This window comes from Brienomyrus brachyistius, chromosome 11, assembly GCF_023856365.1.
Source record: "Brienomyrus brachyistius isolate T26 chromosome 11, BBRACH_0.4, whole genome shotgun sequence".
In the NCBI taxonomy this organism is placed as follows: Eukaryota; Metazoa; Chordata; class Actinopteri; order Osteoglossiformes; family Mormyridae; genus Brienomyrus; species Brienomyrus brachyistius.
Window position 1 is genome coordinate 9957677 of NC_064543.1, and position 121896 is coordinate 10079572.

At 44.1% G+C, this 121896-nt stretch overlaps 7 protein-coding genes across 11 annotated transcripts; 2 read left to right on the forward strand and 5 right to left on the reverse strand.

The window, feature by feature from the left end:
• The first annotated feature begins 38043 nt into the window (after positions 1-38043).
• foxf1 (forkhead box F1) lies at positions 38044-42278 on the forward strand. The gene is made up of 2 exons (XM_049031146.1): positions 38044-39372; positions 41036-42278. The coding sequence occupies exons 1-2, from the start codon at positions 38391-38393 to the stop codon at positions 41197-41199; spliced, it is 1146 nt and encodes a 381-aa protein (XP_048887103.1). The 5' UTR covers positions 38044-38390; the 3' UTR covers positions 41200-42278.
• A 2326-nt stretch (positions 42279-44604) lies between these two features.
• On the reverse strand, positions 44605-50865 carry mthfsd (methenyltetrahydrofolate synthetase domain containing). 2 transcript variants are annotated; one of them, XM_049031144.1, is made up of 8 exons: positions 50702-50865; positions 50444-50547; positions 49753-49866; positions 49342-49455; positions 49154-49244; positions 48939-49051; positions 46395-46520; positions 44605-45581 (listed from the first exon to the last, which is right to left on the reverse strand). In XM_049031144.1, exons 1-8 carry the CDS (start codon positions 50727-50729, stop codon positions 45108-45110), a joined length of 1164 nt encoding a protein of 387 aa, XP_048887101.1. In that variant the 5' UTR covers positions 50730-50865; the 3' UTR covers positions 44605-45107. The 2 variants fall into 2 exon arrangements, with proteins under 2 accessions (XP_048887101.1, XP_048887102.1); XM_049031145.1 differs by lacking the exon at positions 49753-49866 and adding an exon at positions 49904-50017.
• Positions 50866-56916: 6051 nt separating this feature from the next.
• gas8 (growth arrest-specific 8) lies at positions 56917-62166 on the reverse strand. The gene is made up of 11 exons (XM_049031142.1): positions 62063-62166; positions 61645-61734; positions 61289-61486; positions 60459-60665; positions 60264-60318; positions 59923-60128; positions 59601-59768; positions 59201-59287; positions 58288-58497; positions 57485-57550; positions 56917-57138 (listed from the first exon to the last, which is right to left on the reverse strand). Exons 1-11 carry the CDS (start codon positions 62069-62071, stop codon positions 56989-56991), a joined length of 1446 nt encoding a protein of 481 aa, XP_048887099.1. The 5' UTR covers positions 62072-62166; the 3' UTR covers positions 56917-56988.
• Positions 58385-84913, forward strand: LOC125751818 (dysbindin domain-containing protein 1-like). Its single transcript, XM_049031147.1, has 5 exons — positions 58385-58505; positions 63427-63765; positions 67830-67970; positions 74980-75117; positions 83810-84913. Exons 2-5 carry the CDS (start codon positions 63735-63737, stop codon positions 83989-83991), a joined length of 492 nt encoding a protein of 163 aa, XP_048887104.1. The 5' UTR covers positions 58385-58505; positions 63427-63734; the 3' UTR covers positions 83992-84913.
• Positions 84914-87274: 2361 nt separating this feature from the next.
• afg3l1 (AFG3-like AAA ATPase 1) lies at positions 87275-96877 on the reverse strand. Its single transcript, XM_048969404.1, has 16 exons — positions 96563-96877; positions 96189-96279; positions 95612-95718; positions 95202-95351; positions 94962-95036; positions 94518-94642; positions 94001-94271; positions 93493-93630; positions 93029-93182; positions 92710-92817; positions 92287-92412; positions 91605-91715; positions 90919-91034; positions 89658-89858; positions 88549-88743; positions 87275-88017 (listed from the first exon to the last, which is right to left on the reverse strand). Exons 1-16 carry the CDS (start codon positions 96677-96679, stop codon positions 87805-87807), a joined length of 2298 nt encoding a protein of 765 aa, XP_048825361.1. The 5' UTR covers positions 96680-96877; the 3' UTR covers positions 87275-87804.
• A 1107-nt stretch (positions 96878-97984) lies between these two features.
• On the reverse strand, positions 97985-110552 carry def8 (differentially expressed in FDCP 8 homolog). Of its 4 annotated transcripts, none has more exons than XM_049031387.1 (12): positions 110382-110552; positions 109159-109278; positions 107981-108078; positions 106279-106398; positions 104448-104589; positions 103028-103192; positions 102248-102375; positions 101761-101874; positions 100715-100795; positions 99752-99892; positions 99524-99633; positions 97985-99292 (listed from the first exon to the last, which is right to left on the reverse strand). In XM_049031387.1, the coding sequence occupies exons 2-12, from the start codon at positions 109262-109264 to the stop codon at positions 99196-99198; spliced, it is 1302 nt and encodes a 433-aa protein (XP_048887344.1). In that variant the 5' UTR covers positions 109265-109278; positions 110382-110552; the 3' UTR covers positions 97985-99195. The 4 variants fall into 4 exon arrangements, with proteins under 4 accessions (XP_048887344.1, XP_048887342.1, XP_048887343.1 ...); XM_049031385.1 differs by having other exon boundaries at positions 106279-106428; positions 110382-110551; XM_049031386.1 differs by lacking the exons at positions 109159-109278; positions 110382-110552 and adding an exon at positions 108796-109138.
• Positions 110553-113242: 2690 nt separating this feature from the next.
• LOC125751801 (tubulin beta-3 chain) lies at positions 113243-121230 on the reverse strand. Its single transcript, XM_049031080.1, has 4 exons — positions 121030-121230; positions 116639-116747; positions 115811-115921; positions 113243-114554 (listed from the first exon to the last, which is right to left on the reverse strand). Exons 1-4 carry the CDS (start codon positions 121084-121086, stop codon positions 113479-113481), a joined length of 1353 nt encoding a protein of 450 aa, XP_048887037.1. The 5' UTR covers positions 121087-121230; the 3' UTR covers positions 113243-113478.
• Between the last annotated feature and the right edge of the window lie 666 nt (positions 121231-121896).

The window sequence follows — 121896 nt, forward strand, 5'->3', positions numbered from 1 at the left end:
CCCCCCCCCCCCTGCATAATATGTGAAAAATGAACTGCGTCAAACGGAAATATCTAAACGGACACATCCACATGGAGTGATTTATGTAAAACAGCTGCTCGGGGATGCTGGGATTGCAATGCTGGAATGGAAGGCAATAGCTCCTCACCCCGCCACCCACCCCACACACACACACACACACTCGCACACACACTCTGAGCCACTCCCACTCCCTCTAAGTGGCACGCTTGCGTAACCCAGCCCAGCTGATGGGGGTCTTCGACATTCCTTGCGAAAGGCAGAGCGGGCTGACAAATTGAGCTGGTGTTCGCTGGCCCGCGTTACTGGCCAGCGCGCTCGCCAGCAGATCACCGTGCTCCTCACAAGAATGCAGCCTGCCGCCGTCATCATCTGCAACCTGTGCCCGGCTATCTCATCCCTCCATCTCTTTTGAGTGCTTGCACCATGAGGCTCTCGACATCTCCCTGACCCCCCCTCCCCACCCACCCCCCAGCATGTAGATAATGAAGAAGCAGAAGAGTCGGTGATGCAAGCAAGGGGGTCCTGTGTGCAGTGAGCTGTGTCCAGTGGCCAGTGGTGATTCAGTATATGGAGGTAGCTGAACTCTCCGATCAGAGATGTCCAAGTTCTTCAGGGTCATCCCAGGCAACACAAGGCATATGGCTGGGCTACAGCCTGGGCTCACACACACTACAAATCACAGGAGAACATGCTCCACAGACATAGTGTAGAGGCGGGACTCGAACCCCACAGTGCTATCTCCTGAGTCACTGTACCACCCCAGTCAAATCAGAAGTAGTTATATAATTCTTCCCAATTTAGATTAATACCTGCAAACCGTCAATTAATTAATTTGTATCCCAGCTGATAAAATGTTCTGTTCTCTGTAATAGGGGTTCCAAACTTCTTGATTTCCACAGACTGGGCATTGGGAACCTCAGTCTTAATGGTTGGTCGATATTCTCCAGAAAGGGCTGTTGGGTATGTGTGTTTTCACTGCAGCTCCCTAATTATTGTAGATTAGAATTAGAGGACTTGTTGGCTGAAGAGTCCTCACACCTGGGTTTTGCACTGCAGAACTAAAGGTTACCCCAAAAACCTGCATACATACTGGCCCTTTGAGGATAAGATCAGCCACTCCTGGATTAAAAGAAAAGCGAGAGATAGAGGAACCGAGTCGACGCTGGTGCCTGTCGGTGTGAGAGGAGCTTTGCAGGACGCGAAGGTCGTGGAGAGCAGGAGCCTTGGATGGTCCTCGTTGTCCCCGTAGCTCATTTGCAGCACCTGCTTTCCCTGACGCCCCTCACCTGTAGTTGAAGCCTTCCGTTTAATGTGCATGACTTGAGGGAGCACTTCTGCAGTGCTGAGACTCCCGGGGCAGCCGGGGCTGCTTGAAAATGGATGGATTACCATGATTGTTATTATTATTGCACTGTGATCCAAGGCAACCTGCGCACCCCGTCGCAGACGGAGAGTCATACATTCTTGACTCACGGCTCCGCGAGAACCTGATACCCACCGACTTTGCAGTTAACGGTCTGCACTTAACCGCTCACATCCAATAAAAACAGCGCGCTCTTCCCTCTGAAAAGCCAAGGCTAATTTTGCATCTGCTGGATCCCTTGTATATGCTGGCTACGTGCTTTATAAAGCACAGGACCCAAAGAAGAAACCGAAGCCCAGTAGGAACATGCGCAGTGCGCGAGCGTTCGGTTACATCGTTTCCTCGTGTAATCGGAGCGTGTCCATCAGCTGGCTGTGTTATCGCATGACTGACGGCCTTCACCGGGGGTCCTGCTCGGTTCTGCCTCCATGCTGCAGACGTTCTGCGAGTTAGGGGTGAGAAAATACCAAGTGCCTCTCTTCAGCAGCACCCCAGGCTGTTGAACAGACTTGCAGCTCCACAATGGGCAGCGAGAGATAAGGGCTGCCTCAGGAGAGGGCTGGGAGCATGTGTTAAACGACCGGCCCCGTTTGTCCATCAGCACGGGCATTTAGGGCCAGAGCGGAGCGCCTCAGGGAGGCTCAGACAGCCGGCAGCTGTTACACTGAAGCCTCCTGTCATTACTGGACCTCAACAGCTCAGCAAGGAGGCTTCCTCAGGGGCCCAGCACAGCTGGGGAAGGAGAGGACCATGCCACTGTCAGCTCTCGGAATGAGCTTGGCTACACGCACATGCATTTACATATACATGCACATGCACACGTGCATGCAGTCACGAGCACACTCCCATACACACAATCGCATACGTACACTCTCATATACATTCCCTACATACCCACCCACATACACATTCACGTACATATAAATATATATATATGCTTTCAAACAGACACACACACCACAGCTCACACACACGGTGCAATACAGAGAGCATCACGGCCTGCACCATTCAAACACATGGCCACACAGACACCATCACATACACCAGCAGAATCATGCAGGTCAGCGGTGTACTGACACGAGGTGATAGACCATACAGATAAACAGGAGCATACTGCAGACTCGACAGCTTTCCTCCCTGTGTCACACACACGGAAATGCTGCATGCATGCATGCATCCATGCATGTTTTGTCGTATGCAGGGTTGCAGGGATCCAGAGCCTATTCCAGAAGCTGCAGGGTGCTTTTTCTGCATTAATTTATGGTTTATACACAAATAAAATACTTTTAATCAAATATAGATATAGAACTTGACACACGGAGGGTTTTGGGTGTTTTAAATAAAAGCCGTCATTCCCAGACCCTACAGACACCCATTGAAGATCACATGACCACACTGCCTTTGCTGCCGGCTCGGGAGATGAATGAATTGAGCATAAAAACGTATTTTGCTTGTTGGTTGGCTGTGGGGACCAACCCAGTGTGATGAATGCAGGTCACATGTCTGTAGGGCCAGGGGTTCTTCACCCGGGGTCCATGGGCCCCCAAGGGGTCCATCAATGGGTCTTAGGGGGTCTGTGATGGCCAGATTAAAAATGATTTTTAGAAATGTTTGTTTCTCGCCAGTTTAATTATTTGTGTTTGGTGCATGTCATGCTCTGTAGGAACGTTTGAGACAAAGTTCAATGAAATATATTCATCGCATGCAAAATTGCTTTTTTGTGCTTATGTGCATATTTTTTTGGAGGGGGACCGTAGCTTTCACATATTCAATCACTGCTATAGGGAGAATAGATCACTGCGGTCCACAGTGTGAGTTTTATGTTAGGAAGAACACTGGTCAGGCTCAGAGCCAGTGACTGCAGTGTTAACAGTTTAATTTGTGTGTGTTCTAGTAGCGTGCAAACAGTAACAGCCCCGCCGTCCCCCTGAACCTGCCCCCGCCTATTGGCATGCGCTGGCCTTGGGGTGCTGACTCACCCCCCCCCCCCCCCAAGCTAAACAGCCCTGGGCTTTGCGGGAAGCGGGAGATCGTCGCGTGTTAATGCACGGGATTTGTGTTGGAAAACGTTTTGAAAGGGGAGTTCGAGCCGGAATCCCTCCCCGGTGTTTAATGTACGATCAGACGGCAGAACCGCGGAACCGCTTCAGCCGAATACACGACGGAGTTTCGCTGACTGCTATTAGGAGAACATCATTCAAATGCAAGTCGTTTTTAAGTGCAGGAGTGTAGTGCTTAGATGACTGGAAGTCGGTTTCCTGCAGCCGATGGAGCTGAACGCTTTATAGGGGCTTCGTATCGTTTTCACAGTCCTCCACCGCTTCCAGTTAGCATCGTGTGTTTCAATCTGGCAGCCGGCAACGGTTGCGAAAGTGACGATACTTTCACTAACTCCGCTGTTCTGTTTACAGAAATAAACGCTGCCGGAGGCGAAAGTACGACAAAAAAGCAATGAGTAAATGTACAAAAGAAGTAAAAGTGAATGGAAATAATCCAATATCAGCGAGCTGAAGAAGGAGACAACTGTAAAATGATGGGCACATTAAAATCACATTGATATCACGTTGTATAAAGGCAGGCTGTATTTGCACATGCTGCACTTTGAGAACAAGTGCTTTAGGCAACAGAATAAATGTTGTGTGGGTTTGGGAAAACTTTTCACATAATCTGTTATTTCTTTGGCGGGGGGGAAGGCTTCACCGTGGTCTGGATAAAGATATCTGTAAGCTGAACCGTTTCAGTAACTCGTCTCATAACAATACAGACCCCTCAGACTTTCCATCCATGCGTTCAAATTCAATAACAGCTGATTCGCATAAGCGTGCATGCTAATTCACAGGCAGACATGCGAGGGGAAACTTGGATTCACCCATGAACCTGAATGGGGTGTCTTATGACCCCGGGGCGAAGCAAAAAAGCCCTACAGGAAATGACACAAGCGTATGGAAAATATGCTAATGTGTTAAAAGAAAAAAAAAAAAAACGATCTCAAAAGTGGGAGGCGATGTCGGAACCCCAGAGCCACCGTCTCACCAAATTCAATTTTCCGCATTTCTGTGTATTTATTTGCTTATTCTGATTTGCCTAGTTGGCATCTTCCCCAAAAAACAGTTCCAAGTGCTTTTTCCCTCTCCAACCGTCTGTCATACAGCGGCGTGATGGACGAAGAGAAAAAGCAGAGAATGTTTTAGTCCTTGGTCTCTTCATTCTGAGGCGGCACAGGTGCCCCACTGCCCTGCATGTCTACTGGAGCCCCCGCATGGCCTGGCATGACAGTGGCTGCAATGCATGCTGTTCAGCTTGACCCCCCAGAGTCCTTTGAGAAAATTCTGGAATCGAGATGGATGACAAGAAAGCGGACCTCAATTTGAACCTGGAAAGGCGCCCTCGGAACTCGGGCTGAAGCAGGAGGGAGCAAGATGAATCTCCCCGAACTGGACCAGGACGTGAGATCTGTCCAAATATAGGTGGCGCTGGCTGTTCACGATACAGCTGGACTCGGCCATCTGGTCAATCTGGAACCGGCGCGAGGAAAACAAGGGAGAGCTCCCTCGGGGAATGGCACAGATGTAGAACACAAGTATAAGAGTGGTGCAGCAGGCCAGGCTCCTTGGCTGCTCTCCTGGGCTCCTAGCATCACTAACTCAAAGTTGCTGGAAGACACACAGAATGCAGACTTTGGCCGGGTTAAGACGCAGCAAGACAGTGAGGCAGATAAAGCAGGTCATGGGGAGGATGAAAGGCTGAGCCAGCAGGCCCAGCAGCCATGCGTGCGTGACTAGAAATGACCCAGAACTCTACTCTGCAAAATCAATCAATCAATTACCGCTGCACCTACATATATCCCTAACCCGAACCAGCAAACGACGGCCAGGAGAACGTTTTTGAGTGCCGACCCGAAACATAAACACTATGCGATGCGTGTTTACAGAGGTTACAAATGGCGAAGCCGGCATGGTAAACAGATAACAGCCGGGGAGGGCGGGGTAAGAGGCGAGAGGGCCACACATTCATCCTACAAACGCACAGAACGCGCTTGTTTCTATAACTGGATGCAGGCGTTTTACGGGTAATAGATCCATCACTTTTCTAATGTGTTCCTGGGACAGCATGCTATTCTGGGAGCAGCATGTGTCAGGCCAGTGATGGGAGCCGTTTGGAGACCGCGGGTGGTGATGGTGGTGGGGGGCGTGGGGGGGGGGGGGGGATGCGAATGCAGTGAGGCGCAGATACAACTCACTGTCAGGCCTTCATGCTCCGGCGACGTGGGCCTCCTTATAAGGCAGCAGTGCGGTCCTGCACTCCAGTTTGCAGCAGCTGGTATCTCTGCTTAATGCAAACAGGATTACAGCCCCACCCCCCCCCCCCACCAGCACGCCTCGGCCTCACACTGTCAAAACACTGACGACATGCAGGAGCACTCCCCGGGGCGCCCCCTCTCTCCTGGAAGCAGGGCCGCCCGCAGCTCAGACTCACCATGATCCTCACACTGCCTCGAGCCTTCACGGGTCAGGAAAGCATCTTAGATCCTCTCACCTTCTGGTGCAGCTCCCTTCGGCTGAGAATATGTTACCTAGAATTGAATATGGCTGCACTTCAGAGGCCTTTACAAGTATCTGGGCTAAGAGCAACAGGACAGGAATCAGGCACGCAATGAACGACGCAAAGTTTTGGTGACGAAAGGGATTGATTCTGACAGCAATCAAAACGTGCCTGTTATATAACTGGGTAGGGACCCCGATTGGGTCACACCGTGCAAAAATAAAGGGCCACTTATATAACATGCTGAGAAAAGGGTACATTTGTAAACTCTCAGATAGCGGCACTTTCCCGCCATGGGGATGGAGTAGGAGACACAGGAAAAACAACAGCTGGTCACGTCAGATGTCCGCGCTCCCAGCGAGAGAATGAGGGAGAGAGGAATCACAGGGGTGGCTGATTAGGGCCCCGAAGACCCGCCCTCCCCATGTGTGTCGCACGTGTTGCCGCCGCCATTCGGCAAATATTTATCCCCGGTGTGAAGCTTGCTTGATCTCACTGCTCTGTTGATTCCGCGCCATTTTCAGATGGCCGGCGTACGCTGTGGTGGGAGGGGGTGGGGGGGGGGGGGCTGCGAGAGGGCAGAGGGGGGTAAGGCCAGGAGGCATGCGAGAAGGTGCTCCTCATGGACCTGGCCCTAGCATGCGAGGACGTCCATTACCAGCCGATCACACCAGGAAGCTTCGAAGTGCGTGAACAGCACAGGGCTAGAAGCTGTTTACTGAAGGCCTATTACAGTCATCAGTTACGCACGTTAGAGTCGTCTTTTAAGTAGTTTTGGCACTATTTTATTTGTTAATCATCCCGTGTTCGTTGCGATAAGTGCTTTTGATCATTCTCTAAAGTGAGTTTGGTTTTAATCACGAGAGCAGACATCATGAGAACTGACGCTGGTCTCTCTTAATGCGCAGCACGTAAATAGCTGATTAGCGGCACTGAAATTAGCTGAAGGATTGTGATTAACAGAGGCTCCCCTCACACAAGTGACCTGCTTATTGGAAGCCGCTCAGTAGTTTGGAATTTATAGAAGGGTTAACCCTCAGGTTACAAATCCTTGTCCTTAAGCGTTGAGCTGGACGCCGCTTGGGCCCTCTTATATCAGCGAAAGGCACCACAGCTCAGGCAGCAACAAAATACAAGCTATTTAGGATTAGCACCCCATTAGCACATTAGCATCTTGCTAGCTTGTGAACAAGTTTCCATTTGCACTTCAGCATCCTTTTGGGTAATAAATGCTGACCAATAGTAGCAGACAATCAACCCAGGGACTACCCAATAAAAAAGCACAATGCTCAATGAATACTGGGGTTAGAAGTTTACTCATTCGCTTATCCACAAATAGAAAGCATTTTCAAGCTGTGTGTTGTAACCGAGTCACATTTCATTATATTCCTTTCCTGATGGTGTCATTACACAGGCCATTCTGTGCTGGTTTTTGTTCCAGTTCTGCTCTTAATTAATTAGAAAATTCTGGTGTTGTGTTTAGACATGTCTCAACATTTCAGAGAGATTTCTGGTACACAGTAATTATTTTTTGAAAGTTTTTTTTTGTTTGCATGTATTATTTTTTTATTAGTGACATTTTTATTGGTTATTTTTTCGGGGAAATAATTATATTTACAGTGAGAGCTGTGGTATGAGTGACATACTTCAGGCTTTAGGGAAGATACTGTACTTTATGCACAGATGCATCTTTTATACATTTTTAAAGGACAGATCAGCTCTGCCCTTTAATCCACATGGCATTTGAACCAGCGATTTTAATGGTCAGCGGCTGTATGTAGGAAGAAGGTACTTAACCAGAATTATACCAGTAAAACATCCAGCTGTACAAATAGGTAAAAACTGCTTTGGATTACAGGTGGCCTTTTAATAAGATGATGTGATTGGCCAAACAAGAACATTCTGATACCCTACAGGGCCTCCTGACTGTCCAATCCTACAGGCCCTTTGTGGCTATGGTGGCCACAAAACTGAAGAAGGACTCTGCTGATCCACAGCGGCTCTGAGACATTGCCCATCACGAATACTGTGGAACGTGTTGTAAACAATGAAGCTTGAGTTTTTATTTTTTTCCAGCATTAAACTGCACATTGGTCATTTTAACACTGAATCGACTATCTGGCACCGAGATGCTTCAGTGAACATGAGTTGTTGTCAAACCCTCCAGGTTGGCTTTGGGCAATACAGCTTCCATTGCCTTTCGCTTTGCTCGATCTTAAGCCCCAGATCGATCTTCCCAAAACAACCACCGCTTAAAAAAACATGCATGATTAACACGTGAAATGTGTGACTCACGGCACGGTCTTTTAATTTATTTCTAGTTTTTTTTCACGTTTTGAATTTTTTTAAAGAAATCTGTTCAATTTATAGTGACACTTTGCAGTCAAAGCAAGTTTACCAGACAGATTAAATTAAACACGGGGAGGCTTGATTGTGAAAAATCGTTGTGGTGTAAGCTGGCATTCGAAAGCCCCTCATACATCCAGGGTGAGAGAGCTAAACACAACCACACCCAGTGCAGTCGTTCGACTGAGACAGACCGCAGGACCAGGCCTAGGCTTAGCTTTGAGGCCTGGCTATTTACACACAGGCCCGTCTCTTCAGAGGAACAGTCCAAATGACCTTTAACCTCTCATTGTGGCCAGAAGTCAGACTGCCAAGTGCCGGTGGCCGCCTGGGGGGAACCGGGCTTGGTTTCGTTCATACCACCGACTCCACATGACTCATATCTTACACAGCACCTTCATAATCGGTCGCTTTCACAGTTTTCTGTCCACAACCATAAAATGGGGATAAAAACACATGAAATCAACATGCTTTACATAGAAAAACTTTATATTTCTTAAAACTTGCAAATCCCCAGGAAAAATCCTTTGCTTCGGTCACATTCACATTTTAAATAAGCATTTGTCATGACGGATAAAACCTCCTACATTAAGCCTCACATTATATTAGGGCTCGCTAATTATGTCGTTTTCCACTGTAAGATCCAAGGTGCTTCTTTTTTTTTTTACTGCGATTTACACAGTTCTTTGCCATTTTAGGAGCTTCTTCTATTTGGGTCGTGGTGGCTCCACAACCAAGGCTGTCAACTCTGCCTACTCCATAGCTCCTCTGTAGCCATCCTGGGCTATGAACCGGCCCCCAAAAGGACCAGACTGAGTCACTCAGGACAGTGAAGGGGTGGGGGGGGGAAGGCTTTTCTCAATCTAGCCAGTACATGACTTCACAGCACTGGCAGCTTTCATTAAAAGCTAATAAATGAGCAGCTAACGAGGCCGGCCAGGGCGGAATCCGGGGCCCGCGCCTCCGTCGGACCTATCAGGGACACACGGGGGGGGAACCGAAACGCATGGGGAGAAACTGGCAGCCCATTAGAAAATCAGCCCCAAACTATAAAAACACACCAGCAAAGAGTCGAATCTCCCTCATGTAAACAAAAGGTGGGTGGTAGCCCCCTAGCCGTTTCTGACGGCCAGCGGAGGCAGTGATGAATTTGTGGAGTTATCTAATTTTCCACTGTTTTAATTAGAGGCCCAGGCCCATGAAGCCCAACAGCTGTGTTCTTTGTACCGACTGCTGCAGCCTGACAGAGAAAAATTCCAACAGCCAGCTTTGCCAAGCTGCAGTTGACCTGAGCGAGTGGAACTTCTAAGCTCCCAAACTCCGCTTTTCAGGCAGATTGCACATTTTTTTCTCTTTCTATTCCCCCCCCATAGCATGTTTTATTTTTATTTTCCCATCTAGCTGTTCTAAATGTGCTCAATTAGCTGGGTACCAATTAACCCCTCTCCTCCTAAATATAGATGGGGCATTTAAGGCGCAATGACAGACTGACCATGGACCTCAAACCTCGGACCAGGTGGAAACGTTATCTTTAGCGTGGCAGGTTTTAACATCTGCTTCAGTAGAAAAAAATAGGCTATTAAAAAATTAAAATATATCCTTTGACAATATTTAATACTACTCATTTTAACATTCCATCCATCCATCCATCTTCTAGCTGGTTATATCGTGGTCAGGATCCTGATTAATTTACTGATGCTTAATAATAATATCATGATAATGATGTGATTTTTTTTTCCATAAACATGAGTGTAATATTTTAGTCTACCTATTGAATGGAGAAGATGCTAATTATTTGGACCTGAATCTAAAACAGAATTGGCTGAATTAAACTTCCCACACTTAACGTATAGGCGAATGGGCTAATTTACTCTCAACGTATACAGTACACCTAACATTAACATGTTAAACACTGCATCAAAAAAAGAAAACATTTACAAACCCTTTGGTGTACTCTTATTAAAAATTCATCTGACGTAAATGTAGCTAAAGGTTTAAATATCCATCAAATTCAGGGATAAAATGAAGTGTTTGAGTGACTTTTACGTTTCATTCAAATGACGCCATGCTTATACAAAAGTAAATCAATGAGCTTTTAATGCAGCCCAATTAAATACTGTGTAATTATACTGCTTTCAAGAAAAAATAATTTCCAAAAATACTCTCTAAATTCTTAATTTTGTGTACGCTGAATTGCAAGCTTCCACCTGGCGAAATGTATTTGTGGTGATGCCGTTCATTTCCTTTTCACATTCCCCACGCTACGTTAAACATATCCCTAACTCAATTCACGCACGTTGATTTTATTGCACTAAATCGGTATATATTTTACTTTACCTTAAAAATGCATAGTACAGTAGTTCATATGTTTTTTTCGGCGGCGCCGCACCTTTTATGCTTTTGTATCATAACGAAGAATCTTTATTTATGAAATATTTTAAAAACTGAAATCTCTGTTTTGTTGCACAGACTGACTATACAAATAATCGGGGTTGCTAACTTTGGTCAGCTGGCAGGCGTAAGATTTTCAGTTCGAGACAAGACCGCACACGTATTTACATGCATGTAAGAGTTTAACTACCTTGTAAATAGTCTGTAGGGTTTGCAAACTACCGCAGCGATTATGTTGTGGTTAATTTTAGGTTTATGATGGAATAATATAGATTTGGTGTAAGATTTATGCATTTTCTGAAAGCGTGTTACACCAGATGCGTGAGAGTTGGCATCGCTGATTATTGAGGCTTAGTGACATAATTCTTTCTCCGCATAACATCCAACTTAACGATGTGTTGTATTACTGGATAATGGCGAAGGATACTTATTGTTGTTGTTAATAATAATAATAATAATATATAATATATAAGGGGGTGTAATTAAAGTAATGAATTATCTTCATTAGCGTTCCAGTTACATCAGATGCGTCGAAATGCTGTCCAGTTGCCGTAGAGTGAGCAGGGGTCTTCGTGAACGACTCTAAAGGTTTTGAATGCTCATTTAAGCAATATAAAACCTAACGAAATAGAACTGTCAGTCCGGTACTCATATAATCTCTATTGCATCGACCGATTTAATACATTTTTACAAGTAAATTGTTACAGCTACAGTTCTCATAATAAAATATACAGCACTTATCTGATTCCAGACAAAAATAAATCATGTTACAATAAATTATCAGCGATTTAATATTTATATAATACATTTTAACTTGTTACTGTTTAGATGACTACCAATAATTTCCAAAAATACTCTCTAAATTCTTAATTTTGTGTACACTGAATTGCAAGCTTCCACCTGGCGAAATGTATTTGTGGTGATGCCGTTCATTTCCATTTCACATTCCCCACGCTACGTTAAACATATCCCTAACCCAATTCACGCACTACACGATAAAATCGAATTAATATCAATAAATGCATTATTTATTTATAATGCCGTATTTAAAGATACATCTTCGGTTATTCTTATACGCAGACGCAAACTTTTTAACACGACTAGGTCATCTACCTTTTTGATTTCACCAACGGTAAAATTGCATTTTGTGTGTTAACATTAACAACATTAACGACCAAGTGATGACGAGCTCACTGCTTCAGCCCAACACCTCCACACACTCACAGACATACACAGACACCCACAGAGATACACACAGACACACACACACGCTGACACACACAGAAACACACAGACACATACATAAGCACACACAGATACACTCTACACACACACACACACAGACACACACAGTTACACACAGACACATACACAGATACACGCACACACTCAGATACACACACACACACACACACACTGAGACACATACAGTCCCACTGCTGTCTGTAAACTGGGTCCTAGGCTTCCCTAAATGCCGCCAGCAGTTAAACACCTATAGCTAGCTTGGCTTGCCCCCCCCCCCCCCCCCCCCCATGCTTTTTACACTGCACTTACACCAATTTAAGTTCAACTAAAGTACTTTTTTGGCTTGGATGAACATTGTGATGCAATATTGGGAAATAACATCTTTTAGACTAACTGCAGTTTTGCATTGTTTGCAATTCTAAATAAAGGGAATAATGTACCAATTATCCATTTAAAGGGCCTTGGGCTGTTGGTTATAAAACTAAACCACAACCTGATCCGTCATCCTCAGAATTCAATTTACAGCCACTCCACTCTCGGTAATTCCACCCACTGCTGAAGAACAGCCGGAAATGTTCCAGGGTCATCGGCCGACAGGTATTTTATGTCCTCACCATGGTAATTAATGTATGTTCTAGCCTTCACCTCCTTGTAACCTTCCTGGCCTGCCTGTTCAGGAACTCACAATTCCCAGCTATAGAAATACGGTTAATTCTGTGATGCTGTCGTGGTTCAGACTCCTTATCACAAACTCACAATGGCTACACAGCTGACCCCCCTCCACCGCTTCCAGAAGTCTTATCTTCAGCTCTGGGGAGACCGGCTTCCCCTTACACCTCCTACTGAACACAGAAATGGAACAAATACAGCACCATTGTAAGACGACGAGAAAAGACGTCCATCGCATGTCTTGCTGTCATCATGTTACACTGCAGCAATTCTGCCACGAACAGGCCGATGACAGACAGGCAATGATCAAAACAGACGCAAATTACAACTCTGTCTAGTCATCCTGAAGCGTACAGTGTGCTTCACCTCCCAAGAGCTTTTCTGTTATTAAACAGGTCCATCTCCTATAGTACACTGCTCTCCGAGTCCCATGAAGCACCATCTGGCTCGGAGCAGCATCTCCCGAGAAACACGTCTAGTTTCAGGTCAGGTCTTTTCAAGCAGCCTCTTGAACCAGCCACACTGTGCAGGTGTTTATCCAGCTGCAAGGTCTCAACCGGTCTCCCATCCGCATGTGTCCATTTGGAGGGAACATTTGCACGATGTGATGTACTGCCAAGCTGGAGTCAAGGTGCCAATTTTTCTTACTCTTCGTGCATTCGGATGCAATCTCTCTCTCTCTCCCTCATTTGGACTTGCCAAGACCTCCAGGTTGCCTGTTTTAATCCTGAACTACACCTTCCAATAGACATGTTAATGTGATAAGGTCATGTGATGAGGTCATGTGATAAGGTCATGTGATGAGGTCATGTGATAAGGTCATGTGATAATGTCGGTTTCACAGCCTCATCTCATCTGCACACCCCATTAACTGGTGTAAAATGAGAAGGGGGGATAAACCTGCCCAACTTTCTCCTTGATTAGCTAATCGTGTTCAATTTTTCCACATTTGTCGTTAATCGCCGGGATTATTTTTCTCGTCTGTTTACGTGTTTCTCCCCTTTGGCCGTATTTATCTGGGGGGGGGGGGTGCTTCATGGGAAAGGAAAGTTTATATACTCCACTTTGATGAACTTGAGGTTGAGATGCAGTAACGTCATGGCTGTCCTCTGTCGTGTGATAATTTGATTTGAATTAATGATTTAATTGGGAAATGCACACAGACAATGAACAATAAGTTGAGCATGGCCAAGCCTAACTAGAGAAACCTACATAGAGTAATACTGGAGAGATTTTTTTTTAATATAAAATGGAGACATGTTAAATGAAAGTGTATCGCAGCAGGGATTAGCTTTAATGACAGGAGGTGGCCTTTTAACTGAGGAGAATATTTATTCTAGAGCAGAGCAGCCTCAAACTCGAGGCCCGGGCCGAGACCCCCAGAGACACCCAACACCTGGATATGTCTCCCCCGACTTCCCAGTGTCTTCCCAGTCCAAACGGACACAAAATGCTGTAACGGCAGTGATTCCATTTACAGTTCTCTTAAGTAACAGCTGCTTGTTAAAGCCATTAACGCTAAGCCTCTGAAATGTAGTGGGAAAATAAAAACCGGGGTTTGTCTTCCCAGGAGAAGGACCTGCACCGTGATACTCATCAGGAACGCGAGGGCCAGGAGGTCACCAAAATATTGAATTCCAACATGGACTTGAGTATGACCAGCGAGTTTTATTGGGGTATTCCTTCTGAGTTCGAATTTTCCCTGAGACACACTTTGCCAAATAAAATTTTACTGCCCAATCTTAAATAGGCCCTATATGGTTTGTGCTGTGCCCGATTAGGGAAGATGGATGCCTTACAAGCAATTGCTGGGGACTCTCTGTCTCTCAGGGCATTTAGCTAACAGAAAAGCAGACCTCAGATCAGTCTGGAATATGGCTTTTGACTTACAATAAAATTGACTGTCTCTTAATAAAATGGGTTTTTTTTGCCCCTAAGAGCTGCACATCTTAAGCTGAGACCACATGTTGATCGATTCTAATTATATTTAATTATAATAATGTACGAGTTTATGGCTTTTCAAGTATTTCCATTGTTGTGAAAATCATTTAAAAAGAGTGCTTTGTATTTTTGTGTGCGTTTGCAGGTAGAAATGGACTTTTTTTTATCTGTCAGTGTTAAAGATTAACAAGAGATTTTGCAATGGGTTGGTGGCAAAAATTTAGAAATTTAAGAAGAGAATCTTCAAAGCCCATAAAGGCAGGTATGTTACAATGACCTTAAAGTGCACCTTTGATAACTTGCCCTTCACAACAGGGCACTAAAAATGATCAGCTGCCATCTATTTCACATCTTAAACAATTGACATTTTTTAAATTTTAAAGTATAGCAACCAATATTTAAGTAGAAATCACATTTTTTTAAGAATTAATTTCCTTTTACCTTAATTGACTTCAATCAAGTACAGTCGCCAATCGGGCAAAATTTCGGCTGCACGAAACATTCACAGTTATCATAAACAACTTTTCTTGTCTTTTTTTCTTTTCAAAGAAGAGCTGTTGCTTTTTGTAGAAAACGATGATGGAAATAACAGCTTGTCATTGGCACAAGCAGGAAGCCTCGGTAACACAGAGAAACAAAATAAGAAATAACTGCCAATAAATGAAAAATAATCGTAGCTGGTCTAGCTGACTTCACAAGCCCGTTTACTCGTTCCAGAGTTGGAACACGGAACCTTCCAGGTCTCAGGTAGCTGCTTTAACCACTGAGCTGTGATGTAATGAATGACGCTTTAATACAAGATGCAATTTAAAAACCCACATTTTAAAAATGCTGCCAAGTTTATTGGAGACCTATACGGTAAAGGCTGCTTGCAGTTAAATTCAGAACAGGATAGATTCATGAAGTACATTATAACTCACAAGTAGTTTGGGAAGCGTACTTATTAACAACTTAGCCTCCCATGTTAACTGAATTGGGCTTTGCAAAACATACATTAAAAATAAAGTAAGAATTTGACGATACAGTTAACAATCCTTTCGGGGAAATTCCTCTAGCGGTGTCATAGAAAAACTGTAGTATAATTTACAATCATAGGGATTCCAGGTTTGTGTTTTCCTGAACCCGAAGCTAATTAGGCCCATTGCTCAGAAATGCATCAGCTATCGACATCCTCTGCCATGTAAAGCATAAAACAGTCACATTTAAGAGGGATTTCATTCTTACAGAAACATCATGTGCAACACACACAACATGCAATTTCATGACATGTTATTTTCGCATTACCATCAAGCTAACTAGCGCTGAGCGGTTGTGGCGCTATGCTAACTGTGGTAGGGAAACGATTCCCTGATGACCGAGTTCTTTGTGGGTCGTCTGGACGCACGATACTCTGTGATGACATCCACAACCAGCTGAGACGGCGTCTCGTCTGCTCATTACATCATTATTTTCCACAAGAAAGCTTCAGTATCCCAATAAACATGAACGGTAGAGATATTGGACCATCGGGCAAAGCAAGTTCACAGAAGTAACCCAATCGCCATTTGGCCAAAAGAAACCCTGTTTATGTTACCAGGTTCTTTGCAAATTGAGCATGACAGCGTCACGATGACAGCGTTTCTCATACAGAAAGACGTTAGAGAACGCTCGCGGTTACTGCTTCAAGTCATCAAGCGAGGGAAACTACACGAACTGACAGAACTCTGTTTTAAAGAGCCATGCTGCGTTTACAGGTGACACACATGCATCGTCCAGCTCACAATAGTGGGAAACCTAGGCAGGGATGACTAGAATATGTGGCAGGCCACTAGAAAGACAATGTAAGGCTACCACCCAGCCTGTGTGAATCAGTTGCCCCCAGGACCCCCAGTCACCAACAGCGCGGCCCTGCTGGTGACTCCTATTCTTGTGTCTGACCCCATTATCAGCGCTGCCAATCTCAGCCGCCGTATATTCAGCTCTGGCTGCTTCCTCTGCTTATCAACTGGGCTCACAAGGAGTGGGAAAGTACTGTAATTATGGGATATAAAGCAACAGCAGAGGGAAACTCAGAGCCAAGACCTAGGCTATTAAAAGCCAAACAGCAGACTCTCTGGACACTGATTGAAAAAAAACCAAAATGCCGCATTTAACATCTGACTGTAGCATCCAGACATATTACATTTACCCCTGATGAAAGGAAGGCAGAGAGAGACAAAAACCTCTCTCAAGAAGTGGTGTCCGGAGTCAGTCTCATGCTTTTACCTGCTGCCACGCCAAACCCTCTGAGTGTCTGGCATTAGGAGACTTTTGCCTTTGCTGCCTGACGCACCATCCGGCCGTCGCACCCAGGGGTTGGCGGGTCACGCCCACCCTCTGACATGCCGTCGGTGTCGCCCTTCACCATGAACTTACTGACACGCTTGCTTAGAAAAGACCACCACAACAGAGGCACACCCAGTTGCAGTCTACGAGGAAATCCACAGACCAACCAGCCGTGTAAACACTGAGCCCAGAGTGGCACCCAAAATAAGTCCATTTTCCATGTTCCTAGTTGCTTTCCATTCAAGGGCCATAACAAATTTTACATACATAAAGTACAAAACAGTTCCTGGTCCGATTACGGTGACAAAATATCAGTTTCATCAGTTTCAGGCATATCTGGATGTGTGTTTGGTAAGACAGAGGCCTTCTATCATAGTGATTGGTTTTATTCCTGTATCTTGAATATTTTATCTGGGGTGTAAACAAATTAAAAATAAATTATAATAAACACAGTCCACTTTGCATGCGCAATAACACACAGGCTCCTCATACATGTTATCTGCAGCTCAGTGTTTATGTACATGGGTATTTAGGGAAGTTTTAAACCGTATCAGTCGTGATGTAATTAAAATAAGATGTTTATCCATAGAGGCAGGTGTTTATCTTGTCCTGCTTGTTTTGATTATGTAACCTTTGACTCCAGTTGGAAATCATCACAAAAATAAGTAAGACGCAAGCAAACAAAGTCTCGTTGGGTAAACAGGCAGGGCTTATATCGAAAATACATTGTGGGAGGGGCGTGCCAGTGTCCCGCCAGGACCGGTGTGGTTTCTCACAACCCCCGACTCTTTCCCTGCTCGTCGGAAAAGGAGCTGCTCTTTCACCAGAGGGTGACCGCAGAGGGTAGCGGAAGGAGAGCTCAGCCTCCATCCAAACCAGACTGGAGGGCTCCCAGTGGACCCAGCAGACTCCGTGTGGGGTCTCGCATGCCGTGCTGGGCCAGCCTATCGGTTTTCAACTTCGGAACGGGAATGCGGCGCAGGTTTGCTCCGCTTGCCAAAACCGCCCACACAACCCCCCCATACCCCCTACACACACTCACACACACACACACACACACACACACACCGCCACCTTCCCTGTATCTCCCACAGGCCGGCATGAGAAGAACACACATCTTGTGGACTTCCCAAGATAAAAGCTTGAGAAAGACAAGATGATTTAACCGCTGGAGGAAACTGCAGTGATAAGCATAAGTATGCTGACCTAAAAGCAGAGAGAGTGGGAAAGCACTGGTGAAAATACCATTAGCTGAACCAGAGACCCTCGATGTTCGCAATGCAGGGATTCAACTTTGAGCAGCAATCAGGCCTCAGATATACGTCTCTATACAAATTAAAAATATTTCACTTCCTTTTAACCGGTAACACTTAAGTAATGTTTGAGTATTAGTATATACTTACTTAATGCATGAAGTAAGCAGAATCTAAATGCTACATACTATTACATACTGATGCCATGTTTGTTCATCATTGATCAGTCAGAATCATTCATGCATTTCATGCAATTACTATACTTGTTCATGATTTGTACGAGTAATAACTGCGTTATTAAGTTACTTGTGCCCCCTCAAATAAAGTGTTACCCTTCAACCTCCTTAACTCATTTAGATACAGTGATGAGCAGCCTCAGATTTCAAGAGGTATATTCAGTAAAATGCAATTTACTGCATCTCTCAAAGTTTGTTATGTAGTCGGCGAGCACAGCATTTCTGTCACAACAAATTATGCTGATTTAAGCCATTCATTATTCATTCCATATGCATAAATCACTCCATGTTGTAGACACAATACCTATTTAAACTCGGAAAGAGTATTCCCTGAGTGTCCAGCCTTGCTACTGAGCCTCAGCTTTTGAACGGGGATTACAGGAGGAGCGAGTGTCATTCATGGCTGCTTAAACAAACGCTTGGCTTCTGAAAAACTGAAAGGCGCCCAGCTTAACAGCAGCCAACGCACACCAACAGCCGTGACCCCCAAGGAACTGCATTATCAGGGAAGGCCTCAGTGTTGGGTGACGACAGGGATGCCAAATAGCAGCAGTACCCCCCCGGCACCACACCTCTGACTCCATCCATCCATCCATTTTCCAAACCACTTATCCTATTGGGTCATGGGGGACCTCTGACTCCTTTAAACCTTTCGGCTGCTTTGTAGCCAGATCATAATATTTTTGGGTGAAGATCACTTGGCAGTATCTTCCTTTACATCAAGCTGGAGAAGGTCCTCCGGATTCTTACTATTGAGCCGTACCACCTGCATTTCAGACTAGGTAATCCATCTGAAGCTACGCAGCTTTAGACTTGGCCTGTACTTGGAAAGCTGAGTTGCTGCCGAAAGAGGTGTTGGTGTAGCCAACAGGTTAGCCCACCCTGTGGACCCCAATGTCGTAGGGCAGTGATGGGGACACTGTGCTGAAAAAATGGTGCCGCCCTTCAGATCAAGCATAAAACCCAGGTCCTGAGTCTCTGGGGCCATTAAAGATCCCCGGGTATCTTTCGAATGAGTAGGGGGCGGTACCCTGATGTCCTGTATAAAATTGCCCACTGTAGCCCTTTCAGAACTGGCCTCCTAATCATCCTCTGTATCTAATTGCTGAACACTGTTCCACCACCTTAGATGCTGTATGGTGAGCGTACTGGTGCAGAATGGCTGCCGTCACATCGTCCAAGTGGGCCGGTGGGCGAAGTAGCTCCCATTAGTTCTGTAAAGCATGGATGTGTTGGTTTCTCAACCTTCTGGAAAAATGGAAATCTTATATGACGCTTCAGAAGGTCCCACTGTTTCACACGGAGCTTCTCTCCAGCGCTTGCGAGGAGAGGAAGATGGAAGTTTTACTGCAGGGTGTGTAACATGGATGCAAACCACGAAACACATAGTCAGTTTTGGTGAGATTAGGATCCCCACTTGTGGCCTTATTGCCTTGTCACAGTGCTGACTGCTCTAAATTTAGATTGATTAATTCATCAGATGCAACATACTTTTTTCGCAGAGTGTGGTCAGCCAACGTTCATGGCACAATTAGGGTTAAGGGCCCTAATGGTGATGTGATTTTTCTGTGTGGATTCAGCCCACAGCTTTGCACCAGCCCATGTAGAAAACTCATCTGTCCTTTTGTTAAATGATGTTATAAGAACTTCAGAATTTCTTCCAGACTGGTACCCTTGTAGACGCAAAGCATAGAAGTTAATCATAATCAGCTGTTAAAGTGCTGGGTGTTTTCCATTTACCGCTGGACTTGTACATGAATGACAATTTACCTTTGATAGATATACCACCTTCGCTAGCCGTCTTCATTATACGTGAGAACTGTACCCAATAAATGTAACAGGAGTGAAAGAGACGCAGAATCAAATGGTGTCATTTACTCTGACATCTGGAGGCCCTCAGAATGGTGGTGGTCAGAAGAGTCAGTTGAACATCTCGTGGCTAATCAGCCCGAGACGAATGATCCCTCTCACCAGCGAAGCAGCTCTGTGGTGCCAGCGGGTGCAGCTCCGCGCTCGAGTTCCCCTGCCTCTCGCCAACCCAAACAGGTTTGAGGGAACAGGCTTGTTTACTTTCACGTTTGCACAATTTGGTGAGATTTCAGAGGAGTGAACGTAACCGTAATTAAGCTGGCCCCGGCTTTAAGTTCTGCTCTCTCTGCCCCAAAACGGGCTCCTGACTCCATCCGAAAACGGGCACATCAAGCCAGCCGCTCCCCTGCGCCCACACCACGGATACAAATCTGACTGGCAGCCTGATGATGTCCTTCACCTTCTTCCTTCTCTTTAATGAGCCGAATTCCCGTATCACAAGATACATCAGCGGTTATTTGGAAGCACTGGTAAAGATAACAGAAGCAAGTAAGTGTGCTTTAACACTTAACTGAAAAAGTTAGTAGGTTTATATTTGGTTTTTACAATGATAAATAAATAAGTATCTTTGGGCACCTTACTGTCTCAGTATTTAATCTCACCCTGAATGACCAAATGGATAAGATCAGGCCTGGTCAATAGGGACACCAAAGTCTACACATGTCACAGTGTCATCTGAGTACTGGCTTTGGGGTAACATTTTTGACAATTCAGTCATATTCTTCATATATCTGAAATTATATTTTTGAGGAGCTGGGGTCAGTTTCAAGCATTGTTATGCCAAGACTTCCCAAGCTCCGTTTAATGAACATTTTACGACATGAAACAAACGAACAAAACAACAGAACAAACGGTTAAGGACCATCTCAGATCGCTTCCATAGAGATGGCATAAACAAACAAAGTTTTGTCTCATAGGGTCTTATTTGTTTGCTTGTGACATTTTTATTGGGAACTTATGAGATGAATGCTTACACCATGGCACTTATGCCAGGCACTGTGCCCACGACCTAACCAGCTGCAGATCGCCCTGTGCTGCATGTCAGCATGCCTGACGCAGCTCAAGGGCAACAAGAAAAAAAAAAGACCTCTATTGTTTTATTTATTTCTCTTACTTTCATCTGTAAACTATTCTAAATTGCTTTTTTTGGGACAATCCTACACATTCCCGTCGGTATAATTTGAGACAGAACCGCTTACGTCGGAGATCAGAAAGCTCTGCTCTGTCTACGTTGGGCCTATTTTGGGCTGCATGTTCGCCACATGAAACAAAGGGAACCTTAGTGTGGGAATAGCGAGGATTTCTGTGATTAAACGACAGGGGATGCAGAGCATGAGCGGCCCACACATGCTGGAGCAGACGTCTGGTGCATAGACGTCCCTAAAAGCAGGAGGAGTGACATGTCCAGGCTGCCTGTGAACACCGGCATCATGCAGCAGCTAATTGCTCAGGGCTGGCTACTGCAATCTAAGGCATAAGACTTCACCGTCATTGTAAACATACATTGAAATTCCATGTGGCAGCTCTCATGCTAAAAATCAGCAGTTTGGACAAAAATATTCCACATTGCCAAGATATTGGGTGGGAATGTGTAAGTAAAATGAATAAGTAATTAATAAATAATAGTGAGTAGAACGAATTTAAATAATTTGAATATTGAAATGTGAACAGCAGTATTCAATAGGTAGCAGCAATGGGTAAAATAATTTGAAACAATTGCTTTCCGTTGAGATTTCGACATCAGGCTGAAACAGGCCATCCGCACTAAACTAAGATTCGTTAGTTAGTAGATAAGCAGCTGTAGTCGTTTCAGCAGATCTATGAGTCCTAGTAGGCAGAGTCTCAGCACACTGTGAGTCAGCGTTGCTGTACAGAAGCTAACAGGTGTGTTTCAGTCATGTGTCATGTGTGCTAATGTACAGCATTCAGTTCTCCAGCGCGCAGATGTTTACCTCTGGGAAAGACCTGCATGTTGCGCGTGTTCTCAGTGCCACACATGAAGTAGTCAGCATGAACTCTGTAGGTCATAAATCCATTGACGGGTCTGGAATCCACAGTAGTGCAATAGTCTATAGTCTTATTAACTTACACTGTGTTTTGTAAAAGTTTGATAGAAATTTCATATTTAATTTAGAATATATGAAAGTATAGGTAACACTTTGTATGAATGCCATGTCAATAAGAATCTATGAACACCTTCACAGCACATTATACTGCATTCATAAAGCATTATAAACATGGCTATAAATATTTATCAAAAGGCATAACACATTATAGCATGTTTATTATGCATTACGACCTGCACTATAGATATCTTTATAATGCAGTACAAAGCATCTGTAAATTCGTATACTGACCATTTTAATGCAATATGAAGGTATCTACAGTGCATTATAGATGAGAGCTTCACTGGAGCTTATTAAGTATTATAATGAACACTATAATGCCTTATGACTGTCAATATAAGTAATGCATTATTGATTCCTATACCAAATATTATAATGTATTATGAAGGTATCTATAGAGCATTATACATGACAGCTTTAAGTAAAGTGTTACCAAAGTGTAAATTTAATTTGCCTAAGAAAGTATATGAAAATGATTGATATACACAATAAGTTGTACAGGCAAATGCAAGAATCGTGTAAAATATATCAAATTTTTACACATTAATGGAAAATAAGAAAATTATTGAAGAAAAAACAAAAAACTTTTTCAGGTCTTCGTAGCAGGAATCTGCATATTAAGGCAAATCGCAGGTTGCAAGTAGAAAATTTGAACTTGATACATGTACAGTACATAATGCCAAATTACCTGAAGCTTGCCTTTTATATTAAGGTTACAAAACAAAGCAATTATTGCTATTAAAGTCTACATCAAAATCGTAATTTGCAAAATCATAAATAATTTACTGTTCACAAGGATTAGTCAGACGGTCAGTCAGAGTTGAACTTAAAGCTTGTTCTGAAGGGCAGAGCTGCAAAGTAAGCTCGCTAATGTGTCCACCTTGTGCGGAGGACCCACTCTTAGAGTTTTTCGATTCTAATTATTTTCTCTGACATTTAAACAAGTCGTCCAGTGAAGTATTTCCACTTTAGCCGTAATAGCAAACATTCGAGCCACGGACCTCAGACTGACCCTTTCTGCACCGCGCTACACACTCAATAACATGGCCGTGCCACACCACGATAAATAATTACACCGCAGACGTGGTGAAAAATGTTCCACCTCTTGCAAGGGGGCGGAAACCCCGACATTTTTATACGGCCTACCTGTGGTCACTCCGTGTGGCCCATTTGGAATCCGTGACTGCAGGCCCCCCTCCTCCCCATTTTTCATTACAGGTAAGATATGCTCACCTACCAGCCCGTCAGGCCACGGCACTGCGCTTTGCAGTGCTTTGCAGCTGGCCGTGTTATCAGTTTAAAAGGGCCCACCGGGCTCATTCTCTTAATCTTCCTTTGGGTATCTTTCCGTGTTGAGGAGCAGTTTTGCCAGTGATGAATCATAGTTTTAAGTGCTTCGCTGATCACAGGACCACCAAAATGTTACATTTAATCTCCGGTGCTGCGGCTACATATTTACCTTAATCCCAAACACCTGTGGGGAAAGGGGACATAACTCTGCGGGGGGGGGGGGGGGTTTATTTGTCAGGTTCTGAAGAGGTTATTTTTCTGACCGTAAACAGGGAAAATTCTGCGGAAGAGGAAGCAGAAATGTATTTAATGAACTTTTCTCCCAAAGTAGTGTCATGAAAGTAGGAATGCAGTGTCAAGACATCTTAGGGTGTAAAAAAGGCATTTCAGCCTATATTTAATGAAACAGCTATATTCAGCTTCAATTTAATCCAACTATAGTCTTGCTACTCATCACAATGTCATCATAAAGCTTCTGTTTCAAAGTTGAAACAACCTGTACTAAAGAGCAGAAACTTAATCTATGGAAATTGCTTTTGACCAGTCATTAAATCAAACTTACATGTCATATTATAGCTTTGTATTTTATTCTATTTCAAAAGAGGTCAAAATGTTTTAATATTCAGTAAATGAAATTTTTATGCTTTATTAAATCATCGTATTGAATTTTAGGTTATCCCTTACTGTCTGTTTTATCTGGAACTAAAACTCACAGCTGCATAAAATTCAGGAATGATTTTGCTTGTCTAAGATTTTAAAATTGAAGACCAGGCTAAAGTTCCATGAACTGCCTGAAAATAAGGCCACATTGATTCAAGTCTTTTAACACATCAGCAACATTATTAAACCATTTGAAAATCATAATTACTAGAATTATTATATGTTTCCTATTAGTCTTATAAACAAACCCTAATTTAGCATATCTGTATGATTATAGTTGTGGACTATTTGCAGAGATCCTAAGTCCGGATTTTGTTAAAACCAGCAAATAAAACTGTTACACATTTACAGATATTTTAATATGACTATATTACTTACAGATCATGTTGAATCAAGGTTTGGTTATCATGAAACCATATTATTTGTAGTTTACTGACTATAGTATATATAGTCGATTTTGAAACACATTGTATATATTTGTTCATATAAAAAATGTGTTCCTTTCATATACATATAAAACAAATATTCTCAACTACTGAAATACTTACCATACTTTACTATTTAAAATTAAATTATACATTTTATATAAAATCAGACAGATTAATTAAGATTAAAAGATTATGCTGTGTCCAGAAGTTTGAAAGAATTAATAGTAATACCAGGATTGTTTCAAGAATGTGATGTTTTTGTGACCAGGATCTGTATACCTGTACATCCTGTACATGTTAATTGTTAAAGTTACCTTTTACTTCGACAAAAAGAACCACAGCTGCTCTGTATATTAAAAAATGCCACAGTTACAGAAACAGATGCTAATTCAAGTTTTTGTTATATCTAGTAACAATTTACCATTTACTGTAAGTTCATTTTAAAATTAGTGTTTAATTAATTAATGTATCTGTAAATGTCTGTTCTTTTTTTTGGCTCTTTTAGATTTAAAATATGGAACAAGTGAATGCATGTTCTTACGCCATTTGCCTATTTACAAATAAAGATTCATGTGTTGTATTAGCTGCACGTTGTAGGAAGACCTCAAGTGAGAGGAGGAGATTAATTTTTCCAAATGCATGACAAGCAGACAGTCAGCTGCAGCGCATTCCGCATTTCGTGCACCGAGACGTCGATTGAAGCACACATGCTGGACAGCTTCTGCAGCGCAAGAGGCTGAGATGCTTCAATATGCCTTTGATGTGTGTGTGTGTGTGTGTGTGTGTGTGTGTGTGTGTGTGTGTGTGCGCGTGTTGTGTATTAAACATCTGCCGGCGGCTGGATGTCTGACGATGCCGGGAGATGCCTTTAGGGTTTCCGTGTTGCATGTTTTACAGATCATTACTACACAGCCCTTTGTCACACTTACCTCCCCCTGTAACTCAAGTGACTGGCCCTTCATTCTGCGCCATTGCATCCATCTATCAGAGTCTAGCTTCACTGTGGCACATGAACACGACTTCAGGTACTGTCGATAAGCGCTTCCCGTTCCAGACATAAACGCCAGTTGTTTCGGACTCCTGGTCGAATTTTTCATTTTCAAACTTTGTGTCTCAGCTGAAGCAAAAGCGACAGTGGAGCGATATGTTAAATGCCTGCCTTAATTTTCCCTCAAATATTGAAGCCATCACCAAGGAAGTGTTGTAATACTAATAGGGAAAATATTAAGTGATGAATAATGTGACCCCTGAAGTGTGGCACTATCACACACAGCGGGATTGTCACTGGATCAAAAGCGGAGCCCGTTATGAAAGGACCGAGTTTCCTGTTAGATGACAGGGACGTGATCACTGACAGCCGATGCTGTACATGGGTAATTCCTGTCCCAGCAACATAAGAGGAAGCAGACCGAGCCCACAGCTCTACACACTCAGCATGCTTTTTGCATTTTTTCTAAATTTTTTCCAAATGCCTTTGAAAATGCAATCCTTACTTTTTTGAGTCAATAACCATAGACAGACCAGCTCAGATTTTATCGGAGAAAAATTATCTCCCATTGCAATGAAAAATAAGTACAAGCAATACAAGTAAAAATTTTGAAGTACACACAATTTAATTTATACATGTGTATTTTCTTAAGGGACCCCCGCTGGAAATAAACAGCTTTTTGAAACCTTTAATTATAGTGAAATTTTAGTCCCTTTACTAAAAATGAAGGAGCTTCAGAAACAGCTGCGGCGATTGCTGATTATTTAATAACACGTTGATAAACATGGCTATCAATCAACCGCCCTGCCATGCCTTTCAATTCACGGGGATCGCAAAGCAGTCTGAGCTGCAGACTCTCTCATTTAAGCTGCCAGTGGGATTAGCTTCCAGGCCGGAGATCCTAACCTAGATAACATATAACCTCCTCGGGTGCTTCCAGCACAATGCTGAAGATGCATCACTATGCTGGCTGCAGACTCGTCCTTTGGAATGACATCACATTTTGGGCACATGTTCCCACAGGGATCCCACCAGAATTAATAAAGCCTGCAGCTCCATGCTCGTCCCCACAGTAAACAAAGCTGAAGCCCATTCTGGTGCTTCACAACATGTTTTGGATACATGTGTTACGTGTGTTTTCCCAGATAGAAGCTATTTGAACGAGTCAAATCAAATTTAATGCTTGAAATGAAGGGATCGAGATATTTTGGAGATACAATAGAAACAACTGCTTTTTTTTTGTGTGGAAACCTTCACGCTCACAGAAGGCGCCTGAGTGAAGAAATGGAAGAACGAGAGCCATCAAAAACCCGAGGTGAACGTCTAGCAGTCTGCAAGGGACGTGTCTTCCAGACTCTGCACATAGGCGAGCAGCGATGCTGGGTGTAGACATTGTGACACACACCAGCGAGAAGTTCATGGAAAGCAGGTTAAACCAGGTTCACTTAGAGTCACACCCATAAAACACTCCTGGAGAAAAGAAAAAATGTTTTGCACAGCAGAAAGTTCGAACATATGTTTGGTTTATACACATTCATGGGTTTTGTCAAGCATGGTGTAAGGTTAGTGCTTGACAACACGGATTCTAGATTACTATTGTCACAGTCGAGCGCATGCTTTTCATACTTGTGTGATCCGTACAGTTCTGAAACAATTTGGCGTAAAAACGTAAAAATACACAGTTTTGACATTGCATTGGAACAGACTTTTATTTATGTCTGATATCTCTTTCGTAGTAAAACAGTGAGATTTACACAGACAGCGCACATAAGCAGATAAACTAGTCAAATTCAAAAATGTACAGGAGCAAAGCTGACGAACCGACAAATTTGCGGAGTGTTATTGTTCCAAATCTCCCCCCGTTCCTGCACTTCTTATTCTTTTCCTTCCTGGTATCATCGTAGCACAGAAAGGTCTTGCATGTCTGTAAAAAGTCGGTCACCTGATGCAAAGACAATAAGGATGAACACAGAAATACGACACATTTCACTTTAGTAATTTAATAGACGGAGAGCTTATAATAGATGTTCAGATTAAAATAGGATTATATGTGACTGCTGATGTTATATACAGGGACTATAAAACATTACGGATAATTTTAGGACTACAAGCGTAATGCCTTTTGTACTGTGTATTCATAGGTATGTGTAGTGATCACCAACCATGTGTTTTATGTCTGTCTGAGATCTTCACCAAACTGGTCCTAAATTAACCCCCACAGAAGATACACCAATATGAATGAAAACAGTGCCGAAGGCCAAGTGGACCAGCCTACACCGTACTCTACACTGCTGTGTTTTGTTGGGACCTAAAAGGTGGGGTGGGGGGGGAGGTCAATTCATGACTTTCAAACAAAACGGGGCCTGCGAATTGCAAAGATCCCGGGATGAAAGAGCTGCCTGCATGTCTCATAAAGGCGTGGGTGAATGCGACAGGGAGCGGTGCAGCTAAATGCGACCTATCCTGTTTCATTCAGTGGCAGATTGATCTTCAAGTAACAAAAGTCCATTCATGCGCCATGCAGCTTTATCTGGGCAATGGCACCTTTATGGAGGAATTTCTCCGAAGAACTTGATGGGCAATTTGACCTCCTGCAAGCAGCGTTTTACGTGGGGCTTTGTGCCGCTTCCCCTCAGCTTTACATCTGACCAAGGGCCAATCTCAGCCTAGTATCAATCTCACCACTGTCGTGTGACTCTTTTTACATTTTTCCACTTCCATTGTTATAGACCAGGCAGCGGAAAGAGACCTGGGCAGGTGGAAGCAGAAAGCGCCTCTGGATGCTCTCAAACCAGGCAGCCCGAGAGACTCGCTAAGCCTGGGCTCCGGCCCGAAACCAAGACGCATCCTTCGAGGGTCTGCCTGACAGCTCGAAACGCTGCCCTCCATCACACTGCAGGACCGCAGAAACCGGGATAGATGAACGTCACTCTACTCAGGAAGTTGTAATCCCTTTCCACTGCCATCAGTACCCTTTCACACAGGGCAGAAAGCACACAGTGCCCTTTTCTGCTCACCTGAAATGCAATGAACAGGAACAAATAAACCCCAACAGAATAATTCGATTCAGGGCCTTCAGTTGTGTCCAGATCCAGTCATGTGACTATGCCCCAGCACTTGGCCCAATCTAACACTTACTGGCATCTCCCCGAAGCCAATGCCTCTCTGTTGGGATGAACGTTATCGATGTTCTTCATTTGTTAAAGGTGAATTACGCGAAAAGATTTCTTCACCGAGGTTCACTTGATGACCTTTGGTTCTGCCTGTTTACTTGCAGTGATGTAGGCCTGTTAAATGGGGCCGTCCTCAGCATCTCCAGCCCAGCCAAGTCCTGCGTGCCGGCAGCTGGTGCCAGACTCCGCTCTCTCTGTAGCACTCCAACAGCCTGAGACAGACTGCCCTGACACCCACTCACCCCAAACCACAATCATAAACTCCGCGCTAGCCGCCTCCACGTCACGTAATGCCAGTTTGATATGATGCATCACCAGGACTCCCAGCACTCGGGAACAGGTCCCCTTTCCTTCCCAGTTGTCCCCTTGCGATCCAAAGCCTGGGCCAATCGCACCCCAGGCCTGAATAAGATTCCTACAATCAATTACCAGTCACAGAAGATACATCCCAGTCCAGCAAAACAGCAATCAAACCAAGGGTGGGCAAGAGGGCTTCTTCCTTGGCATACCCCCCACATCCCCCCCCCCCCCCCCCAACCCACCAGCACCAGTCTCCTCCCACAAACTCAATTAGCGGTCAATCGTAGGTGGGTTGCTTTCTGGATTAAAACAGCAGTGCAATATCTGAGACAAAAAAATTAATAAAAAACACAGTTGGGGGAGATACGTTTACTATTGTTATTTATTAGTGCTTATATTCATCGCTACAGAAAAAGAGCGATTTTAGCGGGCAGATGAGCGTTTCTCCTTTGCTTTCCCTTCCTGCATATTATAGTAACTGCCTGGAGAAAAAAAGAGAGATTAGGTTGTACAGCGCCTGCAAGTTGTTTTTTCGCTAGACCTATAATGACGAGAATAGGACGCTTAGCAGCTGAAGAGGCAAACAAACGAGGTGCGATCATTTCCCTGACCGTATCCCTAAGCGCGGGTTGTGATTAAGGGTCTGTGCACAGTAATGGAGAAGGAAAATGGCAGTTCCGCGCTTTTTATGGGAAGAAATGATACTGACGCGAATGTTTTCAAACTTAGTCTAGTTCCCAATTATAATTAGTGCTGTGGACAGCGCCTTCAGACAGCCTGTGATCAACCTCTGAGGAGCAACTGATAAATTCTTTGGTTAACCTTTTCCTTCTAGTAGAAATAAAGAAAGAAATTATTGCCTTTGGTCAACTTGATTCTATACCTGTTCGTTGTTCGCGCACTTAAGAAAAGGCTACATTATTGCAGTGGCGCTAAAGCATCCATTCTCAACAAGAAAACAACGACAGATTGCTAAAACGTGATAGGCCTATTTTTAAACGACTATCTTATTTAAGCACAAAGGGGAGTGTTACAAGGAACACTTGTTGGCTTTATATGTGGCAATACGTCTTGTTAGAATAACAAGCGCCAAAATCAGCAGGGACAAAGCCCACCCTGACAACAACCTCTTTACCAGGCTGAGGTCTGGAAAGCGCTTCTGCTGTCTCTCGGTGGAAATTGAGAGTAACAGAAGGAGCTTTACCCTTAAGCTATAACATTACTTAATAGTTAATCGACAGTTATAATTCAACAGTTGCTCCTTATTTATGCGCCTCGCACTTTATTCGAATTGCGTTTCACATCTCTGGTCTCTTTTCAGTGTAACTTTATGACAATTATTTGTTAAATTCAGGTATTTATTATATTGTTACTTTTAATGTCTTATTGCTTTGACCATTTTTATTATGGCGGAGTTTCGCACCTTGCATTCCATTAGAGGCTATGTGACAAAACCTTGTAATCCATTGAATGCATTAAGAAAGATGACATGAAATCTTTCAACTACGTTTCCGTTTTATTTTCGTAAAGGTGCCGTGTAACGGAGTTGCCGCGTAACGGACTTCTCTTGCAAACCATGACATTAACCGCAATGCCCTGCATGACATGTACCATGGTTTAGAAGAGCCTTTTATTAGTAGCAGACGTTTCGTTAGGGGACTTTAACATAGCCTTTTCTTTACGATTCATTAATGTACAGGCTTACACAGTATATATGTTTACTGCGCTGTCTTAATGATCCAAAAAAACAGTTGATGGTTTGGACAAAAGAGCGTTTCACCTGCTACTTGTTTATCGCCTAAATAAGTTCTGTTCTGTTATGATAATTGCCATTTCAGCTATTAAAAGTATGATACAAATTAATTATAATGATTTGTGATTGATTTGCATTCGTTATATTTCTGCATGAAATTATTCCCACGAACTTAAGGTGAATAACAGGCACGCTCCCATATTAAACTGCGCTGTAACGCAGGCTGATTACTAAACCAGTTAGCCGGCATTTCTGTCTCGTCCCTAATAATTGCTCAATAATAACTTATTCGTTATTTTTATTGTATTTTTTTAATTGTTTTGCACCGAAAATTTTAAAAGGCTGTAATCTTTTTACACAACAAATATTAATCAATGTGGGGAAAGAACTTTCCTAAAAGTATGGAAAACAGCATTTAGGCCTATTAAACAGTTAGAAACAGGCTATAATTTTATTATACATATACTTGGATGAAACATTAATATACAGAACTGAAAATGGGAATCAGTTTTACAAATCAGTTATGATGGACCGCATTAAAATATAGATTTTGAAACACAAAGCAGTTTCCTCTCGGGGAAGCGCTTAAATCCGAGCCGGTATTCCTGGTCAGGATGGTTATAAAACGTCCTCATTTCCGATATTTAATAACATAAATGTAATGTTTGTTGTTGTATTGAAATTTCATATTTCTTTCATTTACTATTCTAATTTTTGTTCGTCTAAAATTATAATAGTACAATATTATCACATTCATGGGTAGTGAATTTATTGTTTTGACGAAAGCTTTTTAAATATTACAACCACAGACAAAAAGCAATGTTTTAAGAACTGAAGACATGCATGACTTGTTCGTTTCTTTAAAACGAATGCGACACTATACGGTATTTGTCCATTATGTTATTTTTCTTCGTTGCATATATTTCCCCCCTATCCGACAATACAGCCCAAAAACAGCAACAAAAGCAGACCCTCAGATCGTTTTGTTGTTTAATATTCTGCTGAAATGTTTTAAAATTCCGTAAATACATTTGTGAGAACGCATTTAACGTTTCTCTGACATTTTTGGAAGTCCGTAATCGAGTTGCAAAGAAAAATATCAGCGTCAATCCACGTATATAAGAGAAAAGCCAAATATTTTCTGTACCAGCTTTATGAGTTATATAGCCAATTAATTTCACGCGTTTTTAAAAACATTTGCATTAGGTGATAGCCTATTAAACTATTTATTTCTGGCAAATAACGTTTGTCCTTAAAAAAACGACTCAGATACAACTGTGTCCTCACTTACCATTTAGCTTGTACTGTACATTGCGGTATTGGTATTTTAATCAAACTTAGATAAAAACGTTTTGCATTTAAGCATTACTAATATTCATTTAACCGTATTTCTATTCCGTAAGAAATGTTGTGCGAAATAATAAGCATATGACCTATTTAAAATGTTAACAGTTAAAATAAGCAGACGCCAAAAGGTGCAAAATATTCGAACCAACTGCGCAAGCTCCCAAAATCAAACCCGGGTTTCAATGTACGCTTGAGCAAGTAATACATAGTAATATTCGTTCAAATGCCCCGATATACACCAGTGAATGGGTCTATGGCGACAATCGCCAGAAATATTAAAAAGTCGTAAAGGACAATTTCGGCGCTGTTGATTACACGAGACGGTGGGTCTCACATCTACACAGTTCAAATCAATCTAGCAGCTGAATGAGTGCAATCAGTGGTCTGTTTGTAATCCCATCCATTTTCATTAACATAAACACCACTTGAACAAAAATATACACGGCCACCTACGAAGTAAAAGAAAGTGATGAGGAAGTACCCTTTTCTATTTTATACTGTTTTCAATTAAACGACAATGTTGTAGCCTCGATGATGCATGTAGCAAACGCTCTGATTGTGTGTTGGACCTAAATTGACCCCATTTTCTTTCTAATACACCAAGAATGTGCCGACTTGACGAAAACGTGTAAAATATGGCGACTGATAAAAGATTAAGACGCGGAGATATGCGGTGTCTTAATTGCGTTTATTGGTCTTGGAGAGCCAGTGACTGAATAGTGGGCGTTACCACAATAGGTCACGTCAATAACCGCGAATTATTCATTATAACGCATCGCATTTGTATAGGTAAAATTAATAGCATATTGTGCACATACCAAGAAAGGACGCATGTCATAAATACACAGTAATAAATAACACTTAATTAAAATTATTTTATGAATATTCAGCAGCAAAACTAGTTTCACTAGTTTAAAAATGAAGAGGATGGTGTCTATATTTATTTAATATACTTCGTTGTGATAATTTTACGATCAACTATAAACCATTAAATGATTATTAATCGTCGTTATTTTTAATGTTGGCATACGTCTTACTGCATATGAAACTCTGTGTTAAAAAGAAACTCAATCAGATGCAGGTGTCCTGTTTGTATTTACGTTTGCACCGAGTTTCGCGAATTTAAGTTATAGCTAATCAAATTCTGATGTTGATGTCCAAATGGACCCGTCTTTTGGTTTGATTTTATTCACTAATTGTATTTTCGTTCCTACGTTTTGTCCTCGGAAAAGCAACATTTCATTTCATGTCTAGAAATAGTTTCGAAAGTCAGTTTTTGTTCCACATTATGTATGTCATTCGCGATCAATAAATCAGGATGTTCTGCTGTTATTCAGTTATTAAGTCATGAACAGCGAACATGCATCCCAAACATTTAATGCATTGTACCTATTTCAAGACAGGACCTTTCGTCATATTTTCATACCTATACAATATTTTTGTCATTATCTGGATAGATTCAGTCTTACCTTAGCTCGCATTTTATCACATTTATCTTAAACGCATATTCGCAAATTAAACAACATTTTCCTACAAGTGCCCCCCCACCCCTTCCTATCACAACCTTGGTATATGCAATCAGTTCGATTTTCAGACGAATCACAACCATATTTATACCTGCAACTATCCCTTGATATTTCACGTACTTATATCTCAATTATTTAATTGCATCATGTACTTATTTATAGGATAACTACCCCAAACATAAATTTGAAAGGTAATAAAATAAAATAAACCGAATAGGGTCCACAGGTTCCGTGTTAACTGCAGTCTTGCCTGTCAGCTAACACACCCACCATAACCGCACGTATGTTTAAAAAAATCAGTATCGAGTAATAGGCCAACTGTCAATAATAGCGTTAGGGAAAAAATACTAGAACTAGGATGCCGTTCCAAATTATTTGTTTGTTTAAACTGTTTACATAAAGGCCTGCAGAGTGAATAACTTTTTTTGTGTTTTTTTACGAAGCAATTATACGGAACTGGATATTGATGTAGCGGGATTGTTTTGTTGACACCACACTACCAAGCGTCAGCTGACAAGGTGTGGCGTCCATAAGCGATATCACACTTACGACAAGAGTACTTTAAACTGTAGCATAACTCAATTGAAAAAAAAAACCAAGCGACTGACTAAGGTTGCGGACAAACTTATATAACTGCACTCTATGCCCAAAGAAAAACAGCGTAGACGACGTTTAGGTGCAGGTTCAACTGTACTGCGTCTGTCGCTGATTGTAGTTAAACGTGCGCCCATTCTCAGCGAAACAATTGTCTGCTGCCGTCGCTTAAATCCAGGCTTGGGTCATGTGGAAAAAAAAAAGAAATGACCTAAATGTAGGTAACTGAAAACGTATATAAACTGCCAGGTCGAATTGTCATAAAATTCCCAAATCAGATATCAACTAAATAATATATATATAGTTGTGCATTATATATAGAATTGTGGTAAATGTGTAATATTTTTCTATATATCTGGGGAAAATAACATGTTTTTGCGAGATATGTGGATGCACGTGTCAAAGCTTTGTTGATCTTTGGATCCAGTCATATAATGTTGTGTTTTTATATGCCTGATGCTTTCGGTTTAAATATATAAGGAGACTAAGGTAAAATAACCCTTTAATAAAAATAGCACACAGGCAACATGGGGTCAGCCCGGTTGTTTTAAAGCATTACCCGCGTTTGTGACTAGCACAGAGAGAGTCACATGGCGAAGAATCCTCCGGCCGGAGCGGCCGTGAATTCCGAGGGATGCAACGCTGTCAAATATTTCATTGAAAGACGTCATGGAAAATGTGCGCGCATAACGGTCAGGGCCAATTGGAACGGACTAAACACCAAACGTAAAGACAAAAAGAGAATAATTTAGTTGCGACCATAAAAATCCGTCCTCATAACTTTATTACCACTGACCAAATGTATACTTTTGTGGGTTTCTAGGAACAGCTAAAACTGCACACCTTCCTTCCTTTAATAACATTCCGAAGGTGTAAATCTGAGTGAAGACTTGCTTCTGCCATAACACAGATTAAACTAGACGCCATATTTTATGCATCCAAGAATTGACCGAGCTGGGCGGCGTTTTCTGAAATTACCGCAACAAAATTAGTCATGGCGGTTGAATCGAATCAGATCTTCAGCTAGTATCATGAATAAACCGGAAACAAATTTATGATACTTCTTGTAACAATACTCAATTGGATAATGATTTGATATAGCCTACGTTGACTTGGGAAAATGTTGTTTAAATTCAAAAATAGTGAAAATAAGGGAACTAGCAGTACTCCATAAAGTCAATTTAAAATAATGAAACGTGTGTGGCAGTACTGTTATTTATTGGTATTCCGCAAATACCGTAATTGGTACTCCGCATATACCGTAAGTTGCCGTGCAGAGTGACCATAAAACGCTACGCTGTTCTGCCAACACCTTTGACAGGGAACATTTACTCGTTAACAACATGCCAGTCTTCTTTTTTTCCACTTTACCACGCTGCAGAATTATTCATGTCACTCCGTCGTCTGGATTGTGTTTAAGGATCAATTCGAAGAATACTTTTGTATTTTAGTGCATGTTGGATCAGTATAGAGTGCTGAAGGCGGGCGACTGGGAAAGAGAGCTGGATACTTGCCGGTATGGTGTGTAGGAACAAGCCTATGCTTGGAATGAAGTCATCAACGTTAATTAAACGCAGAGGAGAGTAGGCTGGCGCGCGCCTCTCCTCCGTTGCGCAGTGGGTGGTCCGTTCCTCTGATAAATTTGTGGGCCCCCTTCCAACCGGGCGCCCGCTGTACCGGCTGGTTAAAACAATACTACCTATATACACTTCTGTTCTTGGGTTACTAATTCAGAATCTCCATTGCCAAACCTTCAACGTACAAAGTTCATGAAGTAGATTGGTACAATTAGATTTTATTCCCTTTGAGGCAGTACATCTTAAATAATAAAATACACTACGTTGAAAATGTAAAAACGCGCATTTTCAATAAACGTATACACTGTTAATGCAATTTTCAACTGCTTGCGACCATCTAGGTAACATATATAATAAAACAATAACCGTAATCGATTGCAGAAGAATATATAGGCCTATGTTTTCTAATATAATAGACATTCAATAAATAATAATAATAAGCGTTTACCATATTTTTATGAAATTAAAATGTATCGATGTAATCTGATAATAGTGGAAAGATCTCATTTAACCTAATTCGCAATTTAAGTTTTTTTTTCTGCTGCTTGAAATTTCGTAACCACTCTTCTGACAACAATTTGAAAATATTGCTTTATTAAATTTACCGTTTTGATCGGTTACCTATAGTTTTTAGATTTAAATTCTCACAGTAGTGAGCACGTTCCTAAACGAGTTGACCAAAAGGTCTTTCCTTAGAGAATAAATAAAACAGACTAGCTTTGTATCGGGTTTGTTAATCTAGTACTTTGTGCTAATTAATTACGACATACCATTCTCAGATAAATTATAGTAAATAATGCTTCGTTTCATATTTAGCATTATACTAATGCAGCATGACACAGCTCTGCGCGTGTTGGTTCGTGTTGTTTTTTCTCTAAGATATATAAGAGAACGACTTTCCGCAGCACCGAATTATAAAGCTTAGTTTATAATGAAGGGGACAATATGTTATTTTGTAAAGGCTCGCATGAACAAGTACGGTACAGTCAGGATACTCTTTAATTTATACTGTAGGCAATTGTTTTACGTTTCGTTGCAATACAGCAAAAAAAATAAAAAATAAAAAACTTGCTTAGTCCGAAATAACGTCAAACCAGGAATTAGCGGTTCGGTTCTTCAGATGCAACGTATTGCCTAATATGACGACTGATGTTACAAGTTTGCTCCGTCGACCGGGAGCCTTTAAAAACCACGTCAGTCTTAAACATTTTAATTTTATTAAATACTACTGACAAAGAACTTGCCTTAATCAGAGGAATACACTGATGAAAAAGGATCAGCGACGGCGGCGGTCTCGTCGACTTCCAGCGTCCCGGCGCCGGCTGTAAGGGACGAGGCTACCTCACCCTGCTCAGGTTCTTCTGATGGAAAATATATTTCGTTAGCAGATCTTTAAGATTATTGAAAAAATATCCAAACAAACGATCTTGTTTAAAACGTACGTGTTCGGAGTATCAGAAAGGAACATAGGCTGATCTAGCTGGCCTTTTGCTTGATTTTTTTTATTTAAAGAAGGCCAGTGAAATGTTTACATTTTGCTGTATAAACATCCTGTGCATGTTCCTGTCTATCTTTAAAAGAAATCAGAAACGTATTTTTAAATTGAAAGTATTCCCTGTTAAATTGCCGCCTTTTGGACTAACATTTCAACACATTTCACGTTTAAAATTCACGTCATTTACATGTAGTGTCTTGGAATTTTCTCTAGTTGAATAATGGTAATTCTCATTTTAGCAACAAATGGCTGTTGCTTGTCCTCGCAAAACTAATTGAAACTAATTTTTGGACAGTTTGTTGCAGTTTATGACGGACATTGATACGTTAATTGTAATTTTATTTCTGTACAGTGGCGTCAGGCAAATAGAGCAGGTTAAATCCTGTTTTTAAATGTGCCCTTTAGTTATAGATTGAACACGCGTGATTTTGGAATGTTTTGTTATAATAATTATTATTATTTTGCCTTTGCACACATGCCTTTTCAGGAAAATATCTTGGGATTGTAAGATTTTTTTAAGCATTCGTATTAGAAATGAAGGCGGGGAGATGTGCGGGAGTGCCGTCCCACCAGGCACTTCTGAGTGGGAGGAGACTGGGCGGATTTCTTCTTGCTGTCAAGAGCCTGCAGGACTCTGATGGCAACAGATAAGTAAAAGGCGATCTTCCTGTGAAGAACGAGAACAGAGCGACAGAGTTGAAAGCCAGTCCCCATGTTTGCCTTTTAACTCTGGACAGTAACGCAGGAATTGATGCTTTTACAAAGAAGGACATCTACGAATACCGTGCAAAACGAAAACTTGATTCGTATTTTCATTTTTCATTCCACCGTTAATTCTCTTTTATTCGGTGACGTTTTGCTAAAAAGTACCTCTGCCTTTCTTATTTCGCATTGATTTTCCTTTTCCAGTTTTAACTTGAGGTTTCGAAGTGTTTCCGTTGCGCCGAGAACTAATGACGGCAGAAGTCCAGCAACCTTCAGCACAAACTCCCGGACAAAGCAGCCCTATGTCTGCAGCACCGGAAAAAACGAACGGACAGACTTCACTGATGGAGACTGCGTCTTCCACTACTAAACCCAAGAAGACCAATGCTGGAATCCGTCGCCCGGAGAAACCTCCATACTCCTATATTGCGTTAATAGTCATGGCTATCCAAAGTTCTCCAACCAAACGACTGACGCTCAGCGAGATTTACCAGTTTCTCCAAAGCCGCTTTCCATTTTTCAGAGGTTCATATCAAGGATGGAAGAACTCTGTGCGTCACAATTTGTCCCTTAACGAGTGCTTCATCAAGCTGCCCAAGGGGCTCGGCAGACCAGGAAAAGGCCATTACTGGACGATCGACCCCGCCAGTGAGTTCATGTTTGAGGAGGGATCTTTCCGCAGAAGGCCACGGGGTTTCAGGAGAAAATGCCAGGCACTCAAGCCCATGTACAGCATGATGAACAGCCTTGGATTCAACCATCTACCTGAGTCGTACAATTTCCAGGGGACCGGAGGAGCCCTGTCTTGTCCTCCAAACAGTTTATCTTTAGACAGCGGGATTGGGATGATGAACGGACATTTGGCAGGCAACATGGAAGGGATGGGTTTGGCAGGACACTCTGTGTCGCATTTGTCGGCCAACAGTGGACATTCTTATATGGGGAGCTGTACGGGATCCACAGGGGGCGAGTACACTCACCACGACAACTCTGCGTCGCCGCTGCTTCCCGGCGGTGGAGTTATGGATCCTCACCCGGTCTATTCAAGCACGACTTCCGCTTGGGCTCCTAGCGCTTCTGCGTCCTTGAATAACGGCGCGTCTTACATCAAGCAGCAGCCTCTGTCACCTTGCAACCCGGGAGCGAACCCACTGCAGCCGAGCTTGCCAACGCATTCCCTAGACCAGTCATACCTTCATCAGAATGGTCACAGTACCACCGACTTGCAAGGTATGCGCTATAAAACACAATGCCGTTACGCGTGAAATACGTGACTCTGTATGCAACGTCTAAGTTTATCTATACGCAGTTTCATGATATTGAAGGAAGCTTAGACAACAAAGTTAAATCGAATACAAAACTACAGTCATTTTAATATAATGTTTCAGTGATCACGTATGTCTGATAATCGCAGGATCATTGCGGACACTAAGCTGTTGCATAGTATACGATAAGTAGGCCTATTTTGTATACATATTTGTACATATTGAACTGAGTCTAAACGTTTCTGAAACCGCAATACATTTATATTTGCACTGCTATTCAAATGATCTATCGATTTCATTTAATTTTTAATTTTCATTTAATTAGTGAAAATCTGACTTTCATGATTAATCTTTCAACACGATGACATCCGCAAACAATTCCTGTTAATTTATTTGACTGCTATTTTTTTTTATTTAACGATTATATGTGCATAATTTGCTGTTCTGAATGCATCTGCGACATGTATATGTTTCCTGTCCCACGATTTGCCGAATACCCCAGTAAATAACAGGCGCAGTTTGTTAAGTTTCACCCGGACTTTGTTTTTCTAATAAATACCTTGAAGGTATATATTAAAAAAAAAAAAAAAAAAAAAAACTTGCGGAAGGCTTCTCCATGGGGAGACGCGTTTATTATGGTGCCAATTCAGTTGTAAGAACAACAATCTGGATGGGCTTTAGCTCAGTAGTGAGTCCTAAGGGACGCCGTCGCGTGTAAAGCGAGCGGCCAATCGCCCGTCAGTTACCGCGGGTTTAGTCTGACATCGTCACTCCTGCGTGCAGCTCATTACAGTCACACGCAGGTAGCGGCGTTATCACGAATAAGAGACTGAAATTGTTATTTTGATTAAAATAAACACGGAAATGCAACACTGCATTTTATTCTTGCATTTCATATAAAAGGTAATTAAATAGGCCTAAAATTCGCTACCGACATACCTCTACCAACTTATCTAAAATGCAATAGCGTTACGCAATTCCATAAAACTTCTTATTTAAACATGTTAAAACCTGTACATTTTTGTCATAACACACATTCGCCTTTTTATTGACGTGAGCGTAACATTAAAATTTCAATGAATTATATTTAGAACGCTATACAAATGCAATCATGTAATGTACAGTACAGATTTTTGACATGACAGCGCAGTTATATATAAAACAAACTGAAAATTATTTAAATCAGATGGAACAGTACTATGTAATTATGAAGTCGCTACTATGGCTAATGTAGTTTAACTTCTGTTTGAAATATATAGCATTTATAATATATATTTTTTCTCCGTAACAGTATGAAAGACAGCTATTCCTGAGGCAATTTATGTCATTAAAAATGTTGAGTAAAATAAATGTCTAAATATTAAAAATATTTCGTTTTAAATTACCGTTCGTTATTGAAATGCTGTCATTTTGTTAATATTTGTATTAAATTTAAATAATTAGTTTAATGGGGTAAAAATAGAGATTGCAATTCACTTACATCAAACTATTTTAACCCGTAAAATTGTGATTTAATAATTAAATTCGTTTTATTTCTATTTACTAATTTTGGAGTTTAGGCCCGAAGCTCTCTTCAGTAATAATTAATACCTGTGTTGTGTTTTTGTATTTTTTTTTTACTTTGTTAGGTATCCCACGATATCATTCTCAGTCGCCTGGCATGTGTGACAGAAAGGACTTCGTTTTTTCTTTCAACGCGATGACGTCTTCAGCGATGCATTCGCCGGGCAGCGGGTCATACTATCATCATCAACAAGTCGCGTATCAGGACATCAAGCCCTGCGTAATGTGACAGTCCGCTGGACAGATCTGGCAGTGAATAAGTATCTATCTGTCACTGGTACAAACCACAATCGGCGTGTACTTTTGCCGTGGTGTAGAAAAGGACTCTACCCAGTAAAGTGAAGTGGAGCGAACTCCAACTCGCCTCCGAAGGCAAGCACACCAATCGGCTACGCTGCAAGGAAAATATTAACAGAAGGACAAAAGGTTTAAGGATCGGTACACGAACTACATTTTACGCAAAATTATTGCTTGCTCATGAACCGTAAATACTGGTCTCTTCGAAATTACGAAAAACGAAACGAAAGCCTACATTAAAAGGAGTAAATATTTGCTATTTAATTTTATGAACCAACTACGTGCCATTCCAAGGTATTGCAGTACAGATAATCATTAGGTGCATTTTAGTCTCCCAAAAAAGATTAGGTACTAATTCTGCTGGCGGATGAATACCACTTGAGAACGTTGATTACCTATGAAAAAGACATTATTCTTTGTTATTTGATCTATTCTATTATAGACAAGAACAGCTGGATACCGTGTTACATTATGCATTCGGCTTACTCGATATAGAGAAACTATCCGTTTATAAATACTTTCCCATATGATAAATTATGTCTGGAGGGATATATGGACAATAAACCATGTTTTTACGCGTTCAGTGGTTACATATGGACACGATTTTATCAATTCCAGAGAATTATGGCACTTTTTAATTAAAACGCAGCGACTTATTTATTCTGCGTAACATTCAATTGTAAAATTATAGCCTTAGTATTAAAATCATACTTTATTGGCAATATTTGCCATGAAGCTTTTGTATTTGACGTAAACGGAAAATGAAGATTATTTGTCACTATTGTCTGTCGTATAGTTCATGTTCCTTTGTGTGTATATATGTATTGACACTCGTATTTTTCTGCACTGTATACATTGTACATGATGTATTGTCTTTCAATGACCATGTTCAAATTTTAGTCTAGTTTGTATATAAACTACACATTATTTGTATAAAACTAAACATATTGGCATGCAGTTTGAGTGAAACTGTTAGAAACACCTATAAACAATTGTCTTTTTTTCTTATAATGCATGTTTTCCCTTTCTTGTTTACCAATCCCAGGAGATGTTGGGGGTGAATCTACTTTTAACTTACCGCTGGGCGTTTAATTCCCTTCCCTCGTCAATAAAAGCCACTTCGACTGCATAAAACTAAATCTGCCAAAACAGACTTCCATTGAATCCCCAGATCTTCAACCGGCTTTTTGGTCTTTTTTTCATAAGCCACATTTATTTTATTTATTTATTTTAACTGTAATTTCCCATATTCTCTAACAAATGACAAGCGTATTTTAATACTGAGCGACTCTGTAAAGCAGGACAAACCCGTCATTGCTTTCCTATAATTGACCAAAAGCTACGTACCTGTTACACTAAAGAAGAACTTTATCTTCATTGTAGTCAAAAAGGCCGCCTTCTCAAATTAAGCGTAATTCAGCCAGAGTAGCGTCAGAGTAATACTGACCAAAAGTGCGACGTTTTTTATCGATTATACGACGATATATATTACACGTCAGACATCGTTTGAATTGTGCTGTGTTGCAATTAACCTGCAACAAATCAACGCCAGCTAAGAAAGCGGGAGTAACAGCTAGGGAGTAACATTTGTATCAGATTGCGCGCTGCAAGTGGGAGTAGCGCGTGACCCCCGCTGTGCCCACTCCTTCCTCTCCCACTGGCATATTTTAACTACAAACTGGTAGTTTTCAAACATGACATCTTGGACGTGATGTTTACTTGATTAAATACATAGATACAGGACGTTCTTTTTTAGTGGACGTAGGACGGCGATGATTTATCATTTTTGATAGCCTTACAGTTTACCATTTTAATGTTAATTGCTAAGCACCAAGATTGTATCCTGTGATTTACAAACTGCGCTTCAGTCTTAGTCTAAAAACCCCGCGTATAAGACAAGGAACAGTTAACTATGACGGGGAAGCAGGTAACCGGGTAAACAAAGAAATGCAGGCTGACTACTATAGCGTTCTTGGAAGTCTGTTACAATTTCAGGCAGGTCTTATTCAAATTCATCAAATTTTAGATTTCACTTAAAACCTAAATACAAATTTTTTCTAAGAATTTAGAGAATATGCATCATTTACAGTAAATGACAATCGACGCAGGGTCGTCATTAGGCCTGTTTTAGGGGGGTTATTTGTACTATAAAGTTTAATAGAATTATCCCTACATGTGCTTTGTGTCATACAAAACTAAAAACAACTTAAGTGTTACAATTTTAAACATTTCATTTTTGATTACCGACGTTAAAATTTAACCCTAAACCCACATTACAAACAAGTAACAAAAACAGGATTGAACTTATTTTTTAAAGAAAATGATTAGTAATACCATGTCTCACGAGGACATTTCATAAAGGTTAGGTCCACATTCAGTCAGGCCTAATCCAGACTATGAAACGTTCTTTAAACGCGATTTAATTTTTTAAATTGTAACAATGTAGCATGATTATGAAAATTATCTGCTCTGCAGTACAGATCATACGGTTAGTCAGCTTATGCACTAAATCAAAATGTATTTCCTTGAACAGCAGGTTTCATAAACTATACATTTGTCAATAACTAGAATTATACAGAGCTAGTAAACAAAACTAAGGAGCCTTTTATTAAAAAAAAAACGTAATTCTTTAGAAAATCATTTTCTGACATCTTTCTGAATAAGGTTTCTGTTAGCTACAACAATCTCTGGAAACAACTGAAATTGATTTCCTCAAAAATGAACAAGCTCTTTATAAATGGGCGTTTGACCTTTTTTGCATAAGTTTTTCGTGAATCAGAAGCATAGCCGTTTTGATCTCTCGCCAGGTTTCAGTGTTATGCAATGCTGAGTTGGTAGGGACCAGTTGCTGAACTTGGTGAAATTCCCATGTATGCACACAGGGGCTGGGGGGGGGGGGGTGGTGGGCTGGAGACCACACATCAGGTCCCGCTTATGACGTTAGACAGAGCATCTTGGCCGAGGCCTGGGGGCTGACATTCCTCCTCTCAGCCCACGGTCGTTCACCAAGGCGGATGAGGCCCTGGATCTGTTTAACAAAGCAGACACGCGATTCGCTCATCCATCAGCCGCTTGACGGAGCGACACCCCTCAGCTGGCCCTGCTGGTACAGGTATGCATCCTGGCAGCCGGGGCAGGGAAGGGACACGGGGCTTGGTGACCTTCGCAGACCGTGAACCCAGGCCAAGGACACCTCCCCAACCAGCAGCTAACGGTGCTCCTGGGAAGTGTGTCTCCACTCGCACAGTTAAACGGGACAATGAGCTGATGCAGTCCGTCGTAACGGAACACTTTAATACAGCCATGTTTAAGCAGCACATGAATGGACACTGGGGACTGAAACGGACCAAAAAAACTTTAATAAGCAACAGAAGTTCAACCAAACCACAGATTTATTTGCTTAGCTGAAATCTTGCAAAGAAACCCAGAATTTTTACCCTTCTATGCAGTTGGGTGCTAATTCAAATTACATGCCCTGCTCAATGGTGCCTGTGCTTGTCATTATTCCCCTACCTGTGCCAATACACTAGGCACACTGTGTAATATGTGAAATAACTTTATAGCACTGCTTCTCTTAGAGATTGCCAGGCTAAACTGTACCACGGGCCATTTTTTTCAGAAAGCAAATGTAAACGAGTTCAGATAACAGCTGAGTAGATGGCAGCCCACCAGCACGATTGTGTACAAAAAAACCGCAACAATAAACCGGGCTTTAAATTAATACCATCTGAGTAAACGCCTTCTCTATCGTTCTTTAAATATCTCCCTCCCAGCCATTCTAAAGGAGGTCGCCACCCAAGCTCCGCCCCCAAGCCGCATCGGCCCCCACTGAATGGCTGTTCATGAGCGTTTTAGTGACCGGCCGGGAGTCTGGCTTTCGGTCGCCTTGGCAGTCCTGTGTGGCACCCCAGGTCCCCTCCTGCTTCTCTGACCCCTGGCGAATGCCACTTGCATGTTGTGACCGTTGATGGAGAGTGCCTGTAGGGCGGTTAGTGCGGCCTGGGCCTTCTCGTGGTCACCATACTCCAGAAAAGCTCTGCCATGAGCTCCCTGCCAGATGAGCCGCCGCGGTGATGCACGGCGTTCATGCAGACTGCTTTTCAGCTCACTGACACGTAGCCCCGCGGGGACGCCACCGAGGTACAGCGTGGTGACGGCCGTGTCATCCACGATCGCGTCGTCTCGCCCCCCCCCTGGCAGCGCCGCCTCCCCCGGGAAAACGGCCTTCCCCAGTGACACATCTTTCCCAGACTTCTGCTCCAGGGCACGCAGCTTCTGAAGGACCGGGATCCTCTCTAACATGTCAGCGTTCAGCTAGTGGAAGAAGGTCGAAGAAATAAAACAAGAGTCGTGTCAGATGTGCATTCGCTGGTTTCACTTCCTTCGAGACATTCCCACAGACCGAGCAGCAGAAGGCAACACAGGTCATTTCTGGCATTAATTACCAACTGAATGCTAATAAGTCATTCACATAGTTTACGAACAACAGGAAATACTCCACTGTATTTGTAGGCCATGATGCCTCTTCACTGATTCATCTCTATCTATAAAACACACATTATCCCCCAAAAAAAGTCCAAGTGAAAAGGTGAAGCTCTTAAAGAGAGAAGAACAGTAGGATCAAGCAGTAAAGACAAACTCTGGTCACAGAGACATTTGCACAGGATATACGAGTCCATTGTTTTTATCTTGCCCTTCTGACCAGTCTTTTCCATGAGACACGCCACGCTCACCCGGGTGAACACGCTTGAACATTACTCATCCCCTTCCTGCCCAATCATCTAAAGGTCTTTGCAATGCTCAGTCCCAGGGCACAGTGAATATTCTAGATCAGTGTTTCCCAATCCGGTCCCCAAAGGACCCACAGGCGGCGCACGTTTTTGCTCCCTCTGAGCTCCTTGACAGACAGTCCACATTTATGCTCCCTGGGAGGGAGCAAAAACACGCACTGTCTGTGGGTCCCCAAGGACCGGGTTGGGAAAGGCCGTTCTGCACATCACCGGCTGCCAAATACTGTGCTCATGTGCAACTCCAATGCTTTCTGGAGTTTCAAAAGGGGAAAAACACAACAGTAAGGCAGGGATTACAAAGCAGTTATGGGTGGAACACGAAGAGCTGAAGTGTCACCTTGGCCCAGATGATGCCCTGAGGTTTGGGCCGTTTGCACTCTGTCCGGATCACTCTGGTCGGGGTCAGGATATAATCCACTGTGAGGTCATGACATTCTATGAGTTCTTCTGGAATATCAACCACCTGCAAAAATGGCCATGTTAAGCTATATACTAAACACGTTACCTAAAGTAACCATGTTAAATTGATTCATTGGCAACAAACCAACCTTAAGTTGAGATAAGATAAGCTTTATTCATGCCGCAAAGGGAAATTTCAGTGTTACTAAGGCAGTTACAGACAGCAATAGATAATACACACAAAACAAGGACAGAATGAATGGACATAAATATATAAACGATATAAATATCTCAATGCCGACCGCAAACGCATCCTGTATTCAGTGTATCGTTTAAGCATATTAACACTGAGATTCGGTTTTGAGGTTTGGGTGAAAGGTGACCTTCCCCCGCCTGGCATAGAAGCAGACATAGCTAGGCTTTTCCAGACCATTCAGCAGTCAGTCAGAGCTGGGAGAAAGTCCATTTGCACAATGACCATGGATACAGCTGAAGATAATCACTGAACACAAACAATTTACCGTGTCCTAAAGTTAACAGCATTTGATAATTTGGCACAACCAGACCTCTTTGAGTTTTACAATTATTCATTCAGCAGATGCTATGGTGCACAGCAGCATATAAGTGAGGACCAGCCAGTGTCCAGGTAGCAAATGGGGTCAAGCCTCTGCTCAAGGGTCAGTGTTTCCTGTGGATCAAGGGGTTCAGAATGGGGGCAATGTCTGTGTCTGTGTGTGTCTGTGTATGTTTGTGTGTCTGTGTGTGTGTTGGGGGCGGGGGTACTACTGAAAATACAAAGGGAGATATCAGACCATTGCTGTACAAATGTTTTAATTATTATTATTGTTGAGCAAAGGCACATTCCCTCTCTGTCTATGTAGGTAAACAAACACAATAATTATATTAATTAATTCAGGCTAGTTCCTGCGGCCCTGAATAGGATAAGTGGTTACAAAAAAATGTATGGAATGATGGATGGATCGATATTGGCTAGTTATTTTTCAGTGACAGTTATAACTACATTTTTTTTTAGCAGTTGCTAAATTATACCTTGAACAGTTTGCCTGTCTCCAGTGTTTACCCAGCAACGCAACTACACCACACAGAGCCTAATTGCACTGCACACAGCCTAACTGTGCATGTGACTCAGCGTAACTCCATGCGTCTCCCCTGGTGTGTGACCCTCTTTTACATACGAAACCCATAAATGTATCAGAAAAAAAACCACACGGGACAGACACATTTTCAATTCCAACAGTAAAGTAATGCTTGTCGTGTACAACCCACTGATATTAATGTAGCAAATAAAGGGGATGAAGTGCCCCCCCCCCAAACACTGTAATCTGTTATGGTTTCACATTCACAAAGGAGTGTGTCAGACAGTTACTGCTAATGCTACTACATCACCAGGGCTCAGGCTTTTCCATTTCGCTCTCACATCACCATAGTGGTAAAGCAGTGATGTATATAACTGGGTCTCAGTGTGAATGGGGTGTACGAGAGGGAGGAGGGAGATGTGTCGCTGCCCCACCACCTAACTCAGTGTCTGCTCGGTTTACCTACCTCGTCTGCTTTTCTTTTCTTAGGAAAATACCCAAGTAAGCTCATGCTATTCAAGCCTTTTAAGAGCATCTGCTAAATGACACTGTAAAATATCCTATTAGTGCTGTTAACCAACTGAATTCCGTAATACGTGCATGGGGGGTGTGGGGGCAGAACTTGGGCTTCCCAAGGAAGCCACCAAGGTGTTGGATTAGATGTTTGACTGGTTTGATAGATGAATTTTCCCATGTTGGGCTGCCATGGAGAAATGTTACCAGCAGAAACACGGAGGGCGCAATGTTGATTTGACTCACTCGATCGGGATTTGAACACACAACCTCCCACATACAGATCCAGATCTACACACCCGGTTTTTATTTTTGAATTGTAGTTCTACTTCTTTCTAAGGTTTAACCTCCAATGCAAATGCGTGGTAGTTGAATCCCAGGTGGAAACACAACTGGATGTTCATTCTGGCTGATTCTTTACAGGGCATCCATATTAAATGCCCGAGTCTTTGCTGGGATTCAACTCAGAACTCAGTGGAGTATTCACGTGCTGCCTCGTAGCAGCTAAAGAATTTATTTCACGAGCCATTTTGGTGAAAAGTGCCGATACTAATGCCAAAAATGTTTATAAAATTCAGCCGGGAAACCATCTGCTGCGGATGATTTGTTGTTGGACACAGAAAGCAAATGCCTTTATAAATTTGCCTGTGGTAAGGGGATTTATGTTGGGTTTTCATTTCTAGAACCTTGGATTTGCTCACTGGGGGGCAGAGAGTACAGGAGCTTCAATTCCTTTGGTTAAAGTTAATTATCTAGTCACAGATCTTTCTTTTTTATGAGTAAAATTAGATTATTTAACCTGTAACCCATACTTCTACCATTTCCCAAAGAAACTAATCAATAAAAAAAAACCCACAGCCAGTCATACTGACCTGACAGTCATGAACAACAGTGACGACTACAGTAGCACTGCTAATGGCTCCCATGGACACCATCATGGCGTATTCCATATCAGCATAGCCTTCGCCTTTTCCAATCCGATAGCCTGATCAATTCAAGGAAATGACGCAGAAATTAAGAAAAAGTAGCATCATGACACCCCCGTACCTCAAATCCTCTATCAAATTAGCACTCCTGAGCATTTTACCTTTTTGAGACACAGCCACCGACCCAACCACCACCAAGTCGACACTCACTTTCGCGTCCAGACCGACCGGCACACTGAAGTTCTTCACCCCCTGAGCAAATTCAGGAATGGGACACATCACTGAGGCAAAGATACAGACGTCACACATCCTGCAATGTTGTGCAAGCTGTCGGGGGGGGGGGGGTTACCTGAGAAGTGGAACACACACGAAGGTCCTCTGTGCTTGCTCCCTGGGGAGGGACAATCCGGTTGAACAGCCCAGCACGCAGACGGGGGGTTGGAACTAGTAATGTTTTTCTTGCCTGGAAATAAAAACAATTTGATGGGCTATGCAGAGAATTAACTAGTTTCCTGACCTAGATGAATCACTATGTGGTATATGCCTGAAGAATGCGTTAACGGATGACATTACGAAAGCTTGGAATTTCAGGATTCCACCTCCACAAAACCCGGTGGGGAAAAAAAATCACATCAGGATGTAACCAAAATAATTAAAGCCTTAAGAGAGAGGGCTACAGTCTCACAGATGGAGCCAGTCCCCATCAAAGTAACTAAGCTGCACGCAACAGTGGCCATATTTCGACAACGGCGTGAATTACCTGAAGGACCTCTAGACGAGCGCCTTCTAGCGGTTTATCGGGATCCACCTTCACCTCGCTCGTTCGGCGGAACGGCTCGAGGTCGGCGACGGCGGCGCAGGCGCAGTGAGCCCCCTGCGTTACAGCAAGAGCGCAGAGAGAGCGGACTTACGGCCAGGGTCACATAGCGGGCCTGCTGCTGAGGTCTGTCTGGGTTAACCTTCACCACCTTGCTGCACTTGAACTCGGCCAGGGCTGGGAGCCTGTCACCAGCCGAGCCAGATCCCTGTTTCAGGTGCAACATACAGTCCACGGGAAATGACCCATGGAATATTCACATTCGCATTTGTTTTCATGTTTCCAGCACAACGGTTAATCCTCCCACGGACCCAAGCGCTGTCTCCTGGTATTTCATTTCCTAAGTAATTGCTAAAGACCTGCTTAGTAATCTACATTCGTGAGTTGAGGCAGCCGGCTTCAATTAAAATGTCTTTCGAAATTAAAACTGTATCTAATATTACCGGCATCGCCAATCACAGCTACTACGAGCGCAAAAATATTACTATATTATGTAATATTCCGATATGAATTACGTGATGTCTTTCAGTAAATAATGTCTTACTAAAAGAATGAGACTGCAAAAGTGTCACAATACCAGTTTTCTACATTTACTCAAATAATCAAATAATATTACGTAGTTATAACAGCCTACCTTGAAGTTTGGGATTCGGTTATGAACTGGTCTTGGAAAGTGGGCTAAATTGTTAGCTTCGATATAATCCCAGACTTTTTGTCGGATGTCCCACTTTGTCGCTCCTACAATATGTATATGGAAAAAAACTTATGGGTTATTCATGACCTAATCGAAATAGACGGATTTCAAAACAGTGAACGCAAATATGGGTGAAATGTCAACTTGTAGCCTGCAAAAAGTTGCAATAAAATAAAACATAAACCATTAAGCTTTTACCGGGATTCAACTTTATAACTGGTTCCATTACTCTCCACCTTAACAAAGACCAATTTTGTAACTATATCACAGTTTCTGTAAACAGAAAGTGCACGTTAAGATTAAGCAAGCGCGTTCCCATTCTGAAGAACTAGGAGCGACGTACGGCGGCTCCAGAAGACCAAACAGACCGCATCAAATTCGCGATTTAGAATTTTATCTACACCACAAACGTCCAGAAGGAGCTCTTCAAACAGAGATGTGTCATATTTGAATATTCATCCCTCCGTCTTCCAACGACTTATGTAGAACAGGGTCATACCTGCAGTATATCAAAGGAAACACAAAGAATAAGACAGGGGAACGCCCTGTCTGATCATCACAGGACATTTACGGGCACACGTTTGTGTTTAATTTCATTTCTCTGAACTGCGGGAGGAAACGCACACAACACGTGAAAAAAAACATGCAAATTCCAAACACAGAGGTAAGATTCAAACCCCCAGTCCTGCGCAACAGTACTATGTGCTGTGTGTATTCAGATATTTTATTCAAAATGATCAAATCTATACAAAGCAAATCCATTTTCCCCGAAATGAGCACAGAGCATGGCGATTTGTTATGAAATGTACTATTTATTGTGTTTGTAATGTAATATATCAATCAGTATGGTTCTGCTAATTATTTTAAAACAAAACGTAGCAATTATGGACTAGCATTCCTATCCAAGGTGTCCCTCATCCAAGCCTTGTGTCTCCCGGGATGGACTCTGGGCTCACTGTGACTGAGTAAGTGGTTATAGAGAATGGATGTAAAGGAACATATTCTGTTTCATTTGTTTTATTATGAGTATAACTTATTACATACGTTTCACACTGGATTGTATACACTAATATGTGTTGAGTGAATGTTAATCGGATGTGTACTGAAATTATTTAAAATGTTTCACATCTATGTTTGTGTGTCTGTGTGGGTCATTCTGTGTCTGTATGTCTATGTGTGTGTGTCTGTCTGTCCTTCTGTGTGTGTGTGTGTCTATCTTTGTTTGTGTATGTGCCTTTCTGTGTCTGTATGATTTTGTGTCTGTTTGCATGTCTTTGTGTGTCTGTATGTATGCTTGTGTGTTTGTGTGTGTTTATGTGTGTGTTGTAAGCATCCTAGACTCCCTGGATTGTATACACTGATATCTGTTAGTGAATATTAATCGGACGTTTACTGAAATTACGTAAAATGTTTTATTCAATATAATCCCAGATGTTCTGTCGGACGTCCCACTTCTAAAGAATGTGTACGAAAAATAAAGGTAAAAAAGGTTCATGAATATAACCTATACTTAAACTTGTAAAATACATAAAACCACAGTATTTCTCTGCAGTTGAAATGTTGTTATTAACAAAGAGGGTGTTAAAGTTGGGAAGACGCCTTTGAGGGCTGTGCATACCCACAGTTTTCTCCTAGTATCTTGCTGGGCCAGCTGAGTTCCTCTCTGCAGTCCTGCCCGCTTTTGGGGGATGGGGGGAGGTTTAAGCATCAGGTTCTCCTCCTCCACAGGAATTTGTGTAATAGCTCTAGATTACTGCTGACATCAGATGCACCAGGAATATCCTTTTTTTTGGGGGGGGGGGGGGGGGCAGCAGTTCGTACTGAAGGCTTGGTCTTCATAATACAGCAGTTTAAATGTCATCTGTATCTAGCATCGTGTTAGTTACAATAAAAGTACTCACTAAAAATATCAGCTAACTCTCGTTGGACACTTTATTAGGTACACCCACACAGTACCAGGTACCACCCTTTCAATCTCTAAAACCGCAGATTTGAGCCTTTCTGCACGTCCCAGTAATGCTTTTTGTAGGGGTGGCATTCCTGTTAGCTCGATTTAGCTATTAGCTGTTGGATCAGACATCTTATACCTTCTAATGCTTAGCTGCACAGTGAATGAACCTCCCGATCCCTGGTCTGCATGCTGTATACCCTCAGCTGTAGGCATGAGCTTCGCGGCTCGCAGGAGTAGGCTGATTGCATTAACCAGCAGGTGCACCTAATCACTGAGTGGCCACTGAGTGTACGTTTGTCATAACATTAACACAGCATTCATCTTCCATAACCACTTATATAGTACAGGGTCACAATGAAGGTGCAGGCTATTCCCAGAAGCCCAGGAATGGCACATTTGGACAGGATGCCAGTCCATTTCAGGGTGCATACACATATTCACACACTATGGAAAATTGGCAGACATCAGCTCACCTAACTGCAAGTTTTTGGACAGAGAAAACCTATACAAACATAAATATCAGGGGTGGGGTTCGACCGGCCAACCCAAGAACTGTGATATAGAAATATCAGAAATATATAGAAAAGCTTGGACGCGTTCACACAATTCATTGTAGAGATTTTTTATTTTTTTTTTAATCACTGGTGTCACAATTTCTTCTGCCCAGAAGAGGGAGCCAAACACAAGGCAAATTTTACTGAAGCCACGTGCGTTCACCCACCCGGGCTGGTGTACGGCTACGGGTGGTTCAGGAACTCGTTGTAGAATACTGGAGATACAGTATCTCACACAAGAACTTTTAAAAAGAGCAAGATGTTTTTAAATTATTTTAAATTTGAAATTATTACAACAGGAGAGCAAGCACTAGGAAATTTTGAGCCTGCTGCATCCACAGCCTTATCCCAGGGTACCGTACCCCTCCGACCCAGTACATCCACAAGCTTTTAACTAAATTGCACAGTCATAAAACTAAAGATGAGGGAAGCTTCCACAACTCTAGATGTGGGAGTAAGAGCGGCATTCCCAGTCATTACCGACAGCTACCTGACACACTACCGAATACAGCCAAGGAGGAGATCACAGAAGGAAGGTAGCTTCACCGGAAAGCCACTGTCATGTTCTCCTACTATTACCTGAAACACCTCTCTGTTAAAGTCTGTCTGCCACTGAGCATCATTATCTTCCTTGGCTTGAGATGATTCTTAGTTGTCCACTCTGGCACTAATGAAATGAAACCCAGCGATGTGAAATATCAGTCCAAGCTAAATGTTTCATATCAGTGTAGGAATAGGCTCAGAACGTAGCTTCACCTGGTCCCTAATGGTGCACAGAGGAGCAAACAGCAAATCATATGTTTCTACGAAAAGCAGCAGTATACAGTTACAGCAGGTGATGACGTTTATTATTATTATTATTATTATTATTATTATTATTATTCCTGAAGTGTCAACAGTGAAACAGGATGCCACATTTCGACAATAAGAGCTGTCCAGGTTTGAAGCAGAGTCAGGGAAGCGTGAGAGAGTGAAGTGAAAAAGGCATTGAGGGGCCCTTCACTGGTAATTTCCAAAAGCAAGATCAGTCTTCCGGGGTTTTCTGTGGAGGGAATTCAAGCACAGACGCCTCATATCCTGTTCCAAAGGCAGCTTAATTGGGTAACAATTTGGGGAAGGAAGAACATCCTTTTAAGTTGATGCACCACACAGTCTCTCTGCAACAGCGGAGTCATCGGAATTAACTTCCGGATTTCTCCAGCACACTTAAATGGTGTTAATGACATTTTTTTCATCCTGCTGTGACATCCATCTTAGTCATTTCAGATGAGAGAATTACAGATTTCTGCTTTTGGTCCACGCAGATAATACATTAGTATTTGCTATTTTGCAATTAAAACATATGCGTTAAAGGGCATTTGTGATAAACTGTTGCTTGATTTTCTGCATGTTCAAACTAAACAGACAGGATACTCTCATGTTAGGTATCTTCACTTACCAGGCTCCAATGTATTGCTCTCACGGTGACTAGTAATTAAACGTTCATCCCGTTATCTAGCATAAGTTAGTCTTATAAAAGTTTGTTACCCTAGAATAATCCCTCTATGCCTGAGCAGATAGTTTAACGTAAAATCAGGCTCTAATTCCGTGGACATTTTAAACCTCTCAAAAATGCAAAATATTCCACCTGGGTTGCATTGGCAGCGCTAATTAACTTCAGAGAGGCCTCAGAGAATGTTTTGGGGAGGCCTAGAGGGCCGGGTAGGCTGTAGCTGTTGCCACGGTCACAGAAACTCTTAGCCCTCCCCCCAGGGAGGCTTGCCGCAATGGATTCCCAGGTGCATCGTTGAGTGGAGTCTCTCAGCCCTCAGGCGGTCCACATTTCGTGTTAAGCCTCGGGTAGCTTAGCGCTCTTTCTGGATGAGATTTCAAAAGGAATTAGTCAGCTTCCCAGCGTTGGCGTCCGCCTCACACAACCAGCAGTCTCTCATTTTTTTTTCTTTCTTTTAATGGCCATCAGCAATTAAGATAGAAAGGACAGATGAAATGTGGAAGGTCTGACATCATGTACTGAATGGGCTGCATTACGATGCCTTACAAAATCTCACGTGAAAGGTATGGATTTATTTGGAAATGTATTCATATCGCCAATCAAAGTCGTACAGTGACTATAAACTGCATTTGTCTAACCTATCACCCCTGGGAGCCCCGGATTTCCACGCGCACCAGCACTGCATGGTCCAGCCAGCGCGGTGCCAGCAGGCTTATTAATATGCCCCTGAATCTGAGCAACCATGACTATCTATTTCAGTGTTTCCCTCAGCATAATCCATATGCATTCATTTAAATTGCACCCATATGCAGTTTAAGTAATCTCACAGTACCAGCTCCCCTGAAAAGTATGTCCTAAAGCAACATGAATGTGAACCTTATGGAGCGCAATTTAGTGAAACGTTTTGAAAAAGGTCTGGAAAACAGGGCCGAGCCCTGTGCATTGACTAAACACTGGCAACATTGTAGCATGTAAAGTTAAACTCACCCTTTTATGGATTTACTTAGAAGCTATTCAGCTCCATCCGGTGTCCCATGTTGTAACTCTAAGCAGCCCCCAGAGAGCATCTTGAGCACTTTTCATCTCTAAATAGACAGCCGGGACACGCAGCTGTCAGACTCCCCGCTATGTTTGCTTGTTCACCCCCAGTGGCACTTATCTCCTAATCCCCAAATCTCATGTTTAATTGCACACAATCATGAAAACAGATCTACAATGGACTGTGTACACAAAAAATGAATGTAAGTGAATGTTTTGCATTCATGTAGTGTAAATGATATACAAATCACATATTGCTTTATATGCAGTAGTATTTTTTAATTATTATTATTATCAATAATAATTATTATATGATCATTATAGTGATCAATTTATTGTTGACTCCAGGTGACAATATAGGCTGGATTCCTCCAGAACATTCTGTCTGCATCTGCAGGCGTTGCAGTGATACAGTCATTGCTGTGTTACCGATTCCATTCACCTTGGTGCTGGTTGTCCTTTGTTTAGTTTCAACATTTCCAAGCACTATGATCGTCTGTATTGCATTGGGTCTCCTTATAATGTGCCAAAAAATAAGATGTTTGGTCACCGAATCAGATTTCAGGCCTGATTTGAAAAAGAATCTGTTTTCCTTGTGACTTCCCACTGTCGATACTTACTAATAACTGCAGAGCCAAATAACCTTCATCAGTGCTCTAAATTCTGGCTTGTTTTTTGGTTTACGGTTTTAAAGGATAAAATTCAGTGTAGCAGATGCATGATCTACTTCTGCGACAAGATCAGAGAATTGTTTGGCTATTTAAAGAAACAATTTATAATATTAAGTATATTTATATTTACAAAATGATAAAATAATGGATTTATATTTCGCCTCATTGTCCTTAATGGAAACTGAAGTTTAACAAAAAAATGACCGCTTTTAATCTCACCTTACTTAAGAGGTAGAATTATCCAATAAAATCTTTCTTAAACAGTCGACTGAACAGCTGTGTGATTGGGGCTACAGGGTGCCAACTCAGCCTGTCATCCCAAATCATTCATGTAAAGACAACAAAGATGGCTGTACGAACTGGGTAATTTGTTTTGAGTGGACAAATGTAGTTTCTGTATCCCTTTACTTACTTTCTATACCAGAGTCAGGTAAGCAGAGCCAGACTTTGTTGCAAATCAGAATTAAAGGGACTCAGTTTAGTCAGAGCTTTATCTTTTATCTCTGCCTCGTTTTTTGTGATCGTAACACGTAATGCTTATTTTTATCCACGCAAATGTTTATCCTGGGACTCCCTCAGGGAGGTAAGCCAAAGTCCAACCCAAACAGCACTTTCAGAAATGAAAAGCTACCCAGTACATTTCTGGGTCATGTAAATGTCAGTTGACTGAGTGGGAGGAGTCTTTATATGAAACGCTGTCTCTTCACTCAGACTGATGGTTCACTTTTATTTCAAAATACTATCGATAAACACCGCGTCCCTGTAGCGGGCTTCGCGGCTCACGTTGGGGCGGACACAAGCCCAGAAGGCCCCAGACCCAGAGTCTGTCCCGTCACGCTGCTCTCTAGGGGCTTGAAACCCAGCTCTTCCACGGGGATCCCAAATGCACTGAGCTTAGCCTCGCACGTCCGCAGCAAGTCATTGTGAGCCTAGCAAAAAGACACACGGAATGACAGGTGCGGGTGAGTTGCCTGTCAAAGCTACATGTTCCACATGTAAAGAAACACATTAGCGCCATCTATTGATGAGTTGAGCACAGGGCAAGAAAGCTGGGTTTTTAACCTTTTTTATACTAGGGACCCACCAATGAAAATGAACGAGAGCTAGGGGCTCCCTGTCAATAATACCCTCCATGAATATTTTTCACATTGTCCAAACCAGATGATTGTATTAACGTTTGTCAGTTTATGACATGTTTCTGCGGACCCCTTGGTAACCCCACCCCAAGTTGAAAACCCCAACTTTGCAGCGAGAATGATGATGCAATACGCTCACCTTGCACGCACGAGCTAATTCATACTGCAGGTCTTTGATGGTGAGGTTCTTAGCATCCAAAACATCCTGAAAAGAGAGAGATATGCTCACGCAATATGCTCACATATGCTCACGCAAACTAAATTCAACTCAATGAAAAAGATACATATAAAATATGTATACAACTATGGACTAGACCAGTGTGCACTGCAGTGCAACACATCAGGGTCGTGATAACCTACATTACACAGGCAGTCAAACAAAATGCCATTTAAGTCATTTTTATGCGAGTATAAATCTATGATCTCTGTAAAAGTTGTGAGTCACAGTGGTCCTGAAGAATTTGAAGTGACAGAGGCCTAAAAAGTTTTGGAAAATAACCGGATTGATCTAGACTGGGGGGGCCAATATAATATGCTTTCATGGGGCCCAAAATCTCTGGCAACACCCCTGTACAGATAAATAACTTTAAACATTTGTTTTGACTGCCTAAGTCTTTGGGATAATGCTGTATATTTATTGCATTAAATCATGCTTTTATCCACTGGAAAAAGTGAATATTTTATCTCAATGGTGCTGGGAAGTAGCTCACTGCTGGCCCAGGTGTAGGCAGCTCTTGGTCTGAAGTATACACACCCTAGAGCCTACAGAACATAAAGGCCAGCTAAGCAAAGCCTGAATGTAGCTCCAACTCCGCAAAGTTTGGCTTTCATCTATACAGCAGCCAAGCGGTGAAAACAACAATCAGAAATGAGCTCAGGTGCAGTGTGGCATGCTGGGAGCTTGAGGATTAAACGAGAGGAGCAGGTCGCGGAAAGGTGTACCTCCAGCTTGCGGCTCGCCACGCTAAGAGCCGTGGGCTCCAGGTTGGAGGCAGACAGGACTTCATTCAGCTGAGCTTCTTTCTTCTCCAGGGTGTCAGCCAGAACCTCCAGCTTCTTCTCCAGGAGCAAGTTTTTGAAGCCGCTCTTCTGCTGCACCTCCTGAATGGCCTGCGTGAACTTCTGGTACAGTTCATCCCTCTCTGCCTGGACCTGTTTAGGTGAGCATGGTGGTCATCTGGAGGCTCAAACAAAACATCTCAATTCACACAGTATCATACACAGTGCAAGGAACAGGAGATTTCCTGTTTAGTGATATGCAAGTGGCCATTCAGATTTCTACATAGCTCACAATTCCAAATGAGGGTCCCTTCACTTCGTGAAGGTTATTGGTATTAAGTTTTAACTTTAAAATCACAAGCAAACCTGGGGATCAGCAGGCCTGCTCCAAAGAACCTGGAGACCTGTTGACCTGAGATGTCTTGGCCCATTACCAAAATCTTGGCTTTGATGTGCATGATCCTGATCTTTTGACATGCTTGTCAAAAGTCCTTTGGCTCTGACATTCAGTATGACTTGAAAAGACTGTCTGCTGATTCTCCGCTGGACAGAATACAGCTGCTACTTTCATAACACTCAAGCAACTGGTACTAAGACTAGTAAGGAGATAAGGGTGAGGTATCGCCTCTGTGAGACCCACTAACTTACTTCCACCTCTTAAGAATAAAAATCGTCCAACTGACCATTACATCATATATGATCAATATATGATCCCATATGATCCAAACTTAGATCAAATGAAGAGACATTTGGCCAAGTTTTGTGTGGGTCCAAGTGCATAAATCAGGTTCTATCAGGCAAAACTGCTCTGTGGACTTATATGTGTTTTCGGAAATGCAACATTACATCATCTCACCTTGCCGAACCTCTGTTCTACCACTTCATGTTCCCACTTTAGGTCCTTATTCTCCTTTTCTGCAATCTTCAGATGTGCTTTGGCCCGCTGTGGGGAGACCAAGCTGTCTTCAGCTTAAACACACCACCCAGTGCTGAGATCTGCTGCAGTATTTCACACTAGCATGTTTCTGCTCATTGCAGAAGTTGAAGCTACTGGCCGACTTCAACTGAAAAAAAAACTGGAAATAAAGAAATGCTGCAGATTTTACCAAACTAAACATTTGCTCAGTATCACTTCATCTTCCTCAAATACCATGAGATCCATATCCAATAACAGTATGAAATGAAAACACGGACAAAGCCAGTAAAACAGAGCCAATACCGTGAAGCTCACAGCAGGCTTTCGGCAATAAACTCACCGCTAGGGAGCCTTTGTCCATATCATAGTTAGCCAGCTGCTTCTTCTGCTCCGCCAGCTGGCCGCTGGCCTTCTGCAGAGCCTCCGTCAGGCGCTTGTTCTGCTGCTGCACCTCTGCCATCTCCTTCTCCATCCTCTCTTCCTTCTTCTTTTTCTCATCAACTTGCTCCTTCAATGAAGATGCCGGATGCAGTATATCACTCGCTGCCACCGGAGGCACACGGGTGGACCTCTTCTGTGCCGCTCCATGCACTGCGGAGTCAGGCACTGCCTTACTGCTATACATCCCCCCCCCCCCCCACCGTCGCCACCCAAGTCCTCACCTTGAGTGAGTTAATGAGGGACAGGTTGTTGATAGTGATGTCATTGTAGTAGTTCTTTATGTCACTGAAGGCCTTCTCATGGTTCTTCATCAGTGTATCGATGTGGCCGTTCTTCCTCTCCTCTATCTCATGAATTTCTGTTTTCCTCCTCAAATCCAGCTCCGCTCTCATAGCCTCCATTTTCTTTTTATACTTTGCCTCTATTTCTGTGAAAAGGTTAATAAATTATATATATATAAAATGATAGGTTCCATGTTGTACTATGCAGCACGTCCGTCATCCCTAAACGTACATGTACATGGGTTCTATATGTGTGATCTTATATTTGTTGCATAACAAACCTCGTACTTGCCGTTCAAAATCACTCATTGTTTTGGTAACTTCTTCCTCTTGCTTCTGTTGAAATTTCAGTTAGCAAAGGAGAGCTGGTGAGATCTATCATATCGTACAAATGTCATAACCCATTTCTAATTACCACAAACTACCACAAAACCTTCGAAGGAAACACTGAGAAGCATAGGGGAGAGTCCACATACCAGCTTGAGGCTCTTCACTAGGTCCTCATGCCCTAGCTCCTGCTCCTTGTAATCCACCTTGAGAGCCCGCATGGCCCTCCGCAGCTCGTTCTCCTGGCTTCCGTGCTCCTTCTGCATCACCTTGCTGCTCAGCACTCCTTCGGCCTTCAGCTCGGCGACGTTGTTCTGATGTTCATACAGTAGGTGCTTCACCTTCTGCTTATAAACCTGTACAGAGACAAATTGGATAGAACAATGAAGCAACGTGTGTAGATCCCACATCTCAGCCACAGCAAAGACCGGAGCTTAGCCCGTTTTTACAGCTAAGCAGTCAAAATTCAACTTCTTACATTCCAAGACAACTAATGTCGACTCAGCCCACATCGCTGTCTATGCAGTCCCTTCCTGATCCTCCACAGGTGTAGGCGGACATGTTGCCAGTGGTATGTGCCTTTGCCTTGCACCATTAGTCACTGATTGATTTCACCCACTACTCAGAGTCATTGGGGGTCCGGAGTCTATCTCGAAGTCTACGCGCACAAGGCAGGGAATAACCCAGGATGGGGCACCAACCTATCGCAGGGAGCAAACTCACACACCATTCACTCACACATGCATACCTACAGGCAATTTGGTAACTCCAATTAACCTTAGCATGTTTTTGACTGTGGGGGGAAACTGGAGTACCGAGAGGAAACCGTACATCTACATAGGGAGAACATACAAACTCCACACATATGGATCCAGAGCGGGGACTTGAACCCTGGTCCCAGAGGTGTGAGGCAACAGTGCTAACTGATGCTTAATTCCACTAATGGTCCCAAAAACTGATTTTCAAAAAGCGCACTTACCTTGATTTCCACTTGATGTCGATCTTCACACTCCTCCATCTCCCTGTCCCGGTTCCTGAGCTCCGCCTTCTTCTCCTCCAGCTGCCTCCTGGTGATCTCCCAGAAGGTATGGATCTTGTCCCTCTCCAGCTGGAAGTAGTTGCGCTCCTCCCTTTCTCTATCCAGCTCATCCCGGAGCCGCACAATGTGCTCCTCCAGCTTTAACATCCCCAGAGTTAAATGTTCATTTGTTCATTTGTGCAGTTACAGGCTCTACACGGTCCATAATTAACTGAACAGCATACGGATCTTTATATGACTTAATATAAACACTAAACAGAGCATCGATCGCACGCAGATCCAGTCAAAGGTCCTACCTGCTCCTTCGACATCTCTTCAGTGGAGAGACCATCTACCACAGTGGGGGGTTTTCCCTTTGCCGACTTAGCAGCTTTCTTTTTCGGAGGCTGAAATATAGAGTATTAGCTACTAGACCATTCCATGTCAGTGTCTGGTAACGGCTTTTGTGCACATATGCAACATTTTAGCTAGACTAGCTATCTCTCTAGATGGACGCAGCGTCGCCTGCTGTTGTCAAAACATTTGATGGACATTTTGCTAAAACGCTGCTTTAAGGTTTATCACACCAACTAGCTAGTGTGTTAACAAATTTCACATCTGCGGCAACTTTTCTGGAAAGCTACGTTCATATAGTTTAGGATTCGACGTCACACGAAGGATAGTAAATAATAACAAATTATGGTCAAGCAAGTATAATCGTTGGTAGTGGCTTACCATGTTCATATAACCAGTGCAAGACGATGGTAATAAATGGTAGAGGAAGGGGGGTATTTTGAGTTGTGATTCCTGTAGCGGACAGCAAACGAAGCCGTTTCTTAGCAACGTGGCGGCTTTCTCGCGATAAACGGGATTCGCCGGAAGGTTTGGGGGCGGGGCCAGTCGTGTCGGAGGGCCAGTCGTCTCAATGCTGTACAAGCTTATTAAATCATGTGCAAGTTTTCCATACGGCAGCCATGGTCTGGCAAATTTGAATAATACTGCGCCCCGGTAAACTGGAAGTGTGTGTCATTTTTAATAGTCAGTCAGCAGTATAATGGTGAAATCATGAAGCGTATGGCTTTCAGTGAATGCCAGTTTATGTTGGCCTTGTCAATGGATAATAGCTAAATATATCGATATGTTTGTTTCAATGTCAACATAAAATGTGCAAGATGAAAAAACAGTAAAACTGGTATGACGAAGTGTTGTTCTTCATTAAAGACATTCACAAACCATTATTTTTTAATTAATACTTTTATCCACTAGAGGGCAGAATCTGCCTGGCAACACCCGTGCGGCCAAAAATTATTTTCTAATTTATTTATGTCAGTGAAATTATATTTCAGTATTATTTATAAGACACTTGCATTTTACTTTAATTTTGTTTAAAGGTAAAATATCATCAAGATAGCGTCACTCATTACATCTTCTTTATTAACTAATAAAAGCGCATCAATTGTATTAGTCATATTAATATTAGATATGTCGTTCACGAGTGATATATAATTTATATAATATAATATATGCATAATTCATCCGGTGGTGTTTCTCATATGAAATAGAAATCTATATATTAGAAGAAGTCTTTCTGTTAGGTCTATATTCTCTCGGTGATTAATTAAACATTTGGGATTGCATTAACTTTAACTAGTTATGTGGCTTAGTTTTTTAGAACCAACAAAACAAAAAAAAAGTATATTTTTATCCCGAAGAAGCGCTGATTCCAAGAATGACGGTGCATATTTCATACAGGTGCAGGTCCCGGGGATGAAGGGTGTGGCAATGGCAGTGGAACTGAAATACAAAACAAACACGAGAAAACACCATTTGTACCCAGTAGTACCTTTACACATAGAATGCAAACTGGGGAAGCCTTTTGTTTTCTGCCACTGTCACTCATATTCCCCCCAGCATCTCCGACTCTTCATAGTCTGCGCCCAGTTCCAAACCAACACCCCTCCCATGACAGTTCATCCCTTTAGTGTGGGCAGTCTGCCAAGATGCCACACACACATACACACACACACACACACACACACACACACATTCACGCACCGCCTATCCCACTCTCCAGATCTCTCCGTCTCTTTCCTCCGCAGTTTCCCTCGTCCCGGCTCATTTACTATGCTGTGCTCACTGTGAGCAAAGGCACCGTGATCAGCAGAGCGATCGTCCTCCCTCTCTCCCTGTCTTGCGGCTCACGGTGGCAGCGTCCCCGGAACTGCCGTGCTCGTGTGGGGATGCGTCGCCGGTGAGGATCGCTGGTGGGGGGCAAAAAGGGGTGTCGCTGGTGTCTGATGCCGTGGAGAGTGGAGCCGGCGCGTCTCTCTCTCCCCCGCTGTATATCTCGCTCCCTCTCTCTTTATGCATGCTGCCTTAGACAGCCTTGCACACTCCCCCTGACTGGATGGAGGCACAAGGAGGGGCAAGTACCCCAGGTAGGTGCAAGCTATAGATCCTGACTGATATAACGTACAGATATATGGGGAGGGGGGCGTATATGGGGAAAGACACGTAGGAATGAAACTCACTGTAAATGTGAAATACGGGCAGCAAACGCTCTGACAATGACAATTTGAAAATATGTGTATTTATAACAAGTTGTTTCGCATGTAACAAAAAAGAGAAACTTAATTGTCACGCCTCATGCCGAAGTGGGACTGTTATTTCGTATTCATTGATTAAATACCGTTTTCTGTGCCTTTGTTAAAATTTTGAGTTATAGTAAAAACAGTTGTTTTCAGTTTGATCTGACAAGAAGCCCCTGAGACACCACTCGCTGTAACGTTTTATAATAATATAATACTCTTAACTTGCTGCGTTATATATGTTATCTTTGCTCATTAAGATACGTGTATTTCCTGAGCAACTGATTATCACAATAATGTAGAAAAAGTGGCCTGTTGGTGTAGCCCGGCTGGATGGGAATGCGGCTCCTATCTCACTTTTATAAATGTCAGCTATCGGTATTGTATAGCATTCGCGATCCGCGTCTGGTTTGTCTATGTCAATGATGCCTTACATACATTAACATTTCGATCATGTTAAATTATTTTTTTAAATTGTATATCATAACCCAAAATCTCTTAAGTAGATCGTCCCCTCGCTAATGCTGGGGTTCGTGGAGCAGGAAGGTTAGTTGTCAAATGCAGGGCAGCACCTGCGCCAAACAAAAACCAACCGGCTTCAGTCTGAGCCGCTTCGCCACCAGACATCTGGCGAACAGCTTCAAAGTATCTCCTCCCGGCTCTTCCCAACGCGAGGAAACACTGTCCGCTAGCAAAGGCGCCTACGCTGGCGCAGCACCCCTGCGTTATGTAGATGATCGATAGTCTTCGCCTCTCTGTGCCTCTGCTCTGATGCCTATTGTTTCACAGCCGCTGCATGACTCAAGCGTGGGGAAAATACATCACAAAAAACATCCACCACACCCTAACCTATCTATAGTATATGTAGCATTTGCATATATGTCAACGCTACAAGATTACAGAAATCCGAATCTCTACCACCTGTATTTCATAACATGACACTCTTGATGTATATATTCAAAGGTGACATAATAAAATTAGTCCAAAATTAGTTTCTTATAAACATCCGAGGATAGATTAACAGAATGACACAGGCTTACTCAGAAATGATCGCTTCCTTTGATAATGTATTGTTGGCGAGCATGCACCATTGTTAAATACGCTATAGTTGACTTTCGCTGTCTCACAGGCGAACCCCGTAGCATAAAGCATGCGGTGCATGACTGCATAGCCGCTGTCTCTCTGGTGCACGTTTTAATCACCATCCCATGAATGCGAGGCTGCATTTCCGTAAACTAAATTACTGCTATGATTAATTACCGCTGAATCAACTGTGAACTCTCTCTGCTAGTGTCTAATGGATTTTAATACTTGTACTGAAGGCAGCCCAGTCAAAAAAGTTAAACTATAGCAAATGCACACGTCATAACAATAATAACAAATATAATAATAATAATAATAACAACAACAACAATAATAATTACTATTATATAGCCCTGATGGAGTACCTCAGTGAGATCTATATTAACAATTGGCACTCATAACATTTGCTGGTATTTGTTCCAAACAACTGCTCCATTTAATTCAGCCGTTGAAAAATATCGATCAATATGTCGCATACAATAAATAGTAAAGGTAACGGACCATCCATCCATCCATCTGTCCTCTAACCACTTAAAACTGAAGTGGGTCGCATTCAGTATACGGCACACGGCTGGGATGCACCCCTGGGACGTAAGTCCATTACAGGACACATACATAATATTCAAAACTTCCCCCTGAGCTACCGTTAAATAATTTAAAACTGTATAAAATTACAGCTATTTGAAAATGTAAAATACCCTTTAATTTGATGTAAATTAATTAGTACATAAAAATATAAGTATCTTATCACTAAAACTTATGACTCTAGACCAGTTGTGTACTGAGATCCAACTGTGTAATTAAATCAAGGTAAGCTGTGGTTTCCCATCATCCGGGTGCATGAAACAGGTATTGATGTATGAAAATGCCAGAACCTTCTTACCGCGAACCATAGCTTTAGTTGGCTAACCCTAAATTTGGGATTTAGGGTAACAGGACAGGCTGCCGGCAAGTATGCAACATGGTATTAATAAGACCAACCAACAGAACCGTAGTACAATACAATTCTGACAGAAACGTTGAGGCATGCCTAATGGCAGATAAAGAATTTAATTACCACCCCAAAGACCAATTAATTAGGGACTGCGATTGAAGAAAATCAGCATACAAAGTGGATCTCTACGAGGTGGATTAAGAATCCTGTCATAGACACTGTTAATTAGACCCTACACATCATTAATTGAAACTACAGTTGATTTATCACTGTTTCGTGGTAAAAAATTTTTTTTGCCATACAGCCTGCTGAGATACTAAATCTATGCGTCAATAATATGAATATACACTGTGCATGGAGTATGACTAAATTAAGAATTTATGTCAGCCACTGCCTTTAAGGTCTTACGTACAAGGTTTAATTTAATATGGTTTGGTAGCATCACAAAGCTGAATTATTGTCTAGTGCCACTGATCTTCACAGAGAAGCAGACAGTGTTTGTTTCTATATTTAATACCAGTCCTTTCTTTACCTGAGGAAACTGAACTCCCTGCTGGCTTAATCTAATTAGGAGTCTCTTGCAAGGCTGAGCCACGTCCTCGGCAAAGGTCCGGGCCCTCTGACACCGAGGGCTTGGCATATTACAGCTAGAAGCCAATTTAGGTCTATGGCATGTGACGCTATACACAGATCCAGGACATTTTCGGTCCAGATTAAAGCCTAACGAGACTGTAATGTTCGGAGAGGGCTGCTTGGGTGGAGCTGGCAGTCAGCCCTGAATCTCACGGAAAAGCCAAGAAAGGCATGTCTGTGGCAGGTGATGTTGACACGTATTTAATTAAAATGCAGGGCAAACAATTCCAGAACCGCATCAAGAACACAGTATGAATATTAAGCTGCTTTAAGGGACAAAGACGGTGAGCGGAGTGACCTAGAAGGGAGGGTCAGGCAGTGCACACAGCACTTGCAAATCTAGAAAATGTAAATCACTATGCCGTAGGACTATATCTTAATTACACAGCAGGCCATTTTGGAAAATAAGGATATGAATATGAAAATATGGATTACAGTCCACTAACTGTTCATTCATGCTGCTAAACTGTGTGTCAGTCCAGGAAATTATCTCATGTTCGGAAACAACTGTTCCTCAGATTTCCTGTAGTGAAATTTATGATCGTAGGAATATTTATTCTAAATAAGCATTTTCTTTAACATTCTTATGATGTACCACTGTGTAGTAATATTTTAATTATTATGATATTTATGACTTCACAACTCTGTACTGAATAAGTGGTTAGTGGTTAGTGTGATCATTCATTATGATCGTATTAACAGTACACATTCAGAGCAGCTGGCGCACAGCTGGCAGCAGGGATATTTAATAATACGCTAAACGAGTAATATTGTTTTTTTCATTTCAGTAACAAATCATCTTACTGAGGAATCAGTGAGTCTTTGCAGCTCAGCTCAAAGTTCATGAAATTTTAATTCATGCTGATACTGTGAATAGACAGAAACTTAGGAGCTGAAACGCACACAAAGACAGACACACAAAGACACAAAGAGACTGGATTAATTGCATTAACCGCAATATTTTCTTGGTGTCTTGGTGTGGGTGTAAGGCTAGCTGTACCCAATTAGGTGTTTGCTGTTGTTTTCTTAATGATTTTTCTTTCGCTGTTTTCTGAGATGTTAGTATAAACATCATTGTAAGCTGTAAGACGGGGCCCAAAATCCTGCCATGCCGGACCTCCTCTAGAGACGCTGGAAAGCTACAAGCACCCAGAATAGCATGTGACTGACACTGAGCAGAATGTGACGCATGCTAACTAATCACTGATGCTAACCTCCCAGGCTGGAAAAGAATGCCTGACTGTTCGTCTGCCTTCCCCTGCAGAGCCAAACAAAGACATCCTGAATCTTCTTCTGAAGCCATCCAGTTCAGGAGACCTGGCCACAGAGCCTTCCCACAACCCAGTAGAAGAGGAGGAGGTCCCTGTGACTAACTCCGGACTGCTGCAGGTCACTGAGAGGAGACGTAAGTGCTGGAGTACCAGTGACCCTCTGGAACAGTGTCTCCCAGTTCAGTCCTCGGGGACCCAAAGACCAGGAGCTGGGAGGGAGCAAAAGTGTGGACAGTCTGACAGGGAGCTCAGAGGAAGCAAAAACATGGACTGACTGTAGGTCCCCGAGGACCGGATTGGGAAACACTGATCTGGAACGACAAATGACAGTGGGCAAGAGCATTGAATATGGATGGAGCATAGAGGATGGATATGGGCTTATGGCTTATTAGGTCTGCTACACCAGGTTCTTTACTCATGTAGTGAATGCCTTAGTCAAACTATTACAGATGCAATGTTACTACCTTACTTCACACCAGTTTAACATCAGCCATTATTTATGTTGATTAATGTTGCCCGGAACATGCAAATGGACGAATATTGTGTGTTGACAGTGTATCACTGGTTAGTATGTGAGTATCTGGTGTTGAATCTTAAGGGACACCGTCACTTTTACTTGATCTAGGACGACATCCTGTGTGCTGTCGGTACTTAGCTCATCAGCTAAGTAACAAATTTTGATTTGCATTTCGTTTTTTCAGTGCTTTTACTTGCGTGACTTTGGGTCCACACGTTTCATTTTAAGTACATGTGAGATTTTGTAGGTTGTGAATTTTTAAAGTGCGGTCAACCCACTGAATGAAAAGGATACTTCCCCCATAATTTCTAAGTTCCACAACAGAACCTTTTTTCAAGGGCGAATTTTTTTGGCGGTATGTGAAGCCGCCGCGCGTGAGAAGCAGCATTGTGCCCTGGCTGAGTAGCAGAACAGATCGTTTTGTGTGTCCCATTAAATGCAGGGCAAGGCCAGGCAAGAGGTCTCGGAAATGCAGCGCCTTCGAGGGCAAATTTGTGCGCTGTCTTTCAGCAGCAGATAAGGAGGTTTTTTGAGCTGAAAGGTCAATAGGGCTCCTGTACCGTCTACCATCACCCAACCAAGCATGTAGGTCAACCACCATTACACATACAGTCCAATAACCAATCAGAAATGCAGGCCTGAAAACAGGAAGCGGCCTGCAAGCCCTCAGCCTTCACATGGGCACTGTCCCCCTGCACCCAGGCCTGCTTTGTGAAGTAAATAGAACCTAACCATCTCCCAGCCTGAAGCCAACATTAAAAGTTAATAGTGTTTTGCAGGAAATGTCCTTCTCAGTGGACAGGGTCATTGTCATGGCCTCTTGTGGTGCATCATCTTTTGAATATAACATGTGTTTCTGGGCTGACTGGTGCGAGCAGCATTTTCTCAGCTAAACGTTTCCACTCTCTGCCACTTTGATTTGCCAGCTGGCTAGTTATGCTTCGGCTGAGGACTTTACAGCAGAAACAGAAGTCGGCGTCAGATTTCTGCGAGAAGATTAACCATTGCCTGTCTTCAGTCTCCCCGATTCGTGAGGAAAGGATGGCATCCAGAATCATAGAAATGTGTTTGTTCAATGTCCTGGTGGGAAAAGCCGCTCCGGCCGTAAAATGCTTTTGATCACAGGTCGGGCGCGGTCGTGTCGCCGGTGTGACTGCGGTGGCCGGGAAATCGCGCAGGCCGCCTTGGCAGGTGCTCTGCTCAGTTTTGCCGCATCAAGGTCACCGGGAGATCGCAGTTGCCATCTTCATTCCTGCCCCCCAGAACAAACCTTGTCAAACCCTTTTTATTAACGGCCCATTTAATGCCTCTTTAACACTCCATAATGCCATCTTTGCTTTTCTTCTCTTCCGTTTATCTCTCTTTTTTCTTTGTTGGATCCCGTTTTTTCTCATCTGGATTTTCTCTGTCACTCTCCTTCATCAACCTGGTCATTGTCCAATAAAAGATAATGACACACCGAGTAACATATGTCACACATAATTCCAATATGTTACATTACAGAATAATATACTAAGATATATTGTTAACATATGATGTAGCTATTGGATTTTGTAATACATTATACTGTATATTATAGAGTAACTCTATAATACACATATTCCCACATCACACCTTGACACTTTGTTATAGTAAAAAAGTTAAAGTAAATATTTCCAGTGAGATTTTGTTGAGATTTTCAATGATATCATGTCGCCGCGTGGCTCAGTGAGCCTTGTCGGAGGGGACGCCTTGGTTGTAGTTAGTGAGCTAGGCAGGCTACCATTCAGAAGTACGAGATGGGGAGGGGGGCGGGGGGTGGGTTGACCTCAGCTCGCCCCACTGGAAACCCAAGGAAGAGGGAGCGGGGGAATCTATGAAACAGCGCACCTCTGCCTTTGTACAATACCTACGCAATTAGTAAAATCAGTCACGCTACGAAACGTTATCAAATGAATGACAATCGATTTATAATGCAGTGACATACAGTGTCACAGATACATTGTTGCATTATTATATATATTTTTTTGGTTTGTGCGAAATCATTAAAAATAATTTCAAGCCAGTCCGCACACCCCCCTAGGTGAATTGGTTTAGTCTTGACTCTTGCTTGACAGCGTTGGGGGAGGGCTAATGTATTAACGGGAGTGCCAAATTAACACAAATGGATAAGATAAGGTCTGAGCCATCAAGTGCCCAGTTTAGGGAAAAAGGAAAGGAGAAAGAAGAAGAGAAACATGCAAAAGATAAAGGAATGCAGGAATCCAACGCTTTATAAGTACAAAATTATACATGTAAGGAAATAGGCTAGTGAGACACTGAAATGTCTGTTAGCCAATAGGGTAATACTGTAATACTTATATTGTGTTGGTTGTCTTTGTTACTTCTCTTTGATATTTATGAATCTTATTTTGTATATATTTATACATTCATACAGCTTTACATTTTATTGATTTGTATAGTTCCAAATGTCCTAATAAACTACACAGTGCTGAATGGTGGGTGATAGACTCACAGTTTTTTGTTGCTGTGAGGGGGGGTCGTTTGTAAAAGGCCCCTCTGTTCCAGGTCCAGTGCCACACCTCCAACAACATCCCCTCCTTTGTTCTGCTGCAACTCCTGGTGCTGCCTGAAGGAGGACCCTAATATTTACGCTGCCGCTTTTCTCATTTAGCGAATGCCCTTATGCAGGGCGGTCCCTGCTAAGCGTTCGCTGGACACATTTCCAACGGCGTCCCTGCACTGCATTTCCCAGAGCGCTTAGTGACAAGCCCTAATGAAGATGCAAATGTGATGCGAAACAAACCTGGCGCTTCATCGTAATGTAAAATATAGCGAATCGCCCTGAAGCCTTTTTTGTCTGTGTCAGCAAATGGCACCAGCAGTGGGAGTCAGACTCAGCATCTCGATGTGGGTGGGGTCCACAAAGTCCTCCTCTCGCTTCATCTGGTGGCTGAAGCCTGGCTTGCAGTTTGATGCGCCTGTCAAAGGATCTCCAGAGTGCCAGGGGGTGAACGGAGACGGCTTCTGTTGGCAGGGGGCACATTTCAGTTAACTGGCCCTAAGCCTATTGCACCACGGTTATCAGACACGGAGCGTTTTGTATGAAAATTGAGCTTTAAAACACATGACTGTTCATCTTCCTTTGGGAACGAATACAGTTGGGACTACAATGGGTGCGAAATGGTGGCATACAGCCGACTGAGGGAGGTTTGTGGTTCTCTGGGATGCAAAGTCTTGTTTGTGGTAAGAAGGTTCCCAGTTCACATCCAAAAAGTCGGCTGAGTGATGCCACCAATGGGCACCACTGAGCAAAAAAAAAAAAAACTGCTAAAAACAGCTTATGCTGGTAGCTGGTTTTAGCCGGTCTAAGACGGTCTTAGATGGTCACGTCCCAGTTCTCCTTGCTCTTTGGTAGTTTAGCTGGCAGGGCCACCAGCTGGTCATGCTGGTGTGGTCAGTCTATCAAACTGGTCATACTGGCGTGGCTGGCTACACCATCAAACCATCATGCAAAAACGCACCTTAAACTGGTCAACTATCAACAGTATACCCAGTTTAAGCTGACCAGGCCTTTTTTTTTACAACAGGGCCCCAATCGCTCCAGGAGCTCCCGCATGGCCAGTCGCATGCGGATTTGTATAAACGTATCCGCTAAAATGTAATGACCTCCTTTCATTCAGACTATAAATGTTTAGTCCCATTCCGTCTAACTTGCTGAATTCTACACTGCCTCCTATTGCTGTTTATTCTTCATTAATTATTTATTACTTGGGGAGCGGAGTGGGGGCTTGAAAGCAAACTGCACAGAAAAGAAGAGGAAAAAAGTATTTTAACAGAATGCCTACTGTGGGGGTGGCATTCTGCATTTTTAAAATGTGTCCTGTTTTCCCCCCTCGCCAGAAGGCTGGCAGATAGGCCAGTATTACTGTGCTCTCTCAGGGAGATGATCCCTTGGGAAATGAAGGCAGCACTCCCAAACAGTCTTCAGCCACCCCCACCCCCCAACCCGCACTATGAATTTGAAAAACAGTAGGGGGAAATAAAGGAACAAGCACTCCGGCTGTAAGAAGAGCAGTGCATGGTGGGTCTTTTCCTGGAATCTTAATGTAGTTCTGCGTGTTGCGGGTATATATATATATATATATATACACACACACACATATATATTGCATGTGAGATTTTTTTGGTAGCGAAAGTGGCAAAAATCCTGTGAATGTCACCGGGGCAGTGAGACAATTTGCTGCTACGGGCCCCAGTTTGCACTGCTTAATGTGGCTGTTCCGTGGAAGGGTGGGAATTAGATTCCTGCAGGGCAGATATGCTGCCAGAGCCCCTCCCAGACTGCAATCAGCTTTATGTATTATACATCACAATGTATTACCATGCAGCTCAGTCTCACAGTACAACCTCTGTTTCCCTGGCTTAGGAAATCTGAAAATAACAACGCAAAATCCATCAGATCGGCTTGCATAATTTGCGTGGGAGCTTTAGGATCAAGCAGCGGACTAATCTGAACAAAAGCGGCCCAGCAGGATGAGGGAGCTGGTGAGATGATGGAGCACTGGCAAGGAGAGGCCCAGGGGCGAGCGCGCGCTAGCAACAGGCCCCAAGCGAGTGCTAACGGCTGCTTGGGCTCTTTGACAGCTGTCAAAGTCATCGACGATGGGCATTAATCTTATTTTAGCCTTAACAACCGGACTGAGCCAAATTTATAGCAGCGGGGGGGATTGCAGGTTATGTGGGATTCCCAGCTTCCCCCCATCATTAAAGGTGGGCTGACATGTAGGCTTTTATACCCCCAGCACCCCTTAGGGGGTGGCGCTCATTACGGAGTGTTGAAAATTAATAGTGTACAGCATTATGCCACCTGAATTGAGACGCCCCCCCCCCCCCCCCCATATGGATGATCTTTGGCTGACACCCTGTCAGGCGGCATCCTGGTTGTTGACATAGCGTGTGTCAGGCAGCTCGCAGATATTGACCCGCCGCGATTGCCTTTGTCTGCTAACAAAGAGCCTGGGGGACTTTGTGCCGAGCGGCAGACAGAGCCGAGCACCTGCAGCCCCCCTAACTAATTGCTCCTAAAAAAAGGGGCCCGTCTTCGGAGGAGCGGGATGGCTGCCGATGGGGAGCTGGTCTCATTAAAGGGATGGAAATTCCACATCGACTCATCCGCACATGAAAAACGAAAGCACTGCCTTCCCAAAAGCATCCCGGCCCCAGCGTCTGCCATAGCACATACCAGGCCTGGCAATGACGAAGCGATCCGGAGAACAAAGCCCTCACGGTAGTGGGGGGGACGGACAAGGGTTGCGTGGGGGGGCAAATGCACCACGTGACTCTCACTGCACCTCAAAACCAGAGGCACGCGAGATCCGATAGCGGACGCGGGGCCGAATAGCCTGTGCTGTTAACTGCAAGAACTCATGCCTGTCAATTGCTCAGTGAGTTCGCATGGCCCGGCCCCGCCCTCTGAATCCCAATGGGCTGACGGGTCGGTTTGAAGCCAGGAAGGCTGCACAAGGGGCACCACAGCGATACAGATGGACACTGGCCACACCCTGGCCCAACGCCCAGGATGGGTGACCTCCCCAAGGGGGCGGGGGGGCAGCAGCATTGCATTTTCTACCCAGCCACTGGAAATGTTACAAGCGGAACCAAAGCCTGGGGTTACTTGTGCCACAATGACTCTGCACTTTTTGAAATAATAAATAGCAGAGCCATTGCAGATCACACATCTTAAGCACGGCATTTTAGCTATTTCCGGTAAAGCAGACAGACAGAGTTCTTGGGGTTTCGTCTTTGGCTTCGACTTTCGTCTTCTTTTGAAAACAGCTCCATTCGAACCCAGCAGCTTCACATTGCTGGGCTTCCTTGCTTGCAGCCTTACATACTGCGGGCTTCACTCATTGTCTGCTTATAATGCTCCTAAAAACTGCAACCCCAATAAGTGGAAAATAAAAGCAAATTCTTCAGTGTTCTTCTTTAAAGACAGGGTTTTTGCTTTTTTACTGTTCATTTTGTTGCCAATGAGTGCATTTGACTTATAGCTTACATTAACGGTGGTAACTTTACGTAACTGTGTTCATTTGCCACTTATGTGGGCTCGCTGATATGCATTCCGGGTCCTGACCATGGAATTTCAGTTGACCAATGGGGTCGAAAAGCAAACCAGTTGACTCCTCCTTCTTCAGCCTATGCCCCACCCTCTATGGTCCCAACAGGAAGTGCCTCCATAACCTTGCAGAGCCAAGACCCAACGCCTGTTCTCATTCCAGCATTTTCTTGTTCCAGTCACCACTCCAGTACCCAAATAAAGTCTCTGTTCTCCTCCATCCCTATTTTACATGGTTGTGTTTACTATCCCACATAAAGCAAGTCTTACGTGCGCCTAAGGAAAAATGTCCTGCAGCTAGGATTTGATAAACCCAAGCAAACTACCTAAAATAGATCCAGGATAAAATAAAAACTATAGATAAAACTAAAATCCTGCCATTGCTACCTGTATCTGCTGTTAAAATAATCCTGCTGTACCAGGAGACTCGTTGGATTAGGATCAGTACGTCAGTCGATCAGAGAGCAGCACCAGTTCTCCCCGTGAGCTAATGGCTCATTCCTACTCTCCTTCTTCCTTCCCCTCTTAGAGCCATTGAGTAGCGTATCCTCCCTGGAGGTGCACTTTGACCTCCTGGACCTGACCGAGCTGACGGACATGTCCGACCAGGAGCTGGCTGAAGTCTTTGCCGACTCAGATGAAGAGAACCACAATGATTCCCTGGCTGGTGAGTTTGTCTCTATCCGCCGCGTGTCCGGCTACGAAAAACTGCTTCTCAAGCCGCGGAAATGAGTGTGGCCTTCACTCAGTGAAGGTCTGATAGATAGGCTGGTGCTTAAAATCTGCAGGAAGACCATCCCATCCCTTACAGATGTAATAAATATGCCCAAGCTTATATTCAAATATGTAAACACTGTTTCCCTCACACAGTATAGTAAATCTAGATCCCCCAGACATCCTGAGCAGATGAACAGAGGATTTTATCTCTCATAATCTATCCTGTGACATTAAGGGTTAAGGGTATTATTATTCATTAATGTGCGTGTGCACGTGTACCCTAAAAGCGAGGGTCAATGAAATGTGATACCCGTCTTTCTGAGATGAAGCAGCAAGGCTGACAGTTCCAGGCAGGACCTGTGGAATGTAGAAACAGGAAGGCGAGTCGACAGGAATCTTTATAAAACTGTCAGTACAGTCACAGTTCACCTGGGGCCAACCGAGTTACATAGCAACTTATCATGATCCAAGAATAACCAGGTCTTATTAAATGGGAAATATCCTTTGATACCTAAACTCAAAGGCCAGTTTATGAGGTACGACTGTCCTCTAAGGCAAACTGCCCGCTCCTCAGAAGAGAGAACCATCCGGCTGCAACTTGGACGGATTAGAACATGGCGTGACTGCCTTGTGATTCCAGCACCTACCGGAATTTTTCACGCAGTACAGTGTCTACAGTCTAAAGTTCGCCGGGAATGTTGTGATGAACCAAAAACATCCAGTCGATGGCATTTTTGAGTGTGAAAAAACCTGGTTAGTGAGAGCGGTCAGAGGACAATGCCGACAGCTAGGACCACATGCTCAATAATAAAGTCTCAGTACAACAGTGGTATATAGAAAGGTACCACTGAGGGCACAATCTGCCTACTTTTAAAGTGATCCGGAGGCAAAAGTGGGTCTTACCCAGAGCTACTGTAACTATGTGTACCTAATGACGTGCCACTGAGTGCAGTATCCATTAATTATTATTATTATTATTATTATTATTATATGTAGTATTTGAACAACATGCTCTGTGTCATGGCACTGACAAGGCTGTGGCCAAGGACAGCTCTAAATGCTGTCATATGTCATTGGAATGCCCATTTGCTCCTTGAACATCAAACAAACATGACGCAGTTTTGTGGTCTTTCTGTGTATTTGTTGCTTAGTTACATGCTACAGACCCGAGAGACAGAAAGCCTTCCTGTCAGGGTTTGCAGGTTTGGGATGGAAGTCTGAAGTTTAGGTGGGATAGAGACTTCAGACATTCAAGCTGAACCAAATTAATTAATTTATCACAGAAAAATGTGCTCGAGGACACAGAACGCTGTAAAATGAACTGAAACAGAACCCTAGAACCAAAGAATAACAAACAAAATGAAAAGCCAAGAATGCTACGCCCACAGCCACCTTCTTGCAGTTTCCTGATCTTCAGGTTTCCATTTCTCCATCAACACTCCTCCTCCATCAAGCCAGTGACCTTTTTAAAACCCCGATGTCAATATGATATTTGACTGACCAATCAAGGCCATGCCCACAGATCCAGTCAAGCCCTGATTGGTCAGTGAAATATGATCTAAACCCAGCCCAGCTCCCTGTGGGCGATCCCCAAAAACATTTCCTTTTGTGTTACTTAAAGGTCAGAAATCAGACCTCCAGGATTTCTCCAGTCGCCATCACCTGTAAACAGAGACAGAGAGAGCTAAGTCTGACCCAGATGAATAAAACATGAGAGAACATCCACAGTCAGATGGAGCGGAAACCCAAACACCTGCCCCCGCCTCGCTCAGGCCGACAGCGCAACAGGCTAAACGATTCTGCTGTCCCGTAAATTTAGAGAGATTTCTCACCGCTTCCAGTACTTGCATAAATAAGAGCTGGAGAGCAATTTGACTGTGGGGGCAAATGCTGATACAGGAGGTGTGGCCCTCTGGGCTCGCTGGATGCAGTGAGTGCCCCTGCAGGTCACGAGCACCTGCCTTCCGGTTCCTTCCGTCTCGCACTCTCTCATGCAGCCCCTGTGCTGCCCTTTAGAAAGCCTTGTGCTTTGAGTCTTCTCAGTGAGTGATTAAGGTTCTGCTGCACTGCCACTAAAGCTAAGATGGATGAGTCCTAGTGGCACTATGACCCCCCCCCCCCCCGCTGATGGCATGCTAGCCGGCAGGCACAAATAACAACATGCCCTAGCTCATATAAAACCAGACGGCAGACCCAGTTAAAACCGGACAAACTGCACAATCTGCTTGACAAAGTCACGGATTAATCTGGCAAGAAATGGGAGAGGCTTTTGAAAAATGCTGTACATCACCATGGGCAAAAACCTCCGTTAAGAGGTGATGAAATGGGATAAACAGAAGGGCGCCGTGCAGATGGCGGGGGGGGGGAGCAGGAACAGGGCACACAGGTCCGACACTCTCGTGCCGTACATTCACCCTCTGTCGTCATGAGATGTTTTTGCCGCCTCTGGTTTTTTCGGACTTGTGATAGAAGCTGTTGGACCATTTTCAGCCTCGGTGGGGAAAATGGTGCACAATAAACCTGTGAATGTTACTCTCCCAGCAATGCTGGCAAAGCGCACGCGTTAGGAGTCCACACACCAGCCGCTGTACCCATTCCTGGGGGGTCATGTACCTTGTGAATGCCCACCCGTTAGAGGAAAGTGAACAGCCAATAGCATTCTTGGAGACAAGGCACCGCCCACCATCACACAGGCCCAGGTTCCGTGCAGAGGAAACAAAATCGTCACGGCCATCCCAGGAACACCGGCTCTCTCTGCGGCCGGCTAATCGGTGATCAAGGATGTCATCCCATTCCGGCCGCAGCTGCGAGCGATCCGGCCAAAAATCCCTTCGGTTGCTAGGCAGAGGCCCTATTGAGTCCATTAACTGGGGTGCCTCGTGAAAGAGGCTCTGTTGCTGGAGCTGCTTCGGCGCACGTCCTGCGGTCGGCGGCACATCTGCATTTCTGATACGGCGCCTTGCACAGAGGATCCGGGTAAACATCACTTCTCTGAGCCTGGGTGAGTTCTGCTGGACCTGGCCGCACAGAGCTCTGTCCCTGGTCTGCCACATTGTCAGTGGGGCTCTTCTGGGAAGCTGGCACTGGTCCCTCACGACCATATGCCCGTGCACGTCTTCGTCTCGCATGACACAGCACTCATTATGCGTCTACAAAAGCGAAACTCCTTATGCGGTTGCTGCCCACTCTCTGTAAGTAACCGCTGATGGTGCAGCTATTCCAGCTCAAGGGACAGCGACATCGCTCTTTCAAATTCTCCGGCATTTTCCGCAGCGCTGCGTTGATCGGGAGAGTCACAGGGTCAGGTGAGCAGGGTTTAAACTTGACGCAATCGCCAAGGAAAGACGCGGAAATTCCGTCGGTCTTAATGGCACGCTGAATAATTCAGGGCAGCCCTCACACAGTGTGGCACAGCACACCAAAGATATATTTGAGAGAAGAAGATATATGACTTCATCTTCTCGGTGATTTGAAAGGTTAACAGCCAGAAGGAGCCCTCATATTATCCCCTCTGCATGGGATCACTGAACAAAAATGGTGAAGGAATAGGTAGGGATGCTTCACAATGACAGTGCAAAACGGAGTACAGTTACCATTGCAGATGGCGAGCACGCACACAGACACTCTCAGACATCAATTCAGAGGGCCGCGGAAAGTGGAACGCGTCCATGGCGCCGCTGGAGGCGGGAATCTGGAACCAGGCAGGGACAGCTCAGCGGGACGCTAGCGAAACACGGCGGCTTCGTCTGTTTAGTGCTGATGCAGAAGCAGCCAAGTAGGAAGTGACACATTGGTGGGATAGACGCGTCGGGTGGGGTGTTTGTCTGTCGGTCTGCACACCATCTGTCACGCCGACAGTTACCCATGAGACCTTTGGCATAGTGCACGGGATTCTGGGAACAGTGTCTGGGACACAGAGTCACACGGGTCAAAGTCATGTGAAATGAGGTTAAGGCTGAAATTACCATTCTTCTTTATAAAATACAAATGATTAAATAAATGCAATATCTTTAGTTAAATGCACCGATCTGTTACAGTCCGTAGGAAAAAAATGCATTTTTTTATGTATTAATAATAAAAAGATTTTTTTTTCTGACACCTGTAACTCAACCCAGCTTTTTGCTCTGTCCTGAAAATATCTTGAACTGAGCAAAGAGGGTATGCTTTTCATCTACCCGTCTGTCCATCCATCCATCCATCCATCCACCCATCAGCTAATCCTGGTCAGGGTCACAGAAAGTGGGGGGGGGGAGGGAGCTGGAGCCAGCACAGGGCACAAGGATAGGGGAGGGGTGTATTCTATATTTATCTAATCACTGTGTAAAAAAAGCATAGTAATGTCTAGGACAGAAGAGTGAAGCCTGTAATGGAATAAATCTGATGCAAGCTGTGAGAAGAATTAGCCTTCTGGGGGGGGGGGGGGGGGGGGGTGTGCCAGCCTTTTCTCTTGCCCTTCATATCCCTAAGGACAAAGATAGCAGAGCAGTGTTGGCATCACACCTGCCACTCGGTTCGAGTGAAATATCAGAGGCTGGGCAGGTGAGGGCAAAGCCACTGCCCACCATACGCTGTCCAGAGTCCCTGGCCACTCCGCCTACCCACAATGCACTGGGAACTCCTGGCCACTCTGCCTACCCACAATGCACTGGGAACTCCTGGCCACTCTGCCTACCCACAATGCACTGGGAACTCCTGGCCACTCTGCCTACCCACAATGCACTGGGAAGTCCTGGCCACTCTGCCTACCCACAATGCACTGGGAAGTCCTGGCCACTCTGCCTACCCACAATGCACTGGGAAGTCCTGGCCACTCTGCCTACCCATAATGCACTGGGAACTCCTGGCCACTCTGCCTACCCACAATGCACTGGGAACTCCAGGACAATGAAACAGGGTGTGGACAGCAACAGTCACACCCTTTGTTTATAACCTTTGATTTATATTTTACAGTTACATTTATTTATTTTAGCATTTCCCAAAGCGACATTTTACACTGGGTGGGGGGGCATACCCGCCAGTGTCAGCGACTCCCACATGCTGATGTCGGTTCTTTACTCATCCACATTTAATGCGCCTTTTCGTTGTGTATCAGAGTATAGTGGGGGGGGGGGGGGGGGGGGGGGGGGTTTCAGGACAAAAGTGCTGACCGGTAAGAACCTGACCGGCTCAATAATTTGGCCTGTTTTGAGTTCACTCAGAAAATCGACACGATCGATGCCTAAGAGATTACATCACTGAATTGCTGTATATATTCACAGACTGATCTTCTATAACCAACAGTATTACAATATTAAAGCCAAATTTGCTGTTCCGTTGATGCACATTTATGGGGTGGCTGAGGTTGGGGCCAGACTGGTACTTTCACATAGTACAGGAGCCTTATCAATTTCTTAAAATGTTTTTCCTTCCTTGTTAAACTATGCTGTTAATGTATCATGAAAACTCAGATATCTACGCTAACTGTGAACGCTGCCATCACCTGGTGTGCAAAGGAAACAGCACTTAAACACCACCTTCCACGGGCTGATCAGTCACACACCAATCAACAGATAAGCTGATATTGTACATGGCAGGGGATGACAAACCTATATGATCACAAATCAAACCAAAAAGAAGGAAGAGTCCGTTAAACCAAAAATAAGCTTTTACTCGGTACCCAGGCAGTTGTCAAATTGGTTAGTACTGGATTCTGTCATTATAACCTCAAGCTTAAAGAGACAGAAAAAAAACATCTATACATCTAGAGGTTCTGTAATTAATTTATGGAAGAACATATTTATTTTGGTAGAGTGAGGTCATGATGCAGATCCTGGGCTTTCATGCAGTACAGGCTGTTCCCAGAATGCAGAGGCGATTCGCTCCCTAAGCCACTCTTTTAGTCAAATTTGTAGATAAGTTTGTTACAGGTACAAAAGGTTCTTATTTAGTGTCAGTTAGTCAAATGTTTGTTTTAGTATAAAGTATGTATTCATTATACTGTACCTCAAGCCCGCAAACCAGAAAGTGGTGTGTGGGCTGGTTATTACCAACCACATTATTTAACCTGAATTTTTAATATAGTATGTTTTATTGCAGCCTGTTTGCAAGCAGGAGTCGCCCATAAGTTTCTATCAAAGGCTCTTCCTGTACAGAGAATAACGTCTGAGCTTCCAGAAACAAACCTCACTCAGGCTTTGTTGGGCCTGGGGGGGGGGGGGGGGGGTTGATATGGACCTTCTCAAGCAGCCTGGTTCCTGGTCAGCACAGCTGGCTGCCCCCCACCCCCTGACACCGCCCACCCTTCCGTTGCTTAGGGAAACGAGTCATTGTGACACTGGCACAGCAGCTCTCACCTCTCCGTGCCCTCCCCCAGGTCCTCTCACCTCTCCGTGCTTTCCCCCAGGTCCTCTCACCTCTCTGTGCACTCTCCCAGGTCCTCTCTCTCATCCTCCTCATCCATCACTCTGCATTGATTCTTATCATTCTCGTGTCTCAGTACATCTCAGTTCTCAGCTTTTCATTCCCTTTCTCCTTCACCTCCTCCCTGATCTCCCCACATCACCCTGAAGCTGTAATAGCCAAATCTGCACTATTCTCTGGAGTATTTTTAATGAAAAACCACTTAAGGGAAAGGTGTTTTACAAAGATGTTTTCTTCATCGGGTTAGAAGAAGAAGACATCCTCTCATTTTGCATTCTACAACCAGTCGGATATTTAAAAAAGGACCTTGAAAAGGTTTCATGGCTAGTTTTGTTACATTATAATACATATTTACAGTGTTCCTGTGAATTGGTCAGCACAGCTATGCTTTGGCACTAAGTAAACAAAAATGAACAAGACAATATAAAAAGAATAATGTTTCCGTTTGTTGGACTGGGAATTATAGTGTTTCTGCAGAAGCAATCTGAAAGACAAGAGGAAGATATATTCCATGTAATGACAGCAGGGAATCAGATACCAAGAAAATAAGTCTTGTATATTTGGTTCCCGAAGGCCTGTCTCGGCTGCATGGCCCCGTTGTACGGTAACTCGAACCTGCACATGCGCACAGGCAAGTCACAGCGTCAGAGGAGCACAAAGGGCCAAGCCTGCAGGAGAACTGTCTCATAAATGAGGTCAGTTCTCCTGGGTCAGCAATTCCCTGAATAATTGAAATGATTACGTAATATTCAGTCACCCCGTCCACTGACATTTGGATTGTTTACATTACGTTTCCTTCCAATATTGTTGTAAACCGCAGCCCTAACGGCACGTATTGTTTGCACTTGGCTGCTGTCTGAATGAGTTCTAGAACTCAAATTGGGTTAAAGCAAACATGGAGAACTCAGTCCAATAAACTGAAGTGGATTTAGTCTTTGGGCGGCACAGAAGCTCAGCGTTCAGCACTATGGCCTCACCCCTCCATTGGGCTGTTTAAATCGGATCCTGTCTCGGTGTGTATGTGCTTCCTACTGCATCCCAAAACCATGTAGCTGGGTGAATTGGCGTCTCAAAAATGCAAGTATTAACACCAATTATAACGTTACATAATAGATCGCTGTGTTGCAGCTGCGTGTGTGTGTATGTTCGTCAGGTATCCGGACCCTGACCTCAACTACTGGATGGACATTCGAGGAAAATGCATGCATGCATTTTTAGATATGATAAGGAACATGAGGAAACAATTAGAAAAGTACTTTAACTTCCACTGAGATCATCACAATGAATCCGCTTTTATCTCCTTTACGCGTTGAATGACTACATAGAAACTGTACCATCCAACCTAATGGACAAACATTAAGAAACACCTAACTTCCAGAGAAACACAACCTTATTTCGTTTTATGTGATTTGAAGCATGCACTTCATTCGATGAATACCTCGATCGAGGATTTAAGATGTGAGGAGTGGCAGTTGAAGAACACCTTCATCCAAAAGGCTGTGCTTTCAAATCCCAGCATGTTTTACTAAATCGGGAGACGAATTTAATGGGAATCACTTTAATAGAGGCCCTGTTGTGCATATACGTAAAACTGCATGTGCACAAGCTATTTTGGGTAATGTAACCAGTGAGTGGTTTTTTTTAATTACTTGCACAAGCTGAAACAGAAGACAACAAAGAGGGCGGGCTGCAGTCTGCAGTGTCCCTGTGATCGCTCAGCACAGCTACGGTTCATCACTAAGTGAATAAAAATGATCCAGACATACACTACATGGCCAAAAGTATGCAGACGCCCCACTTAATCATAGGAATTTCCTATTTCATCCACACCCACTGCTGACACAGATGCATAATTAAGCACACAGCCAGTCAGTCTCCTGTAACAAACATAACCAGCCGAATGGATGGTCAGACAGGAGAGGTTACTGACTTTACACTAGGTTACAACCCTCGGGTTCAGTAATGAAGTGGTCGGCCACACGGAAAGGGACGCGATCACCCAACATCAATACCCAACCTGAATGGCAGCAATTCCAGCAACGTTCCAGCATGTAAAGGAAAGCTTTCCCAGAAATATCATATCCCAGTGGATATGACAGCAACAATGAACTGACCAACTTCATATTAATACCGCTGGATTCGCAATGAGATGTTGGGAAGCTGGTATCCGCATATTTTTGGCCAAAGACTACAGTTTCCATTCCTTAGACAGGCAATGATGGTGTTTCTCGTGCTGCCTCCAGGTCACCACCACCATCATCACCACCACCACCAGCAGCCGCAGCAGCCCCCGCTGACCCGGGGCGGATACACGCGATCTCCATCCTGGACCCGCTGCAGCCGAGGGGAGCAGCCTCGCGACAGGAAGCACCACAGCGACTCCGAAAACACGGACCCCTTCCTGAAGATGGAGCGCCCAAAATAGCACCCCCCCCCCTTCACAGGCGCCCAGGAACAGCACTCCCACCCGAGACCAAATGGTGCTACATGAACTGGTTTTGGAAGCTATGCCCCCCGCAGCCATGCGAGCGAGACACGCCCACACACGCACCCCTCCTGACACGTCGCACGTTTTATTTACATCCGGAAAATCAGGTTAGCAAAAAGTCCGAGGATTCAGGCCCTCTCAGGAGCACCAACTCTTGTTTCGAGCATGCCCGCTCCCAGAGCATGCTGGGAAATCTACAGCGAGGTGTAAAAGCTCTGACTGGGTGGGTGGGGGGAGGTGTACAGATCATGGTTTAAGATGGGGCCCCACCCAGAACAGTTAAAGCAAAGGAGGACTTTGGCTTGTTACAGGCCAGACTCCTGCAGGCTGCTGTTCCAGACATATTGCTGTTAAAGAGGACACGATCAGCTGGTCCAAAATGGCCGCCGGCCGACTGTACCGAGGGGCTGACAAAGCACTTTTCCCCTCCGTGCCTCGCGTGTGTGTGCTGATGTGCGGGTAAACATGCTTCCAGTGCCAATCCTTCATTCATTATTCATTATGTACACTGCCCGTTTGACTTTGAGTGAGGAATGGGAGGGGGCGCGGGGGGGGGCAGGTGAAAAAGTTTTAGATTACGTAGCATTTCTTAGTGCCGAGTCGAAACCTTAGCCTTTCATTGACAGATTTCATCAAGTATTTTCTTACAAACATACTGAGTTGCGTCCAGTTCCTGCAAATGTTTAACTTTCAACATAGAATCAACATAGAAACGTGGAACCATAAATGAAAGCGGAGCAATACAGAGTGACTGACGGAGCTAAACGGAGGGACCGATGTTTTTGGTTGTGTGATACTCGACTTAGTTGGATCAGCAGAAGTTATATGTGCATTGCTGGTGAAATAAAATGTTGCAAAAATTACATGCCCCTGGTCTATCGATTTCCATTTGATGGTCCTGCTATTTAAACTGTGATCATGTAAGACTGTAGTTTGGTCGTCTACATTAAGCCATTTCTAAGAATACTCTTCAAACAGACACATAAAGGAGAAACCCACCTCCCATAGATCAGGTATACGGGGGGGGGGGGGCAATGAGGAGTAGTTTGTTATTTAGGGAGGGGCTACAATATAACTGAAGTGATGGAAAAGCTATTTGCCCCACCCCCCATAAAACACACACAAACCACTCACACTCCATGGGCACTGAATGGTGCCCTGTAGACACTAACAGAAACAGCAGGCAGGGGTCAGTAAGGTCCCACAAAGGGTAGAGGACCCCTCAGTAGCACCACCATGCTGTTCTCAACATACCTAAAAGACAGACGTGCATGTGACCATGCCCACCTGACCACCCGACAGCCCACCCTCTCTATTTACTGCAACGGCATGGTGCAATAGGACAGAAACTGGGACTCATCTCATACAGACCATGAAGGTGCATAAGTTACTGAGCTAAGAACCAGAAATACGCTGCCTGCACATTTAACCCAGAGTCATCCATCATCAAGACACTTCCGACCAACTTCAACAAGGGTGAGGAGCCTGCAAGGCTGAGCCTCCTGTCCCTGATGACTTTTATTTCAAGGTGGGGTGGGGGCGGGGGGCCAGGCTCGCTGCAGTGACGAACCACCTCGTTTTCATTCAGCGCAGGCAGACAGGGCTCACGGTTCGAGGCACACCATGTAGCAGGGAGGTCTTTACTGCACAGGATTCCCGGCACGTTCCTGGAGTTACCAAGTGAACAGAGCGGACTCAAGGCTCGAGGAATCTGCCCGCCGGGCCCCTGGACACCGCTGCACCTCTCTCATCTTCCAGAAAGCCATCCAAATACACTAATGCCCCATTTCTGCATAGATCCCCCCAGCACTGACTGACAGGATACACATTTCCATGATAAACCAACTGTAGAATTTTTAAAGATTCAAATTAACTGACATCACCAAAGGAAATAAATATTTATAAAAATGTAAAAATTCGGTACAATATTTTGCAATATTTTTCATCCACCCATCTTCCAACTTTTAATACAGTACAGGAGGGTGGGGCCTGGAGCCTATCCCAGGCAGCGCAGGGTACGAGGGAGGGGTGCACTAACATGGGACATGACCCCAACACTGCAAGGATAAGGCAAAATCACTTCCCACCCAGGCTGCCCCAATTACAAGCCCGTGACTCCACAGTGTCGGCCTTAAACACTGAAATAACGGCAGGAAAAGCGCGACGGACACGCAGGAGGGAGGGAGCGTGCATGCAGAACATCTACATCAGCTGCTGGTTTTTATCCCGTGCGATTTATGCAGCTGGATGTTTAAGTGGAGCAACTAAACCCCTTGCCAAGGGGTGTAATAACAGAACCCCCCCCCCCCCCCAAGGACATCAGCGACATTTGTGTTACTAGCTCACATCCTTCATATTACAACCTGCAAGCCCCCAGGACACCATGAATTCCTATTCCAATCAAACCAACGGGGCAGTGTGAAAGTCTGTAAAAGCTCACGCAGCGCATACCCCCGGTCAGGCGTGCTTCGCCTCTCCCCACACAGACAGACATTAGTCACCCGCAGTTCCGTGTCACACTCGGCTGATCCGAATCTGTCCAGACTCACCGGGAAGCTGAAGGAAACTGCCAGCCCAACAAAGAATGCAGCTTAATGTAAAAGCTAAGCAGGCATATTGCAGAATATAATACAAAAACAAAAGGCCTAAGACAGACACTGAAGTGTGTGAAAGTAGTGTAATCCCTAAACAAGAATGACTAAAAAATGAGTAAACCCTCAGGCGGTACTTAACAGGTCTTTTCTGACCACCCCTGCTCTCCTCAACTCCAGTCGGCCACAGCATCCTCAGCTCCCCCACCCCCGCTGTCTGCTGTAGAGCAGAACCCCCGCATTCCAGGGAGTGTGACAGACGGAACACCCTCCAGCTCCCCAACAAGGTGACCTGAGAACCTTCAGCAGTGCATAAGTACCTAAAAACACAGGGGCTTTAGGACTACGAAAAACAAGAGAGAGCCGCAGCGGTAAGAGAAAGTTACAGCCCGATAAGGCACTTCCTGTAACCTTCACGTCTTGAGGAAGTGGGAACTGGGGTGGTCTGGGGTTTGAGGTCATAATCCTCTAAGCACTCGGGGTGAAACCTCTAATCAATGAGTTAGTTGATTTTGGTGTTACTGTCTGTAGGGCCAAAGCCAGGCCTTCATGTCAAATACTCAACACAACAAGGCGACGTGAACAGGACAGGGAAGACATAACTGCTAACTGAGAAAGTGGGATGCTAGTTTTAGCGTCTGTTGGATTTTATTTCGAAAAGGGAACATCAGTGCTTATAAATGTACTATGCATTAAATATGAACATGACTCAGTATCTCCGCAAAAGGTTAAAACTTCATGGTGCACCAAGACGTGCCCCGGGAGGAAACCAAAGATTAAAATATCCATTTCTGATACACCCCGTCAGCCTTGTGACGATGACACGGTATGGTCTCCGACACAGTCACGCCATCCGGGACCCCCACCCAGGCAGACAACAGAGGTCAGACATACAGTACAGGGGAGCGACGTCTCCAGGGTCAGGAACCTCAAACGCCAGGTACCCCAGCTTGAAGTTTTTATCACTTTCCTTTCTCTAGGGGCTTATTTTAAGTTTGCTAAGCTCAGCAAAACCTTGGGATATGTGGCACCATCTGAAACACTGGAATAGCCCCCTTTTTAAGTATGTTAAATTCCTACATGGGTGACAAACCCTCCTGGACGGCTTGGCCATGGTCTCCCGTTGGGAGCAGTTTTGGGGACGACTACTCCTCTCCGCCTATGTGGCCCGTTTCTCCTGTTCTTTGGAGGAGTCCTCGGCCTCCTGGTTCCAGTTCTTCAGGCCTTCGGGCAGACTGGTGTCCTCCTCGAAGCTACCTGTGCCCTCCACAAACTCCTCGTAGGAGGACCTCTCCTGGAAAGGACGCGGACCCAGCAATTCCAGCATGTCGGCCTTGTCCAGCACCTCCTTCTCCAGGAGACGCATGCCCACCTGCAGGAGAGGAGACCATGAGCGGGGAACTTTTTCTTGACACAACGGCACTTATCTGCACCTCACAGGGGTCCTTTCAGTGCTGGGGAAATTACCCACAGAAGTACACCATTACAGACAGAGGTGGAAAGTTCAGGTCCTGAAAGCACAAATCCAGGCCAGATCCTCAACTGGTCAGATGAAACAAAACCTTGGTCTGGATTTGTGCTTTCTGGACCTGAACTTTCCACCTCGGCCTTTAATGGATTACTTTTGTAACTACCCAACACTGGGCCCTTATCACACACTAGCCCGGAGATCCCTGTTGTAGCTTATAACTACAAGACATTAACAAATATCACATATACTTATTGAAACATACTAAACAAACACCTATCTAAACCACAAGCAGCTATTATAGATACTTATTATCCAAACTGGGATTTTTCTATTGTCTTTGGTCAATCACAAGTCTCGTCTGTTCTGGAGTTCTTCATCACGGTTTGAAGGCGTGCAACTGGAGGCCTGTCTTCCTCGCGTACGGCGGCTCACCTTCTCCACCACGTCCCTCTTGTCCTGGATGAGGCGCAGCGTCCTCTCGTAGGCGCCATTGATGAGCTCCCGCACCTCTTCGTCGATGAGCTGAGCCGTGGCCTCGCTGTAAGGCTTCTCCATCACCAGCTCGCCCTGCCTTGGCAGGTCGAACGACACCTGGCCTACCTTTTCGCTCATGCCGAACTGCACGATCTGTGGGGCGGGACACATGGATGCACTTGACTGGAGCTGCCAGAACCAGACGCGAAGATGACAACGCGGATCAGGCGCCGAAACCACGGCGAGCCAGCGGCCGCACGCTGCCTGGGAGCGAGGCGCCCCAAACCCGCGTGAGGAGCCCAGGGACCTGACACACATACAGCCACAGCCTCCCAGCTGCAGGCCTTAAACAGGTTTCCCGAGATGTTTGCTGGAAATTCAATCCCTGCCCATTTATTTTTATACGGCGGCCCTGTGGCCCAGCAACCCAACATCACAAGTTGATTAAATTCAGAACGAGAACAACAGAAATAACACCAAATGCTACAAAATATTAATCAAAGTCAATTTGGGGGATATAGTAAAAAAAAGGAAGGGCTTGGTTAAAATGTACAGGTGTTTCAATGTGGATCGCTGGCAAACTGGCATACAGCCCACATAGTACGTTTATTAATTTGCACGCCAGCTAGACGGACAGAAAATTCCAGCATGGAAAAAAATGACTGGGATTGTGGATTTTGTTACAGGTTCTGCATTATTTGGAGACCAAACCAGTTTAGCTGGCATCCTGCATGTGAGCTGATTGAGATCAGCAGGCCTTGAGGCTTCAAGGAGCGGGACCTGCCACTACCCATATCTCTGAGCTTCCGACGAGGCTACGAGTTCCACTTCTCACTGTAACATACCGGCGCGAACATGCAGGTCCGCATTTGAATCCGACCTCCTCTTATTCTTGGGAGAGCGACTCCAAAATGCAAATGACAATAAAAATAACTGCACCTATTCAGTGAACCGTCCTGACAGTACTACCGGAGCACACCCGCCACCGACTGTCATCTGGGGCAGAGTAGGGGGCGCTACGCGCGACATGGGAGATGGCGGTCAGACGGACGGGCCGCGGGCGGTACCTGCGCGTAGGCCGACTGCGTGACCTTCCTCAGGTCGTCCTGCGCCCCGGTGGTGACGCGGCCGAAGAAGAGCTGCTCGGCGACGCGCCCCCCCAGCGTCATGCACATGCGGTCGAACAGCTGCTCGCGCGTGTACAGGTACTGCTCCTTGGGAAGGTACTGCGCGTAGCCCAGACCCTTCCCACGCGGGATGATGGACACCTACGGCAGAGGGGAACCAGTGGCTTGGATCACATGACTCTTCTCCATGAACTCACCTCGACACCGTCCCGCCTCCATATTTACTGTCTTCATTCGATGGAGGCACATAACAGCACCATTAGCCATAACATTACACTCAACGGATGCTTTTGGCCCAAAGCGACATACAAGTGAAAGGAGAGCGGGGTCAGCTGGAGGCTGCTAGAGTTGCAAAAAAGTTAGAAGCTTTCTATGGGAATTAACCGGAATATATGGCAATTAACAGAGGTGGAAATTTCAGGTCCAGAAAGTATAAATCCAGACCAGGATTTTGTTTCAACCAACCAGTTGAGTGCTCTGTGACTGTGACTCTTTATGCTCAACTGGCTGATTGAAACAAAATCCTGGTCTGGACTTATACTTTCTGGATCTGAAATCTCCACTCTGGTAATTAATAGGAATAAACTGAAAATTTGCAAAACTGCAGGTTAGCTTATAACAGGGAACTTAAATGTTGTTGGGGGAAAAAAAAAACCCATCTTGAGCATTATCTTGGATAAAACAACCAGATTTAATACAAGAGTAGTCAAAATATATTTATTTAAATTTGGATTAGAACTGTTTGCATGCATGTCTGTTTATGAAAAAACAAAATGTTTATATTTATGTTCGTATATGATGTAGTTTATATAAACTAGCCCAAATTGCCAGCTAATTCCCATTCATTCTCATGGAATATTTCCAATTTCCAACATTCCTCAGCTTAACTTCCCATGGAAAGTTTCTGGAAATTTTCCACCCCTTCGCAACTCTAGCTGTAGCAATTGGGGGTTTGGGGCCTTGCTCAAGGCCCAACAGTGAAATCAAATTCTGTGGCCGGCGGAGTGACCTGGTGACCTTCGGTTCACAAGCACAAGTCCTACTTTGCAGATCCCCCATTAACCCATGAGCCAGCCTTTAATGAATGGGAGATCCTCATCATTGACCCTACACATCCCCTTCCATCCTGTTTCTCCACACACCTTCTGCTTAGGGACCAGGCCTCACAAAACCACCCTTCCCCACCTCGATACACACACACCTTGAGCAGGGGGTCTGCATGCTCCAGGAACCAGCCCACCACAGCATGGCCGGCCTCGTGGTACGCCACCGTTTTCTTCTCGACGGGCTGCAGGACCTGCGTCTTCTTCTCCAGACCTGAACAGTACAGGAGACATTGCAAGAGAAGACCACAGCCTTGGTTAGTATAGTAGAGTTGACACTATTATAACAGAACAACTCATCAGTCATCAGCATGCGCAGCAGGATGTCAGCTCATACCATAAAATTGCGGCCCCCACCAGCTATTACACAACAAACAAACCAAAAAAAAAACAACACAAACCTGTTTTGTTTCCCGTAATACTATACAAGGAGTAGGGAGATCAGAAATTATTAGTTCATATCCCTGAATGAAAAACTGAAAGCTGAACAACTGAATTTAACCAGAATACTTGCACCAGTCCAGTTTATCCACTTATACATCAAATATCTTACAAACTATCCATTTTGGAAAGAGTGGTCAATGAAACAACCCCCTCGGAGAGACATCAGGTGACGCTAAGCATGACGCCATGACACCTGGTTACTGTGGTAAGGTGTAGAACGGAAGGTATTGTGGGTTTCACTATGACACACATCCAGCACCTCTCCAAAAATGGCTGAACATCAGACATGGGGGCAGATCTGACCCCGCCTGCCGCTGCCATGGCGCGGAACAGCGCTCACCTCCGATGACCCGCTCAATGGCCTGCTCGAAGTGCTTCGCGTTGACGGACGGAGCGAGGTGCCTGGCGGCGATCAGAGCTGCCTCGTTGCACACGTTAGCGATGTCGGCACCTGGGGCGAAGACAACAGACGATGGCAAATGGATGACGACAGACGCTGCGGTCAAAGACCAGGATGGCAAGGAAACATGCAGCTCAGAAGACAGGAGTGTCATGCTGCAGAAATCGACATACTTTATTCATCCTTATGGAAAAACTGGGCAGTTCTCACAAACCCCATCTTGCTCTCCATTAGACACAGAGACTCATATACAGGTGACAGCAAGTCTGGGGGGGTCACAGCGCAGGGTCAGCCAGCGTGCAGCATCCCATAAGCAATTGGGCCCAAAAGGCCCTTCTCCAACCTAACTATGCGACCTTAACCCATACCCAGGCCTACCCTTCATCATAAATAACCAAACTAAATACAAGATTTTTGGCTATTTAATTTTATTGCATTCGCAGATTTATACTGTGGGGACCTAAAGAATGACCCCACAAGCTAATAAGTATCAGGTATTACTATATACAGAGTTAAAGATCAATGCAAAGCACAGCTGGGATTCAAACCCAGAACCTCCTGTTTATTAGGCAGGCATTTTAACCAACTAAGCCACAGCGCCACCTAAAGGCTCGCTACTCACCAGTGAAGCCTGGGCTGAGGGCTGCCAGCTTCCTGGCCAGCCCATCTTTGTCTATACTGGTGTCGACTTTGAGAGGACGCAGGTGAACCTTGAAGATGGAAGCTCTGCCCTTGATGTCAGGTGGACCTGGGAGACATTGGGACACATCAGTCCTCTGCAGTGCACTCCTAAATTCACAGGAAAATCTAGCCTAGAACAAATTCCATAAAAGTCATCCCGTCACTCCTCCTAAATACCGATGTCAGCACAGCTGATTTTTGTATTCTGGCCAGCTCCCAGTACCTCCTTCTGGCAGGCCATGAGGATTACAATAGCTACAGGCGTCTCTCACGCACATTCGAGAAAGCAAAACTGGCAGTCCTCAGACTGCATCATCCTCCCAGTGGTGCAGTGAGTGAGCAGGACAACTTTAAAAACCATCACCTATATAGATCTGACGGTCGAATCGTCCAGGTCTCATCAAGGCCGGATCCAGGATGTCAGGTCGGTTGGTTCCAGCCAAAACTACTACATTAGTGCTGCTGTTAAAACCTGGAATGACACAAAAAATATCCTCACTAACATCAAAAATATATTAGGATTGGACTGGTCCTGGTCTGCAGCATCACTCAATCCCTGTTTTAGAGGTTAATAGTTTTCAGGAACGCATCACCACGTGTTTGAAACGCCAACGACAAATCTGAAGGAAATTCCTGCAGTGCCAGTGTTACCCACGGCAACCCCCCGCAACCACAAAACATACCATCCATCTCCACCAGGAGCTGGTTCAGGGTGTTCTCCTGCTCGCTTTGCCCCCCGAGGTTGCCCCGCCCCCTCTTCCTGCCAACAGCATCGATCTCATCGATGAACAGGATGCAGGGAGCGTGCTTCCGTGCCAAGGCGAACATGTCTCGAACCTTGGTGAATGTAACCAGAGCAGCACGCGAAATTAAGTGTCATGCTACAAGGACACATACAATATTTCTAATTAAAATTCTGACATTAATATTCAGTTAAACTAAAGAGTCACCAATAAATATAGTTCACATGTTTATTTAATGGTATCCAAAATGCTTCAAAATGATTGAGGTATAATATCTTTCATGAATAAATCTCAGGTTAGAATGGGACGCCTCCTTCCTCGGGGGTGTTTCAGTGCCCGGTGGACTGTATTTCAGATGCGGCCCATTGTTGGGTCACCGGAGCCCCCTGGTCACCCACACTCACCCTCGCAGGTCCAACACCGACAAACATCTCGAGGAATTCAGAACCGTTGACCGTGATGAAGGGAACATTGGCCTCCCCAGCTGTGGCTTTAGCCAGTAGTGTCTTTCCTGTCCCTGGAGGTCCAGACAGCACCGCCCCCTAATGGAGATATGGTATAAGCACATGCTAAATATTCGTTCATATTGCTTACAAAAAAACGTTATTTCATGGCAGGGGAGTTTCTTGGAGGCTTAGCCCAGAGACTTAATCTGTCTGAGGGTTCTCAAACTGAGAGCGTGCTTGTTGAAACATCATTTTTGCTTTTTCAGATTCATTACAGGGTTCGGTCCCCAGAACCCTAAGTTCTGGACGCATACATTTTTGAGACAAACGTAACAAATGCATTAAAAATGACTGCAGACTGATTCAGTGTCAAGAGAAAAACACTCCACTTCCAAGAAATCTCAAAGACAAGCTGAACTGGGCCACAGAACCAAAGGCTTCTGCTGATCTCCACAGCTTCCATTACCTTTGGGATTTTAGCCCCCAGGTCCTGGTACTGTTTGGGATTCTTTAGAAAGTTGACAAATTCAAGGATCTCCAGCTTGGCCTCCTCACACCCGGCCACATCTTTGAACTTAACGTCGATGTTGTCCTTCATCATCTTAGCGGTAGACTCGCTCATGCTGAAAAGCCCGCCCCCCCTGCGCCCACGCCCACCTCCCATTGGCCCCTGCCGTAATGTGAAGAGGAAGAAGCCAATCAGCAGCAAGGTGGGAATCATGCTCATCAAAAAAGACCTATAAAGAGAGAGTGCAAAAGCTGAACATGCTGTTTGCAAGAATTGCTATCATAACACTAGTTCGGCTGGAGTACCTATCAAATAATAAAGCAAAGGGGTTTCTCCTTACATTATCACACGGTACTAAATACGGAATATATTACTAAACAGAAACAAACCCAAAATGTTACGAAACACAAAATACTACGGCTATATGCTTTCTCAATCATTATAAATTACTTTCTGCCAACCCAGGACTCCTCACCCATCACTCTCGGTGCTGTAGACCACAGCCACCCTGTGCGATGGCTCCAGGCCCATCTCCTGTTGAGCAGTCTCCAGGTTCCTTTCAAACGCGTCCACACTGCCAATGTTGAACCACGCATAGCTCTGGGCACGACACAAGAAGCAGAGAGAAACGCAGAGTCACTTCCAAAAATCACATCGGATGAAGAGTAGGATCTTATTTTAGTGGAACCAAAATTCACAAGTAGATGTGCCACGTGGAAAACATTATGCTAATTATTGCTGTGACTTAGTTACGGCTAATGTTGGTTACAGTCAACTGTTTGGGAACATCTTTCAACCAACCCATGAAATTTGTGTACGGTAATACCCCTAACGAAGATATGAATGAATGCACCACTTAAAAACAGTGCAAACAAACAGCCCCCAAACGCAGCCTTCAGAAGGGGAAGCGGGTACCTACTGCTTCAGAGACATTTCGTCCAGACGCTGGGATCACTCGCACATATTGCTTATTGACAACTTCCAGTCGGTCGACCTGCACAAAATTAGTATTCATCTCAAAGTCGGCTTAACATTCTACTGTAATTTAATTAAACCTTAGATATTTACGAAAAACAATTGTTCAAAGAAATCACATGCTTTTTTACTGCCTAAGTATTAACAAAGTCCTCATTAATGAATATTCCAGGCGGGCTCTCACCAATCCTCTGGCTAAGTAGAAATGTACAAATTCCTTCCAGGAGATCTCTTTCCCCGCATCTCTGAAGTAGAAGTACAGAAAAGTGGAGGATATCCCTGCCACTGCAATAGCCATGTAGCGGAAATCCTTCTCATCCCAGGGAAAGTCCCCCTTCAAAAAAAGGCAGACAGATGTTAATCCCACAAGCAGCCAGTCTAATCCAAGTCAAAAGCATAACACCTTGCCTACAGGCATCTAGAACTTGCCCAGTTCAACTCCACCAGTCACGTTCCCACCAGTGAACAGTCCTGTACCTATTCCGAATTCCAAGATCTAAACAGGCTTGTACACAACTTGTGGATGAAGCGATAATTATTTTACTACTGGTGATTATGTACAAAAGAAACAGACACAGAGATGTAGATACAAACCTTCTGAAAACGAGACCATTTATTGTCTTCCCTTCGCCCTCCTCTGTTCCCACTTCCACCTGCCCCCTCTCCATTACCACCACCTTCTGTTTCCTTGGACTTCATATCTACCAGACATTGCCAAGATACCACCGTTAATACTTGCACACCATTCATGTATCCTACAAATAAGCCACCATATAACTGGGTGGCAGGATGGCCCAGTGAGTAGCAATGCTACCTCACGTCACCAGGGTTGGGGGCTTGAATCCCTCCTCTGCTATCTTCTACTTGTGTTACTCCACTTTCCTCCCACATTTCCTCCAACATACAGATATTCTCACTGGTGTCTTTCAACTGCTCATAGGAGTATGACTGCATGTATATATGAATGGATGGATGGCATCCAGACAACCCTGACCAAGATAGGCAGTTAGAAGATGGACAGATCTACCATAACTACAGAACACCTCCATTCAGCAAAATTATGATCTAATCAAGAGGACTAAAGCACAGACCATATTCTGGTGCTTTGATGAAAGACCTCAGACCAACACACAGTTGTAACTTCACCGTGCTTGTAAAGGTACAGTATTACCTTTAGGTGACTTGTTAGAGCAGAACACTGGACGTGACGCAAAAGGACCTCCAGAGGATCCCCAGATATTTCTTCTATTTAGAACAATGTTCTGGTGGAAGAAACGTTACCTTGATGACACGTGCAGCACGTGACAGATTATAAATGTATGATAAAAATGTTATTAGTTAGTTACTGAATCAGACTAGCGCACAACAATATTCTGTTCTTTTTATAAATCAAACAACGATTAATATATAACATATTAAACTGAATTAATAAGACAAAACTTAGTTCTTTCACCATTGCAGAACTGTCAACTAAGCGCGACAGTAATGTTTTCCTATCAAGTTAACTAGATGGCCCATGTACACCACAATGTAAAGTAACTTTACTCTGAGAGCAGCGGACAGCGTCCCGGCCGTCACCGCGGTGTTGCTCGCTCTCCACATCCTCATTCCGCATCTGAACGGCCGGCCAGCCGCTAAAATAAGCCCTATCATATGAACCATAACCGCTCTTCTGCCGGCGGAATAACTTCTCTTCTACAACCCGCTTTTGCATCAGACGAACATGCTCAATGTCATTTTTTTTGTTTAAAAGGTGTACGAACTGTTTAGCACAGGGCCTGATAAGAAACTTAAATAATATAATTTAAGGTTTGATGATACTTTAACTTTTTACGAAGACCGACTTAAATTTTTATTGCTTACAGATGACGTGAATTTTTTTTAAAGGTTGGCAAGGGTTTATAACAACTATGTAAATGCACGCATCTTTTTACTCAGGCAAAATATAGGGCATGCCCTGCTTCTACGAGGGCCAGGTCCTGTTGCTTCATGTTGCAAATACGTTGCCAAGGAAAACCGTAAATATGTATATATACACTCCATAATCATTCTATGCTGCTTACTGCTAGGCATAGCTAATTTAGCATTGGTAAACGTATCTGAACAAGTTGATGAACAGTGTTGTAATTTAATCTTCTAGCATAACAGTCATGTGCGTGCCATTTCAAATATGCATATTTAATTGTACTAAAGCCAGTGCATTATTGGTTATATTGGTATCCAGGCGTGGAACTAAAGAATTTTTGCTACTAGCTAACGGCAAATTCAGTAAAAATATAGATAGACATGCATTTCTTACTAACCAGTGGACTAGGGTGCAGTATTTAGTGTTTGCCCTTCGTCTAAGATACTCGCTTTAGGGGAGTAGCCGATCTTAACTTCCCATCCTGCTTGTGCTATTGTTTTTGATAAATATCTGTACATTTTGTGGACGTTGACTTAAAAGGACTACAATGTCATACCAAGGACCGTGTACATCGTATGCTTGCAAAGCAGTAATTTGTGGTACATAGCAATTTTGGTCCTAACGATATCATCGTAGAGTTCAAATCCCACCTCTGTTTCACTTGAGTGGAGTTCCTATGTTTTTCGTGTGTTGGGCAAGTTGCTTACTAACGGATATCTCTAAATCAGCCTAAGTATGTGCATGTTTTTGTCCTGTGATGAAATGATATACTCCCTTCCCTGGACAGGCTCCAAGCCATTCTTTGATCCTGAAATGTTTGGAAGATGGGTATGCCTAATTTAATGAAAATTAGGTCCAAAAACTAACCGTTGGAAAGTAATATTAATTAATTGCATTTACAGGTAACTGCATTTTGATATGTCGGCCTATCGAGAAATTGCCCGGTATGGTAGATGGCAAGTACAGTGTACTTTGCTCTGATTTAAATTTTTGCCATCTAAAATAATCGCAACACAGTGCAATAGAAGCTGAGTTTATGCAGTCACTTTTACACATTTAAATGTAATATATTATTAGAATTTTATTCATGCATAATATTTACATACATTAATAAATTAACTGTACATATTTACTGCAGAATGTTTCAATTACAGAAAACACCAACAGACCTGTAAGACTGATCCTTTTAAAATAAGTAGGTTTATCATTTCGAAAGGAGGCTGAAACAACTCAGCAAATATGTAAAATCATCAAGTAATATTTGATACAATGTCTCTTACTGTTGCAGGGTTTATAAAAAATGAACATATGCATCATGTGAAGTAACGTAAATAAGCTGCGATTTTACCCCATTGAATGTGCTCTACTTCCACGAAGCATGCAGGCTCACAATAAAGGTTCAAATCACGATCATTTACATTGTTAATATTGATAATGTACACTAAGACGCATAAACACACACACCACATTCATAATGAGACCTCTTAGCAGAATGAGGAATTGTAAACTTCGGTTACAATCATGAATCTTTCCACTGGAGGCTGCTGTACACCCCTTTTATATAATGCTTTAATATCTTTAATTTCCTCACTAATGTGAATCATCACATTACACCACGATAGAGCACAAGGCACCTGCACAGCTTAATCCGAGGCATTACGCGGGACGGCACAAAACTTTTTATGTCGCTAACTAGTTCTAGCTGGTTGGCTTTGTACCCAACAGAGACCAATACTTCAGGAAACAAAACAGTAATGTAATTACCTTTAGACAAAACAGTGTTAATTCCTGCTATTTTAGTGTTATGACATGGCTTCAGAATATGGGCTATATGGTACCAGCTGAACAGAACACAATATTTAGTTGTTAGTGTACAACAGTTAAATTAGGATGCAAGTACTTGACTTCTCAGTACACAATAACCACATTTATAACCCCAGCACAGATAAAAGCTGTACGTATGCAATCAGAACAGCAACACAACATGCACAGAGCAGAGTCTCAAATGTGGCCCTGTTCACAGTGTGTTTGCTACGCAAATGGGGACACTTGTTTAGTGCTTTACAATTTCCCTCTTCCATCATGTGGTGCTGTCGGATGCTGTGCATGGAGCAACATGGCTGAAAACGGGCGTGCCGACCAAACAAGGCATGGAAAGACATGGATGAAAATTGGTCTAATGCTATTTGTGGCATACCAATCTCAAAAGGCACCTTACACCAGCCACCAATGGAATCCAATGCCCTTCGCTGTCTGACAGCCAGACTCGGGTTTAAGAGCTGACGTCCTGCTCGTCCGACGGGTCTTGTTTGCGCTCTGTCATTCTAGCACATCGTGGGCATGTAGTGGAGTTGTCGTAGTAACAATCCCTACAAGACAAACACAGACACAGTTACCATTCATGAACACTCTTTTGATAATTGACATGTGCCCACTAAACTGCAATAACCCTTTGAAAGTAAAATGCTTAACAAATTTGACAGTGACGAACTGTTAAACAGCCAATGAGATTACACTCGCCACAGCTTTAGCGGTAGGCTAAAGATGGGTGAGAATGTGGCAGCCAGGCTCAGAGAAAGGGTGAGGCAGGGGTCCCTGACCTGTGGAATACCGCAGAGCAGTCGTGGCACACCGACGTGTGGCTGTCGAACGGAAAGAGCACATCTCCCTCCTTGCAAAGCTCACATACGAAACCCTTGGCCTGGCACCTCTGCGAGAGGGAACAGGACAGAGAGAAATGGCTGAAACCCTGCATTATGACTGAGCAGGGAGGTGTAGTGTAGAACGCTGCCCTTCACCCTCCCCCCCAAAATAAGCACAGCCCCCACCTCACAGTCCAGTTTGATGTGCTTGGCAAAGGTGGTGTGGATCTCAGTGAGGGAGCAGCTTAGCCGGCCGCTAGAGATGTCGATGAGGTCCTGCAGGGAGTACATGTCGTCGTTCTCCACAAAGTGCTGCCGGTCTTGAAGCTACAGTGGGAAAAGGGGATGAGGTAAGCACACAGCACTGATATGACAAAGCTGTCTACACATCCTTATGCATTTCATTACTGGGGTCAGGGTAATGTGCAGCTGGGAGGACCGGGAAGAAGCTCCGGAGGAAAAGGACCACATCCTAAGATAGGACCACATCCTCAGATAGGACCACATCCATCAGAGTTTAAATGCATTAAGGTGTTTAAATAGACAGCAACAGGCTTTGATCATCTTTTTCACTTCAGCATGACTCGCTCGGTTATGTTGAATTCATTGTCCGTTAAACAAATAAATCAGTATAACTACATATAGTCATCTTTTCCTATGATTTAAAAAACATTTTTGTAATTGTTCTGATGGCCAGCAGGGGGTGAATCGTAGAACTAGACAATGATTGAAAGGGGTTCATCTGAGTTGTTTTGCCTCTAGGCAAAGTACCTACTATATATTTTTTATAAATACCCAGTCACATGAAAGAGGTCATTATAAAAGCCCTAGATATGGTGGATATTGAAACATTTTTTGCTGAATCACATGACTTTTTAAACGAATTCCTGTAACAGAAACACCAGCAGGTGGCGCTCAATCTAGTCAATTTTCAGAAGCAAAAAAACAATGACTTTCCGCAATCCTTGCATTTTGCTTTCCTTTTATAAAATGGTTGCTGGCATAAGCTGCTGGGGGGGAATAGCCCCTGGTATTGTTTGTTCTTACTGTGACCAGTGGTGACAGCAGGACAAGGTCAGTCACACTAACTAACTAACTAACTAGCTAACACATAGGTATCATACAGTTCTGATCGCAAACAGGACTGACCTGCAGTAGCAGCCTGGCCTCCATGGCCTCCTTGCACGTGATAAAATAGGGCTTCATCAACAGGATGTCCTGCCGTAGTTTCTGTGGGGGACCAGACAGAACTCCATCAGCAAAAGACTAACAAATGCAGCACCACCCTCCAGCCACTCATTCTTCTCAGAACGGCTCCTCCGGGATCTTACTGAAGCCATGTACAAACTCCAGACTAGTGCGATTGGGAACCAGTGGGAAATGGAATATTGATTAGGAGGCTGGCCATTGTAGAGCTCAGCTCATTGCAGTCATTCATAAATAATACCCAGCATGTAGTAAAACGGCGCTAAAGATGAAATTGTATTTTTAAACAGTAAACTGTGTAGAGATGAAACAGTATGAAAATTTAATATTGCAATTATAGTAAACAAAACTATCACAGTTATCAGAATCATCACGGTATTGTTAAAATGTGCTGAAAAAAGTATAGACACAAACAAACCATTTCACCAAGTTTTATATTGAAAGCCACAAATAAAATTAGTACTATGCACTTGTTATTTTAATGTTTATGGAAACGACAACATAGCCTATACCAGGGGTGGGCAAACTTATCCACAAAGCGCTGGTGTGTATGCAGGTTTTTGCTACAACTCCCTAATTGGGTCACTAATTAGAGGACTGATTGGCTGAAGAGTCCTCACACCTGGGTTTGAACAGCTGACCTAAAGGACCTAAAACCTGCACACACACCAGCCCTTTGCGGATAAGATTGCAGAACCCTGGCCTATAGCTTATGGAAACATGAAAACCACATCAAATGAGCGCTGTCACTGCAATCGGCCATGTTTTCACTGGTACTAAACCCATATTGCATGCTATGCCTGTGTACCTGCATCTGGGAGACTTTTGTTAACTTTGGTTGATTCAGCGCCACATTTAAAAAGAAGCGATCAACCACGATTTTCACAATATTTTAAATGTGATACTGTTGGAAATTGTACCATGGTTTGCCATGAAAACCGGTAACCCTTTCACCCCAGAAACCGTGTGGCGATGTCTGCAGGACCGACCCTGATCTCCACTAGTTCCTCCACAAAGTTGAAGAGCAGGGGGTTTATTTCACGTAGCTTCAGGACTGGCCTGGAGATCATGAGGGCTAGGTAGCGCATTGATGAGCGGCACACCTGCATGACAGAAAATCACCAGTCAGGTAACACTGTGTAGCTAGTCTCAGCATGTGCTTGGCATTACAGTTGCTCAGCACTGCGTATATACACATCATCACAGCCAAGCTGCAGTGCACAAAACTCACTGCAGTGAGACTGCCGATCCAATTTTATAGTGTATACCTGCATTATACCAGCAATCTGACCACAATGCTCCTAAATATACTACATGAGTCAATCAGAAAATACTGGACCTACAAGCATCTACAAGCATCATAAGAGCACATGCCAGCAACAGAACCACAATCATTAATGAAGCCCTGTGTGGTTGCATGTCCTCACCCTGACAGAGTGAACAGCAAGATGAAACAAGGATAGATGGCCTGCCCACCTTGCGTGGCTCAAATTCCCAGTTGTGGATGACACGCGCAGGAATGATGGCTGTGTCATTCCAGTGACAGCTGCTGCAGTAGTACTGTCCCGTATAGTCACACTGTCGAGCCTCACTGGGTACGCCCCCTTCAGGCCAAAACAAGTACAATTTCTGTAACACCATTCCTCTTCACTGAGGAGACACTTAAGAACCCAAATAAAATTATCCTTTATTTCAGGCAATGAAATAAATGTTTTCACCTCAGGGATATATAAAATTCAGTCATTTTGCACATTTTGACAGTGAATTAGCATGAAGCAAACTGATTATAGAACTAAATGTTTGTGTGGGGTAGGTGCAGCTTGTGGCGGTAATCAGGGGGATATGGGAGGACAGCAGTGTGTGGAGGTTATGGGGTCTAATAAGGGGGAGATGGGAGGGCAGACGTGGGTAGAATTTGTGGGGGTAATCAGGTTGGAGATGGGAGGGCAGCAGTGTGTGGAGGTTGTGAGGGCAGCAGTGTATAGAGGTTGTGGGGGTAATAAGGGGGAGATGGGAGGGCAGACGTGGGTAGAATTTGTGGGGGTAATCAGGTTGGAGATGGGAGGGCAGCAGTGTGTGGAGGTTGTGAGGGCAGCAGTGTATAGAGGTTGTGGGGGTAATCAGGGGGAGATGGGAGGGCAGCAGTGTATAGAGGTTATGGGGGTAATCAGGGGGAGATGGGAGGGCAGCAGTATGTGGAGCACTGTTATGGAGGTAAACAAGGGGAGGGTGGGGCTGCCGTAACGATGCACTCACTCAGTGACACAGGCGTCCGACACTCGGCACACCTGTAATCCTGTTTGTCCAGCCCCGTCTCAGGGCAGATGTTCAGCTCATACTCAGACTGATGGCTGACCTTGGACCTCACACACGGCTTAGTGATGAGGTTCATGCACTTGCTATGGCAACGGTAGTAACAGCCTTGAAAACACAAGTAAACCATGCATAAGAGATTCACTAACTTGCATACGATGTTCAAATGAGCTCAAATACGAGTATGAGACAATTCCTGGAAGTATGAAATCCTCACAGATGAATGTCTTGATTAATAAACAGATTAATTTTTATTATGCCTTTTATAGCAGATGCAGTCACAGCCCATTAAAAGTTAATGAGGAAAAAAATGGATGCCATAGTTGCTCGGCAACAGCTGGTTTTGTTCAAAATGTTACGGATCGGCCAATAAAATGAGAGCTCAAACGTGGTTCCTGTTGCTTAGGAGCCCTTCCTGACATACCTATTTCTGGCTTTCCTGACATTCGGTCCCACCCAATGATGGCCAGCAGCCAGAAGACCTCACAGCATGTGCAAGGTGCACGCCGTGCCAAGTCTCGCACAACGCAGAGTCAAAGCACGACTCTAATCCCAGAAATGCTATTTTCTGGTCTGTCTGGCCTGGCTGAGCACATAAGCGTATACCGAAAACGGTTGTTTGGCAAATAAAACAAATTCAGCATTCAATCCCAAAGCTAAGGTTCTCAGGATTAAAGAAATTTGTGACACACGTCAATGTACAGTGATTCGGCTTACGTTTTTCTCTATGACAGGTCTTTAGTTTTAATATAGGACTTCCAATAACATACCGATTTCCTCAAAATAACCGTCTGCAACCAAATGATACACTTAAAAAAAAACACTGACTTTGACATGGTTTCAGCCAAACGTTTCCTTGGCACAACTGTTTCCAGCCAAAGAATATTGTATGGGATCCTTCTGAAACGCGTGTCAGTGCAAGGTCAGGTATCCATGCATGCGGAGTTCACTATCAGCAGGTGTATTATAAGCATTTGGTCTTGCACTGTGTCACACAATGCCAGCATGTCACACATCACTGTACCTTCCCCTTAGCCTTTGTTTTGACTGAGAAGTGATTTTCATGCATCTTTTTCTCTTCATTTTTTCGTAAGAAATTTTTGGAGGGTTTTGTTTTGGGGATGGAAAACATAAAATTTTTCCCATTTAAAATAATGGAAATAGGTTGTCAATCTATGTCTTTCTTCCAATTGACTGTGGTTTTTCAGCAACTAATTATTAACGTGAACTGAGAGAAAGCCGTGCTGTTAACCACAGCTGGAAAAAAAATCAGCTTTGCTTCACTGGGCTGAAACGCTGGAAAATACTCTTTAGCATGTGAATATAAGAGGGCTCCGTTAAAAGTGACCAAAGACCCACACACCTGTGCAGGTATACCAGGTCTGAATGAGACCCCAGATAATGGCACTGCACTTGTCGCAGGTCTGCTTCACGCTCTTGCTCTTCTCCTTGGAGAAACGGTGTTCCAGCAGAATTCTGAGGTTGGGTTCATCCTCCTCAGGGTCCTGCAGGGTGACAAAGACCACCAGCACTCAACACACCTCACTGCTACGCTCGGCGCAGACTTCCTTAACCTCACTGCTACGCTCGGCGCAGGCTTCCTTAACCTCACTGCTACACTCAGCGCGGGCTTCTTTAACTTCACTGCTACGCTTGGCACAGGCTTTCTTAACCTCAGTGCTACGCTCGGCGCAGGCTTTCTTAACCTCAGTGCTACGCTCGGGCCAAGCTTCCTTATCCTCACTGCTACGCTCGTCGCAGGTTTCCTTAACCGCACTGCTACACTCGGGCCAAGCTTCCTTATCCTCACTGCTACGCTCGGCGCAGGTTTCCTTAACCACACTGCTACGCTCGGGCCAAGCTTCCTTATCCTCACTGCTACGCCTGGCCCAGGTTTCCTTAACCGCACTGCTACGCTCGGTGCGAGTTTCCTTAACCGCACTGCTACGCTCGGCGCAGGTTTCCTTAACCTCACTGCTACGCTCGGCGCAGGTTTCCTTAACCTCACTGCTACGCTCGGCGCAGGTTTCCTTAACCTCACTGCTACGCTCGGCGCAGGTTTCCTTAACCTCACTGCTACACTCAGCGTGGGCTTCTTTAACCTCACTGCTACGCTCGGCGCAGGTTTCCTTAACCTCACTGCTACGCTCGGCGCAGGCTTCCTTAACCGCACTGCTACGCTCGGCGCAGGTTTCCTTAACCTCACTGCTACACTCAGCGTGGGCTTCCTTAACCTCATTGCTACACTCGGTGCAGGCTTCCTTAACCTCACTGCTATGCTTGGTGCGGGCTTCCTTAATCTCACTGCCAAGGACAGATCAGCGCATTCTCTCACTTTCCTGCTTCCCATCCATGGAGCTGATCTGAAATTATGCAAGTTCTTACAGAATCCAGTGCTGTTTGACTCATATCACAATGCACGTTGCAATCAAAGCACGAGTCTGTCACACTCCACTGACTCAGCCCAGTCTGAGATGCGGTGTCGGCTTGCGGGGGGGAAGTGAATCCAGCTTAGCATTTTAAATGGGGGTGACAAGTCCTGGACTGACAAAAAAGACAACAAGAAAGAGGAACTTGTAAAGCTGAAGCTTGGATGGTTCTAATGATGTTTTGGGTTTGACTATTCACAGATCCAAAGCTTTAGGTCTGAATCAGGTTCAGGTTTCCTATCCTTAACTTGGGCACAGGCTTGCACCAGGTTGTCAATTGCTTCTGACAATCCAATAATAATAATAATGAATCCCTTATTGGCCATTTGCATGAGTATGAGTACAGGTACACTGGAACTCTTCTCTTCACCTGCCCCATCTCACCCTCCATAGCTTGGGGGTCGGAGTGCAGGCTCAGCCAACAGGCGGCTCTCCTGGAGCTGAGGGCTAAGGGCCATGCTCAAAGGCCCACAGACACCTGACCGTTCTGCCAAAGCCGGAGCTTGAACCGGCGACCTTTTGATCAAGGGCACAGACACTTGGCCCACTGCGCCACTCACTGCCGACAGACGTGTGGTCCAGGTTAAGTTGTGATACACTGGCTGTGGTGTGTGGTTATGCATTTGACGACGTGGGGTTGTAACAGCATGCCACCCAAGGCCTACTCCCACCCTACATCCTGCGCTTCCACAGACTGTCTGTCAAGTGCCCCCCCCTTCCTCGAAAGCTGCGCAGGGAGCACATATAAGCTACAACAGGCTTTACCTTCAGCTCTTGCAGCTTGAGGCGAAGGTGGATGAGTTTAACCACGGTATCTTTCTGCTTCTCGGAATGCTCTGGCAGCTCCAGTATCAGCCGCTTACACTCTTCGATCGCCTGCTTCAGCTGCTCGATATCGGACGCCACAAAAGAGTCCTGTGTCACACCCAACACACATCATCAGGGTCACAACACTGACCTGGAGCTTCACCCAGAAAACGCAAATGAACTTACTGGATTTCCATGTGGGCTATAACATACAACAGAGATCTGCTTCAAGTCTCTGATCTATGGAACATTCCAGGAGAGAACCATCTCCTGCACTGTACAGCCAAAAGTACATGGACACCACTTTATCCGACATCTCATTCCGGAACCAAGGGCATTAATGTAAAGTCAGTCCACCCTTTGTCGCTAAAATAGCTTCTACTCTTCTGCAGAGGCCCTTACATTAGGTACTGGAACATTTCTGGTGGGATCTGCTGCCATTTATCTTGGATACTGATGGTGGGTAATCAGGACTCTCGGGCGATTTTGTGTGGCCACTGAACGTTCTCCCAGCTGTTCCCATTTCACGAACAATTCACATGTGGCTTACCAGAGCAGCTCTAGCAGGACAGAAATCTGGCAAAATGACTTTGGACAGATGGCATCCTATGGTGGGGCCATGATGAAAGTCACTAAGCTTTTCTATATCACCGCCTACTGTGCTGCCAGTGTTTGTTACTGGAAACTTCATGGCTTTGTGCTTAATTACACCAATATACCAATGTCAACAATGGATGTGCTTAATTAGCCAATTCACATTTGTACACATTTTTGCCTTGCCTTCAGACTACCTGAAAAATCTACGTTTAAAAGTCTACATTTTAACACCACAGCCTGGTAACAATTTCCCTAATTCGCTATTTAAAAGGAGGAGTCTAAGGAACAATAGTTTGTAGATGGAGTAGCAAGAAATCTTACGGTAAATCTATATTATTTCATTGTAAACCTAAAATTAGCTACATCAAAAGCGTTGAGGCAGTTTGCAAACCCTACAAACTATATTGATGAAGTAATAAAACTGCTACATACAGTCCATGTAAATGTGTGTGCAGACTTGTCTTTTATTTTAATTTTTATATTTTCAAAAAAAAACTTTTGTGTACAATATGTATTTCATTATAAAATCTTATTTGTTACTTTAAGCCCTCCTCTGTTTTAATAACCAACAGCAGCACCGTATAAAGATCTATTTCCGAGCTTCCCAATGGACTGCAGATGAACCATGTACCTCTGAAGGTTAGAAAAACTAACGGATAATAAGATAACTATCTAAATTATGTATTTTTTGTCCCCCGTGGGGTATAAAGGATACTACATTGCTAAGGGAAACCTTTTCTTAAAATAAACAAAAAACATTTCTGAGGTAGGTGCAATTCACATGACAAATTTCATCAAAATCAAAAGTGGCAAAGGCCAGTTGATGAATTAAATTGGAATGATCCGACTCTCCTCTCAAAATTCAAATTAATTAAACGTCAATGAACACAACATCTGTAATAATTATGGTGATTATGCCTGCAAGTGTAATGGTGAGATATTCAACTCTGGTGTTGGATGTGACTATTCATTAAATTACAATAAACCGCTCAGCAGATAACTTGGTGCAGGCACTAATGATTGAACTTCACTGCAGGTGGAGCGGACCATGAGAAATGCTTACAACGGGCCGAGAGAAGTGGTCCTCAGCCAGCCCCAGGTCCATGGCCCGGTCCGAGCTTTGGCTCTTCGCCTCGGAGGAGAACAGGCCCGACTTCACCTCTGCAGGCATGATGGTCAGTGAGAAGTAACAGAATGGACAAGAAACAAGCTAATTAGCAGAGTCACCACAACACATTATAACAAAAGCATCTACATTAAAATACACAATATTATAGACATGTTCAGACATATTCGGTGCAATTCAGTACTGTGTAGATGGCTTAGGACATCAAAGATAATGTTTAAAGCTATTTACCTGGGTATATATATATATATATATATATATAGACACACACACACGATTTTCTTTGGCAGCCTAAAACTTTAGCGCAGTACAGTATAAACATATGAGCATTTTTCAGGGACACCATCAACTGAACTGACAGTATATAATTTAGGTCCAATATATTCAGCTACCTTACTAAACTAGTACACCGCTCTGACATACGGCAACAAAAATGTAGACAACAGGAAGCAGGTATGATCTTAATTAGAAGCACATCTCAAATCTTAAATAATAAATACACGACTGTTAGTCTTCCTCATCTACAAACAAGAGTAAAAAGAAGAATCCAATTGGTAGAAAACAAAAAAATGTAATGTCACGATTATTAAACAATTACATAATGCAGCAGTATATTACAACTCCATACATTCAGTCAAGAAAGAGAACGAAACTTCCAAAGGAACCAGACAAGAAAACCAGAAGAAGGACACATTCCTAGGACAAGAGACGAGGGATCCCGTCTGTATCACAAAAAAATATAAAGAAAATACCTGCATAAATCTCACAATACAGCATGGCTGACCTGGGTGATATGGGACAATCAGATGGTAGCACTAAGTAACAAGCGCAGGAACACACTGTGTTGCAGTTCATAAAGCACCGAATGGTTACACAACTGACCATGTGCTCCACACATGAGGACGAACTTACCGCCTACAATTAGAAGCAACCTTTGACTTGGGGAAAAAAATGAGGAAGCAGTCTTGCTTTCCAATTTCGCTTCACATTTATGCAACCTACCATGGTGAGCACATCATGGACACTTAGACAATGTTGATGGTCTACACAAATACAGATCAGGCTCTAGTCCCGTTCTCATACATTTACAGGTTGGGCCTTGAGCTGTCACGCACCAGGTAGGGGAGGTTCCTTATCCTCCCTGGCACCACCCTCCTCTCCTCTGTCGAAGGGGTTGAGGTGGCCTTGGCGAAAGCGGGCGAGCCTCTCATCATACTCCATCTCTTCAGCTACATCTGCGGAGAGCAGACATTGACCGCTCACCCATATGCATCTCCAACTCTCACGTTACGCTCCTGGAAATTCTGCTGAGTGCCACCTCCCTTCCAGCGCTGCCAACTCTCACGCATCTGGCGTTACACCCACGCTTTGTGACACTCAGTCTCACGAAAGAAATCTTACAGCAAATCTATAGTATTCCATTATAACCATAACATTATGTACCTCAAAAGCGTCGGGCCAGTTTGCGGACCCAACGAATGCATGTAAATACGAGTGCATGTGTGTGCAGACTCGTCCCGAATTGAAATCACACTCCAGATAGCTGCCCGGAGTTTGCAACCCTGCCTTTCACACAGCTATGTTATTGTGTTCATACAATATGGGATTTCAGGAAAACATAGAGTGACGCCCTGGTTACAAAGCACTAAAACTGACTGACAACGTACTGGGCGATGCGCGATGGTTTTTAGTGTATGTGCGTAAAGAAACACGGAGCAGATCACGGGGCGTAAACAAACAGCGCAAAAGCGCCGTCGCTGTGTGCGGGGGGACGGGGGGACAGGGGCCCCGGCGGGGGGGGGGGGGATGCTTAAAAACAACCTGACACAGGATAACAGAAGTCACTGGAAAAATGAGGGAAAATGTCACTGGACGGATGAGGGCAGCTGTCTGTGGATGTAAACAAGGGACGAAACCCGGCCGGCCAGCATTAACTGAAGAGATGCAACCGAACGCTGTCACCCTTTACCCGCTGTTCCTTTATTATAATATATTTCTCTCTCATCTGAATGCACTTCTAACTGGCACATGCATACATTTACTATACAGTGTTAAGCTGGAAAAGGACAATATAATATAAGTCGAATAAACTGTGCAGAAAAGGACGTCGGCACTTTCCGTGGTAAACATATCGGATTGTCGCGCTGCTGGTTTAGTCCTTTCGGGAGCTGACTGACAGTTAGGCAGGTAGTTATGTAAATGCGCGCCGTAGTTACGGTGTGTCACTGTTCCTGCGAAGGCAGTAGTGGATGTTAGCCGCTATCGCTAGCCGCCCCGGTGACGGCAGCAGCCGGCCGCCTCCCACGGTATCAGCGCCAGGTACGGCCGCTGGACTTACCCCATTAGTGTTTCGCCATACAGCCAAAACTGGAAGACATTTGTACTTCTCCACCTACTAAAAACAGCAACCGTGCTTTTAATTGCAGAGCCGCCGCTGGTTCTGGTATTCATTTAAGGAGCTGCGAATTGCGGTGACGGAAGACGCGTTTCTATGGTGGACGCCGCTGGTGGGGATGCCGCTTCGGTGCTGCCCTCTAGTGTACGGACTCGTGCAGCGATGGGGACGGAGAGCTCACCCCCCCCAAGCTAACACCACGCTGCTTCGTTATAGTAGACTGATTATAATACAGCATTTATATTCATATCTCCTTTCAGATATATGCAGTTCCATTACCCGGGAATGTAGCTCCTCTTCTTAATCTATGTAAAAATGTAATTATTCCAGTGTTGCACTTAGGAAGCATCTGGCCAACTGAATGTATTATTCATGATCCCCAGTGTCTTACGTGAGCATGAAAATCTTTTATCAGATTTCAGCTATTACCATTGAAAGCCTTCTAAGGCTTAATGGATTCGGACTACAGAAGTAATGAGACACTGAGTGTGAGAGGAGCTCCTCAGCTTTGAGGCTACCTTAACAGAAACTTGAATGGTTACTGGTTGGGTGGACATAGCTGTCTGCCAAGATTCTGAGAGGGAACTATATGATTATGATTTGAGAAAACAGAAGAAATTATTACTAGTTTTTATTGTGTTACTCTTAATTTGCACATGTTCTAATATTAAATTGTGTTTTTTATTCTAATCCAAAGTACACTTGCTACCCAGATAAACAGCTTTAAACATTTCTTTGGACTGCCTAAGACTTTTGCACAGTACTGTAGTATCAAGGGTGCCGTAAAGGGGGGGAAAGTTAGGATGATTCCAAAGGCCCCAGGAGCCCTAAAAATGTTTTTGGAACATAATTGGATTTGTCTGGGTTGGGTGCCCAAAATCTCTAGCCATGCCCCTGTATTGTACACTAACTCTAAATTAAGTCTGTTTTTTAAAAAAAAAAAAAAAAAATAGAATAAAATAAATAAATAAATACTAGAACTCGTGGCCATAAGTGGAAATTAACTGGAGAATATTTTAAAACGAATTTGAAGAAGAACTTCTTTGCACAGCGTGTAGTCAGAGTATGGAAAAGTCCTCCTGCTAGTGTAGCACAAGCTAAAACCCTGGGTTCCTTTAAATCAGAGCTAGAAAAGATTTTAATAACTCTGAGCTATTAGTTAAGTTCTTCCCAAACGAGCTTGATGTGCCAAATTACCTCCTCTCGTTTGTAAATTTCTTATGTTCTTAAAACTATTTAATTATTTAATTTTTTTCCCTCCAAACATTATAAAATTAAGATTTTGAATATCCCCCATAGTTCGCTCTTTTCACTTGTTTCCAGTATCCAGGCTTTTTGGAAGCCAGATGCTCTTTTGCCTTCTGGCAGATGAACATCTTGGACAGGAGGACCAACAGAAAGGTTTAGAATGCGGATGCAGGAGAATGAAGACGCCACTTAGTACTGGAGCAGCAAAAGATGAATCGTCCACAGCTGGTCCCTGGGCCTCCGGGGATGCTGGCTTCATCATCATAGAGACATCAATAATTAAACATCCTCAAAGCTGGGAGATGAAGAAAAAGCCCCAGGAGACTCCACAGGCTGATAGAACATTAGATTTCATCGGATTCTAACCGCCTTGTCACTTTGGTACTGATTGTAATCATTATCATATAAATACCAGATGTTAAATATTTATGATCAAAATATGCTCCAGGATTGTCTACTCTGGAGTATTTATGGATATTGGCAGAGACTGGATATTACTGTAGGAAAACGTCGAACATTCAGAAACCTGCTGAATAAAATCTGAACCCAATAGAACTACTACTGCTAACCACTGGGGTTTATGTAATTCAGTGAAGACACTCTGTCACTCTGTCCTTGTGCCTAAACCATCAGAACTTTTGGACAGTTTGTGTCTTTTTTCTCGAACATCTCTTGTGGCTACAACACAGCAGCTAAATTAACCCGAAAAGATTTTCTGTCCTTATGAAAAGCACACAAAGTGGCACAGAGCCTTGTGACTCAACGGCTCCTTTTCACACAGAAAAATACATTAACCACATCCTGCCCTCCACCCCCAGCTCGGCTACGTGTCAGTCTCCAATGGGCTGAATTAGGCTGACGAATGATAATGAGCGACACATAATTCATGAGCTTTATCAAGGGTTATAATTGGTCAGCTCCTGCCATCGATGGAAGTATGTGGGATGTGTGCATGTATTTATTCAAAATCAAGAGGTCAGTAAGGAATTCCAAATAATGTTTCAGACACAACGGGTCATCAGCTAACAGTTAATTTATATTCGCAGCATGAAAAAAACTGGGGAAGGGCACTTGGGCGTTTATAAAAAGAGCCAATTGTGTCCTTGAGATAAAGATGTTATAGAGTATGGAGGCCATCTTACCCGTGACTTTTCATGACCAGTCACGTAAAGGCTGTCTGCATCAAAGAGCTTCAGGCCAATGGCGTTCCTATTATAAATGGTGGCTTTGTTCGTAATTACAATAACAGTTAGAGTCACATCGTGATCAGCCTTGTCCCTGGTTCTGAGGAAAGATCAGAAACTACAAGAATGTCCTTGCTTCAAGCCAAAACTGCTTCCCATTACCGCGGCACAGCCCAGACAGGCATCACCTCTGGGAGCACTGGTATTTTTATCTTTTATCTGTGTTATAAATCCTCATGGGATTATATCTGTCCATCATTATTCTCGTTAGATATCACCGAAAATAACTACTTAAAATCAAGGGGAAATGAAGCGTGAGGAAACTTTGAGATAATGACAACAAAAGAATCGAAAGCCGTTAAAACATATCCATTCTTTGTGAAATGTTTCTTTATTTAGCACATTTTGACTAAATAGCCCATTTGGGAAATTCCTAAAAGACTCCCAGCAGGTCAAGGAATACCAGTGAGATGTAAGTGAACTAGTAACTGCTGCAGAGTGTTAGCAGCCAAACTCTAATAGGAAAAGGTATGTAGAGAGCTATGGGACTGGGGGGGTGACTGAGCCCCATTTGCTCTTCAGGGGAGCATCAATTACTTCTAAAATGTTCACTTTTGACCCTGCACCTCAGATTCCTCTTCATCATCTTCGTACATCTCCCCTTCCTCCTCGGCAGTGGCGTCCTGGTACTGCTGATACTCGGATACCAGGTCGTTCATGTTGCTCTCCGCCTCGGTGAACTCCATCTCATCCATGCCCTCGCCAGTGTACCAGTGCAAGAAGGCCTTGCGGCGGAACATGGCGGTGAACTGCTCGGAGATGCGCTTGAAGAGCTCCTGGATGGCCGTGCTGTTGCCGATGAAGGTGGACGACATCTTGAGGCCGCGGGGTGGGATGTCGCAGACGGCAACCTTGACGTTGTTGGGGATCCATTCCACGAAGTAGCTGCTGTTCTTGCTCTGGATGGCCAGCATCTGCTCGTCCACCTCCTTCATGGACATGCGGCCACGGAACACAGTGGCCACGGTCAGGTAGCGGCCATGGCGGGGGTCACAGGCCGCCATCATGTTCTTGGCATCAAACATCTGCTGGGTGAGCTCAGGCACAGTGAGGGCGCGGTACTGCTGGCTGCCCCGAGCCGTGAGTGGGGCAAAGCCGGGCATGAAGAAGTGCAGGCGTGGGAAGGGCACCATGTTGACAGCCAGCTTGCGCAGGTCTGCGTTCAGTTGGCCGGGGAACCGGAGGGAAGTCGTCACCCCGCTCATGGTGGCCGACACCAAGTGGTTCAGGTCCCCGTAAGTGGGCGTGGCCAGCTTCAGGGTGCGGAAACAGATGTCGTAGAGAGCCTCGTTGTCGATGCAGTAGGTCTCGTCTGTGTTCTCTACCAACTGGTGGATGGACAGTGTGGCGTTGTAGGGCTCCACCACTGTGTCAGACACTTTGGGGGAGGGCACCACGCTAAAGGTGTTCATGATGCGGTCGGGGTACTCCTCACGCACTTTGCTGATCAGCAGCGTGCCCATGCCCGAGCCGGTGCCCCCGCCCAGGGAGTGGGTGAGCTGGAAGCCCTGCAGACAGTCACAGTTCTCACACTCCTTCCTCACCACGTCCAGCACCGAGTCCACCAGCTCCGCCCCCTCTGTGTAGTGCCCCTTGGCCCAGTTGTTGCCAGCCCCACTCTGGCCTGTAGAGATACAATAACCGCACTCATGACCATATTTATTTCAGATAAACAATGGTAAAGTGTGACTGAATATTCCTCTGAAGACAATGACGTCGTTAATACCTGTCTATTAAACAGAATGCCCGCTGGTATTTGATGACAAAGCTCAGACATTGTCTCTCTGAGGTCATGAAAGATCCTTGAGCATCTTTCGAAAGAGCTGGGGAGGTACCCAAATGCCCTGGCTAAAATTGCCCACTGTGGCCCTATCAAATCTGGCCTCCTAATCATCCCCTGTATCTGATTGGTCAGTTCACTCCTGCCCCTTTACCACCTTAGCTACTGTGTGAGTGTACTGGTGCAGAATGGCTGCTGTCACATCACCCAGGTGGGGGCTATACAGTGGTAGTGCCTGAAGTGGCTCCCCATTGGTTCTGGAAAGTGCTTTGAGTTTCATGAAAAATGCTATATAAATGTAACATTCATCCATTCCTCAATCTGTCCATCAATTCATTCGCCATTCATTCATTCATTCAGCTGAAATACCTAACTGTTCTGGCACTGTTACAGTAGGTCGGACCTAGTAAAAAATAGTCAAAGTAGGATTACCAGTCATAATGCTGAATTCAGCTGTTCTGCTCTTTGGAGCCATACGTTACTATGTTTACAGTTGAAAAGCATGAAAGCAGCTTCACTGCAGGATCTCAGAATGGGTGGATTAAAGTCACCAATCACTCCAGGGTTCGGCTATGAAATGGTGCAGTCAAGGAGAAGCGCCGCTCCGAAGTTGGTTTGCTCAACCCTCAATCCTGCCAGCCTTCAAATACTAGGGCACCTATTTCGCTTGGCATACATGCATATGTAGAGCAATGGGGGTGGTACATCAGCTCAGTCTAAAGACATGTAGTTTGCAGCTGGAGTCTCTGAGCTTCTGCTCTGGGTGGCCCTGCCGTGTGTCCTGTGTTTCTGCGGTAAAGGTGCCAGACTCACCACAACCATGCATTAGCTAAGCAGTTCTGATAAATCAAATAATATAGATCAGTATTGGATATACAGTGAGACCACTGACATGACATAAATCCAGGACGGAAATATTCAGAGGAAAACTTGTGTTTGCAAGTCGGTGCCTTTAATGTGAGATCAGGGTCTCGGCCACAGGGGGCGCTAATGTCACAGCACAGCCTACCCAAATGGATGTAACCCAAGCAGTGATACTTCTTGAGTGCCTGAAAGAGGCCAACGGGTCAACAGGACCTGAGGCGCAGAACTCCACTAACCAAAGATGAAGTTGTCCGGTCTGAACAGGTGACCGAAGGCTCCAGACCGAACACTATCCATGGTGCCGGGTTCCAGGTCCACTAGGATGGCCCTCGGCACATATTTGGAAGCTGGAGGAAGAATTGACAAGAACAGAGTACAAATTACTTCAAGGATCACACTGCCACAATTACTCTGATAATCTTATTCCTCTTATGTCTATGCTATAAACTAATCTAATTAATGTGATCATTTTCAACATATTACTATTATGAAGTAAATAGCATACAGTATTACCCTATTGTAAAATGTTATACAGAAACATTTTGATGTTAGTTTGAATACAATCGGAAATTTCCCATTCATATCTATGGATATTTTGTAAGAGACTATGAGTATGGGTGGATGGATATTTCATTTGCATGCTCTGTTTGTTTGCTCCTTACCCAGGATAGAAAGATTATTCTTCCCCAGTCCTTTGTCTAAGCTTGGTAAATATACAATAATTACTCGTTTAATGTGTTTCAAGACCCATGGTACTTGGGGTTGCGAGGACTATTAATCGCTGCCTTATGGCAATGGAAAGAGAACAACATATTTAATAAGAAGCATCAAGCCAGTCTTTAATGAACAGCATCTGATAATAAACCTCATGGTCGGTTTCAAAGCCTCACTTCTGTTGTCACTGGAAGTAACAGTGGAATATCATGTTACAGGTAATAGGCAGGAGAAAGGATGCAGTCAGCAGGCACTGGAAGCTGCTGGGTTGGTAATTTAAGAGTGATGATGCAGGTCTCTGACAGACCTCAGGCAGACGTGTGCCGCCCGGCTGGGACGCTGTCACTCACACGAGGCCTCGTTGTAGTAGACGCTGATCCTCTCCAGCTGGAGGTCGGAATCTCCCACATAGTTCCCAGTGGGGTCGATCCCATGTTCATCACTGATCACCTCCCAAAACTGTGAAAGAAAAGGGCGCACAGCATGAGTACCTCTGCTGATGACTGCGGCTTCACACGCTTAAAAACAGCGAGGTTTGGATATAAACTGCAAATACTCACAACAGACCTAAACTTAGACTGAATCCAGCGCACACTCTATATAATTTAACGATGAGCGTGATATCACTTACTTTAATTTACAACCAGACTTACAGCTACTGTTTCTATAGTCCTTAATTATAACGGGATAAAAGACTTAGCTGAGCGAAACTGGAAAGTGATTGTTTGTCATTGTTGACAGACGATAACAAACTGTGTTCCCTTAATTTAACCCATAAGTAATATAGCAATGGGTAGCCATTATTTAGCACCTGTTTGGGGGGGGGTGTATCTTGCTATTTGGGGATTCAAACCAGCAACCTTTCAATCATAAGGACGCTTCCCTTCATCAAAGGTCAGAATCCGCATATTTTTGTTTGCAAGACTATTTGTCGGGACACAATAACAAAAACATGACACAGGGAATTGGAGCCCATTGCTCTAGTCAGTCGTAAAATAGGCTTGCTTGCTGCATCACTATGGGAACACACGGTCTCTTGTAGAATCTTTTCCAGGCAATTTTATATGCCCTCTTCTCCTACGGTGCTTCATGCCAGCGGTTGTCTGCGGTTGGCAGTCTTCCTTCTGGTCTTTTTTGTTCCTTTTTTTTGTTACCTCACATTTTGTTTGGCCTTTTTCAATGTGTCCAGTAATGATAAGTGTCTGAGCCAGCAGCCCGGTAAACATTTTCCTAAAACTGATCTGTCTGAATAAATACGCAGATGTAGCTGGGTTCGTTCTGGGGCTGAGTACATGCTCTATGCACAAGGTGACCTTTACAGTTTTCCCACACTTTTGCAACACATTTGCGTTTCATAAAAAAATCAGCACATCCTAACACCAATCTGGCATGAAACAGAGCGATTAAAAGAACGTGAAGTATCACATGTCCTTCCTTTATTTGGGTTGGACATCAGACCTCTACAAAAACAATCCGTTCCAAGGGGTTTTGCAGATCTGATAAATAGGGAAGGTTAATGTACACGGCATTTAGCCTGACAAACGCGGTGGGCTAAGGTCCAAGCAGCTCATTAATAGGCCATGACAAAGCAAACCCGAGTTTTCCTGCAAAGGGGGGGCATTGACAATTCACTGACAGTCCACCTCACCTCCCCCACCCTCCAAAGCAATCTATAACAGTCTCCTCCTTCCTCACAGAGTGGTTTCCACTGAACAATGCTACAGCTTCACCTCCATCCAGCCCCCCCCCCCCCAGCACTGCTGCCCCCACCAGGGCTGATGTCAGAGTGTGCTCCAGCATGCTGATTATCATCTCTGGGTCCCACCACCCTCCAGCACAGATGCTATCCTGTATCTAAATTGGTAATTAGGATGCCATTTTGGGTTCACATTACTTAGTCACTTCTGCTGGCTGTAGCAGGTGCACCAAAGGAGATTAGATTGTGGAGATGGTGGGGGTGTGGGTGGGGGTGGGCGTCCTTCTCCTTCCCCTTCACATGTACAGGCTGTTTTTTTTTTCTCCTTTGCCTTCGAACCCAAGCACGAGGCATGTGGACGTGTGTGTGTGACCTGCAGGGTAATCTGTGCTCAGATGGAGAAACAACGATGTGGCAGATGTGCAGTGCTGAACTGGCTTCTACAATTTCCATCAAGCTGAGACCATGATGTCATTCCATTATGTCATCCAGCCCCCCCCCCCCCCGCCCCTTTTCCCAAAAGATTCCCCCTCCAAAAAAAAAATCCCCCTAAATGGGTGAAGACCTCAATCCCCCCCAGTGTTCAAACCAAAGTTACACCCCTGCTATAGACAAACGATGGAATGTACCACGGTACTGTGCCTTTCAGGGGGCACATGGCCAGCTTCTCAAAGAGGACTTTCGGTGAAGTGTATGCTGGTTTTCTGGAATCTCTGCTTCTCCTTCTGTGCAGATTTTTTTTTCTAACAGAACAAGCTTTTCCGACCCCCCCCGCACCACTGAATCAGCTCTAGTTGTCACGCGTCAGAGTTCCCCCCTGATTTCTGCAGAATGGGCAGTTCCCTTTGTGCTCTTCCAGCAGCCCAGCCCCCCACATTTCTCCTCTGCCTCCCCCCACCCAGCAGTGACTGACAGCTGCGATGCATGTGAAGCCACCTAGAAGGAGCCAGTCGCTCCACCCTACATGCATCTTACCCCGGTCCCTGCAAGACCCTCCAATGCACGACCCCCATCCTGCACGTCCCTCCCCCCACCCCGTGTTACGGTGACATGACTGTGCATTTTCACAAAGCGGCATGGAGACTGACATGCATTGATTCATGCTGAAATTGCACCCCCCCCCCCCCCCCCCCCGAGAAGGTCCCAACAGACCAATGAGATGCCTAGCATATGCCACGTCCCATACAGAAATCAATACGACTGCCTTACAATCTGCCGACAGGGAGAGGAAATCAGGCAGAGCTTTTAATGCTGGGGATCCCATTCTTCGTGGCTAATATTTATTAAATGGCATCAGCATGTGAGATGCTTCAGTTGCCATTTTGCGTACCTGTCAAGTGCTGTTACCTTCCCACTGCAATTCAGTCCATTTAAAAATGCTGCATTTTTTAATGATTTAATTCATTTCTGGTGGATGTTTGCCGAATGCATTTTAAAGCCACACACAGAGTCTAGAATGAAAAAGCAGTAAGACCCTGAAATGCTGAAGAGATTTTAGCTAGTATCACCATTTGTGAGGCTCATCGCTGTCCTTGAGTTGGGGTCATTAACCCACTAAGTGGCTGCTGGGCTGGTTGAAACAATAGATCAAGTCAGATGCCAAGTCCATCCTGGGCGCAATTTATCAGTGCTGGTGTAAAGTGGGCCAAACTGAGTTCAGTTCACGTACAAGAATTGGTGTCCCTGCTGATATAAATTACATTATTAAAATACTCTTATAAACTGATTTTGCTCTTATTCTACAATGCGAAAACCTTTACGTTTGTCACTTGGGTTAAACTGGAGGGTTTGGTTCAAACTGCATGCAATAGAATTGCATCTATTTGTCATCTGTAAGGAAATCGGCGATGGTACTTTGACAGAGGAGAAGCTGTGGCAGCAGGCATGGAAGATGAGACCCAGAGACAATGGTATGTGCTTAAAAATAAAAGAGGGCCATTTCTACTGCAACTGACCAGTACAATAGAAAAAAATCAACTAACTCAAGCCAAATGAAACAGACTGAAAGGGTTAACCCCCCCCCCCAGCACCTAAAATTTGCCGTTATCTAATGACGTGCATTAGAGTTGCTATACTGCAGGAGTTACAGAAAATCTATTTGCGGGACTGGTGTGGTTGTGGAAGAATAACATGGCAGCTACTGCGATGGAATAGCTTCCTTTTCTTAAAAACCCTTTTCAATGAAAATGCTGCATGCATTTCTTATTAGGCAAGTATAAGGCACAAATTAAAAAAAAAAAAACGTAAATTCAAGTGGGCGACGCTGTTTCTCGCTCCAAGGGTGAGTCATGCATGAAATGCTTGCAAACGGAGAGTAATTTCTCATCTGCAATGATAATCACGGCTGTAATTGCAGGATGGCAGTGTGCCTCGTTCCTAGCGAGAGGGATGAATGAGCAGAATGTGTCCTGCTGCCGGATGGTGGCAGTTGCTGACCGGACCGGCGGCTTTGTTCGCAGTCTGCAGTCTGAGGGTGTGGCATGTGGCGACTGACACTGCTGAAGCCTTTCCGCATTTAAGTACACGTTCAGCTTTAACATTTCATTTTCATTCCTTTAACTGTTTAACAAACTTTCTAGGCACAGCTCAGCTGCGCTTGCACTTTTTCTGCTCGGTTTTAATTAATGTATAATACGGAAACTCCACGCCCCACATTTTTCCTTTCATAAACTTTAAAAATGTTCCGCTGTTTCCATGAATCCGGCAATATTCCCTTTACTTCAGTCAGACTGTCTGCATCGCGGGGCGTGGTTATATATTTCAGACCGCAGTTTAACTGGAGTCAGTCAGTGGCAGTCTACGGCACACCGTCAGGCAATGCAATCAAAGTCGTAATTTCCACAGCATTAACTTATGTCTTGTTATCCTCGTCCACAATGTTATCGCTCTTTCTAGAACAAGTTATGCTTACTGTCGCCCAACTATTATAACAGGCAGATCTATAGAAGAGTGATAAAAAGTCGGGACACTTCATTTACATTATTATGAATGCAAAGTAATGCATATTAAATTAACGACTGAATTTTCATCTGTAATGGTTTTTACCTTGGCTCCAATCTGATTGCCACACTGGCCAGCTTGAATGTGAACAATTTCTCGCATCCTTTCCCTCTGTCCTGTGTGATTCCTGCGAGTGTGAAGGAGGAAATACGGGTCTGAGGTAAGCCGTCGGCAGAAGGCTCGCTATGCACCGACCGGAGGGTTTTATAGCGAGCTGCCGCCGCTGCGCCGCACTGCCTCACAAAAGAGGATGCTGATTCTCCTGGGCGGGTGACGTCACCCGCCCAGGAGACCGGCGAGGCTCTGACCAATGAGAGGCCGGCCAGCGCCGCGCTGCGAAACCTCTGCGGTTCCGGCAGCATCAGCACCGACGGGCCGCGGGGCAGCGCTTCAGGTATTCATTGTATAGCTAGATTGCTAATGGAGGGGCTGATCAATTCTTATATATATATATATATATATAAGAATACACACACATATAACAAATAAATATATAAATAATACATAAATTATGATGCACATTTTTGCTGCATATTCTACATCTCTGAAGTAGTTCAGATCCATCCATCTTCCGACTGTATATCCTGGGCGCTCGGGGCTAGAGCCTACTATAAAGAGTACAAGGCATAAGGTACACCTTGAAGGCTTTACGAACAAGCACACACACATACTTAGAAATAATCAACCTGGCATTAACCTAACTACATGTAATTTACCTAGTTTGCCCCCATTAAAGCAAGAAATATTACTAAAATCTTGGAGTTGCATAACCCCATTGAAATAACTGTAAGGCGAAATCAGAAAAAAAGAGTTGTAGGTGAAACATACAGAAGAGCGCTGTTTTATGAATTTTTAATTTGTCGCTACGGAAGCTGCCATTTTCGTGTCAATAAGGAATTAAGCATTGATTCC

Coding starts and splice junctions, on each gene's coding strand:
- def8 (XM_049031384.1), bottom strand. CDS start 108,928: ATGGTCAGTTGTGTAACCATTCGGTGCTTTATGAACTGCAACACAGTG. Junction 101,875..102,247: donor GGGAATTTGAGCCACGCAAG/GTGGGCAGGCCA, acceptor TCTGTCATGCAG/GTGTGCCGCTCATCAATGCG. Junction 100,796..101,760: donor AGGAACTAGTGGAGATCAGG/GTCGGTCCTGCA, acceptor GGTCCCCCACAG/AAACTACGGCAGGACATCCT.
- gas8 (XM_049031142.1), bottom strand. Junction 58,498..59,200: donor TAGAACAGAGGTTCGGCAAG/GTGAGATGATGT, acceptor TCACCTAAACAG/GTCCAGGCAGAGAGGGATGA. Junction 57,551..58,287: donor TGGCGAGCCGCAAGCTGGAG/GTACACCTTTCC, acceptor CTCTCTTTTCAG/GATGTTTTGGATGCTAAGAA.
- LOC125751801 (XM_049031080.1), bottom strand. CDS start 121,086: ATGCGAGAAATTGTTCACATTCAAGCTGGCCAGTGTGGCAATCAGATT. Junction 116,748..121,029: donor GCAATCAGATTGGAGCCAAG/GTAAAAACCATT, acceptor TTTCTTTCACAG/TTTTGGGAGGTGATCAGTGA. Junction 115,922..116,638: donor CTACTACAACGAGGCCTCGT/GTGAGTGACAGC, acceptor TTCTTCCTCCAG/CTTCCAAATATGTGCCGAGG.
- mthfsd (XM_049031144.1), bottom strand. CDS start 50,729: ATGGAACCAGTTATAAAGTTGAATCCCG. Junction 49,456..49,752: donor CTCGTCTAGAGGTCCTTCAG/GTAATTCACGCC, acceptor TTTTATTTCCAG/GCAAGAAAAACATTACTAGT. Junction 49,245..49,341: donor GTGTGTGTTCCACTTCTCAG/GTAACCCCCCCC, acceptor GAATTTGCTCAG/GGGGTGAAGAACTTCAGTGT.
- afg3l1 (XM_048969404.1), bottom strand. CDS start 96,679: ATGGTTCATATGATAGGGCTTATTTTAGCGGCTGGCCGGCCGTTCAGA. Junction 94,643..94,961: donor GACGAAATGTCTCTGAAGCA/GTAGGTACCCGC, acceptor TGTCGTGCCCAG/AGCTATGCGTGGTTCAACAT. Junction 93,183..93,492: donor TCGGTGTTGGACCTGCGAGG/GTGAGTGTGGGT, acceptor ACATTCACCAAG/GTTCGAGACATGTTCGCCTT.
- LOC125751818 (XM_049031147.1), top strand. CDS start 63,735: ATGGAGGCACAAGGAGGGGCAAGTACCCCAG. Junction 67,971..74,979: donor GCAGGTCACTGAGAGGAGAC/GTAAGTGCTGGA, acceptor TTCCCCTCTTAG/AGCCATTGAGTAGCGTATCC. Junction 75,118..83,809: donor CCACAATGATTCCCTGGCTG/GTGAGTTTGTCT, acceptor TGCTGCCTCCAG/GTCACCACCACCATCATCAC.
- foxf1 (XM_049031146.1), top strand. CDS start 38,391: ATGACGGCAGAAGTCCAGCAACCTTCAGCACAAACTCCCGGACAAAGC. Junction 39,373..41,035: donor CAGTACCACCGACTTGCAAG/GTATGCGCTATA, acceptor TTACTTTGTTAG/GTATCCCACGATATCATTCT.